The sequence below is a fragment of the Ovis canadensis genome, chromosome X, assembly GCF_042477335.2.
Source record: "Ovis canadensis isolate MfBH-ARS-UI-01 breed Bighorn chromosome X, ARS-UI_OviCan_v2, whole genome shotgun sequence".
In the NCBI taxonomy this organism is placed as follows: domain Eukaryota; kingdom Metazoa; phylum Chordata; class Mammalia; order Artiodactyla; family Bovidae; genus Ovis; species Ovis canadensis.
Window position 1 is genome coordinate 122,658,011 of NC_091727.1, and position 144,179 is coordinate 122,802,189.

Here is a 144,179-nt window from a genome sequence, read left to right on the forward strand (position 1 = left end):
AAGGAGATCAGCCCTGGGATTTCTTTGGAAGGAGTGATGCTAAAGCTGAAGCTCCAGTACTTTGGCCACCTCATGTGAAGAGTTGACTCATTGGAAAATACTCTGATGCTGGGAGGGATTGGGGGCAGGAGGAGAAGGGGACGACAAGATGAGATGGCTGGATGGCATCACGGACTCGATGGATGTGAGTCTGAGTGAACTCCGGGAGATGGTGATGGACAGGGAGGCCTGGCGTGCTACGATTCATGGGGTTGCAAAGAGTTGGACATGACTGAGTGACTAATCTGAACTGAACTGAACTGAATAGGTTATGAAAATGAAAATTAAAGGAGTAATGGAGGACTTAATTTTTTTAATTTAAAAAAAGAGAATAATAGAAATATGTCTAGGACTTTCTCTGGAGCTGTTGTGGACAGTGTGGGGTCAGTTCATTTTCAGATAGTTCCTTGATCTGTCTTACACTTCTCAAGATCTATATAGTTCCTTGATCTGGCTTATACTTCTCAAGATCTATATAGTTCCTTGATCTGGCTTATACTTCTCAAGATCTATAGGCCCCTTCCTGTGTATTCAGTGCCAACTATAGGGTTTTTGTTTTTTTTTGTTGTTTTGTTTTTTTGTCTTTTATTTTTTTTTTATTTTTTTTTCTTTAATTCTTACATGCGTTCCCAAACATGAACCCCCCTCCCACCTCCCTCCCCATAACATCTCTCTGGGTCATCCCCATGCACCAGCCCCAAGCATGCTGCATCCTGCGTCAGACATAGACTGGCGATTCAATTCTTACATGATAGTATACATGTTAGAATGTCATTCTCCCAAATCATCCCACCCTCTCCCTCTCCCTCTGAGTCCAAAAGTCCGTTATACAACTATAGGATTTTAATCTATTGCACCTGTCATTTTCAAAGTGGTTCCCTCTGTTTATTTTAGCTTCTTCTGTTTACTGGTCTCTTCAGTGTCTAATTTCTGCCCTGACACAAGGGGACGGTGGTGGTCATTTTTTTTAGGCTCACTTGTTCAGTCGTGCTGTGGCAAGGGAAGAACACTACCAACAAATATCAATGGCATGTGTGCAGAGTGCTCGCAGTGTCTTGGCCATACTGGATTTGCCCCCACTCACGATGTGTGTGCTTTCCCAGTCTATACTGCTCAGGTTCTAGGTTGCTCTGCTGGGAACTGTCTGAGGTGGGCCCTGCGTTGCATGCACTTCCCAGGTCTAAGCCGCTCAGGTTCATGTTCTCGGGTATTCCACAAAGGCGCAGACTTGGTTGGGCCTGCGTTTTGTGCCCTTCCTAGGTCCGAGCAGCTCAGGTGACCAGGTGCTTGGTAAGCACAGTCACCCCCAGTTGGAGGCTGCGTCTTATCGCCTCCCCCATCCCAGTGGCTCAGTTTTCTGGGTATACAATGGGCGTGCCTTCTCAGGTGTGCCAAGTGTCTCTTCTGGGGAGCTGATCTCTGACTGAGACCCTCCCGGCAGATGTCAACCATCCAGAATCCCAAGAAGTCTTGGTTAGCAATGAAGCCTGCTTGCAGTTTGGTAGATGATGCCTCTCTATGGCCGCAATTGCCCCCTTTTGGCTCTGGCTTCCTTCGCCTGCCTGTCTCCAGTGGGAGATGGGCCGGTCCACAGCCAGCTAGCTCTGCTCAGTCCTTTTCTCTGTGAGCGGCCCTGTCTTAGGTAAAAGCTTTTCAAGGGATAGCTATCCCACAGTCCGGGTTGCTATCTCAAGTTAGTTTCCTCAGATTGCCCTTGGGGCATTCAGGCCTGGTTCTTACCCTAAGCAATGCAGCCCACGCCTCCCTGTCCAGTCCCTGCTTGCTAGTGGCAGATGCGAGCATCTGCGCTGCTTGTTTGCTGGGAGTTGCCATCAGGCACGTAATCTGTGGGGTTTAATTATTTATTTATTTTTCCTCCCAGTTATGTTGCCCTCTGAGATTCCAAGGCTCACCACAGACCCGCTGGTGAGAGTGTTTCCTGGTGTTTGGAAACTTCTCTCTTTTTAAGACTCCCTTCCCGGGACAGATCTCCATCCCTACCTCTTTTGTCTCTTTTTATCTTTTATATTTTGTCCTACCTCCTATCTGAGACAATAGGCTGCCTTTCTGGGTGCCTGATGTCCTCTGCCAGCATTCAGAAGTTGTTTTGTGGAATTTGCTCAGCGTTCAAATGTTCTTTCAATGAATTTGTGGGGGAGAAAGTGATCTCCCCATCTTATTCTTCCACCATCTTAGGACCACCCCCGCCTCCTTTCACTTTTGATAGCCTGAGACAAAGTCTTGATTTCTCTGTCCAAGTTCCAAATTTACTTACAAATCAGAATGTACATATGTTAAATAAAACTCAACTAACCAATATTCTCAAATTACTGAATGTCTTATCTACACTTCAACAGAAGAGTTTTCATTTTTAAGAGGCCAGAAATAAAAAAGAATCCAGGATAGTGAACCCCTGGTGTCAGTATACATTCACCTCAATTTCATTAATCTACTGCCTCTACACATAATGTTTCATATAAGAATGAATCTTCAATCAAGATGGTAGACTTTATACCTTCTTTAAATATAAAATCAGGTAATTTGGCACATTCTTTGAGTCATGGGGAAAAGGAAGACTCTGCTGGATTTGAATCAGTTTTGATGAGATGGATGAAACTGGAGCCAATTATACAGAGTGAAGTAAGCCAGAAAGAAAAACACCAATACAGTATACTAACACATATATATGGAATTTAGGAAGATGGCAATGACGACCCTGTATGCAAGACAGGAAAAAAGACACAGATGTGTATAACGGACTTTTGGACTCAGAGGGAGAGGGAGAGGGTGGGATGATTTGGGAGAATGGGAATTCTAACATGTATACTATCATGTAAGAATTGAATCGCCAGTCCATGTCTGACGTAGGGTGCAGCATGCTTGGGGCTGGTGCATGGGGATGACCCAGAGAGATGTTGTGGGGAGGGAGGTGGGAGGGGGGGTCATGTTTGGGAACACATGTAAGAATTAAAGATTTTAAAATTAAAAAATAAAAATTAAAAAAAAATAAAATGGATTGGGGAGCAGTCTCTCCATGGGAAATATCTGTATCTTTAGCTTAATTTTGCTATGTACATAAAACTGCTCTAAAAAAATCAAATATATTTAATAAACAAATAAATGTCACCCTCTGTTAATCTTCAGCTACCTTGAAGTTCAAATAACTAGAATGCACTGACCCTAAATATGCACCAGTTAAATATGGCTTTTCCTTTTTCTATGTATTTCAAGCCAAAATGATAGATTACCAGCTCTCTATACTTTAGGTATAAGTCCTACATCAACTGAGGCTGATCGAGAATTCTAGTGAATGCTCATGAAGCTGCACAGCATTTGGCAGTGACAAATACATTCAGCTGACAGTAATAGAGACTTATCAACACTTGGGATATTGAGTTTCATTCATCCGACACTCATAAGAGGAACAGTTTCTAAAAGAGTTTTTCATGCATTTACATTCCTCTGCCAGGAAAGAAAAAAGGTATTCTGAGTATGTTTGTTCTAATTTAGGAGTTAGTTTCAGACATCTCAGTTCTGATATTCCCTTCCTGCCCCCAATAGCTACATATGCTTTCTGTTTCTTTGCATGGCTTTTGCAGTAGCCTGAGTAGACCTTTCTTATTAACGTCCACTTCACTTCACTTTCCAGGATGTCTGGCTCTAGGTGAGTGATCACACCATCGTGATTATCTGAGTTATGAAGATCATTTTGTATAGTTCTTCTGTGTATTCTTGCCACCTCTTCTTAATATCTTCTGCCTCTGTTAGGTCCATACCATTTCTGTCCTTTATTGTGGACATCTTTGCATAAAATATTCACTTGGTATCTCTAATTTTTTTAAGAGATCTCTAGTCTTTCCCATTGTGTTATTTTCCTCTATTTCTTTGCATTGATCACTGAGGAAGGCTTTCTTATTTCTCCTTGCTATTCTTTGGAACTCTGCATTCAAATGGGTATATCTTTTCTTTTCTCCCTTGTCTTTCACTTCTCTTTTTTCACAGCTATTTTTAAGGCCTCCTCAGACAACAATTTTTCTTTTCTTTTTCTTGGGGATAGTCTTGATCCCTGCTTCCTATACAATGTCACGAACCTCTGTCCATAGTTCTTCAGGCACTCAGTTTATCAGATCTAATCCCTTGAATCTATTTCTCACTTCCACTGTATAATTGTAAGGGATATGATTTAGGTCATACCTGAATGGTCTAATGGTTTTCCCTACTTTCTTCAATTTCAGTCTGAATTTGGAAATAAGGAGTTCATGATCTGAGCCACCTTCAGCTCCCAGTCTCGTTTTTGCTGACTGTATATAGCTTCTCCATCTTTGGCTGCAAAGAATATAATCAATCTGATTTCAGTGTTGACCATCTGGTGATGTCCATGTGTAGAGTCTACTCTTGTGTTGTTGGAAGAGGGTGTTTGCTATGACCAGTGCGTTCTCTTGGCAAAACTCTGTTAGCTTTCGCTCTGCTTCATCTTGTACTCCAATGCCAAATGTGCCTGTTACTCCAGCTTTTTCTTGACTTCCTAATTTTGCATTTCAGTCCCCTATAATGAAAAGGACATCTTTAGGGGGTGTTGGTTCTAGAAGGTCTTGTAGGTCTTCATAGAACCGTTCAACTTCAGCTTCTTCAGCATTACTGGTCGGGGCATAGACTTGGATTTCTGTGATATTCAATAGTTTGCCTTGGAAATGAACAGAGTTCATTTTGTCATTTTTGAGAGATTGGATCCAAGTACAGCATTTTGGACTCTTTTGTTGACTATGATGGCTACTCCATTTCTTCTAAGGGATTCTTGCCCACAGTAGTAGATATAATGATCATCTGAGTTAAATTCACCCATTCCATTCCATTTTAGTTGGCTGATTCCTAAAATATCGATGTTCACTCTTGCCATCTCCTGTATGACCACTTCCAATTTGCTTTCATTCATGGAACTAACATTCCAGGTTCCTGTGCAATATTTTTCTTACAGCATTAGACGTTACTTCCACCACCAGTCTCATCCACAACTGGGTATTGTTTTTGCTTTGGCTCAATCTCTTCATTTTTTCTGGAGTTATTTCTCCACTGACCTCCAGTAACCTATTGGGCAGCTACCAAAATTTTACTTAGGTTAAGTAGGGTAGCCTATATTCCTAGAGTAGAGAAAGTCTAAGGTATAAAATGTTCTATATGTTCCTTCCATGAAATATTATAATGAACAAAATATTTGTCATAAAATTTGTTTTAAGGACAATAGCCAGGAAGCTGATTTTTATTAAAATGTTGTTCCAATCCTAGGGCCAGGGTATCTATGAGTTAAAATAGTTTCAAAGCAATATATTAAGCTAAAAGAATATGATAGATTAAAAGAATGAAACAGATATTTATGAAGAGAGTTGTAAATAATTTTAAAGCCTTTTTTAATCAGAAAACTTATGAATATGTAGTGAAATGAAAAGCATCTTATCTTTTTCATGTGGTCTAATGGAATATAGCCCAACAGAGGTTACTGGCAGTTTGTTTGCATGCATTATTCTGGACAAAACCAGATTTTTAGCAATTGAATTCTATGTTGCTTCCCATTATTCCATGAACAAATTTCAAAATCCTATACTTACATTGCAGTTCCAGGGTTGTTGATGAGAGAATATTCCTGGCATCATTTGGAATTGGCATTGCCAATGTTTTAAATCCCTGGCATCTTTCCTAAGCTTATTAAAGTGCTGTTTTTGCCTTCCAAGTGTCACTTTTTCACCAGAACACACTCATAATTTTACCCTAAGTCTATGACAGCTCCTATGTTTTAAAACAGCCAGAGTTTTGCTTTGTACATATAACAAGGGAATAAATAGCCCCTTGATGAATAACTTTCATTTCTACAGGATGAAGCTATTAAGCAGAAAGCTTCATTAGACCTGCTACCGTTGTTTTAGAGATGAGAAACATAAAGATTTTTCAAGGAGATATACTGAACCCCCATAGTAATACTCATTAACTGTAGGCACAGGGCTATAGAGTTTAAAATCTATTTCAATAAATTAGAAAAAAAAGTCTGTTCTAAGTGAATTATTTTAATGAAGCTTACCTATGTTACAAGCAGATGAGAAAAATTCAAAGTGAACTGATAAAATAATTCTCAACCAAATAAATGAAATATGAAGTCAAGCCTGCTCAAACACCTGTCTGGAGACAAAGGATTACAGATATAGTAAAGATATTCACTCTGGTGGAAAGAGACGGAGTGGTAGAGAGAAAGGGGGGGGGGGCACAAGATAACTAGGTGTGTGATTGTGGACTGCATTTGGTATACAGGGTAAGTGAAAGTGAAAGTCACTCAGTTGTATCCGACTCTTTGCAACCTCAAAGACTATACAGTCCATGGGATTCTCCAGGACAGAATACTGGAGTGGGTAGCCTATCGCTTCTCCAGGGGATCTTCCCAACGCAGGTCTCCCACACTGCAGGTGGACTCTTTACCAACTGAATGACCAGGGAAGCCCAAAAATACTGGAGGAGGTAACCTATCCCTTCTCCAGGGGATCTTTCTGACCCAGGAATTGAACTGGGGTGTCCTGCATTGCAGGTGGATTCTTTACCAACTGAGCTATGAGGGAAGCCCTCTATAGGGTAATGATACATGGAATATTGAAATTCTTTATAATGGAGCTTTTCTGTATACCTATGATATTAGCAATAAACAGTGAGGCTGAATTTCTCTTTTTCATTAGCAAACAAGGTAACATCAGATGCTCTCAGAATTGCCCTTTATACACTTTTTCAAAGAACCCCTGAAGATTTCCTGATTGCAAGAAAGTATCCTTTTATGGGGGAAAACACATCCCTTTACCACTTATTATAACTGTGAAATAAAGTTTCCTGTACCTTTTGTTACTCTCTTCCATTATGATTTTTTGCTATCCTCATACTGTCAAGTAAGAGTATTTGAAATATTATTGTCTGATGAAGCCCAAAATGTTTCTTCTGTCCAATCTATCTATGCTTTAAATAAGGGATGAAAGAAATAAACAGAAAAGAAACTAGAGATATGGCATCTATGCTAATTTGGGGGTCTTTGCACAAGAGATTTATTAACCCCCATAAAATCATAACATCATGTTACTGTCTCCATCTCTGAACAAGGCCATTGTACATACAGTAAACCGTTCTGCTCTTCTTTAGGCTACAAATATGGAGGTTCTGATATTGCATGCGGAAAGCTATATATCAGGTATAGGGGAAAATATATTACTTGTTCATATATTAGTAAAAGGAAACAAATCAAGAATCTTAACAGTCTAGCTAGGATGTCAAATCTGGAAGGAAACTTGGAACTCACCCAATTCAATTACCATGTTTTTACGGATTGAAAAAGTTAAGCTTAGGAAGGGATTGCACAAGATCACTTTGATAATTAGTGGTAGAACCAGGATTGGATCCTAAATCTACTGATTACTCATCTGGTAAGATATACCACATAGCCAGACAATTTCCCTCCCAATGTTGGTGATGATCACCCAAGTAAGATCTGTAACATGAGCTTCTGTTTATGGAATAGTCTTTCTCTTGAAGATTAAATAATGTATATTTCAGGATCAAAGAGGATCATATCTTTACCCTAATGGTTTTCTCTGATGGCTACATTTTCAGATTCAAGAATTATGAGCTAAACAAATCTTGATATTTAGTATGAAAGTGTTTCCCATTATTCACCTATTGATTCAAGTTTTCTTAATCATATAATTCATTGTATTCCAAAGCACTTTGACCATGAACTCCCAGGAACAATATTAAATCTAAAAATAGGAAAAAATTAAATGCATTATTTGTCAAACTCCTATCTTAGAGAAATATTGCTTTTTGAGTACTTGTCCATAAAATAGTTTTCAATTCATTTTATTAAGGACCAAAATTCAGTCTCTTATTTTGTTGGTGGCTCAGACAGTAAAGCGTCTGTCTACAATACGGGAGACCCAGGTTCGATCCCTGGGTTGGGAAGATCCCCTGGAGAAGGAAATGGCAATCCACTCCAAGACAATTGCCTGGAAAATCCCATGGACAGAGGAGCCTGGTAGGCTACAGTCCATGGGGTCACAAAGAGTCGGACACGACTGAGCGACTTCACTTCACTTCACTTCACTTCACTTCAATGCATATATACTCATATTATTTGTTATTGCACCTACTTCCTCTCTCCTCAGCAGATTATACACTTCTTGAAGTATAGGAATCCCTTCTTCAAACATTTCTTGTATTCTTCCCTGCACCCAACACAGTACATGTCACATAGCCAGAGCTCCATATATCATTCTAGAATGAACAGATTTATTACTTCTCTCAAGACAATGGCTTTATAGTTTCTTGGAAAGACACAGGCTTCTGAGACAGACACTATTGGATAAAGAGATACAAATTCACCAGCTGTGTCATCTTACATAAATTTCTTTACAAAACTAATACTCAGTTTCTCAGCTATAATACTGGCAAAAATATTAATAATTCTAAATTACCTCAAAAGCTTGTTGTAAGATGAGATAACATTCATGAACTATCTAGCACATCCCCTTCTTTATCAATGAATATAAGCAAAAAAAAATCCACTTCTCTTTCTTTGTTTTAACTTTTTTTAAATAAAAATCAAATAATTTCAGAAATGACCTGGAAAGGTTTTAACAGGATAAAAAAAAAAAAGACAGGAAAAATATCATGGAATAGAATGATGCAGAACAAGTTAATTCCAGATTATAAAAATATTCTCATGAAACTAATGGGAGGGCTAAGTGAGGATAATGTAAATTAAAAAATTACTGCAGTACCTAGTTAGAAGTTGATGCTTGATACATAATATTTATTACTGGAGTATTTTATTCAACCAAAGTGCCTCATTAACCTGAACTTAACTTTTAATACTTTCTACAGTTCTAAAATTATAATTAAGAGGTAATATTATCTAACTACATTTATGATCTATCCAAGGCAGTATCTGCAGACCTTTGAACATAAAGTATTCATGGAGAGCTTTCAGATTTATTTTCAGCTTATATTAGTGTGTCCTCTGGATTACTGTTCAATAGAGACAAAGGCCACCACTAAATATACACCTAAGGGAGAAGGAGGGACACAGAGACAGCATCACAACAAAAAGAAAAGGAAAAAAATAACACACACTGGGGCTAGGAAATCTAAGTCTCTGTTTTTCCAAACATTTACAAAAGCAATGAAAACAGTGTAATCAGCTCCGATGTCCACATGACCCAGTTTCAAAGATCAGCAAAATTTTGCCAATTCTGTTCTCTATCAGCTCCTAACTCTGTGTGTGTAGGTGATGTGATATTTTAAAGATAACAGGAATCATGTCATTTCATCCACAAATTCTTAAGGATGCATGATATAGACGTTTTACTAATATTAACACCATACCACTATCATACCCCTCTATATAATGGTAATTCCATGTTATCATCAATGCGTGCTGTGCTAAGTCACTTCAGGTGTGTCTGACTTTTAGCAAATCTATGGACTATAGCCCTCCAGGCTCCTCTGTTCAAAGGATTATCCAGACAAGAATACTGGATTGGGCTGCTATGCCCTTCTCCAGGGCATCTTCCTGATCCAGGGATTGAACCCAGGTCTTTTATGTCTCCTGCATTGGCAGGTTGGTTCTTTACCACCGGTGACACCTCAGAAGCCCCATTATCATCAATACTCAGGCCATATTTAAATTGATCTAATTTTCTCAACACATTTTTACAGCTGGTTTTATTCCAATCTGGATTCCAACAACATCAATATATTTAGTTGCTATTTCTCCTCAGTTCAGTTCAGTTCAGTTCAGTCGCTCAGTCGTGTCCAACTCTTTGCGACCCCAGGAATCACAGCACGCCAGGCCTCCCTGTCCATCACCATCTCCCGGAGTTCATTCAGACTCACATCCATCGAGTCTGTGATGCCATCCAGCCATCTCATCCTCGGTCATCCCCTTCTCCTCCTGCCCCCAATCTCTCCCACCATCAGAGTCTTTTCCAATGAGTCAACTCTTCTCATGAGGTGGCCAAAGTACTGGAGCTTCAGCTTTAGCATCACTCCTTCCAAAGAAATCCCAGGGCTGATCTCCTTCAGAATGGACTGGTTGGATCTCCTTGCAGTCCAAGGGACTCTCAAGAGTCTTCTCCAACACCACAGTTCCAAAGCATCAATTCTTTGGCGCTCAGCCTTCTTCACAGTCCAACTCTCACATCCATGCATGACCACAGGAAAAACCATAGCCTTGACTAGAGGTCTCTTTTATTCTAAAAGAGTCATTTCCTTTTCTTTGGAAATATGAATTGTAATGTGAGTAAATTTGTGACCCTAATTCAAAGATGTTGCCTGGAACTGAAAAGGCAGAAAGCTAGTTAGGATGACTCATTGTAGATGTTCACATATGATGACCATTATATGCTATTCAGTGAACACTAACCCAAGTAACATAGTAGGCACTGAGAAAGAGAGGGCATCAGAGGGCAGACAGACTGAAACCACAATCACAGACAACAGGTCAATCTGATCACATGGACCACAGCCTTGTCTAACTCAATGAAACTAAGCCATACCTTATGGGGCCACCAAGATGGATGGGTCTATGGTAGAGAGGTCTGACAGAATGTGGTCCACTGGGGAAGGGAATGGCAAACCACTTCAGTATTCTTGCCTTGAGAACCTCATGAACACTATGAAAAGGGAAAAAGATAGGACAATGAAAGATGAACTGCCCAGGTCGGTAGGTGACCAATATGCTATTGGAGATCAGTGGAGAAATAACTCCAGAAAGAATGAAGGGATGGAGCCAAAGCAAAAACAACACCCAGTTGTGGATGAGACTGGAGATAGACGCAAGGTTCAATGCTGTAAAGAGTAATATTGCATTGGAACCTGGAATATTAGGTCCATGAATCAAGGCAAATTGGAAGTGGTCAAACAGGAGATGACAAGTGTAAATATCGACATTCTAGGAATCAACGAACTAAGATGGACTGGAATGGGTGAATTTAACTCAGATGATCATTATATCTACTACTGTGGGCAAGAATCCCTTAGAAGAAATGGAGTAGCCATCATAGTCAACAAAAGAGTCCAAAATGCTGTACTTGGATCCAATCTCTCAAAAATGACAAAATGAACTCTGTTCATTTCCAAGGCAAACTATTGAATATCACAGAAATCCAAGTCTATGCCCCGACCAGTAATGCTGAAGAAGCTGAAGTTGAACGGTTCTATGAAGACCTACAAGACCTTCTAGAACCAACACCCCCTAAAGATGTCCTTTTCATTATAGGGGACTGAAATGCAAAATTAGGAAGTCAAGAAAAAGCTGGAGTAACAGGCACATTTGGCATTGGAGTACAAGATGAAGCAGAGCGAAAGCTAACAGAGTTTTGCCAAGAGAACGCACTGGTCATAGCAAACACCCTCTTCCAACACAAGAGAAGAATCTACACATGGACATTACCAGATGGTCAACACCGAAGTCAGAGTGATTATATTATTTGCAGCCAAAGATAGAGAAGCTCTATATAGTTAGCAAAAACAAGACCAGGAGCTGACTGTGGCTCAGATCATGAACTCCTTATTGCCAAACTCAGACTTAAATTGAAGAAAATGGAGAAAACCTCTAGACCATTCAGATATGACCTAAATTAAATTCTTTATGACTATACAGTGGTAGTGAGACATAGATTTAAGGGACTAGATCTGATAGACAGAGTGCCTGATGAACTATAGATGGAGGTTCATAACACTGTACAGCAGACAGGAATCAAGACCATTCCCAGGAAAAAGAAATGCAAAAAAGCAAAATGGCTGTCTGAGGAGGCCTTATAAATAGCTGCAAAAAAAGGGAAGCAAAAAGCAAAGGAGAAAAGGGAAGATATACTCATTTGAATGCAGAGTTCCAAAGAATAGCAAGGGGAGATAAGCAAGCCTTCCTCAGCGATCAAGGCAAAAAAATAGAGGAAAACAATAGAATGGGAAAGACTAGAGATCTCTTCAAGAAAATTAGAGATACCAAGGGAACATTTCATGCAAAGTGGGCTCGATACAGGACAGAAATGGTAGGCACCTAACAGAAGCAGAAGATATTAAGAAGTGGCAAGAATACACAGAAAAACTGTACAAAAAAGATCTTCACGACCCAGATAATCATGATGGTGTGATCACTCACCTAGAGCCAGACATCCTGGAATGTGAAGTCAAGTGGGCCTTAGAAAGCATCACTATGAACAAGCTAGTGAAGGTGATGGAATTCTAGTTGATCTACTTCAAATCCTGGAAGATGATGCTGTGAAAGTGCTGCACTCAAAATGCCAGCAAATTCGGAAAACTCAGTAGTGGCCATAGGACTGAAAAAGGTCAGGTTTCATTCCAATTCCAAAGAAAGGCAATGCCAAAGAATGCTCAAACTACTGCACAATTGCACTCATCACACACGCTAGTAAAGTGATGTTTAAAATTCTTCAAGCCAGGCTTCAGCAATATGTGAAACGTGAACTTCCAGATGTTCTAGCTGGTTTTAGAAAAGGCAGAGGAACCAGAGATCAAATTGCCAACATCCACTGGATCATCGAAAAAGCAAGAGAGTTCCAGGAAAAAAAAAAGAAAAAAAAAACATCTTTTTCTGCTGTATTTACTATGTCAAAGTCTTTGACTGTGTGGATCACAATAAACTGTGGAAAATTCTTCAAGAAATGGGAATACCAGAGCACCTGACCTGCCTCTTGAGAAACCTGTATGCCAGCCAGGAAGCAACAGTTAGAACTGGACATGTTCCAATGCAGGATACAGGATGCTTTGAGCTGGTGCACCGGGATGACCCAGAGAGATGATATGGGGAGGGAGGTGGGAAGGGGGTTCAGGATTGGGAACTCATGTATACCCGTGGTGGATTCATGTTGATGTATGGCAAAACTAATACAATATTGTAAAGTAAAAGAAAAAAAATAATAATAAAATATGAAAAATAAAAGAAAACAAAAACAAAAAGAACTGGACATGGAACAACAGACTGGTTCCAAATAGGAAAAGTATGTTAAGGCTGTATATTATCACCCTGCTTATTTAACTTCTATGGGGTTGCACAAAGTCAGACACGACTGAAGTGACTTAGCACTTAGCAGCATGCAGAGTACATCATGAGAAACGCTGGGCTGGAGGAAGCACAAGTTGGAATCAAGATTGCCAGAGAAATATCAATAACCTCAGATATGCAGATGACACCACCCTTATGGCAGAAAACAAAGAAGAACTAAAGAGCCTCTTTATGAAAGTGAAAGAGGAGAGTGAAAAAGTTGGCTTAAAGCTCAATATTCAGAAAACGAAAATCATGACATCTGGTCCCATCACTTCCTGGGAAATCGATGGGGAAACAGTGGAAATAGTGTCAGACTTTATTTTTTGGGGCTACAAAATCACTGCAAATGGTGACTGCAGCCATGAAATTAAAAGACGCTTACTCTTTGGAAGGAAAGTTATGACTAACCCAGATAGCATATTGAAAAGCAGAGACATTACTTTGCCAACAAAGGTCCATCTAGTCAAGGCTATGATTTTTCCAGTGGTCATGTATGGATGTGAGAGTTGGACTGTGAAGAAAGCTGAGTGTTCAGTTCAGTTCAGTCACTCAGTCGTGTCCGATTCATTGCGATCCCATGAAACGCAGCACGCCCAGGCCTCCCTGTCCATCACCAACTCCCAGAGTTCACCAAAACCCATGTCCATTGAGTCAGTGATGCCATCCAACCACCTCATCCTCTGTTGTCCCCTTCTTCTCTTGCCCTCAAACTTTCCTAGCATCTGGGTCTTTTCAAATGAGTCAGCACTTCGCATCAGGTGGCCAAAGTATTGGAGTTTCAGCTTCAACATCAATCCTTCTAATGAACACCCAGGACTGATCTCCTTTAAAATGGACTGGTTGGATCTCCTTGCAGTCAAAGGGACTCTCAAAAGTCTTTTCCAACACCACAGTTCAAAAAGCATCAATTCTTTGGTGCTCAGCTTTCTTTATAGTTTTCTGAATGTTGAGCTTTAAACCAACTTTTTCACTCTCCTCTTTCACTTTCATCAAGAGGCTTTTTAGTTCCTCTTCACTTTCTGCCATAAGGGTGGTGTCATCTGCATAACATTAACAAACACTAAAACAATTAATTGACTGTACCTACTGAATGTAAATATGTTCCTCTTTAAAATGAAGAACAGAAGAACCGACTAATAGCCATCTTATTTTTGTTCCTAAATCTTACTCCTGTGTATCATGGTTGGTTCACTGTTCCACTTCAGCTTTTGGAGTCAAACAGGATATATCACTGAAATGGGTAACATACTGCTGCTGCTGCTAAGTCGCTTCAGTCATGTCCGACTCTGTGCGACCCCATAGACGGCAGCCCACCAGGCTCCCCCATCCCTGGGATTCTCCAGGCAAGAACAGTGGAGTGGGTTGCCATTTCCTTCTCCAATGCATGAAAGTGAAAAGTGAAAGTGAAGTCGCTCAGTCGTGTCCGACTCTTAGCGACCCCATGGGCTGCAGCCTACCAGGCTCCTCCAACCATGGGGTTTTCCAGGCAAGAGTACTGGAGTGGGGTGCCATCGCCTTCTCTGGGGTAATATACCAGTGACTTAAAAAAAATTCCGTTTATTTCTTTCTTCCAGAACTACCCTCTGGAGAGACTTTGCTCCAAGCTGTTACTCTGCAACATGATCCAGAGCTCATTCTTCCATAAAATTTTTAGCTTCCAGGCAAATTTAGCTGATAAATTCTAAAATGTTTAGTGCTCTTCACTGTTTAACACATTTTCCTTAACCATTCTCTATTGCCCTCTAGCTTATAAAGGCTTAGCAATGTCTTGAATGATATTATTAATATGAATCTTGCAGTTTGCTATAAAATGAGCCAAAAGTTATTGTATTCACAGCTCCTCATGGGAGTAGATTGTCAGAGGTAAGCAAAGTTCATCCCTAGAAGAACAGTTGTTTCTGGATCACTAGCATATCACTTTGTATAGAAATTGATTCACACTTTAAACCTCTACACTAGAGTTTTATATATCCCCTTAGCTGACATCAATTATCTGGTATATTTTATTCTTCATCAAATATTTTATCTAGGTTTGCTTTCATACTGGCATTCAAAGTTCTCAAAAATCTTACCCAGAGGTAGAATTCTGTGAAACAAACAGGATGTAATCTCTGGGTCCTTCACCTACATGGATCCATTTCCAGCCTTGGGAAAGCCTTAACAGTGTACTCATATAGCAATGCATTTCTGAAAATTTTGAAGAATTATCATAAAGTATATTCAGTTAAAACCACTGCTGCATTCTCCTCTGATTTTGCTTCATGTCAGATGGCATTGGAGGGATCATAGTTATAGGCTTTTTTACAACTGACTAAACATACGTTGACAAGCAAACTGAAGCTGACAAAAATAACATAAAATTCATAATTTGCCATTATAATGAGGACATTGACAAATGTGCTAACGAGTGCCATCAATTCAAAAAGTGGTAGGATCATTCATTACCCAGGAAAACTTAATGTGTTAAGAAATTTTCAATTTACATATAAAAAGTTCAATAGTAGTTTTATCAAATTTGACAACAATTCTAAAAAGATTATATGACATTATTTATGAGTTGCAAAGCTGAAAAAATCTGTTTTAAGCTAGCAATGATAAAAATAAATATCACACTATAGGTAAAAAGCAATCATTTCTATGTTTTTTCCACAGATATTCATATTATAAAGCCATTGTCTTATGAAGAGGTGATCAACAAATATCAGGCAAAATTTGTATGAAGAAAACTAGTGCAGAGGTGTTCAAGCCATGATTTAATACAAAAGTTATTTTTCTAGAGTTTAAAAATGTCAGCTTTCTAAAATTTGAAGTTTATTGAGATTTCTTTTTAAAATATTTTTTCATATCAAATATTGCATTCAAAATTTCATTGCATTTCTCTTAAAGAAGGCCCCCAATTATATTAACTGTAGAACCCATCAAACTTAAATGAACCCCTGATCTGACACTGACTACCCAGTTAAAATTATCTCCCCCTATTTCCTAACATGAACCGTCCGTATCAGTCACACCAATTGCCACACATGAGATAAGCCAAGTTCCTTATCTTCCCTCAAACATACCATGAGTTTGAGCAAACTCCAAGACATGGTGAAGGACAGGGAAGACAGACATACTGCAGTCGATGGAGTCGCAAAGAGTTGGACATGACTGAGCGACTGAACAACAACAACAGTATATGCACACACACATAATTCAAAAGGAAACAGTTTAAACAAAAGTCAGGATTAATAGCCATAAATAACAGCTATGATTTCTAGTTTCTGTCAAATGCTCTGACCCCAAGTCCACTTTCTGTTTATTAAACAGAAAAATTACTAAATGTTAGAAAGATGTTAGGCTCATTAGTGCCAAACAGACTTGTTCCTGAACATAATCCATTCATTCATATAATTTATATTTGCTTTCTTTCTCCTGTGTGTTTGGATACACAAGATACCTGGTTTCATTGGAATCCTTCTGGAAGAAAATGAGGGGAAAACAATCAATGCAAATAAATATAAAAGTTATCTTGAGCTAGAAAAAATTCATTGAAGAAAATAAAATGGAATAATATAAGTGAAATTGGGATGACATTTGTTTATGAACAATCAGAAAAAAAATTAAAAGATAGCTTTATCACTGACCTATTTTTAATTAATTTATTCATTTTAATTGGAGGCTAATTATATTATTGTAGTGGTTTTTGCCATACATTGACATGAATCAGCCATGGGTGTACATGTGTTCCCATCCTGAATCCCATCCCATCCCTAGGGTCACCCCAGTGCACCAGCCCTGAGCACCCTGTCTCATGCATCGAACCTGGACTGGTGATCTATTTCACATATGGTAATATACATGTTTCAATGCTATTCTCTCATATCACCCCACCCCCACATTCTCCCACAGAATCAAAAACTCTGTTGTTTATCTCTGTGTCTCTTTTGCTGTCTCACATATAGGGTCATTGTTACCATCTTTCTAAATTCTATATATATGTGTTAATTACTCTATTGCTGTTTTTCTTTCTGACTTACTTCACTCTGTATAATAGGCTCCAGTTTCATCCACCTCATTTGAACTGATTCAAATGTATTATTTTTAATGACTGAGTAATATTTGATTGTGTATATGTACCACCAATTTCTTATTCATTTATCTGCCAATGGACATCTTGGTTGCTTCCATGTCCTAGCTATTGTAAACAGTGCTGTGATGAACGTTGGGGTACACATGTCTCTTTCAGTTCTGGTTTCATCAGTGTGTATGCCCAGCAGTGGGATTGCTGTGTGGTATGGCAGTTCTACTTCTAGTTTTTTAAGGAATCTCCACACTGTTCTCCATAGTGGCTGTACTAGTTTGCATTCCCACCAACAGTGTAAGAGGGTTCCCTTTTCTCCACACCCTCTCCCGCATTTATTGTTTGTAGACTTTTGGATCGCAGCCATTCCGACCGGCATGAGATGGTACCTAACTGTGGTTTTGATTTGTATTTCTCTGATAATGAGTGATGCTGAGCATCTTTTCATGTGTTTGTTAGCCATCTGTATGTCTTCTTTGGAGAAATGTCTGTTTAGTTCTTTGGCCCATTGTTATTGGGTCGTTATTTTTCTGGTATTGAGCTGCAGGAGCTGCTTGTATATTTTTGAGATTAGTTGTCTGTCAGTTGCTTCATTTGCTATTATTTTCTCCCATTCTGAAGGCTGTCTTCACCTTATAGTTTCCTTCTTTGTGCAAAAGCTTTTAAGTTTAATTAGGTCCCATTTGCTATTTTTTTTTTTTTAGTTTCCATTATTCTGGGAGTCACTGACTTATATTCATAAAATTTTTACTGTGTATGATCTGAAATACTCCATATATACCACCAAGGCACATGCCTTTCATGTTGCCAAACACTAGACCATATTTACATTTTGAAGTAGATCAGTTCAGTTCAGTCTTTCAGTCATGCCTGACTCTGTGAACCCATGGACTGCAGCACACCAGGTTTCCCTGTTTATCACCAACTCCTGGAGCTTGCTCAAGCTCATGTCCATAGAGTTGGTGATGCCATCCGACCATCTCATCCTCTGTCATCCCCTTCTCCTCCCGCTTTCAATCTTTCCCAGCATCGTGGTCTTTTCCAATGAGTCAGTTCTTCACCTCAGGTGGCCAAAGTATTGGAGTTTCAGCTTCAGTGTGTCCTTCCAATGAATATTCAGCACTGATTTCCTTTAGGAGTGACTGGTTTGAAGTAGATAGATCTGGACAAAAGTCTCAGCTCTATCCTTTACCAGGTGTGAAATCTTGGCCAAATTCTCTCTATATACCTCAGATTCCATATCAGAAAAATGAAGACAATCAAAATAACAATCATATGATTGTTTTAAAGAATAAATAAGAGAAAGAAATGAATATGCTTTGCAGAATTCCTGGTACATCATAACCAGCCTTTTGCAAAAGTCCTATGACAATTTTACCATTTGACAATTATCAGGTCCTTTGGATAAATAAAAGGAGCCTTTGGTAGTTAGAAATTGGCAGAGGCTGTACATTTCCTTCCTGTAAAACCTCACTACCAGGTGGTATGCTTCATGGAAAACAGGTCTTCAAGCGTACAAATATCTATAAGCACCAAACCCTCATAATTGTGTGTAGCTCAGGGTAATTCTCACTCTGAATGAGACACACAGACCGACACTTTGCAGCAAAGATTTACTCTGTGAAGATATTATAATATTCTTGCAGCAGGAAGAGCCAGTGTGGTAGTCTCATCACGTGGTAGAGTCCTCTGTGAAGGACACGGATACCAAATCAGCGGGGTTCTAGATATTGAGTTCTGTACAGAGTATTATTGGTTGCTGGCATTGTCAGATTCTTATGCTTGGTTCTAATAAGGGGAGCGATGCATGGTTCTAATAAGGGGAGCGAGATTGTATTATCTTTCCAATCAGCCTTCTCTCTTGAACACCACTAATGAAACATGCTTCTAACATCTCATTCTAAATACAAACTCTCTGGTATAGATTTTATAAAAATATCAGAAATGTTAAATATTTTATTTTGTTAATTCCAACTGAAGTTACCTCAAGTGATAATTAAGTGCAATGACTTTGTCATAATTTGTACGGACATATTCAAAATTGGGAATGGAGTACTTCTAGGCTGTATATTGTCACCCTGCTTATTTAAATTATATGCAGAGTAAATCATGTGAAATGCTGGGCTAGATGACTCACAAGCTGGAATCAAGTTTGCTGGGAGAACTGTCAACAACCTCAGATATGCAGATGATACCACTCTATTGGCAAAAAGCGAAGAACTAAAAAACCTCTTGATGAGGTTAAAAGAGAGTGAAAAACCTGGCTTAAAACTTAACATTCAAAAAACCAAGATCGTGGCATGTAGTCCCATCACTTCATGGCAAATTGATGGGGGAAAAGTGGAAACAGTGACAAATTTTAGTTTCTTCGGTTCCAAAATCACTGCAAACAGTGACTGCAGCCAAGAGATTAAAAGATGCTTGCTCCTTGGAAGGAAAGTTAAGACAAACCTAGACAGCATATTAAAAAGCAGAGACATCACTTATAGTAAGGTCTGTATAGTCATGTACGGATGTGGGAGTTGGACCATAAAGAAGGTTGAGTGCCCATGGATTGATGCTTTTGAATTGTGATACTAGAGAAGGCTCTCAAGAGGTCCTTGGACAGCAAGGAGATCAAACCAGGCAATCCTAAAGGAAAAGAACCCCGAATATTCATTGGAAGGACTGGTGCTGAAGCTCTAATACTTTGGCCACCTGATGCAAAGAGCTGACTCTCTGAAAAGACCTTGATGCTGGGAAAGATTGAGGGCATAAAGAGAAGGGGGTGACAGAGGATGAGATGGTTGGATGGCATCACAGACTCAGTGAACATGAATTTGACCAAATTCTGGGAGATAGGGAAGAACAGGGAAGTCTGGTGTGCTGCAGTTCATGGGGTTGCAAAGAGTTGAACACAGCTTAGCAACTGAGCAACAAAGAAAGAGTTTCTCATGTTCTTTCATGCTCTTACTAAGATTCTGAGACAGAATGAGGGTAGGAAAATAAATTTTGTCTTTTGTCTTTGGTCTACACATACACAAACACACACACAAAATAACTCGATTTCTCTTTTAGATTAATTTTTTTGATTTTTTTGATCTGTGGGACTTCAAATAAATGATTTATGTCAATCCTAAAGGAAATCAACCTTGTATATTCACTGGAAGGACTGATGCTGAAGCTCCAGTACTTTGGCCACCTGATGCAAAGAGCCAGCTCATTGGATAAGACCCTAATGGTGGGAAAGATCAAGGACAAGAAGAGAAAATGACAACAGAGAATGAGATGCTTGGATAGTATCATCAACTCAACGGACACGATTTTGAGCAAACTCTGGGAGATAGTGAAGGACAGAGAAGCCTGGCGTGCTTCAGTTCATGGGGTCACAAAGAGTCAGACATGACTTAGAGAGTAAACAACAATGAAGCTGTCATAATTTTTACACATTTATATCACTGCATATGCTTAAGTATTTTTAAAGTAAAATACTCCATAATATAACAGCTCAATAATATTAACTGTTATTTTAAGTATATTAAAAATATAGGTTAGAATCTTTGTTGTGATAATTAGAACTAATATAAAGAAAAATTCCAGTTATCCTATTATTGTGTAATTGTCTATTGTTCACATCCCTAATGACTGTGAAAGTTAAGGAAGTACTGATTAATTATTTCTGGTTACCAGTTAACCAGAACATTAGCCTTCATGAACCTGCAGACCTGTTGGATAAAAAGTAAGTGTTTAATATATCCCCACTTTTGTATACATGCAAACAGTTAAAAAATACTTATTATTGATATTATAATGACTGCTAGTATTTTAAATGGAAAAAATGAAAATTAATAGTTCTACTTCACAATTTCCCTTCTAGTTTTACTTGTTTCTAGTAGAAACAACAAGATATAAAAAGGAAATATAAAAATCACTCAGTCCAGCTTTGCCACTGGTTACCTGTGTGACTAGACACAACTGTCAGCTTCTGTGCTTCAATGTCCTAATCTATAAAGTAAGGAAGATACCCACTCCCTCTAACTGGCAGAGATGTTTTGAAAAGAAAATGAAGTTATACATGAAAATAGTTATTGACAGATTTTAAATCATTATACTAATATAGGCTATTGTTATGAATATTTTTATTTTGGTTTTGTTAGTAATAAGAGAGCATAATAACACAAGAGCCAATGGTTAACAGCATTACTGACAGTAATCCAATTAGACATCAGTGGATGGAAGAAGCTAGCCTACAAAAATATATCAGCATGTATAAAAGTCATTCATTTTTCATAAATACCAAAATGAAAAAAAAATATTTTTCCTTGAATTGAGAAGCTGATGCTTTTTTTTATAGACCTGCAATAAACTATTCACTAGTTTTTCATCTCTTTTTATATTTATATTCAAAACACTAGCTGATTCATTTTCTTGATATTTTTGAGTTCTATTTGAGTACCCTCTAAGGACCAATCATGTAAGATGTGTAGCTGCCTATAAGCTATGCTATTGAAAGCTCAGAAGTTTCTTTTTAAGAATATTTTGACTGGATTAGCTATTTCCTTACACTAGAAGATAAATATATTAGTAACCATACTGTAGGGATTTATTTATCTATTTGATGTCATTATGCAGGAAGCAAGTGTCCTGAGAAATTGATGACAATGGATTGAATGAAAAAATGTGGTGAGAGCTCTAAAGTGATATCTTAGTCTAGTGAAATGTAAGGGAAGTAGTAGAAGGAAAAAGGGTCAGCAGGGGTCTGTTTGTGAATACAAACTGACAGGATGAAGAGATGGAATGAACAGAGGACCAAATTGACATACTTTGCAATTTTGCTTGAGATAACCTTTGAGAACAGAATTCAGTAATCAGTTGACTCAAAAATTCAATTTGCCTCCATTTCCAAGTGGTGATCTGCCTTGAGAATCCCCAAGCATCCAGAGACAGGGAGGTCATTTCAGGATGAAAAAGCTCTCAATAAAAACTTTGCTTCCTCTACAATTTGGCCTCTAGCCAGCCTTGTAAAGATGTATTGTACAAAATATAATATTTAATTAAAACTCATCATGTAATGCTCTGTGTGAAGTTAGTATATCAAGTAAATACCCACCTACTAATGACTATGATAAAATTCTAAGATATACAGGGTAAAAAAGCACAGAGATTAAGAACCCAGGAACTCACATATCTCATAATCCTCTCTTAGTATGGCTCATTTCTATGCACTTATATCTTCACATTACAGGATCAGGAGTCAACCCTGACCAAGGCAAACTGTACATAAAGAGACATGTCTATCACTGAATGATATTTTGAATTATTCCTGCTACTGTGAGTTGAATATCCAATATCCCTAAACATCTCTTTTAAAACATATGTATCCAATTTGTGCTACTGAACAAACCAAGTCTTGGTTTCTGATTATTTTTTGGAACTGAAGTTTTGTTTGTATTCTAAATACTAGATTCTGGAGCATGTTTGATGCCTTGAGGCCTTAATATACTTTCTACATATTGCCAATTGCCTTTATCTATATTTACTCCATTTGCAAGGTTTTTGCTCAAAATTGAATATACCACGTACAGACAGATCTTGTTACAATAAATCTAAAATTATCAATCACTTTCTGAAGACTCTTGTTTCTGTGACTTTCACTCAGATCTGATTCTCTAGGACTTCACTGCCAGCCAAGCTCAAGCACAATTTAACCACATTTGATTGAATATTTTAATTTAAACTGATAATTGTCACTTTCAGAAATTAGTCTTCTGGGTTTGTCAGCAAATTGTTCCCAGTTTACTTGTTTACCTACCTTTTCAAAACTAGCTTTGAAATTGAGCCTACCTGGGTTATTGCACTCACCTTAACTGTCATTTTTCTATTCTTAATCACAGTACATACACACATTTTCTATGATGCCCTATTGCTCTTACAATCCAAAAGTATACATCATTTTTATTTTCTTCACATTTTCTAAACAGAAGATTAATTTATAACCACATGTTATTTTCAAGAACTATTTACAATGAATATACTGATATCATAAAAGGAAGTGACAAGAAAGGAAAGAAAGAGAGGGAGGGAGAGAATTATTTCTCTTCACTTTATAGGGAAGGAGGGAGGGAGAGATTGAGAAAACGGAGGGAAGAAGGAAGGAATGGAGGGAGAAAGGAAGGAATGAAAGAAAGTTGAAGTAACCACAGAGAAAACCTCAGTATTTTTTGCTTGTTGGCTTGGATCTCCAAGTATAATTCAAGTGGAACATAAAAATCTACACTATATGATGTTAATGTCAAAATATCTCTCTTGATGCAAACACTCTTTGGTATTTTTCAACTGGAACTAAAATGCACACTGCTCTCTGTTCAAGGAACATACTTATTATTCTATGTAAGACATCACTAATGCAGAAATAAAAATTTTAACATTAAAAATTTATATTTGTGATTTACATTAATTTCCATAGGGTAGTACATGGCATTATTTGTTCTTACGATTTAAGAACTCATTTTAAAAACACTGCCTTAGATGGCAGAGGAGAAAATGCTAGCACAAGAAAGAACATAAAACATAAAGGTGTAAATTATATTTAAAAATGTCTAGAAAAAGAGCTTAGAAAACAGATTTCATATTACTATTTAAGATCTGAAGTATAATTGTAAGATAATGAGTTATTTCCTTATATGCTACATCAACTGAGTCTGCCAGCAGCTCCCAAAATTGAAATCCACCCAGATTTGCAGCAATGTCAATAATGTGTGTGATCTTACAAGGTGACTGTGTGAAGCGAATAACATATTTGTTTTGGTTGTGATTTTCAATTACATTGGTTTACTAAAAATTACCCCATAAACCATTAAATGGTGTAAACAAAGACAGAGAAAGTATCCATGGACAAGAATACCAGCTTCTACTTTTATGTGAAACTGTAAAAATGTTAATTTCAAAGCCGGGTAAAAATTGGGAAAGTATCATAAGAAAAATATATTGAGAATAAATAATATTCTATTTTACACTTTAAGATTTTTTTCTTCTTAGAACTATTTAGTGTAAGCTAAACTAAGGATGGTATGTGAGAGTAAAATTCAAAGATTCTAAGGTCGTAGCCAAGAAAACTTCACTTTGTTTATGGACAAAAGGCTAATTATGACCATAAAGTAACCAAAATAGAGAGTAGGCTACATTCCAAGTGGGGGGGGGGGACAAAACTGGTATAAATTCAGGTTCATCAGATCTCTCCTTCCCAAAAGGGGACTTCAAATGTGTTAAAAAAAAAGATTAAAGTATATTTGTAATTATGACAATATCTCAATCATATATCACAACTCTGAGGAGTGTCATCCAGATATAAAACATTTGGAATGAAATTAAAAGAATATATTAAGAATCAACTACAGAAAGGCCAGTATAATTTGTTGGGATATAAGCAGAGGAAAACATGAAAAAAACTCCATTTCTCAAACTGAATGGACAACTGAGAGTATCATGTTGGCTAGGAAAGAAATTGAGAAAATATGATTGTAATGGTGAAATGCAATTAAAGTAGCAAATTGCCTATTTTTTTATCAGTAAAAACTAAGCTACTGTAATGGAAGATAGGAACAAGTACATAACAAATAATGTATCAAGGGACAAAGAAGAAAACTCATTAAGAAAAAAACGGATACTCATAAAATGGGGATTCAAAAATCTAGATAACTGATATGCTTAATGAAATGAAAGAAAACAGATACAGCAACAACAAAAATATTCACAAGTATAGTGTATGTTAGTCGCTCAGTCATGCCCGACTCTTTGCGACCCATGGACTGCAGTCCACCAGGTTCCTCTGTCCATGAGATTTTCCAGGCAAGGATACTGGAGTGGGTTCCCATTTTCTTCTCCAGGGGATCTTCCCAACTCAGGGATAGAACCCAGGTCTCCTGCACTGCAGGCAAATTCTTTACTGACTGAGCTACAAGCGAAGCCCATTCACAAGTTTAGAAGAAGGAAATCTAGAAATAACAAAAGTCCTGAGTCTACAAAGCAAAAGGCTTCACTGTCACAAGAAAAGTTTATAATGGCAAATAATAATAATAAAGCACACACACACAAAAAGATATCCTTTATTATATAACCTGAGGTGAAGGAATATTATATATACCCAGCCATAAGAAAAAGGTTACTTGCTGAAACATTAAGACATTTTTGGTGACAAGTAAAAGAATACATGCTTTAAAAATAGTTGTTTCATCGCAGCACTGTTTATAATAATGGAATCAACCTAGATGTCCATCAGCAGATGAATGGATAAGAAAGCTGTGGTACATATACACAATGGAGTATTACTCAACCATTAAAAAGAATACATTTGGATCAGTTCTAAAGAGGTGGATGAAACTGGAGCCTATTATACAGAGTGAAGTAAGCCAGAAAGAAAAACACCAATGCAGTGTACTGTATAACGCATGTATGTGGAATTCAGAAAGATGGTAATGATAACCCTAGACACAAATGTAGAGAACAGTCTTTTGGACTCTGTGGGAGAGGGAGGAGGTGGGATGATTTGGGAGACTGGCATTGAAACATGCGTAATATCATATATGAAACGAATCGCCAGTCTAGGTTCAATGTGTGATACTGGATGCTTGGAGCTGGTGCACTGAGATGACCCAGAGGGATGGTATGGGGAGGGAGGAGGGAGGGGGGGCTCAGGATGGGGAACACGTGTATACCTGTGGCAGATTCATGTTTATGTATGGCAAAACCAATACAATATTGTAAAGTAATTAGCCTCCAATTAAAATAAATAAATGTATATTTAAAATAAATAAATAAATAAATAAAAATAGTTGTTTCAATCCAACTAATAGGTGTTGATTTTTCATTTGCTTGTGGCTTATTTCCCTCACATTACAAGAAATTTGAAATAGGCTCCTCCACAGTTGGTACAGTGGTTCAATGATATCCACAAGGATCTAAGCCCTTTGTGTCCTTTCACATGATCATACTTGCAAGAAAGACTTTTGCCCTCAGTTTTTTCTCTCATGGTCACTTGGCTATCGTATCATCCCACATCATGCCATCATATAACACATCCAAAAGCAGGAACAGAGGGTAAACACTTTTCCTCATTTGTCTTACTTACCTACTTGTTTATATATTTGACTATAGAGATTTTATTTTAGAAGTACAAAGGATGTAGGTGCAATAACGTGGGACACTTTACAGTTTGCTTCAATTAAGTTTAAAAATAAGTCCATACTGTGGCTCAGTAAGAACTATATAAACGGTTTGAATGGCTGAGGTACTCATTTTCTCCATGAAAAGAAAAGGCAAAGAAACAAAGAGTCTAACACACATGCAGGTTTTTCCATACCATCTTCAATGCTAACCTGCTTCAGAGGGAGAGTAAAAGCAGGCAAGAAAGAGCAGCCATAGATTATTGGACAGCTACCAGCATCACGCTTTTCAGCAACAATTCAGCAGAGTTTGTAGCAGTTTTTAGTAAAACCATTACAACAAATTCTCCAAAGGACCTTTAGCCATCTCAAGCTAACACCCAATTAATTTTAACATTGGTATAAAATTCAATTTAAACAATCAGAAAAAGGAAAAATGATACCACTTATGCTTCTATAGTGTGATTAACCTATTAGATACTTGCATCACCCAGAAGTCTAATCACTTTTGGATGTAATTTCCATTTCTAATGGCAACCTTGTCACAACTGGCAGATGATACAGTAATGCTGAAAGAAACTTCTTTGTAATCTTGTCAAATTAAAAGACCCTTGCCCCTTGGAAGAAAAGTTATGACTAACCTAGACAGCTTATTAAACAAGACATTGCTTTGCCCATAAAGGTCCATCTAGTCAAAGTTATGGTTTTTCAAGTAGTCCACTCAAGTATGTATGTGAGAGTTGGACTATAAAGAAAGCTGAGTGCCAAAGCATTGATGCTTTTGAACTGTGGTGTTGGAGAAGACCCTTGAGAGACCTTTGGACAGCACAGAGATCCAACCAGTAAATCCTAAAGGAAATTGGTACTGATTCTTCTTTGGCAGGACTGATGCTGAAGCTAAAACTCCAATACTTTGGCCACATGATGCAAAGAACTGACTCATTTGAAAAGACCCTGATGCTGGGAAGGATTGAAGGTGGGAGGAGAAGGGGATGGCAGAGGGTGAGATGGTTGGATGGCATCACCGACTCAATGGACATGAGTTTGAGTAAACCCTGGGAGTTGGTGATGGATAGGGAGGCCTGGTGTGCTACAGTCCATGGGGTTGCAAAATCGGACATGACTGAAAGACTGAACTGAATCATATGTTTTAAAGATCCTAAAAGTTGGAATCAGTAAAGCCCACAGAAATTCATTCTTGCCTTTAAGAACATTTGATTTTTTTTTTTGAAAGGGCAGAACCTAAACTCTGAAACCAAATGTAGAAGTCAGAATTGTGGTTCTCAGTGAGAGTGAGTAATTTCCTAGGTGATACAATACAAAGGAATAGGGTGTCAAGGGATGTTTTTTTCTTGTTGGCTCTTAGGCCTCACTCATTTTCATTTCCTACATCGTGCAAAACTTTATTCTGCTCTTTACCATCACTTTGCATGTCTGAATTCAGTAGTGTCAGGTTATTATATAACATGCATGGTGTGTGAAGTCCTTATATCTTTCATACTCAGCATTTTCAGTTCTGCAATTGTACCAGCAAGAGTTGATTTTCCTAACCTGCAGGCATAGCCAGGGGAATTAAAACTTTCATAGTAGAAAAAAATGAAGTGGAATCATAGATAAAGAGAACAAACTAGTGGTTACCAGCTGGGGGAGGGGCAATGGGGGGGTACTGGGAGGTACAAAATATTATGTGTAAGATAGGCTCAAGGGTATATTGTAAAACATGGTGAATATAGCCAATATAATAACTGTAAATGGAACATAAGTGTAAAAAATTGTATAAAATTTTATCTTCCCAATCCAGGGGTCAAACCCAGGTCTCCCGCATTGCAGGCAGATTCTTTACCAGCTGAGCCACAAGGGAAGCCCAAGAATACTGGCGTGGGTAGCCTATCCTTGCTCAAGAGGATCTTCCCAACCCAGGAATTGAACCAGGGTCTCCTGCATTGCATGCAGATTCTTTATGAATTGAACTATCAGGGAAGCCTTTTAAAAATAAAAATAAAAGAATTTCATAGTTCAGTTGCACAGTTGTGTCCAACTCCTTGCAAACCCATGGACTGCAGCATGCCAGGCCTCACTGCCCATCACCAGCTCTCAGAGTTTACTCAAACTCATGTCCATTGAGTCGGTGATGCCATCCAACCATCTCATTCTGTCATCCTCTTCTCCTCCCACCTTCAATCTTTCCCAGCATCAGGGTCTTTTCAAATGAGTCAGTTCTTTGCATCAGGTGGCCAAAGTATTGGAGTTTCAGCTTCAGCATCAGTCCTGCCAAAGAAGAATCAGGACCGATTTCCTTTAGGATTTACTGGTTGGATCTCTGTGCTGTCTAAAGGTCTCTCAAGAGTCTTCTCCAACACCACAGTTCAAAAGCATCAATGCTTTGGCACTCAGCTTTCTTTATAGTCCAACTCTCACATCCATACATGACTACTGGAAAATCCATAGCTTTGACTAGACAGACCTTTGTTGACAAAGCAATGTCTCTACTTTTCAATATGCTGTCTAGGTTGGTCATAACTTTTCTTCCAAAGAGCAAGCATCTTTGAAGTTCATGGCTGCACTCACCATCTGCAGTGATTTTGGAGCCCCTCAAAATAAAGTCTGTCACAGTTTCTACTGTTTCCCCATCTATTTGCCATGAAGTGATGGGATCAAATGCCATGATTTTAGCTTTCTGAATATTGAGTTTTAAGCCAAATTTTTCACTCTCCTCTTTCACTTTCATCAAGAGGCTCTTTAGGTCTTCTTCACTTTCTGCTATAAAGGTGGTGTCATCTGCGGTATCTGAGGTAATTGACATTTCTCCCAGCAATCTTGATTCCAGCTTGTGCTTCATTCAGCCCAGTATTTCTAATGATGTATTCTGCATATAAGTTAAATAAGCAGGGTGACAATATAGAGTCTTGATGTACTCCTTTCCCAATGTGGAACCAGTCTGTTGTTCGATGTCCAGTTCTAACTGTTGCTTCCTGACCTGCATACAGATTTCTCAAGAGTCAGGTCAGGTGGTCTGGTATTCCCATCTCTTTAAGAATTTTCCACAGCTTGTTGCGGACCACACAAAGACTTTGGCATAGTCATTAAAGCAAAAATAGATGTTTTTCTGGAACTCTCTTGCTTTTTTGATGATCCAACAGATTTAGCAATTTGATTTCTCGTTCCTCTGCCTTTTCTAAATCCAGCTTAAACATCTGGATGTTCACAGTTCATGTACTGTTGAAGCCTGGCTTGGAGAACTTTGAGATTTACTTTACTAATATGTGAGATGAATGCAACCTTGTGGTAGTTTGAGCATTCTTTTGCACTGCCTTTCTTTTGGATTGGAATGAAAACAGACATTTTCCAGTCCTGTGGCCACTGGTGAGTTTTCTAAATTTTCTGGCATATTGAGTGCAGCACTTTCACAGTATCATTTAGGATTTGAAATAGCTCAACTGGAATTCCATCACCAAAATTGATAACAAGATGTAAGTAAACAGGATGTATTGGTAGAAATTCTGTCATTTCAGTATCATTAGCAGCTTTAAAGTTTTCAGGCTATTCTTTGAAACTTTCTTCCTGTGACAAATTCAGCCAAATACCTGTGTTAGCCCCCTTTCATTCTATCATAGAAAACCTTGGACTTACCAATGTTAGATATGTTTTATATGTGTCTGCTAAAAATGCTATCTGATCACTATTTATTCTTCCAATCCAAGAACACAGTATATCTTTCTATCTGTTTGTATCTCCTTCAATTTATTCTACCAGTATTTTATAGTTTTGGGAGTACACGTCTTTTCCTCCCTTAGGTAGGTTTATTCCTAGGCATTTTATACTTTTTGACATGATAGTAAATGATATTGTTCCTTAATTTCTCTTTCTTAAATTTCATAATTAGTGTATAGAAATGCAACAGACTTCTATACAGTATAATTCCCTTTGCAAACAGTGACAGTTTTACTTCTTTTTCAATATTGCCAAAAAATGATTATACAACTTAAGGCAATCTTAAGATTCAATGCAATCCATATCAATTTACCAATGTATTTTTTACAGAACAAGAACAAAAAATATATATTTTGTAGTGAAAAAAGGACCCCAAATGGCCAAAGCAATTTTGAGAAAGTAAAACAAAGCTGGAGGAATCAGGCTCCTTGACTTCAGACTATACTACAAAGCTACAGTGATCAAAACAGTATGGTACTGGCACAAAAACAGACACATAGATGAGTGGAACAGGATAGAAAGCTCAGAAATAAACCTATGTATTTATGGTCAGTTATTCCATTAATGAAGGAGGTAAGAATACACAACAAGGAAAAGGCAGTCTCTTCAATAAGCGAAGCTGGAAAAAACAGCCACTTGTAAAAGAATGAAATTAGAACATTCTCTAACACCATATACAAAAACAAACTGAAAATGGATTAAAGAACTAACAATAAGACCAGATACTATAAAACTCCCAGAGGAAAACATAAGCAGAACACTCTTTGACATAAATCACAGCAATGTCTACTTGGATCCATCTCTTAGAGTGATGGAAATAACAACAACAATAATAAAAACACTGGGATAAACAATAATGAAAAATATGAATAGTATATATATAAATAATCTCTGCTGTACAGTAGAAATTAACATTGTAAAACAACTATTTCAATAAAATAAATTAAAATAAATAAGTAAATGGGATCTAATTAAATTTAAATGCTTTTGCACAGCAAAGGGAACCATAAACAAAATGAGAAGACAACTTAGAGAATGGGAGAAGGTATTTGCAAACGATGCATCCAACAAGGGATTATTTCCACAATATATAGACAACTCATACAGCCCAATATCACAAAAACAAACAAATGTTAGTTACTCAGTTGTGTCCAACTTTTTGCGATCCCATGTAATGTAGCTAGCCAGGTTCCTTTGTCCATGGAATTCTCCAGGCAAGATTACTGGAGTATGTAGCCATCCCATTCCCCAGGGGATCTTCCTGACCAGATATCAGACCTCGGTCTCCCACATTGCAGTCAGATTATTTACCATCTGAGCCACCAGAGAAGCACAAAACCAAATAATCCAATCAAAAGATGTGCAGAAGAGTTAAAGAGACATTCCTCTAAAGAATGGACTTCCCTGGTGGCTCACATGGTAAAGCTTCTGTCTACAATGCGGGAGACCCAGGTTCAATCCCTGGGTTGGGAAGATCCCCTGGAGAAGGAAATGGCAATCCACTCCAGTACTATTGCCTGGAAAATCCCATGGACAGAGGAGCCTGGTAGGCTACAGTCCATGGGGTTGCAAAGAGTCGGACACGACTGAGCGACTTCACTCACTCACTCACTCACTCACTCCTCTAAAGAATACATGCAGATTTCCAACAGTCAGTTCAGTTGTTCAGTCATGTCTGACTCTTTGCGACCCTATGGACTGCATCACACCAGGCCTCCCTGTCCATCACCAACTTCTGGAGCTTGCTCAAATTCATGTCCATCGAGTCAGTGATGCCATCCAACCATGTCATCCTCTGTTGTCCCCTGTTCCTCTTGCATTCAGTCTTTCCCAGCAGCAGGGTCTTTTCCAATGAGTTAGTTCTTTGTATCAGGTGGCCAAAGTAATGGAGTTTCAGCTTTAGCATCATTCCTTCCAATGAATATTCAGGATTGATTTCCTTTAAGATTTACTGGTTGGATCTTGTCCAAGGGACTCTCAAGAGTCTTCTCAAACACCACAGTTCAAAAGCATCAGTTCTTTGGCACTCAACTTTCTTTATAGTGCAACTCTCACATCCATACATGACTGCTGGAAAAATCATAGCTTTGACTTGACAGAACTTTGTTGGCAAAGTAATGTCTCTGCTTTTTAATATGCTGTCTAGGTTTCTCATAGCTTTTCTTTCAAGGAGCAAGCATCTTTTAATTTCATGACTGCAGTGACAATCTGCAGTGATTTTGGAACCCAAGAAAATAAAGTCTGTCACTGTTTCCACTGTTTCCCCATCTATTTGCCATGAAGTGATGGGATCAAATACCATGATCTTAGTCATTTAAATTTTTAGTTTTAAGCCAGCTTTTTCACTCTTTTCTTTCACTTTCATCAACATGCTCTTTAGTTCCTCTTTGCTCCATAAGGGTGGTGTGACCTGCATATCTGATGTTATTGATATTTCCCAGGCAGTCTTGATTCCAACTTGTGCTTCTTCCAGCCCCACATTGTGCATGATGTACTCTGCATAAGTTAAATAAGTAGGGTGAAAATATACAGCCCTGATATACTCCTTTCCCAATTTGGAACCAGTCTGTTGTTCCATGTCTGGTTATAACTGTCCCTTCTTGACCTTCATACAGATTTGTCAAGAGGCAGGTCAGATGGTCTCATATTCCCACCTCTTGAAGTATTTTCTATAAATCGTTGTGATACACACACTCTAAGGCTTTAGTGTAATCAATCAAGCAGGAATAGGTATTTTTCTGGAATTCTCTTGCCTTCTCTATGATCCAGTGGATGTTGGCAATTTAATCTCTGATTCCTCTGCCTTTTAAAATCCATCTTGGGGGATAGTCCTAAGATGGTAGAGGAATAGGATGGGGAGACCACTTTCTCCCCTACAAATTCATCAAAAGAACATTTAAATGCTGAGTAAATTCCACAAAACAACTTCTGAATGCTGGCAGAGGACATCAGGCAACCAGAAAAGCAGCTCATTGTTTTCAAAAGGAGGTAGGAAAAAATATAAAAGACAAAAAAAGAGACAAAAGAGGTAGGGACAGAGCTCTGTCCTGGGAAGGAAGTCTTAAAAAGAGAGAAGTTTCCAAACACCAGGAAACACTCTCACTGCCAAGTCTGTGGTGAGCCTTGGAAGCACAGAGGGCAACATAACAGGGAGGGAAAATAAATAAATAATTACAACCCACAGATTACGAGCCCAACGGTAACTCCCAGTGGAGAAGCAGCACAGATGCCTGCACCCGCCACTAGCAAGCAGGGGCTGGGCAGGGAGGTGTGGGCTGCATTGCTTAGAGTAAGGATCTGGCCTGAATGCCCCTAAGCACAATCGGAGCAAACTAACTTGGGCTAGCAAGCCAGACTGTGGGATAACTACCACGCAAAAAGCCAGCCCTAACCTAAGACACCCCCAGGCCCATGCACAGAACAAAGGACTGAACAGAGATAGCTGCCTGCAGACCATCCCCCTCCAGTGACAGACAGCCAGAGCCAGAAGGGGACAATCGCATCCCCAGAGAGACATTATCTACAAAACTGTAAGCAGGCTTCTTTGCTAAGACTTCTTGGGGTTCTGGACAGTCTACATCCGCCTGAAAGGTGCACCAGTTGTACACCCAGAAAACCAAGCAGCAGGGACCAGGGAGGCAATAAGTCGCAGCAACTGCACTCACCAAACACCTCATCACCTGAGCTGCTTGGACCTGGGAAGGGCACAAAATGTATGCCCAACCGAGTCTGCACCTCTGAGGACCACCCAAAGGCCTGAACCTGAGCGGCTTGGACCTGGGAGGTGCATGCAGCCCACGGCTGGCCTCGGATGGTTCCTGGTGGAGCAACCTAGAGCCTGAGCAGTGTGGGTAGGGAGGGCACATGTGCCATGAGCAGGGGCAGGCCCAGTGTGGCTGAGGCACTGCGAGCACATGCCAGTATTATTTGTTTGCAGCATCCCTCCCTCCCCACAGCGTGACTGAACAAGTGAGCCCAAAAAACGTGTTCACCGCCACCCCCTTTGTGTCAGGGCAGAAATCAGACACTGAGGAGATCAGCAAACAGAAGAAGCTAAAACAGAGGGAACCGCCTTGGAAGTGACAGGTGCAATAGATTAAAACCCTGTCGTTAATACTGACTACATAGAAAGGGGCTTATAGATCTTGAGAAATATAAGCCGGACCAAGGAACTATTCGAAAATGAACTGACCCCACAATACCCACAACAACACCAGAGAAAGTCCTAGATATATTTTTACTATTTTTAAGATCATTTAAAAAAAATTTTTTTTAAATTTTAAATCCTCTATTACTCCTTTAATTTTCACTTTTATAACCTACTATTTCTTTGCAAAAAAAAAAAGACCCTACTTTTAAAAGCAAACTATATATATATATATATATATATATATATATATAATTATAATTTTGTGACTTTGTTTTTTTCTCCCTTTTTTTTTCTTTATTTCTTAAATATTGTATTTTTGAAATTCCAAACTCTACTCTAGATTTTTAATCTTTGCTTTTTGGTATTTGTTATCAATTTGTACCTTTAAGAATGCAATCTTAGTACCCATTTTTACTTGGGAGTGACATTACTGGCTTGACTGCTCCCTCCCCCTTTGGACTCTCCTTTTTCTCCACCAGGTCGCCTGTGTCTCCTCCCTACCCCCTCTCTTCTCTACCCAACTCTGTGAATTTCTGTGTGTTCCAGACTGTGGAGAACACTTAGGGAACTGATTACTGGCTGGATCTGTCTCTCTCCTTTTCAGTCCCCCCTTTTATCCTCCTGGCCACCTCTGTCTCCTTCCTCCCTCTTCTCTTCCCTGTATAACTCCATGAACATCTCTGAGTGGTCCAGATTGTGGAGTGCACATAGGAAGTGAATAATGGCTAGCTTGCTTTCTCCTCTATTGATTCCACCTCATCTCATTCGGGTCACCTCTAACTCCCTCCTCCCTCTTCTCTTCTCCATGTAACTCTGTGAATCTCTCTGGGTGTCCCTGACTGTGGAGAAACTTTTCATCTCTAACCTAGATGTTTCATCAATGGTGCTGTATAGAAGAAGTCCTGAGACTACTGTAAAAATAAGACTGAAAACCAGAAGCAGGAGGCTTAAGTCAAAACCCTGAGAACACCAGAAAACTCCTGACTCCAGGGAACATTAATTGACAGGAACTCATCAAAGGCCTCCATAGCTACACTGAAACCAAGTACCACCCAAGGGTCAACAAGTTCAAGAGCAAGACATACCACACAAATTCTCCAGCAACACAGGAACACAGCTCTGAGCTTCAATATACAGGCTGCCCAAAGTTACTCCAAAACCATTGACATCTCATAACTCATTACTAGACAGTTCATTTCACTCCAGTGAGACGAAATCTAGCTCGACCCACCAGAATACTGACACAAGCTTCCCTAACCAAGAAACATTGACAAGCCACCTGTACAACCCCACCCACAGTGAGGAAACTTCACAATAAAGAGAACTCCAAAAACTGCCAGAATACAAAAAGGACACCCCAAAATCATCAATATAAACAAGATGAAGAGACAGAGAAATATCCAGCAATAAAAGAACAGGATAAATGCCCACCACACCAAACAAAAGAGGAAGAGATAGGGAATCTACCTGATAAAGAATTCTGAATAATGATAGTGAAAATGATCCAAAATCTTGAAATCAAAATGGAATCACAGATAAAGAGCGTGGAGACAAGGATTGAGAATATGCAAGAAAGGTTTAATAAGGAACTAGAAGAAATAAAAAAGAGTCAATATATAATGAATAATGCAATAAATGAGATAAAAAACACTCCGGGGACAACAAATAGTAGAATAGCAGAGGCAGAAGATAGGATTAGTGAATTAGAAGGTAGAATGGTAGAAATAAATTAATCAGAGAGGAAAAAAGAAAAACAAATAAAAAGAGATGAGGACCATCTCAGAGACCTCCAGGACAGTGTGAAACACCATGACATTCGAATCATAGGAGTCCCAGAAAAAGAAGACAAAAAGAAAGACCATGAAAAAATACTTGAGGAGATAAGAGTTGAAAATTCCCTAAAATGGGGAAGGAAATAATCACCCAATCCAAGAAACCCAGAGAGTCCCAAACAGGATAAACCCAAGGTGAAACACCCCAAGACTCATATTAATCAATTTAACAAAGACCAAACACAAAGAACAAATATTAAAAGCAGCAAGGGAAAAACAACAAATAACACACAAGGGGATTCCCATAAGGATAACAGCTGATCTTTCTATAGAAATTCTTCAAGCCAGGAGGGAATGGCAAGACATACTTAAAGTGATGGAGAAAATAACCTACAGCCCTGATTACTGTACCCAGCAAAGTTCTCATTCCAATATGAAGGAGAAATCAAAAGCTTTACAGACAAGCAAAATCTGAGAGAATTCAGCACCACCAAACCAGCTCACCAACAAATGCTAAAGGATCTTCTCTAGACAGGAAACACAAAAAGGGTGTATAAACCCGAACCAAAAATAATAAAGTAATGGCAATGGGATCATACTTATCAGTAATTACCTTAAAAGTAAATGGGTTGAATGTCCCAACCAAAAGACAAAGACAGGCAGAATGGATACAAAAACAAGACCCCTATATATGTTGTCTACAAGAGACCCACCTCAAAACAGGGGACACATACAGACTGAAAGTCAAGGGCTGGAAAAAGATTTTCCATGAAAATAGAGACGAAAGAAAGCAGGAGTAGCAATACTCATATCAGATAATATAGACTTTAAAACAAAGGCTATGAAAAGAGACAAAGAAGGACACTACATAATGATCAAAGGATCAATCCAAGAAGAAGATATAAAAATTATAAATATATATGCACCCAACATAGGAGCACCACAATATGTAAGACAAATGCTAACAAGTATGAAAGGAGAAATTAACAATAGCACAATAATAGTGGGATACTTTAATACCTGACTCACACCTATGGATAGATCACTAAACAGAAAATTAACAAGGAAACACAAACTTTAAATGAAACAATAGACCAGTTAGACCTAATTGATATCTATGGGACATTTCACCCCAAAACAATGAATTTTACCTTTTTCTCAAGTGCACACAGAAACTTCTTCAGGATAGATCACATCCTGGGCCATAAAACTAGCCTTGGAAAATTAAAAAAAAAAAAAAAACAACCATGAAATTATTCCAAGCATGTTTTCTGACCACAATGCAGTAAGATTAGATCTCAATTACAGGGGAAAAAAAAAAAAAAACTATAAAAAATTCCAACATATGGAGGCTGAACAACACACTGCTGAATAACCAACAAATCAGAGAAGAAATCAAAAAAGAAATAAAAATATGCATAGAAATGAATCAAAATGAAACACAACAACCCAATACCTGTGGGCACTATAAAAGCAGTGCTAAAGGGAAAGTTCATAGCAATACAGGCATACCTCAAGAAACAAGAAAAAAGTCAAATAAACAACCTAACTCTACACCAAAAGCAACTAGAAAAAGAAGAAATGAAGAATCCCAGGGTTAGTAGAAGGAAAGGAATCTTAAAAATAAGGGCAGAAATAAATGCAAAAGAAACAAAAGACCATAGCAAAAATTAACAAAGCCAAAAGCTGGTTCTTTGAGAAGACAAATTAAAGTGACAAACCATTAGCCAGACTCACCAAGAAACAAAGGGAGAAAAATCAAATCAATAAAATTAGAAATGAAAATAGAGAGATCATAACAGACAACACAGAAATACAAAGGATCATAAGAGACTACACTCAGCAATTACATGCCAATAAAATGGACAACTTGGAAGAAATGGAAAAATTCTTAGAAAAGTACAACTTTCCAAAACTGAACCAGGAAGAAATAGAAAATCTTAACAGACCCACCACAAGCACGGAAATTGAAACTGTAATCAGAAATCTCCCAGCAAACAAAAGCCCAAGTCCAGACGGCTTCACAGCTGAATTCTACCAAAAATTTAGAGAAGAGCTAACACCTATACTACTCAAATTCTTCCAGAAAACTGCAGAGGAAAGTAAACTGCCAAACTCATTCTATGAGGCCACCATCACCCTAATACTGAAACCAGAGAAAGATGCCAAAAAAAAAAAAAAAAAGAAAATTACAGGCCAATATCATTGATGAACATAGACACAAAAATCCTTAACCAAATTCTAGCAATCAGAATCCAACAACACATTAAAAAGATCATACACCATGATCAAAGGGCTTTATCCCAGGGATGCAAGGATTCTTCAATATCCACAAATCAATCAATGTAATACACTACATTAACAAATTGAAAAATAAAACCATATGATTATCTCAATAGATGCAGAGAAAGTCTTTGACAAAATTCAACATCCATTTATGATAGAAACTCTCCAGAAGGCAGGAATAGAAGGAACATACCTCAACATAATAAAAGCTATATATGACAAACCCACAGCAAACAATACCTTCAATGGTGAAAAATTGAAAGCATTTCCCCTAAAGTCAGGAACAAGACAAGGGTGCCCGCTTTCACCATTACTATTCAACATATTTCTGGAAGTTTTGGCCACAGCAATCAGAGAAGAAAAAGAAATAAAAGGAAGCCAAATTGGAAAAGAAGAAGAAGTAAAAGACTCACTGTTTGCAGATGACATGATCCTCTACATATAAAACCCTAAAAACTCCACCAGAAAATTACTGGAGCTAATCAATGAATACAGTAAAGTTGCAGGATATAAAATCAACACACAGAAATCCCTTGCATTCCTATACACTAACAATGAGAAAACAGAAAGAGAAATTAAGGAAGCAATTCCATTCACCATAGCAACGAAAATAATAAAATACTTAGGAATATACCTACCTAAAGAAACTAAAGACCTATATATAAAAAACTATAAAACACTGGTGAAAGAAATTAAAGAGGACACTAATAGATGGAGAAATATACCATGTTCATGGATCGGAAGAATCAATATAGTGAAAATGAGTATACTACCCAAAGCACCTTATAGATTCAATTCAATCCCTATCAAGCTGCCAATGGTATTTTTCACAGAGCTAGGACAAATAATTTCACAATTTGTATGGTAAAACAGAACACCTCGAATAGTCAAAGAAATCTTGAGAAAGAAGAATGGAACTGGAGGACTCAACCTGCCTGACTTCAGGCTCTACGACAAAGCCACAGTCATCAAGAGAGTATGGGACTGGCACAAAGACAGAAATATAGATCAATGGAACAAAATAGAAAGCCCAGAGATAAATCCATGCACCTATGGACACCTTATCTTTGACAAAGGAGGCAAGAATATACAATGAATTAAAGACAATCTCTTTAACAAGTGCTGCTGGTCAACCACTTGTAAAAGAATGAAAGTAGAACACTTTCTAACACCATACACAAAAATAAACTCAAAATGGATTAAAGATCTAAACATAAGACCATAAACTATAAAAGTCCTAGAAGAGAACATAGGCAAAACACTCTCTGACATAAGTCACAGCATGATCCTCTATGACCCACCTCCCAGAATACTGGAAATAAAAGCAAAAATAAACAAATGGGACCTAATTAAACTTAAAAGCTTCTGCAAAACAAAGGAAACTATAAGCAAGGTGAAAAGACAGCCTTCAGAATGGAAGAAAATAATAGCAAATGAAGCAACTGACAACTAGTCTCAAAAATATACAAGCAACTCCTGCAGCTCAATTCCAGAAAAATAAACTACCCCATCAAAAAATGGGCTAAAGCACTAAATAGACATTTCTCCAAAGAAGACATACAGATGGCTAACGAACACATGAAAAGATGCTCAACATCACTCATTATCAGAGAAATGCAAATCAAAATCACAATGAGGTACCATTTCACGCCAGTCAGAATGGCTGCGATCCAAAAGTCTACAAGCAATAAATGCTGGAGAGGATGTGGAGAAAAGGGAACCCTCTTACACTGTTGGTGGGAATGCAAACTCGTATAGCCACTATGGAAAACAGTGTGGAGACGTCTTAAAAACTGGAAATAGAACTGCCTTATGACCCAGCAATCCCACTTCTGGGCATACACACTGAGGAAACCAGAATTGAAAGAGACATGTGTACCCCAATGTTCACTGCAACACTCCTTCTAATAGCCAGGACATGGAAGCAACCTAGATGTCCATCAGCAGATGAATGGATAAGAAAGCAGTGGTACATATACACAATGGAGTATTACTCAGCCATAAAAAAGAATACATTTGAATCAGTTCTAATGAGGTGGATGAAACTGGAGCCGATTATACAGAGTGAAGTAAGCCAGAAAGAAAAACACCAATAGAGGTTACTAATGCATATATATGGAATTTAGACAGATGGTAATGATAACCCTGTATGCAAGACAGCAAAAGAGACTCAGATGTATAGAACAGTCTTTGGGACTCTGTGGGAGAGGGAGAGGGTGAGATGATTTGGGTGAATGGCATTGAAACATGTATAATGTCATATATGAAATGAATAGCCAGTCCAGGTTCAATGCATGATACTGGATGCTTGGTGCTGGTGCACTGAGACAACCCAGAGGGATGGTATGGGGAGCGAGGAGGGAGGGGGTTTCAGGATGGGGAACACGTGTATACCTGTGCCGGATTCATGTTGGTGTATGGCAAAACCAATACAATACTGTAATGTAATTAACCTCCAATTAAAATAAATAAATCTATATAAAAAAATAAAATCCATCTTGAACATCTGGACATTCATGGTTCACATACTGCTACAGCCTGCCTTGGAGAATTTTGAGCATTGTTTTGCTAGCATGTGACATGAGTGCAATTGTGCATTAGTTTGAGCATTCTTTGGCACTGCCTTTCTTTAGGATTGGAATGAAAACAGACATTTTCCAGTCCTGTGGCCACTGCAGTGTTTTCCAGATTTGCTGGCATATTGAGTGCAGTACTTTCATAGCATCATCTTTTAGGATTTGAAATAGCTTAACTGGAATTGCTTCACTTCCATTAGCTTTGTTCATAGGAATGCTTCCTAAGGCCCACTCGACTTTGCATTCTAGGATGTCTGGCTATAGGTGAGTGATCACACCATCGTGTTTATCTGGGTCATTAAGTTGTTTTTTTTTTTGTTGTTGTTGTTTTTTTTTTTTTTTTTTTTTGTATAGTTCTTCTGCATATTCTTGCCACATCTTCTTAGTATCTTCTGCTTCTGTCAGGTCCATATCATTTCTATCTTTATTTGGCCCATCTTTGCATGAAATGCAAACCTAAAAATTGCTGGCTGGGATATGAAAAAAATCTGAACATCACTAAGTATTAGACAAATACAAATCAAAGCTACAATGAGTTATTACCTCATTCCAGTCATAATAGCCATCATCAACAGTGTAAAAATGTCTTAATAAATGCTGGATATTATGTCGAATAAAAGGAACCCTCCTATACTGTTGGTGGGAATGTAAATCGGCACAGCCACTATGGAGGACTGTATGCAGGTTCCTTAAAAAGCTAAAATTAGAGCTACCATATGATCCAACTATTCCACTCTTAGACATATACCCAAAGAAAACTATCATTCAAAATGATACATGCACCCCAATGTTATCTGCAGCACTATTACAATATCCAGGACATGGAAGCAACCTAAAATATTCATCAAGAAATGAATGGATAAAGGACACACACACACACACATACACACATTATTACTTATCCATAAAAAAGAATGAAATAATGCCATTTGTAGCAACATGGATGGTCCTAGAGATTATCATACTAAATGAATCCAGACAAAGACAAATATAATATGCTATCATTTATATGTGGAATCTAAAAACAAAAAAAAAAGATACAAAATGAGCTTATTTACAAAACAAAAATATACCCACAACAGAAGACAAACTTTTTGTCACCAAAGAAGAAAGGGAAGGATAAATTAGGAGTTTGCGATCAGCATATAAACACTACTATTTATACATACATATATATGTATGTATATATGTATACATATATGTATACATATATACATACATATATATATATATGTGTATATATATATATATATATATATATATATGACAGATTACCAAGACCTATTGTATAGCACAGGGAACTATGACACCAATTTTACAATAAGCTATAAGGGAAAATTGGAGAAGGCAATGGCATCCCACTCCAGTACTCTTGCCTGGAAAATCCCATGGATGGAGGAGCCTGGTAGGCTGCAGTCCATGGGGTCGCTGAGAGTTGGACAGGACTCAGGGACTTCACTTTCACTTTTCACTTTCATACATTGGAGAAGGAAATGGCAACCCACTCCAGTGTTCTTGCCTGGAGAAGCCCAGGGATGGTGGAGCCTCGTGGGCTTCCATTTATGGGGTTGCACAGAGTTGGACACGACTGAAGCGACTTAGAAGCAGCAGCAGCATAAGGGAAAATAATTTAAAAAAGAAAAAAAGTGTATATATATACACATATACATACATACACATACTATATATAAATACTTTAATTAAAAAAAGAAAAGCTATATGATCCTGCATTTCCACTTCTGGGTATCAGTTCAGTTCAGTCGCTCAGTCGTGTCCGACTCTTTGCCACCACATGAATCACAGCACACCAGGCCTCCCTGTTCATCACCATATCCCGGAGTTCATTCAGACCCACGTCCATCGAGTCTGTGATGCCATCCAGCGATCTCATCCTCAGTCGTCCCCTTTTCCTCCTGTCCCCAATCCCTCCCAGCATCAGAGTTTTTTCCAATGAGTCAGCTCTTTGCATGAGGTGGCCAAAGTACTGGAGTTTCAGTTATAGCATCATTCCTTCCAAAGAAATCCCCGGATTGATCTCCTTCAGAATGGACTGGTTGGATCTCCTTGCAGTCCAAGGGACTCTCAAGAGTCTTCTCCAACACCATAGTTCAAAAGAATCAATTCTTTGGCGCTCAGCCTTCTTCACAGTTCAACTCTCACATCCATACATGACCACTGGAAAAATCATAGCCTTGACTAGATGGACCTTAGTGGCAAAGTAATGTCTCTGCTTTTGAATATGCTATCTGGGTTGGTCATAACTTTTCTTCCAAGGAGTAAGCGTCTTTTAATTTCATGGCTGCAGTCACCATCTGCAGTGATTCTGGAGCCCCAAAAAATCAAGTCCAACACTGTTTCCCCATCTATTTCCCATGAAGTGATGGGACCAGATGCCATGATCTTCGTTTTCTGAATGTTGAGCTTTAAGCCAACGTTTTCGCTCTCCTCTTTCACTTTCATCAAGAGGCTTTTTAGCTCCTCTTCACTTTCTGCCATAAGGGTGGTGTCATCTGCATATCTAGGTTATTGATATTTCTCCCAGCAATCTTGATTCCAGCTTGTGTTTCTTCCAGTCCAGTGTTTCTTATGATGTGCTCTGCATATAAGTAAAATAAGCACGGTGACAATATACAGCCTTGACGTACTCCTTTTCCTATTTGGAACCAGTCTGTTGTTCCATGTCCAGTTCTAACTGTTGCTTCCTGACCTGCATACAGATTTCTCAAGAGGCAGGTCAGGTGGTCTTGTATTCCCATCTCTTTCAGAATTTTCCACAGTTGATTGTGAGCCACACAGTCAAAGGCTTTGGCATAGTTAATAAAGCAGAAATAGATGTTTTTTCTGGAACTCTCTTGCTTTTTCCATGATCCAGCGGATGTTGGCAATTTGATCTCTGGTTCCTATGCCTTTTCTAAAACCAGCTTGAACATCAGGGAGTTCACGGTTCACGTATTGCTGAAGCCTGGCTTGGAGAATTTTGAGCATTTCTTTACTAGCATGTGAGATGAGTACAATTGTGCGGTAGTTTGAGCATTCTTTAGCATTGCCTTTCTTTGGGATTGGAATGAAAACAGACCCTTTCCAGTCCTGTGGCCACTGCTGAGTTTTCCAAATTTGCTGGCATATTGAGTGTAGCACTTTCACAGCACACATCTTTCAGGATTTGAAGCAGCTCAATTAGAATTCCATCACCTCCACTAGCTTTGTTCATAGTGATACTTTCTAAGGCCCACTTGACTTCACATTCCAAGACACTTGGCTCTAGATTAGTGATCACATCATCATGACTATCTGGGCTGTGAAGATCTTTTTTGTACAGTTCTTCCGTGTATTCTTGCCACCTCTTCTTAATATCGTCTGCTTCTGTTAGGTCCATATCATTTCTGTTTTTTATCGAGCCCATCTTTGTATGACATGTTCCCTTGGTATCTCTAATTTTCTTGAAGAGATCTCTAGTCTTTCCCAATCTGTTGTTTTCGTCTATTTCTTTGCATTTGTATATACCCCCAGAAATGAAAACAGGCACTCAAACATATTGTACATCTATGTTCACAGCAGCATTATTTTCAACAGTCAAAAGGTGAAAACAACCCAAGTGTCCATCCATGAATGAATGGACAAATCAAGGTGGTATATTCATAAAATCTAATATTATTTAGCATTAAAAAGAACCAAAATTCTGACACATGCTACAACATTAATATAGACATACTAAGTAAAACCAGACACAATAGGACAAATATATGATTCTAGAAATAGACATACCTAGAATAGTCTAAATTATGAAAAGTAAAAGTCACTTAGTCATGTCCAACTCTTTGCAACTCCATCGACTATATAGTCCATGAAATTCTCCATGCCAGAATACTGTAGTGGGTAGCTATTCCCTTCTCCAGGGTATCTCCCCAATCCAGGGATTGAACCCAGGTCTCTGACATTGCAAGCAGATTCTTTACCAGCTGAGCCAGTCTAATTTATAGAGAAAGAAAATAAGAACAGAGGATACCAGGTACTGAGAGGGGAAAAAATGATGAGTTATTGCTTATTAGGTACAAAGTTTTAGTTTTAGATGATAAAAATATTCTAGATATGGGTAGTAGTGAGGGTTGCACAACAATCTGAATGTACCTACTGCACTGAACTATGCTTAAACTTAGTTACATATGTTTTGTGTGCTCAGTCGCATCCAAGTCTTGGTGGCCCAATGAACTGTAGCCCATCAGGCTCTTCTGCTCCTCCAGGTTCCTCTTTCCATGGAATTTTCTAGGCAAAAATATTGGAGTGGGTTGCCATTTCCTACTCTAGTCGGTCTTCCCAACAGGGATTGAACCTGTGTTTCTTGTATCTCCTACATTGGCAGGCGGATCCTCTACCACCAGCACGACCTGGGATATATGGTTTACCACAGTGTAAAATGTCAGTCTTTATCCAAACCAAGATTGTAAACATGAATTGTGATTGGAATTATAATCAGTAATCAGAAGAAACTTTGCCATGGACAAACTCTAGTCAGGCTTCTCTGAGCCTTCTCATTAATTTGGCCTCAACCTTAGCATACAAAAACTGCATAAGTGATGTCTGTTCACACCTTCTACCCTTTAAAACAGTTGGAAAAACACTAGAATAGTTGCTACCAGCTCAAAGCTGCATCTCTAGGATGATGACTCTGTCCCCCTTAAGTTCCCGCCTGGGAAAGCTTAAGGCTACCAGAAGAATTTACTATTCTGGCAACCAACACCTGATGATAGGACTTCTATCTCTGAATCTCAATGAGATGATAGAAGTTTAACTCTGATAGGTGCCAGGTAACAGACAAAGATGACAATTACATTAACCAACCCACCTTTCCACTTTTTGTAAATTTCCACTACTTTGACACTACTCAAGCCTCCACTATACTTTCTCTCCATTCCTTCATTATCCATTTAAAATGCCCAGTTGCTTTTGCACAAATTGAATTCAGTTCATGCTGAAGTTTTTTTTTCCCCTATTGTAATAGTATTACGAATATAATCCTTCTCTCTTTAATTAGTGTCTGACTTTATCATTGACTGTGATAAAGAGCATGGAGGGTAGCCAGACAACTTTGTTTCAAATACCAGTAGGGGCAGAACCTAGGTTAAATCATATACCTCCTTTGTATCTTATTTTAGTCATGGGAAAATAGGGATAATAATAGCAGGCTTATAGACAGGACTACATGAACTAATCCACGTAATTAACTTAAAACAGTTCTTGGCACATACTGAAGGCTACATGATGGTTTTACTTTCACAATCACTGTTCCTCGAAACTTGTTTCACAGGAACTGGTAGGCAACTGACAAAGGGGTAAATATTTGCAACATTTATGTAAAACAATGGATTGTATTAAAAAGTTCTTATGAATATAAAAATTAAATGTTCTGATCGAAATATTTGCAAAACTCAGGTAAAGACAGCTCATAACAAAACCAAAGATTGCCGATAAATACATAAAAATATATTTGACCAAGCGAAAGACAAAAACAAAAAATCTAATTAAAACAGACAAAAACCCAGCAAAGTGATATCATTTGTCTCCTATTAGGCTGACAAAGAAGAAACAGTAAAACCAAAAATTAAACAATCCATAATTGGTGAGTGTGTATGAAAATGAATACTCATGCTTGGTCTATTAACAAATTATGTTTTATTTAGTGAGTAAAGTTCACTGACTAGAAAAAATGTCCACAACACAATGATGAATGAAAAAAGATTGTGAAACAGCATCTAAAATGTTGTAGATACATCTGGTTGGCAGTATTTCACTGATACAAAAAAATGATTTAGTTTCTTCTATTATTTGAAATTTTATAAGTATTTTTTAACTGAAAAAAAATTGAAAACAAGAAAAATTCCTTAATCTTAAGTAGTAGATGAAAAGCAAAAAGGCGTTTTTAGGACTGAAGCAGTGCCTGCAAGAAACTCACTTCCCCAGGATTATGTAGGAGGAACTTTGGCAAATAACATTGTACTGGAGTTCAGTTAGTAATTTACTAATGTCCTTATAAATGCACCAAGAGAATTAACTGGTCACAGCAAATACCCTCTTCCAACAACATAAGAGATGACCCTACACATGGACATCACCAGATGGTCAATACCAAAATCAGACTAATTATATTCTTTGCAGCTGAATATGGAGAAGCTCTATACAGTCAGCAAAAACAAGATGGGGAGCTGACTGTGGATCAGATCATGAACTCCTTATTGCCAAATTCAGACTGAAATTGAAGAAAGTAGGGAAAATCACTAGACTATTCAGGTAGGACCTAAATCAAATCTCTTACAATTATACAGTGGAAGTGACGAACAGATTCAAGGGATTAGAACTGATAGACAGAGTGCCTGAAGAACTATGGATGGGGGTTCATGACATTGTACAGGAGGCAGTTATCAAGACCATACCTGAGAAAAAGAAATGCAAAAAGGCAAAATGGTTGCTTGAGGAGGACTTACAAATAGCTGAAAAAAAAAAAAAAAAAACAGGCGAAAGGCAAAGGAAAAAAAGGAAAGATATACCATTATGAGTACAGAATTGCAAAGAATAGCAGGGCTAGAGATAAGAAAGCCTTCCTATGTGATCAGTGAAAAGAAATAGAGGAAAACAACAGAATGGAAAAGACTAGAGATCTCTTCAAGAAAATTAGAGTACCTAAGGAACATTTTGTGCAAAGATGGGCACAATAAAGGACAGAAATTGTATGGACCTAACAGAAGTATAAGATATTAAGAAGAGGTGGCAGGAATACACAGAAGAACTGTATAAAAAAGATCTTAAAGACCCAGATAGCCATGATGGTGTGACCACTCACCTAGAGCCAGACATCCTGGAATGTGAAGGCAAGGGGACCTTAGGAAGCATCACTACAAACAAAGCTAGTGGAGATAATGGAATTCCAGCTAAGCTATTTCAAATCCTAAAAGATGATGCTGTAAATTGTTGCACAAACTCAGCAGTGGCCACAGGAAGGGAAAGGGTCAGTTTTCATTCCAGTTTCAAAGAAATCAATGCCAAAGAAAGTTCAAACTACCGCACAATTGCACTTATATCACATGCTAGTAAAATAATGCTCAAAATTCTCCAAGCCAGGCTTCAACAGTACGTGAACCAAGAAATTCCAGATGTTCAAGCTGGATTTAGAAAAGGCAGAGGAACCACAGATCTAATTGCCAACATCTGTTGGATCATAGAGAAGGGAAGGGAATTCCAGAAAAACATCTACTTCTCTTCAGTGACGATGTCAAAGCCTTTGACTGTGTAGATCACAACAAATTGTGGAAAATTCTTAAAGAAATGGGAATACCAGACCACCTGACCAGCCTCCTGAGAAATCTGTATGAAGGTCAAGAAGCAACAGGTAGAACTGAACATGGAACAATGGACTGGTTCCAAATTCGGAAAGAAGTACAACAAGGCTGTGTACTGTCACCCTGTTTATTTAATTTATATGTCGTTTACGTCATGTGAAATGCTAGACTGGAAGAAGTACAAGCTGGAATCAAGATTGCTGGTAGAGTGACCAGTAACCTCAAATATGCAGATAACACCACCCTTGTGGAAGAAAGCAAAGAAGAACAGAAGAGTCTCTTGATGAAAGTGAAAGAGGAGAGTAAAATAGCTGGCGTAAAACTCAACATTCAAAAAAACTAAGATCATGGCACCCAGTCCCGTCGCTTTGTGGCAAATAGATTGGGAAACAGTGGAAACTGTGACAGACTTTATTTTCTTGGGCAATAAAACCACTGCAGATGGTGACTGTAGCCATGACATTACAAGACACTTGCTCCTTGCAAGAAAAGATACGACAAACCTAGACAGAATATTAAAAACCAGAGACATTACTGTGTCAACAAATGTCCATCTAGTCAAAGCTATGGTTTCTCCAGTAGTCATGTACGGATGTGAGAGTTGGACCATAAGGAAAGCTAAACCCTGAAGAATTGATGCTATTGAACTGTGGTGCTGGAGAAGACTCTTGCGAGTCCTTTGGACAGTAAGGAGATCCAACCAGTTCATCCTAAAGGAAATCAGTCCTGAATCTTCTTTGGAAGTACTGATGCTGAAGCTCCAATACTTTGGCAACCTGACGTGAAGAACTGATTCATTAGAAAAGACCCTGATACTGGGGAAGATTGAAGGTGGTAGGACAAGTGGATGACAAAGGATGAGATGTTTGGATGGCATCACTGATTTTATGGACATGAGTTTGAGTAAGCTCCAGTGCCAGGAGCCAGCATGAGGAATCTCGCCGTGGGGCAAAGGTCATGAGGAAGGAGGCTTGACATTACGCAAAGGTGTAATCAAGCCTCAGGGGTTCCCCTGGAGATTCTCGAGCATCTGCCCCCAAAACCAGAGTCTGCCTGCTTTACTGTGTTATGCTTTCCACCTACCCTTCTGACATTAACAGGGGGCTGTCCCCCCCCCACCTTTTCTGGAAAAAGTTAATTTAGAGCTTTTAGATAATAAGTCTCCTGGGCATAACAAGAGTGTTTCAATCCAAAACCCCTCTGATGGCTTTCTAGCCTGCCTGCCGGACTCTTGCAGCTGTGCATGTGATTGTTTGCAGCCTCCCGACTGCGAGAGGCACAGGAAGCTTAAAACATCCTAGGAATGTAGGGGCTTCCAAGGAGTCAAAATCATTTAGAATAGGACTGATTAAGGGTTTCATTAGTTGAGCCAATACTTGCTGCCAAATTTCCATATCTTTTATTTGTAGATATAGTTGGTATGTAGAAAAAACAGGTAGTAGCCCTGGTATTAGCAACACTAGATCTTTCAGTTAAGTTCTTTCTTTGTTATAACCCACTGCATCTTTGTTCTACAGGAATGTAACTTTATTTAGTATTTTGAGGGTGATGCAGATTAAGAAAAAAACACTTCAAGGGAAAATGAGTTTTCTGATTGATAGATATTTATCTAGGAAAAGAGCCATAAAAATGTAAACAGGCCCCCTGGGCAGAAGATGATGTAAAACCACCTAAGACCTTTTGCATACAGGAAGGTATGCAAAAGGAAAGTCTGGTCTCAATAAGGGTCAGGACTGCTGCCCCTGCATAACCCTGCATATTCCATTATTTCTTTATGTACAACTTGGGGTATATAAGCTGCTTTTGAAAATAAAGTTGTGGGTCTGGCACTGATGCTTGGCTCCCCCATGCCGTTCTTTTCTCCCTTTTCAGGCTGAATTCCCATCTGGAGTGTGGAGGCTCACCGTGTCTACTTATTTGCCCTGGCTTCTAAGACCCACGCGAGAGGGAGCCCAAGGCGGGGCACCCTCCACTATTCAAGTGGGCGCCGGTGGCCTACATTGATGGGGCAAACCCCTTGTCTCAGAGTTTTATTGGTTCTCTGCATAAACCAAGTTATTCAGCCTCTTTTCTCCACTAATTTTCCTACTACACTATTCTTTCCTAATCTCTCTTTATATCTCTGAGTAAATAAGTCTTTCCTCGCTGACTCTGTCCCTGCTTCAAATTCCCTGGATCCACTGGGGCTGGACTCTGGCACTCCAGGAGCTGGTGATTGATAAGGTGATAGATAAGGTGATGGATAAAGTGAAGTAAGCTGATGATGGATGGACTGCTGGCGTGCTTCAGTCCATGGTGTTCTAAAGACTTGCACATGACTGAATCACTGAACTGACTGAAGGGAATGACTCCTTAGAAAAATTTGGAGAAACATGATACTGTTCAAAAAGATTGGGACCTACAGTACAAACTACTATGTATAAAATAGATAACTCATGAGAACCTACTGTATAGCACAATGATGACCTAAATGAAAAGGGAATCCAAAAAAGAGGCAGTATACAATTGAGTGTCTGTTAGTGCATGGTTTGTGCACTCACTCCCCTAGCAGAGGTGCTGCTGTCACTCTTTCAAACTAGGAATTCTATTCTGAAGGGCCAAGGTCAAGGCTTCTGCAGTGCAGCACCCTATTAGCAAGTGAGACTGAACTAAGAAACGGGGAGTGGAGGGGTGCGGGGAGAGAGATCAAGCCCTGAGACTTTGGAGTTTGAGCACTGACTCCAAGACGCTAGACAACCAGAGAACTAACCCTAGAAAGTATCAAATAACAAGAACTCACAAAAAGGAATCCAGTTGAATACAAGACCTGGCATCACCCAACTGTTAGTAGCACCCTGTATAAGATGCCTCATCTAAACAACAAACAAACAAACAAAAAATACAAACCAAATCATCAGCAGACCGGATTACCACCTCACTCAGATGTGCCTATCAGAAAACAAACAAACAAAAACTCAGCACGGATCTCAACCCTATACAGAGCTTACACAAACCACTGGACCAACCTTGGGAGGGCAGAAACCGAAAGGAAGAAGGAATTCAACCTTGAGGCCTGGGAAAAGGAGACCTCAAACACAATAAGTTAAAAAAAATTAACAGGCAGAGAAATACTACACAAATGAAGGAAAAAAAAACAACAACTAGAAACACAGAAGTCCAAATAAATGAAGAGGAAATAGGCAAACTACTTGAAAAAGAAATCAGAATAATGATAGTAAAGATGATCAAAAACCTTGAAAACAAAATGGAGAAAATGCAGCAATCAATTAACAGAGATCTAAAAGAAGTAAAGAATAAACATACAGAGACAAATAACACAATTACTGAAATTAAAAATACTCTAGAAAGGATCAACAGCAGAATATCTGAAGCAGACTAAGGAATCAGTGAGCTAGAAGACAAGATGGTGGAAATAACTTCTGAAGAGCAGAATAAAGTAAAAATTTGAAAAGAACTGAGGATAGTCTCAGGGACCTCTGGGACAATATTAAATGCAGAAACATTCAAATTATAGGGGCCGCAGAAGAAGAAGAGAAAAAGAATTGGGGATGAGAAAACTTTTGAAGAGATTATAGTTGAAAATTTCCCCAACATGGGAAAGGAAATAGTCAATCAAGTCCAAGAGGCACAAAGAGTCCCATACAGGATAAACCCAAGGGGAAACAAACCAAGACACATACTGATCAAATGAACAAAGAATAAACACAAAGAAAGAATATTAAAAGCAGCAAGGGAGAAGCAACAAGTAACATACAAGGGAAACCCCATATGCTTCACAGCTGATCTTTCAGCAGAAACTCTGCAGACCAGAAGGGAATGGCAGGATATATTTAAAGTACTGAAAGGGAAAAATCTACAGCCAAGATTACTGTACATGGCAAGGATCTCACTCAAAATTGGTGGAGAAATAAAAAGCTTTTCATACAAGCAAAAGTTAAGGGAATTAAGTACCACCAAACCAGCTTTGCAACAAATGTTAAAGGGACTTATACAGTCAAGAAATACAAGAGAAGAAAAAAGATCTACAAAATCAATCCCAAACAATTATGAAAATGGCAATAGGAACATATATATCAATACTTACTTTAAATATAAATGGATTAAATGCTCCAACCAAAAGACACAGACTAGCTGAATGTATACAAAAACAAGACCCATAATTATGCTGTCTACAAAAAACTCACTTCAGATCTAAAGACACATTTAGACTGAAAGTGAGAGGATGGAAAAATACATTCCATGCAAATGGAAAGCAATAGAAAGCTGAGGTAGCAATCCTCATATCAGACAAAATAGACCTAAAAGAAGATTACAAGAGATAAAGGACATTACATAATGATTAAGGGATGAATCCAAGAGGAAGACATAACAATTGTAAATATCTATGCACCCAACATAGGAGCACCTCAATACCTAAGACAAACACTAACAGACATAAAAGAAGAAATTGACAGTAACACAATAATAGTAGAAAGGCTTCAATACCCCCACTCACACCAATGGACAGATCATCCAAGCAGAAAATTAATAAGGAAACACAAGTCTTAAATGATACATTAGATGAGATGGATCTCATTGATATCTTCAGGACATTCCATCCAAATGCAGAAGAATAAACCTTCATCTCAAGTGCACATGGAACATTCTCCAGGATAGATCACATCTTGGGTCACAAATCAAACCTCAGTAAATTTAAGAAAATTGAAATCATATTAAGCATCCTCTGCTACCACAACACTATTAGACTAGGTATCAATTACAAGGAAACAACTATAAGAAACACAAACACATGGAGATTAAACAACACATTTCTAAATAACCAGCAAGTTACTGAAGAAATCAAAAGAGAAAAAAAATTTGTAGAAACAAATGACAATGAAAACATGACAACTCAAAACCTATTGGATGCAGCCAAAGCAGTTCTAAGAGGGAAGTTTATAGCAATACAATCCTACCTCAAGAAACAAGAACAGCATCAAATAGACAACCTAACTTTACACCTAAAATAACTGGAAAAAGAAGAACAAAAAGATCACAAAATTAGTAGAAGGAAAGAAATCATAAAGATCTGAGCAGAAATAAATGAATAAGAAATGAAAGAAACAATAGTAAAGATTAATAAAATTAAAAGCTGGTTCTTTGAAAAGATAAAGAAAATTGATGTCTTTAGCCAGACTTATCAAGAAAAAAAGTGAGAAGAATCAAATCAACAAAATTAGATGAAAAAGGAGAGGTTACAATAGGCAATGCAGAAATACAAAGGATTATAAGAGACTATTAGGAACAACTATATGGCAATAAAATTGATAACCTAGAAGAAATGGACAGATTCTTAGAAAAGTTCAGAAGAAATGGACAGATTCTTAGAAAAGTTCAGAAGAAATGGACAGATTCTTAGAAAAGTTCAATCTTCTAAAACTGAACCAGGAAGAAATAGCAATTATGAAGAACCCAATTACAAGCACTGAAATTGAAGCTGTGGTCAAAAATCTCCCCCAAAACAAAAGACCAGGACCAGAGGGCTTCGCAGCAGAATTCTATCAAACATTTAGAGAAGAGCTAAGGCCTATCCTTCTAAAACTCTTTCAAAAAATTACAGAGGAAGGAACACTTCCAAACTCATTATATGAGGCCACCATCTACCTGATACCAAAACCGGACAAAGAAAACACACAAAAAGAAAATGACATGTCAATATCACTGATGAACATAGATGCAAAAATCCTCAAAATTTTAGCAAACAAAATTCAGCAACATATCAAAAAGTTCATACATGATGATCAAGTTGAGTTTATTCCAGAAATGCAAGGATTCTTCAATATATGCAAATGAATCAATGTGATACATCATATTAACAAATTTAAAGATAAATCCATATGATGATCTCAATCGATGCAGAAAAAGCCTTTGACAAAATCCAGCACTCATTTATGATTAAAACTCTTGAAAAAATGGGCATAAAAGGATCCTACCTCAATATAGTAAATGTAATATATGATAAGTCTACAGCGAACATATTCTCATTGGTGAAAAACTGAAAGCATTCCCCTATGATCAGAAAGAGAAACATGTCCAATTTCACCACTACTATTCAACATAGTTCTGGAAGTCCTAGCTACAGCAATCAGAGAAGAAAAATAAAATGAATCTAGATCAGAAAAGAAGTAAAGCTCTCACTGTTTGCAGATGACATGATACTGTATATAGAAAACCCTAAAGATAGTATTTGAAAATTACTAGAGCTAATCAGTGAATTTAGCAAAGTCATAGGATACAAAATCAACACACAGAAATCACTTGCATTTCTATATACTAACAATGAGAAATCAGAAAGAGAATTTAAGGAATCAATTACATTCACCACTACAACAAATTAATGAAATATCTAGGAATAAACTCACCTAAGGAGACAAAAGAACTGTACACAGAAAATTATAAGACATTAATGAAAGAAATCAAAGATGACATAAACAGATAGAGAAATATCCATGTTTCTGGGTAGGAAGAATCAATATTGTGAAAATGACTATCCTACCAAATGCAATCTTCAGATTCAATGTGATCCCTATCAAAGTACCAACGACATTTTTCACAGAAATAGAACAAAAAATTTCACAATTCATATGGAAACACAAAAGACCTTGAATAGCCAAAGTAATCTTGACAAAGAAGAATAGAGGTGGAGGAATCAACCTTCCTGACTTCAGATTATACTACAAAGCTACAGTCATCAAGACAGTATGGCACTGGTACAAAAACAAAAATATAGACCAATAGAACAAGATAGAAAGCCCAGAAATAAACCCATGAACCTATGTGTACCTTATTTTTGACAAATGAGACAAGAATATACAATGGGGAAAAGATAGGCTCTTCAATAAATGGTGCTGGGACAACTGGACAATTACATGTAAGAGAATGAAATGAGAACATTTCCTAACACCATAAACAAAGATATAATCAAAATGGATTAAACATCTAAATGTAAGACCAGAAACTATACAACTTTTAGAGGAAAACATAGGCAGAACACAATACATAAATCAAAGCAAGATCCTCTATGATCCACCTCCTAGAGTAATGGAAGTGAAAATAAAAGTAAACAAGTGAGACCAATTAAACTTAAAATTTTTTGCACAGCAAAGGAAACTTTAAGCAAGGTGAAAAGACAACACTCAGAATGGGAAAAGATAATAGCAAATGTAAAAACTGACAAAGGATTAATTTCCAAAATATACAAACAGCTCATACAACTCAATGCCAGGGGGGAAAAAAAAAAACACACACACAATCAAAAAGTGGGGAAAAGACCTAAACAGACATTTCTCCAAAGAAGACATACAGATGGCTAAAAAAGACATGAAAGATGCTCAATATCACTCATTATCGGGAAATGAAAATCAAAACTACAATGAGATATCACCTCACACCAGTCAGAATGGCCCTCATCAAAATGTCTACAAGCAATAAATGCTGGAGAGGATGTGGAAAAAAAGGAATGCTCTTGCACTGTTGGTGGGAATGTAAAGTGATACAGCCACTATGGAAGCCAGTATGGAGATTACTTAAAAAACTAGGAATAAAACAACCATTTGACCCACCAGTCCCACTCCTAGGCATATACCCTGAAGAAAGCAAAATTGAAAAAGATACATGTATCCCATTGTTGATTGCAGCACTATTTGCAATAGCTAGAACATGGAAGCAACCTAGATGTTCATCAACAGATGAATGGATAAAGAAGTTGTGGTACATATACACACTGGAATATTACTCAGCCATAAAAAGTAACAGATTTGAGTCAGTTTTGATGATGTGAATGAACCTAGAACTTATTACACATAGGGAAGTGAGTCAGAAAAAGAAAGATAAATATTGTATTCTAAAACATAGATATGGAATCTAGAAAAATTGTAGTGAGGGATTTATTTATAGGGCAGCAATGGAGAAGACATTAAGAAGAGGTTGCAAGAATACACAGAAGAATGGTAAAAAAAAAAAATCTTCAAGACCAAGATAATCAAGATGGTGTGATCACTCACCCAGAGCCAGACATCCTGGAATGTGAAGTCAAGTGGGCCTTAGGAAGCATCACTATGAACAAAGCTAGTGGAGGTGATGGAATTCCAGTTGAGCTGTTTCAAATCTTGAAAGATGATGCTGTCAAAGTGCTGCACTCAATATGCCAGCAAATTTGGAAAACTCAGCAGTGGCCACAGGACTGGAAAAGGTCAGTGTTCATTTCAATCCCAAAGAAAGGCAACACCAAAGAATGCTCAAACTACCACACAATGCACTCATCTCACACACTAGTAAAGTAATGCTCAAAATTCTCCAAGCCAGGCTTCAGCAATACGTGAACTGTGAACTTCCAGATGTTCAAGCTGGCTTTCGAAAAGGCATAGGAACCAGAGATCAAATTGCCAACATCCGCTGGATCATGGAAAAAGCAAGAGAGTTCCAGAAATACATCTATTTCTGCTTTCTTGACTATGCCAAAGCCTTTGACTGTGTGGATCACAATAAACTGTGGACAATTCTGAAAAAGATGGGAATACCAGACCACCTGACCTGCCTCTTGAGAAACCTATATGCAGGTCAGGAAGCAACAGTTAGAACTGGACATGGAACAACAGACTGGTTCCAAATAGGAAAAGGAGTATATCAAGGCTGTATGTTGTCACCCTGCTTATTTAACTTCTATGCAGAGTACATCAGGAGAAACGCTGGGCTGGATGAAGCACAAGCTGGAATCAAGATTGCCCGGAGAAATATCAATAACCTCAGATATGGAGATGACACCACCCTTTTGGCAGAAAGTGAAGAGGAACTAAAAAGCCTCTTGATGAAAGTGAAAGAGGGGAGTGAAATAGTTGGCTTAAAACTCATTCAGAAAACGAAGATCATGGCATCTGGTCCCATCACTTCATGGGAAATAGATAGGGAAACAGTGGAAACAGTGTCAGACTTTATTTTGGGGGGCTCCAAATCACTGCAGATGGTGACTGCAGCCATGAAATTAAAAGTTATGACCAACCTAGATAGCATATTGAAAAGCAGAGACATTACTTTGCCTACAAAGGTCCATCTAGTCAAGGCTATGGCTTTTCCTGTTGTCATGTATGGATGTGAGAGTTGGACTGTGAAGAAAGCTGAATGCCGAATAATTGATGCTTTTGAACTGTGGTGTTGGAGAAGACTCTTGAGAGTCCCTTGGACTGCGAACTCCGTGAGTTGGTGATGGACAGGGAGGCCTGGCGTGCTGCAATGCATGGGGTCACAAAGAGTCGGACATGACTGAGTGACTGAACTGAACTGAACTGAGCTGAATGGAGAAAGAGACATAGAGAATAGACTTATGGACATGGGGAGAGAGGAGGAGAGGGTGAGATATATGGAAAGTGTAACATGGGAAGTTACATTACCATATCTAAAATGATAGCAAACTGGAATTTGCTATATGGCTCAGGAAACTGAAACAGATGCTCTGTATCAATCTAGTAGGGTGGGGTGGGGCAGGAGATGGGAGAGAGGTTCGAAAGGGAGAGGATATATGTATACCTGTGGCTGATTCATGTTGAGGTTTGAAGAAAACAGCAAAATTGTGTAAAACAATTGTCCTTCAATAAATATATAAATTGAAAAGGGAAAAAAAAAGATGTAGTGTATGTGTACATAGGCTTCATTCACTTTACTGTACAGCAGAAAATAACACAATATTGTAAAACAACTATAAAAAAAAATTAACGGGGGGTAAAAAAAAAGAAACAACACCTTGGTTATTGATTAGGGCTAGGATACAGCCTAAAAAGACCTTTCCTTCTTGAGCAACACCACTATTGGTGTGTGATGACACTATTGGTTAGAGACTAACTAAAGGCAAATATAGACTTTGAATGATTTTAGAAGATGTATGAGAAGTGAATGAAGATCATAATGCATTTATTTAATCGTTACCAAAATCCAGTGAGGTAAGGAGAATGATTTTTCTGAATTACCAGCTGTGGAAATTAAAGTATAGAAAGGAGTTACTCTCCCAAGTTCATACAATTACTTCCAAAAACATTAGTCTGAGGTGTTTAGACTGTATATATACCAGTGCTTCTCAATTTTAACTTGTAGCATGTGAAAGAACGGGAATATTGGCAGAAGTCATAAACAGTTAGTCCAGAGGCAGATCCACCTTCTAAATTGTTTTGTTTTGCTAGCACTATATTTTATGTTTGCTAGCTTATTTTCTTTTGTTTTAAAAATATGGTAGATTTTAAATTTACTAAAGTACACATAATATTTAGATCACCAGTTGTCATTTTTTATTTTGCCTTTTTATGGAAAGAATCAGAAGTTCTGGAAATATTCATGACTGCACCATAGCCATCTGTTAGGTCTAAGTTGAAGCAGTCCTCTGTAGAGGAGGCATGCACCCTCCACTCAACCTGTCTCACCCCTTATATCATTTGCTTGGCCATATTGTTAATTATGCCATCTGCTATAGAACATACAAAGACTTTTAAAAACTACCCTTAATTGTCTGTAAAGGTGAAAAGATGGCTACTAACTCTTTTGTAACCCAGATAGTATTGGTGCCAGGTGAAGATAGAAACAGTTCCAACTAACCCTGGCATATACCTTTTCACTTTCTATATCCTGACAAAATCTTTCTAGTAGCAGAATTAAGAAATTACTATTTTGCTGATAATTTGTTAGGGAAGTGGAGGTTAGAGTTACATCACACCTCAAAAGCAAAATTATAATAAAGTATCAATGAGGTGTCTCTATTTACAGGCGCACTAAGCGTGGGTGGCTGTGACCAGCACACTAAGCATGGCTGAGAGGAGCTACCACATGTCCAAGGTCAGGGGCAGAAGCTGGTAGGATCCCATGCCCGGAGGGCAGCAGCCAAGAGGAGTTACCCCACGTCCGAGGTCAGGGTCAGCAGCCGAGAGTGCCAGGCTGCAATGGTGCAGGAATGGCAGAGAGGAGCTACCCGGTGTCTGAGGCCAGGGGCGGCTGGGAGGAGCAACCCCATGTCCAAGGAACGGTGGCTGCAAAGGCACAGGAAGGCCTGGAGGAGCTATACCACGTTGAAGGTTAGGAAGGGCGGCGGTGAGGAGACACCCTTCGTCCAAGTTAAGGAGCAGCGGCTGTGCTTTGCTGGAGCAGCCGTGAAGAGATACCCCACACCCAAGGTAAGAGAAACCCAAGTAAGATGGTAGGTGTTGCAAGAGGGCACCAGAGGGCAGACACACTGAAACCATACTCACAGAAAACTAGTCAATCTAATCACACTAGGACCACAGCCTTGTTTAACTCAATGAAACTAAGCCATGCCCGTGGGGCAACCCAAGATGGGCGGGTCATGGTGGAGAGATCTGGCAGAATGTGGTCCACTGGAGAAGGGAATGGCAAACCACTTCAATATTCTTGCCTTGAAAACCCCATGAACATTATGAAGAGGCAAAATGATAGGATACTGAAAGAGGAACTCCCCAGGTCAGTACGTGCCCAACACGATACTGGAGATCAGTGGAGAAATAACTCCAGAAAGAATGAAGGGATGGAGCCAAAGCAAAAACAATACCCAGTTGTGGATGTGACTGGTGATAGAAGCAAGGTCCGATGCCGTAAAGAGCAATATTGCATAGGAACCTGGAATGTCAGGTCCATGAATCAATGCAAATTGGAAGTGGTCAAACAAGAGATGGCAAGAGTGAACATTGACATTCTAGGAATTAGCAAACTAAAATGGACTGGAATGGGTGAATTTAACTCAGATGACCATTATATATACTACTGTGGGCACGAATCCTTTGGAAGAAATGGAGTAGCTATCATGGTCAACAAAAGAGTCCAAAATGCAGTACTTGGATGCAATCTCAAAAACGACAGAATGATCTCTATTCGTTTCCAAGGCAAACCATTCAATATCACAGTAATCCATGTCTATGCCCCAACCAGTAACACTGAAGAAGCTGAAGTTGAACGGTACTATGAAAACCTATAAGACCTTTTAGAACTAACACTCAAAAAAGATGTCCTTTTCATTATAGGGGACTGGAATGCAAAAGTAGGAAGTCAAGAAACACCTGGAGTAACAGGCAAATTTGGCCTTGAAATGTGGAATGAAGCAGGGCAAAGACTAATAGAGTTTTGCCAAGAAAATGCACTGGTCATGGAAAATACCCTCTTCCAACAACACAAGAGAAGACTCGACACATGGACATCACCAGATCGTCAACACTGAAATCAGACTGATTATATTCTTTGCAGCCAAAGATGGAGAAGCTCTATACAGTCAACAGAAACAAGACCAGGAGCTGACTGTGGCTCAAATCATGATCTCCTGAATACCAAATTCAGACTCAAATTGACAAAAGTAGGGAAAACCGCTAGACAATTCAGGTATGGCCTAAATCAAATCCCTTATGATTATACAGTGAAAGTGAGAAATAGATTTAAGGGACTAGATCTGATAGATAGAGTGCCTGATGAACTATGGAATGAGGTTCGTGACATTGTACAGGAGACAGTGATCAAGACCATCCCATGGAAAAGAAATGCAGAAAAGCAAAATGGCTGTCTGGGGAGGCCTTACAAAGAGCTGTGAAAAGAAGAGAGGTGAAAAGCAAAGGAGAAAAGGAAAGATATAAGCATCTGAATGCAGAGTTCCAAAGAATAGCAGGAAGAAACAAGAAAGCCTTCTTCAGCGATCAGTGCAAAGAAATAGGAGAAAACAACAGAATGGGAAAGACTAGAGATCTCTTCAAGAATATTAGAGATACCAAGGGAACATTTTATGCAAAGATGGGCTCGATAAAGGACAGAAATGGTCTGGACCTAACAGAAGCAGAAGATATTAAGAAGAGGTGGCAAGAATGCACAGAAGAATGGTACAAAAAAGATCTTCAAGACCAAGATAATCACGATGGTGTGATCACTCACCTAGAGCCAGACATCCTGGAATATGAAGTCAAGTGGGCCTTAGGAAGCATCACTACGAACAAAGCTAGTGGAGGTGATGGAATTCTGGTTGAGCTATTTCGTATCCTGAAAGATGATGTTGTGAAAGTGCTGCACTCAATATGCCAGCAAATTTAGAAAACTCTGCAGTGGCAACAGGACTGGAAAAGGTCAGTTTTTATTCCAATTTCAAAGGAAGGCAATGCCAAAGAATACTCAAACTACCACACAATTGCACTCATCTCACATGCTGGTAAAGTAATGGTCAAAATTCTCCAAGCAAGGCTTCAGCAATACGTGATCCATGAACTTCCTGATGTTCAAGCTGGTTTTAGAAAAGGCATAGGAACCAGAGATCAAATTGCCAACATCTGCTAGATCATGGACAAATCAAGAGAGTTCCAGAAAAAACATCTGTTTCTGCTTTCTTGACTATGCCAAAGCCTTTGACTGCGTGGATCACAATAAACTGTGGAAAATTCTGAAAGCGATGGGAATACCAGACCACCTGACCTACCTCTTGACAAATCTGTATGCAGGTCAGGAAGCAACAGTTAGAACTGGACATGGAACAATAGACTGGTTTCAAATAGGAAAAGGAGTATATCAAGGCTGTATATTGTCACCCTGCTTATTTAACTTCTATGCAGAGTATGGTGTTTTCCAGTTGGCTCAGAGTAAAAGCATCTCCCTGCAATGCAGGAGACTCGTGTTCGATTCCTGGGTTGGGAAGATCCCCTGGAGAAGGAAATGGCAACCCACTTCAGTATTCTTTCCTGGAGAATCCCATGGATGTAGGAGCCTGGTTGGCTACAGTCCACGGGCTCGCAAAGAGTCGGTCATGACTGAACGGCTTCCCTTTCACTTTATGCAGAGTACATCATGAGAAACACTGGGCTTGAAGAATCACAAGCTGGATTCAAGATTGCTGGGAGAAATATCAATAATCTCAGATATACAGATGACATCACCCTTATGGCAGAAAGTGAAGAGGAACTAAAAAGCCTCTTGATGAAAATGAAAGAGGAGAGTGAAAAAGTTGGCTTAAAGCTCAACTTTCAGAAAATGAAGATCATGGCATCCGGTCCCATCACTTCATGGGAAATAGATGGGGAAACAGTGGAAACAGTGTCAGACTTTATTTTGGGGGGCTCCAAATCACTGCAGATGGTGACTGCAGCCAGAAATTAAAAGACGCTTACTCCTTGGAAGGAAAGTTATGACCAACCTAGATAGCATATTCAAAAGCAGAGACATTACTTTGCCGACTAAGGTTTGTCTAGTCAAGGCTATGGTTTTTCCTGTGGTCATGTATGGATGTGAGAGGTGGACTGTGAAGAAAGCTGAGCGCCAAAGAATTGATGCTTTTGAAGTGTGGTGTTCGAGAAGACTCCTGAGAGTCCCTTGGACCTCAACTAGATCCAACTAATCCATTCTGAAAGAGATCAGCCCTGGGATTTCTTTGGAAGGATTGATGTTAAAGCTGAAACTCCAGTACTTTGGCTACCTCATGCGAAGAGTTGACTCATTGGAAAAGACTCTGAAGCTGGGAGGGACTGGGGGCAGGAGGAGAAGGGGACGACAGAGGAGGAGATGGCTGGATGGCATCACTGACTCGATGGCCTGAGTCTGAGTGAACTCCGGTAGTTGGTGATGGACATGTGGGCCAAGCGTGCTGTGATTCATGGGGTCGCAAATAGTCGGACACGACTGAGTGACTGAACTGAACTGAACTGAAGTTTTCCTTCAACACCAGCATTCTCATCCCTCAGACCTGTAGTTCAGCTTGTCTATCCACCTAGCTTTGGCCTCCCAAATCAAGTACACCTACATCTAACACTTATGCATTTTTTCTTAATTAAAATATAATTAACATACATGGCTTTGATTATGTTGAGGTATGTTCCCTCTAAGCCCACTTTCTGAAGATTTTTTTTTTCATCATAAATGGATACGGAATTATATCGAGTCTTTTCTGCATCTATTGAAATGATATGGTTTTTATCACTCAGTTTGTTAACGTCATGCACCAAACTGGCTGATTTATGGATATTGAAAAACTTGCACCGTTGGATAAACCTCACTTAATCATGAAGTATGATCCTTTTAATATATTGTTAGATTTAGTTTTCTGGTACTTTGTTGCGGATTTTTGCATCTAAGTTCATCAGTGATTATGGAATGTAATTTTTTTTTTTTTTTAACAGTTCTTTGCCTGGTTTTGATACCAGGGTAATGCTGGCCTCATAGAAGGAGTTTGGAAGTGTTCCTTCCTCTGCAATGTTTTTGAATAGTTTGAGACAATTAGCTGTTAACTCTTCTCTAAATGTTTGGTAATATTCACCTGGGAAGCCACATGGTCCTGGATATTTGTTAGTTGGAAGTTTAATTACCAATTTGACTTTATTATTGGAAATTAGACTGTTCATATTCTCAATTTCCTCCTAGATCCATCTCAGGAAACTATACCTTCCTAAAAATTTGTTTATTTCTTCTAGGTTAACCATTTTATTGATGTATAGTTGGTTAGCAATACCACTCATGGGTGGTATCCAAAAATAAAAACACCAGTTAGAAAATATCATGTACCCCAATGTTTGGTGCTGCTGCTGCTACTGCTGCTAAATCGCTTTAATCTTGTCTGACTCTGTGTGACCCCAGAGATGGCTGCCCAGCAGGCTCCCTTGTCCCTGGGATTCTCCAGGGAAGAACACTGGAGTGGGTTGCCATTTCCTTCTCCAATGCATGAAAGTGAAAAATTAGAGCAGCATTATTTACAAATAGAAAGATATGGAAGCAAACTAAGTGACCATGAACAGATAAATGGACAAAGAAGAAGTTAGAAACACACACACACACACACACACACACACACACACACACAAAATAGAACACTATTCAGCCTCAAGAAATGAAAATTTTGTCATTTTCAGCAACATGGATGAACTTGGAGGGTGTTATGCAAAGTGAAATAAGTCAGTCATAGTAAAACAAATACTGTATGATACTTCTTATATGTGGAAACTAAAAAATACAAAACACTAGTGCATATAACAAAAAAGTAGGCTTACAGGTACAGAGAACATGCTACCAGTTAACAGTGAAGAGGTGGGGGAGGAGTATTATAGGGGTGGAGAAGCAGGAGATACAAACTATTTGGTGTAAGATAGGTCAAGGATGTATTGTGTGACATGGAGAATATCGTTCAATATAGCATAACTATGTTATTAGTTATTGTATGTTATTAATATGTAGTATGTTATTAATATGTAGTATGCTCCTGCTGCTAAGTCGCTTCAGTCGTGTCTGACTCTGTGCGACCCCATAGACGGCAGCCCATCAGGCTCCTCTATCCCTGGGATTCTCCAGGCAAGAATATTGGAGTGGGTTGCCATTTCCTTCTCCAATGCATGAAAGTGAAAAGTGAAAGTGAAGTCGCTCAGTCGTGTCCGACTGTTTGCATTCCCATGGACTGCAGCTTACCAGGCTCCTCTGTCCATGGGATTTTCCAGGCAAGAGTACTGGAGTGGGTTGCCATTGCCTTCTCCATATGTAGTATAATAACTCTAAATACAAATATAAACATTGTATAAAAAAATCAAAAAAGAAAAACAAAACAGAAATATAGTTGGTCTAGAGTAATATATTAGTTTTGGTTGTAGTACATAGTGATTTGATATTTGCATACATTATGAAAGATTACCATGATAAATCTAGTAACCATCTATCCCCTTACAAAGTCATTGCAATATTATTAACCATATTTCTATATTACCTCCATGTGTATAATTTATTTTGTAATTAAAGGTTTATACCTCTTAATCCCCTTCACCGTTTTTCCTCAACCCAGTTCCCTTCTCTTCAGCAGCCACTCATTTGTTTTCTGTATCTATAAGTCTGTTTTCATTTTATTTTGTTTGGTTTTAGATTCCACATGTATGTGAGATTATATGGTATTTGTATTTCTCTGACTCATTTCACTTAGTATGGGTGGAGGAGCCTGATAGACTGATAGTCCATGGGGTGGCTAAGAGTCGGACTCGACTGAGCGACTTCACTTTCACTCTTCACTTTCATGCATTGGAGAAGGAAATGGCAACCCACTCCAGTGTTCTTGCCTGGAGAATCCCAGGGATGGAGGAGCCTGGTGGGCTGCCATCTATGGGGTCACACAGAGTCGGACATGACTGAAGCAACTCAGCAGCAGCATAACACCTTCCAGATCAATCCATATTGTCTCAAATGGCAAGATTTTTAATGAATGAGTAACATTTTATATATTACACATATATATACATACATGCTGCATCTCCTTCATCTATTCATTTATCGATGAACACTTAGGTTGCTTCATTATCTTTGCAACTGTAAATGATGCAATGAATATTGCTGTGCATGATATCTTTTCAACTCAATGTTTTTGTTTTCTTTGGGTAAATACCCAGAAGTAGAATTGATGAATCAAATGAAAAAAGTTCTATTTTTAACTTTTTGAGGAACCTCAATGCTGTTTTCCATTGTGGCTGCACAAATTTACAGTCCCACTAACAGTGCAGGAGGGTTCCATTTTCTCCACATTCTCACTAACACTTGTTTTTTCTTGTCTTTTTAATGGTAGCCATTCTTACAGTTGTGAGGTGGTATCTTATTGTGGTTTTAATCTGAATTTCCCTGATGATTAGTGATGTCGAGTATCAATTCATGTGCCCGTTGGCCATCTGTATATCTTCTTTGAAAAAAAAAATGTTTATTTAGGGCACATGTCAATTTTTTAGTTCAGTTGTTTGTTTAGTTTATGTTGTTTGAATTTTTGCATATTTTGGATATTAACCCCTTATCAGATTTACAGTTTGAAATATCTTCTACCTTCACTAGGCTGCTTTTTCATTTTATTGAGTTTTCTCCATTTTACAAAATTTTTCAATTTGTGATAAACTTAATTGTTTACTTCTGCTTTTGTTGCTTGTGTTTTGGGTGTCATATCCATAAAATCATTGCCAAGACCAATGTCAAGGAGCTTTTTCCTTATATTCTCTTCTAGGCATTTTATGGTTTCAAGTACAGAGTGATCATAAATAATAAATTATTTATCCCAATTTATATATATTTTTCCTTTTATGTTTGTATTTAAATTCTTGCAACCTCATGGCTATTCTACCCCCATTGAAGCAGCGGTAGACTGGGAAAAATAAGCCACATTTTAGCTGACTCTGCCACTTGCTAACTAAATTACTTAGGGTAAGTTCCATACATACTAGTTTTTCAGATTTTCATGTATAAACTGAAAATACAATAAAAACACTTCCTATCCAAGAGAATTATTATTAACATCAAATACAGTTTATAACCTTGGGCTTCCCTGGTGGCTAAGACTGTAAAGAACCTGCCTGTAATGTGGGAGACCGAGGTTCAGTCCCTGGGTTGGGAATATCCTCTGGAGAAGGGAATGGCTACCCATTCCAGTATTCTTGCCTGGAGAATTCCATGAACAGAGGAGCTTAGCCAGTTAGAGTCCATGGAGTCATAAAGAGTTGGACGCAACTAACACAACACAATTTATAACCTGAAAACTTACAGACAACAAAAACTGACATTCTTTTAAAGTGGCTTTTTGAATGTTTTGGAAGTTAAATTTTCATACAGTGAATACTTTTTCTTGAACACATAGAGTATGCCAAGCACTTTGCTGGATATTTTGCAAAAACTTTCTACTTTAATCATCTTTGCAACTCTCTGAAATAGTGGCAATGTGTATTTTCCAGTGAAAGAAACTAAAACTCAGACTAGTTAAACAGCTTGCCAAAGGCCATCTGTCTGAGTCAAAAGCCCATGTTCTTTTGATGACACCACACTGTCACCCATCCATTAATTTGGAACTCTCTAGATGTTTCTAGAGGAGACTACAAAATTATTTGACCTTGCAATAACGTTTTTGGATTCTTATGTATACAGTCTCATGATTAAAAACTTGAAGTAGCCTGATAATATTTTATATCAAATGTCTAATACCATTTAAGTACAGTATTTAGTAGAAGAATGGAATTTATATAGCAATCAATTCTACTTATAAATAGCCTTTTTCTATTCAGTTTTACACCCATCAGTTAGTCCTACTTTCTTGCAAACTAGGACACAACCACAGGAAATTAAGCTCAGGTGGGGAGGGAACAAACTATCACTTACATTGGATTGTTTTTGTGCTGAAAGAATACATTTTGAGTAAAAACCTGCTGGAGATAGTGGGTATTCTGAAGGTAGAAACTGAGCATTTGGAACCTCCTAATGGAGAAGGCAATGGCATCCCACTCCAGTACTCTTGCCTGGAAAATCCCATGGATGGAGGAGCCTGGTAGGCTGCAGTCCATGGGGACGCTAAGAGTCGAACACGACTGAGAGACTTCACTTTCACTCCTCACTTTCATGCATTGGAGAAGGAAATGGCAACACACTCCAGTGTTCTTGCCTGGAGAATCCCAGGGATGGGGGAGCCTGGTGGGCTGCTGTCTGTGAGGTCGCACAGAGTCAGACATGACTGAAGCGATTAAAAAAAAAAAAATGACCACCAACACACTAATTCTATCTTGATTTTTTTGTTTGGTTTTCATTTTCAAATGATCTTAAGCTAACATGGCCACACAGTCTCAAGTGTGCCCACCTCTTCTCTCTTCTTTGAAGAGGTTCTTTGCAGTGCTCTTTGAGGAGTGGCATTAGAACAGAACAGAATGCTTTAGCAAAAAGATCTGAAAAGAGCTCCTCTTGGATTTTTTCCAATGTTAGAGAGAGAGATTTGCAAGAAGAAAATTAATGTTCATTTCTACTCACTCAGTGAGAACAGAGTTCCAATTTGATTGGCAATTATGTGATATCAGAATAAAGTTGTTTGTATGCTAATAAGTTATGTTTTCTCTTTCACTCTTCTAATAATACTTTTAGGGCTCTCAATTATATTTTTGCTGACAGTAATAACAAAGAATCAAATAGTAACTTGATTTGCCCATTTCCTAACCATAGTCATCTAGATTCTAAGGCATTCATCATTTGGATATAAACTAAATCTCTTTAATGTTAAGAAGATTGGAGAGGATAATATCTTTCATCAGCCTGCTGATGCTGCAAATTTGTTTGTGAAAAGTGGCCCCTTATTCAAGTTGAATCTGGGAAAACTCCCAAACATTGGCTAATTCAGTAGTTAGGGGGCTGGATAATCCTGAGGGGCCTGTGAATTTGGCAAGCATAAGGATGTAGAAGCAGGCCCAGATGGGTGTTTTTTTTTTTTTTTTTTTTTTGCCTGTGAATTGTCAGCTATCTCTGCTCTACCTCCCTCAGGCTTGAGATTAGTATACAGTCAAAGAAAGAAATAAGCACAATCAGCAGCAGTGACTTCAACATGTTGAAAATAAGAAATCTAGTGTTTCATATGGGGATCATAACAGAATATGGAGATGTTAGAGAAAAAAGTATCTAATATGCTGATAAAAAGAGAAAAGCTAAATTGTGACTTCTAAAATAAAGAAATTAAAAGGGTTATTGATGTTTTTATTTTCTTTAAAGATAGTGGTAGTGAAAAAAGAAGTATTGTCATAGGGATAGTGGTCTCCTATAGCTATGTAAATGACAAGGGGAAATCAGGATATCTGTATTTCCTGAAAAAAAATATTGGATTGATCCTTTGTGGAAGCTCAGTGACAAAGATCACTAGTATGCCAAATGATAGTTGTACACCAAGCCATTCTGTCTGATGTATAGAGGTGTGGTTGAGTAACAACTGTACTGTGGTCTATTAATAACTACCTTTTCCTAACACAGTTCAGTTCTGTTCAGTTGCTCAGTCGTGTCCGACTCTTTGTGACCCCATGAATCGCAGCACGCCAGGCCTAACACAAAGGCACAATGAATTATTACCTGCTGTGGCAATCAATTTACTCCTGGGAAAGAAAAATAACAGATTCAGTCATTTTCTTATTACTCTCCTTTTAGGGCTTCTTATACATGCTAATATAAGGTATGACTGGAAAACAGCAAGATAAGTGTTTAAATAAGCATACAAACATTGTTAGATTTTGGTGAATTTTGTCCTCTTCAAAGAAATAAACGTGGCTGTATATGTGATAACTATTGTTTCCAAGTTGTCCAGAACACAGAATCCAGATGTCCTCTAATTTTATTATTTTCAGTAAAGGTAATTCATGAAAGGTAGAATGCAATATTGGAGAAGGCAATGGCATCCCACTCGAGTACTCTTGCCTGGAAACTCCCATGGATGGAGAAGCCTGGTAGGCTGCAGTCCATGGGGTCGCTAAGAGTCAGACTCGACTGAGCGTCTTCACTTTCACTTTTCACTTTCATGCATTAGAGAAGGAAATGGCAACCCACTCCAGTGTTCTTGCCTGGAGAATCCCAGGGACGGCGGAGCCCAATGGGCTGCCATCTGTGGGGTCGCACAGAGTCGGACACGACTGAAGCGACTTAGCAGCAGGAGCAGCAGCAGCAGCAGCAGAATGCAATATTAATCTGAATAATTTTGCATGACTCTTCACCATTTATAAATCAGGAAAAGTTCGTGATCAACCATACTGTGCTTCGGGGTTCAGTAAATAAGGTTACAGAAGCTATGCAGTTATTCTAGCAATGTGTAGAATTCTTTCTGGCAGTTGTCACCAGAACCAGCTTATGAGTCACACAAGGAAATCACTGTTATTACTTTATCTCACTGTGAGATATGTTCCTACAGCTGAGCATAAAAGCATCTCAGCATCCCATTTTCTTTGCACAGGTTTCCTAAGCAGACCTCTGAGTAGAGTGCTTCCATACTAAACTGACATACTAAAATGTTGAAAAGAACATGACTCCCATTCTTAGAGGTTCCATTAATAAAATGCTGAGAATGTTGAATCCTGAGGACAGTACTATGATGAAGGATGGTATATTTCATTAAATGCAATGGAAGCTTTTAACCTAGGGTTTTAAAATGCCTTCATCATTTCCATGTCTGACTTCTTTACAGATACATCCATTAATCTACAGGTTAATTAATGAGTGATTTATTTTTTCCTAGTGCTGTGGTAGGTGCAGCCAACTAGTTTGCAGAAATACATTGTCAGTTATAATTTTAATAGTGATAAATAGATGAACTAAGAAGTTAAATGATTAGCCTAAATTATCAGAATGGTAGTCCCAGAAGAGAAAGCCACTTTCTTAATCTCAGCTCAGTTTTTCTCTCTTTTTCATTCTGCATGCACACATGCACACACACACACACACACACACACACACGCACAACCTACTCTGTAGCTTTATTTTCTAAAGTATTTAAAAGCATGACTGTTGACGGTTTTTGTTCTGACCATGGCTATGGTTTTTCCAGTGGTCATGTATGGATGTGAGAGTTGGACTGTGAAGAAAGCTGAGCACCAAAGAATTGATGCTTTTGAACTGTGGTGTTGGAGAAGACTCTTGAGAGTCCCTTGGACTGCAAGGAGATCCAACCAGTCCATTCTGAAGGAGATCAGCCCTGGGATTTCTTTGGAAGGAATGATGCTAAATCTGAAACTCCAGTACTTTGGCCACCTCATGTGAAGAGCTGACTCATTGGGAAAGACTCTCATGCTGGGAGGGATTGGGTGCAGGAGGAGAAGGGGACAACAGAGGATGAGATGGCTGGATGGCATCATGGACTTGATGGCAGTGAGTTTGAGTGAACTCCGTGAGTTGGTGATGGACAGGGAGGCCTGGCGTGCTGCGATTCATGGGGTCACAAAGAGTCAGACATGACTGAGTGACTGAACTGAACTGATACTTAAGGATGTTCAGAATGGGGTGAGGGCATGTGAGATGTGAGGAAGGAGGGTGACATCAAAGCATAATTTAACCTAGGTCTGTTAAAGGAAGTTCTAAAAGACTGCAAATCCATGAATAATCCTATAGGGTTCATCCACTTTAAAGCATAAGAATAGGTCTCCCATATCTTTGTTGGGACAGGAAGATAGAGAGTTATCCACAGAGAGAAGCCACTGACTCACTCATGAGAGAAAATGGAAAAGGCCAGACTCTTAAGAAATAAAGTTTGTCATTTGCCTTACTGTGGCTAAGAGGCACTCTGATATACCTTATACTTTGAATTCCTGGCTGAATGAGGTATGGGTTATGGATCACTGAGGGAAGGTAGCAAGAAGGGTTGTAGTAAGAGCTTCAATCCCATAGTGTCAGCCTAGTGAAAAAGTCCAAATAAGCTTGAGGACACAGGTTGTAGAATTACAAAAATTTTCCGGATAAAATGCCACAAGAAATTTTTCCAAATGACAGCTGTCCTTATCATTGTGATCTTTGGGTCCCAAAGAAAATATTTATTTGAGGTAAATGATTATAATAAACTATTATCAGATGAATTTATTGCTTCCATGTGAAGGCACCATGTTGCTTATTTTAAATGCATTCTATCAATTTATGCCCATAGTAGCTTTTGGACATAGGTGCTATTATTATCCCTGTTCTATAGATAAGGAAACACCAGCTCAGAAACTTTAAATAACGTGTCCTTGATCACACTAAAAAATATTGAGGGAACTAAAGCTTCCAAATAGGTTGGTCTGACTCTATTTGATCCACATAATGACCCTGCAAAAAAATGAATGGAAAAATGGAGTCTCCTGCTGGATTCTTCATTCATTCTTTCATTAAACAGTTATTTGACTTATATTCTGGACCAGTCACTATGTATGCACTGAGAATACAGTCATAAACAAAACAGACCTGGTCACTGTTTTTATGGAGTGCACCATTATTGGGGAAATATAATTAACAAAATCTCCTTCCAACCCAGAATACCTCCTCACAAAGGTAGCAAAAACAATTGTATTATTGAACAAGCAATAAATCAGAATACAACACACATCATGGGCAATCTGCTAAAGAGATTGCAATGACAGAAAAAAAAAACTTACTCATTTATATAGCTGAATGCATCAGTTCAGTTCAGTTCAGTTCAGTCACTCAGTCATGTCCAACTCTTTGCGACCCCATGAATTGCAGCACGCCAGGCCTCCCTGTCCACCACCAACTCTCGGAGTTTACTCAAATTCACTGCCCATTGAGTCGGTGATGCCATCCAGGCATCTCATCCTCTGTTGTCCCCTTTTCCTCCTGCCCCCAATCCCTCCCAGAATCAGAGTCTTTTCCAATGAGTCAACTCTTCGCATGAGGTGGCCAAAGTACTGGAGTTTCAGCTTTAGCATCATTCATTCCAAAGAACATCCAGGACTGATCTCCTTTAGGATGGACTGGTTGGATCTTCTTGCAGTCCAAGGGACTCTCAAGAGTCTTCTCCAACACCACAGTTCAAAAGCATCAATTCTTTGGTGCTCAGCTTTCTTCACAGTCCAACTCTCACATCCATACATGACTACTAGAAAAACCATAGACTTGACTAGACGGACCTTTGTTGAGTAATGTCTCTGTTTTTGAATATGCTATCTAAGTTGGTCATAACTTTCCTTCCAAGGAGTAAGTATCTTTTAATTTCATGGCTGCAGTCACCATCTGTAGTGATTTTGGAGCCCCAAAAATAAAGTCTGACACTGTTTCCACTGTTTCCTTCAAAGGGCAAAACCTACCTTCAATCATAAAGATAGCAGAAAATTAGCAATTTTATCTGAGAAGATGAATTTAATGTATTGGCATTAAATGGCATTAAATGTATTGGCATTAAATTGGCATACAATACATTAAATTCATCTTCTCAGATAAAATTGCTAATTTTCTGCTATCTTTATGATTGAAGGTAGGTTTTGCCCTTTGAAGTCGCTTGCTAGCTGAATTTAAGTCTATATCCTCCTAGGAAACTGAGAGATAGCATGTTATATTCTTTGATGATTACATTTCAAAGAGATGATTCTCAGGTTCTTATGGAAATATTTCTGAGTTGTGAGACTAGCAAGAGGCTTATTTAGTCATTAAAAAAATTTAGATACAATTGAAAAAGGTAAGGAAAGAAATTTAAAAAAAAATAGGAGGGGATTTTTTTCTTATTTTTGAATAGGGAGAATTTAAGTCATTTATTTTAATTTGTATTTGATAGTATATAATTAAGTGGGGAAAATAGATAATAAAATTTACATAAATATATAGTTATACATCTTGATAATCTATGCAACCATCATGCTATAAGAGAAACATAAATAAAGGAAGGCTCTTAATCTAGCTTAGAAATTGCTCCCTAAAAAATCTATTTCAAAAATGCATCCTTAGCAATAAGCAGGGATTATTTTCTTAATGAATAGGAAGAAGAGCTTTCCAGGAAAAAGCAACAACATGTATGAAACCTCTAAGATGGGAGAGAGCTCAAGGTCCTCAAGTAACTAAAAGAAGGCCATTGTTAGAGCTAAATGAACAAGACACCTGAGAATTTCATACATGGTGAGAGTTATACTGAGGTGTCTCTCAACCAAAAGAAATATGGAAACAAGAGAAACATGAATGCCTTCTGAGATTGAAATTTTAAACATATAAACAGTGAGAGTAGAAAATTGTTCAGGCAACTTAAAGAAAGAAAATGGCTCCCAGACTTGTGAGCCTTGACAGGGACTTGACTGCAATTAGTAGCACATCCAAAGAATAATTAACATCAGTACCAAACTGTACACTTAAAATTTTGTTAAGAGGGTAAATGTTCTTGACATAATAAGAGAAGTTAATAAAAAGAAACACAGAAAGCAACACCAAGGCAGGGCAAATCAAACTGTATAGAGCAAGAGAGAAAAGGATGACAGCAGATTTCTCATTGGAAACAATGCAAGGGACAGTAGGGCAACTTCTTTAAAGTACTAAAAGAAAAAACAATCAGCCTGCAATTCTATGGCTCAAAGACTTTAGAGCTCTTCTTTTAATAGAAAAGGCAAAAGCAAAGACTTTTTGAGAAACTAGATGATTAGATAAATCATCATCAACAGAATAGAAATATAAAGAATATTAAAGAAAGTCCTTAGGGTAGAAGGAAACAGCTATCAGATGGAAAATACATCTACAGAAAACAAAGCACTGGCAATAGCAACTAGATAGGGTAAATAGATAAGATCACTTCGTTGTTATTTAAATCTCTTTAAAATATAATTGACTTTAAGAGGAAAAAAAAAAAAAGAATTTGAGTTGACCAGTAAAATATAAACAAAAACATCACTAAGACAAAGATAATCCCAAACAAGCAGTATTTAGAATGCCCTAGACCAAAGAAAAACTACTTTGTCCCTATGGCAAACACATCCTTATTATAGGAGTACAATTAAATAGAGGGCTTCCCTGGTGGCTAAGTGGTAAAGAATATGCCTGCAATGCAGGAGACGTGAGTTCGATCCCTGGGTCATGAAGATCCCCTGGAGGAAGGCATGAAAACTGACTCCAGTATTATTGCCTGGAGAATCCCATGGACAGAGGAAGCTGGCAGGCTACAGTGCATGAGGTTGCAAAGAATTGAACACGACTGAAGTGACTGAGCACTCATGCAAGCACAGTTAAATAGAAGTCTAATAAATTATCCTTATCCTAAGTTCACATTCACCAATTAAAATTTGGATAATATTTATGTATTTCTGGACTTACCTGATGGAGCAGTGGATAAGAATCTGCCTGACAGTGTAGCGAACAAGAGTTCAACTCCTGGTCCAGGAAGATTCCACATGCCCTGGAGCAACTAGGCTTATACACCACAACTACCGAGAATGTGCTCTAGAGCCCACGTGCCACAACTACTGAGGTCTGCATGCTCTAGTGCCTTCAAGCCACAACTTCTAAGCCTGTGTGCTGCAACTACTGAAGCCCGCATGCCTAGAGCCTGTGCTCCACACAGAGAAGCCATCACAATAAGAAGCTTGTGCACCACAGGGAAGAGTAGCCCCCCTCACCACAACTAGAGAAAGCCTGTACACAACAACAAAGACTCAGCACAGCAAAAAATAAATAAATGAATAAATAATTTTTGAAAATATTTAGGTATTTATATTTATAATATTTAGGGATGGAGCCAAAGCAAACACAATACCCAGTTGTGGATGTGACTGGTGATAGAAGCAAGGTCCGATGCCGTAAAGAGCAATATTGCATAGGAACCTGGAATGTCAGGTCCATGAATCAACGCAAATTGGAAGTGGTCAAACAAGATATGTCAAGGGTGAACGTCGACATTCTAGGAATCAGCAAACTAAAATGGACTGGAATGGGTGAATTTAACTCAGATGACCATTATATCTACTACTGCGGGCAGGAATCCCTCAGAAGAAATGGAGTAGCCATCATGGTCAACAAAAGAGTCTGAAATGCAGTACTTGGATGCAATCTCAAAAACGACAGAATGATCTCTGTTCGTTTCCAAGGCAAACCATTCAATATCACAGTTATCCAAGTCTATGCCCCAACCAGTAATGCTGAAGAAACTGAAGTTGAATGGTTTTATGAAGACCTACAAGACCTTTTAGAATTAACACCCAAAAAAGATGTCCTTTTCATTATAGGGGACTGGAATGCAAAAGTAGGAAGTCAAGAAACACTTGGAGTAACAGGCAAATTTGGTCTTGGAGTGCAGAATGAGGCAGGGCAAAGACTAATAGAGTTTTTCCAAGAAAATGCACTGGTCATAGCAAACACCCTCTTCCAACAACACAAGAGAAGGCTCTACACTTGGACATCACCAGATGGTCAACACCGAAAACAGATTGATTATATTCTTTGCAGCCAAAGATGGAGAAGTGCTATAACATTCAACAAAAACGAGACCAGGAGCTGACTGTGGCTCAGACTGAGCGACTGAACTGAACCGAACCGAACTGAAGTATAGTATGCCTATGAAGAGAGAATGAAATGGTGAGAGTAGCAGAATCCTATCCCACTTGGCAGTTCCTTTTCTTAATGTCAAATTGATATGAAATATTAAGTTGAGCTTAACTGATATGTGTTTGTTCTGTTAAAAATTATGATTTTCTTGTCAGCAAAGGCTAAAAGTCCTCTGTAACTGCTTTTCTGAGTAGCTTTATGGCCTTCTTCTTCATTACTATTGAGTTTCCTGTGGAAACTTTTATAGACTAATTATTCGTCATGGAGTTGTTCACCTATTTTTCTTTTAAGAATAAGCTTGATTCATCTTTCTCTATTTTCTTTGCCATTTATTTTGTCATCTAGATCTTTCTCTCCTTGGTTGCCTATAAAGCATAATGTATGGTCATATTTAAACATTCCTCAAAATATATATGGTATAAAAGAATTGTTACTATGCACTAAAAATGTTTACAAGGTAAAATGAATTCTTAATTAGTCTTGTTTTCAATCTACTTGCTATCACCTGACCTCACTCTTTACTGAAATACAGAGGGAAAATGTATGCTTTTTCCTAGTGCCCTTATGGACTCTATCTTATGATTTCAGAAAGTAAGATCTTCCCTGACTCATTTTTAAACATAATTTTTGCCTCCATCATATTACTACAGCTAAGTGTTGCCACATGATATGTAGCAGAGTATAGCAGGGAAATAAATATATACTGTGACAAGGCTTTCTAAGTTCAAATTTAGATGCTAATCTTGGATATTGGGCAAGTTACTTAGCATTTTGTTCCCGCTTCCTAATCTATAAAACAGAACTAGTAATACTATCTACATCATGGAAGATAAAACTCAAAAAATACTTGAAGTATCTGGCATCTCTAAAGTACTTAAACGATAGCTAATACCATGTGTGTCTATTTCTGTTCTTCTCTGCTGACTCTTCTCATATCACACAAACAGAATCTATGTGTGAGATACATCCCAAAGGTAATCAGATTTTGATAACACATTCTTCCAAATGGTTAGGAGGGACAATACTCCTATCATTTGTAATTCCCCAGTGATTAACATTCATAATGGTAATTCATACAGGCTGTGACATAAATAATAATAATAATAATTGGGTTAGCAGTAATGATTCTTTGAACTTTCAGTGCAGTTCAGTCACTTAGTCATGTCCAGTTCTTTGCAACCCCATGAATCGCAGCACGTCAGGCCTCCCTGTCCATCAGCAACTCCCGGAGTTCACTCAGACTCATGTCCATCGAGTCAGTGATGCCATCCAGCCATCTCATCCTCCGTCATCCCCTTTTCCTCCTGCCCCCAATCCTTCCCAGCATCAGAGTCTTTTCCAATGAGTCAACTCTTTGCATGAGGTGGCCAAAGTACTGGAGTTTCACCTTTAGCATCATTCCTTCGAAAGAAATCTCAGGGCTGATCTCCTTCAGAATGGACTGGTTGGATCTCCTTGCAGTCCAAGGGACTCTCAAGAGTCTTCTCCAACACCACAGTTCAAAAGCATCAATTCTTCAGTGCTCAGCTTTCTTCACAGTCCAACTCTCACATCAATACATGACCCCTGGAAAAACCACAGCCTTGACTAGATGGACCTTTGTTGGCAAAGTAGTGTCTCTGATTTTCAATATGCTATCTATGTTGGTCATAACTTTCCTTCCAAGGAGCAAGGGCCTTTTAATTTCATGGCTGCAGTCACCATCTGCAGTGATTTTGGAGCCCCAAAATATAAAGTCTGACACTGTTTCCACTGTTTCCCCATCTATTTCCCATGAAGTGATGGGACCAAATGCCATGATTTTTGTTTTCTGAATGTTGAGATTTAAGCCAACTTTTTCACTCTCCTCTTTCACTTTCATCAAGAGGCTTTTTAGTTCCTCTTCACTTTCTGCCATAAGGGTGGTGTCATCTGCATATCTAGATTATTGATATTTCTCCTGCCAATCTTGATTCCAGTTTGTGCTTCTTCCAGCCCAGCATTTCTCATGATGTACTCTGCATAGAAGTTAAATAAGCAGGGTGACAACATACAGCCTTGATATACTCCTTTTCCTATTTGGAACCAGTCTGTTGATCCATGTTCAGTTCTAACTGTTGCTTCCTGACCTGCATATAGGTTTCTCAAGAGGCAGGTCAGGTGGTCTGGTATTCCCATCTCTTTCAGAGTTTTCCACATTTTATTGTGATCTACACAGTCAAAGGCTTTGGCATAGTCAATAAAGCAGAAACAGATGTTTTTCTGGAACTCTCTTGCTTTTTCCATGATCCAGCGGATGTTGGCAATTTGATCTCTGGTTCCTCTGCCTTTTCAAAAACCAGCTTGAACATCTGGAAGTTCACGTTCATGTATTGCTGAAGCCTGGCTTGGAGAATTTTGAGTATTACTTTATTAGCATGTGAGATGAGTGCAATTGTGCGGTAGTTTGAACATTCTTTGGCATTGCCTTTCTTTGGGATTGGAATGAACACTGACCTTTTCCAGTCCTGTGGCCACTGCTGAGTTTTCCAAATTTGCTGGCACATTGAGTGCAGGAAAACCTTTTCTTTTACTCTCTTAGGTTCAGGGCTGGGACTTACAAATTTGAATTCAAAAGGATAGATTAATAGGAAAAAATGCATATATATTTATTTATATGCAAAGGGGATTCCCAGTTTTAAAAATAAAAAAGGATGGGGAGTGGAATCCATAGAAAACATTGCACTTGGGAGCTTATATACCATTTTAAGAAAGGGAAATACATGTGGAGAGTTGACTGGACAAAAAAAAGGGAGTTTGGGCTTCTAGGGTTGGTGATATGTGGGAAGGTAAATATATGGTGGAGACTAAGGGTAGATATAGGTTATTAGTACACTTTCTTTGTGCATATTCATCCCAGTGCCATCTCCACCTGTGGTGTTAAGAACTGTTATCCTCTTCCTGGGATAAGGGAGGAGGATATTTTCTCAAAGGAAATGTAAGCCCTTACATTTCATCATCATAAATTGTTTGCAGTTCAAAAGAATCCTTATGCTGAAGTGGCATACTTTGGAGTGTCACATTCTAATCCGTGTTACAGTCAACAGATATTTTCTGAATGCCAACTACATGTCAGGTGTTGTTCCAGGCACTGGAGTTCATGGAGCTGACATTTTTTTGTTGGAGAGACAGACTACACAGAAACAAAAAATAAATATGATACTTGGAAAATAACACAGTAAGGAGATAGAGTGATAATATGGAAATACTACTTTAATACATGTACTTCCCAATGAATTACCTTTGACTCTACCTTTGTATAATGGGTGATACTTATGGTAAGGGTGAATGGGGTATAGGTATGAAGCACTGATGGTCTCTGGGAACTTAGGATCATATACTAGGGACCTAGAATATTGCATGATGTTGCTAATCAGTTGTGTTCTTGTTCCCATTTGATATCACTTACACTTTTCCTTCCCTGATAGCTCAGTTGTTAAAGAATCCACCTGCAATGCAGGAGACTCTGGTTTGATTCCTGGGTTGGGAAGATCTCCTGGAGAAGGGAAAGACTACCCACTCCGGTATTATGGCCTGGAGAATTTCCTGGACTGTATGGGGTTACAAAGAGTCAGACATGACTAAGCGACTTACACTTTAGTTCATGCTTTGTCTAAAGTTTTCAAAAGGCTTACAATTTAGAGGTCAGGTAAAACATTAGAGGATTATCTCAATAGTAGTGTCACTCAAGCTTACAGTATGATGTGTTCTTGTATCAGTAAGTGGGAAAAAAGACTTTCAATGCATTTTAGTTTCTAAAGTGTTCCCCTTCATTTTTGGCAGAATTACAAAGCAGAAATGATTAACACAAGCTCAAGGAATAATCAATTATTTTCTGGCTCAGATTATAAACTATTCTTACATCATCTTATTCTCATAGAAGGAGCTATTCCTTATATGCTCAGGGGAATGATATATTTTGAAGTTATTGTTAATATTTCAGCATCTCAGAAACCAAGCATCATAAACACCATCATTTTCAACAGCAAACTATTAATTTAAGGTAACAACACAATTTTAATCTGATAGGTTAATTGACCCTAAAAGTCACATACAATGTACCAGTCATGTCTGACTCTCTGCAACTCCATGAACTGTAGCCTGCCAGACTCCTCTTTCCACTGAATTTCCCAGGCAAGAATACTGAAGCGGATTGCCATTTCCTCTTCTAGGGGATCTTCCAAACCTACAGATCATGCCTGCATCTCCTGTGCCTCCGGCATGACAAGTAGATTCTTTTACTGCTTAGCCACCATGGAAGCCCCAAAGTCATATAACTTAGTGACAAAGAAATTGAAGATCACTGGTGGTCCAGTGGCTAAGAATCTGCCTGCCAATGCAGGGGACATAGGTTTAATCCTTGATCCAGGAAAGTTTCACATGCTGTGGGACAACTAAGTCCATGCACATCACAACTACTGAGCCAGCACTCTAAAGCCTGAAAGCAGCAACTACTGCAGGCCCTGTGCCTGGATCCCATGCTCTGCAACAAGAGAAGCCACCATGATGAGAAGCCCGCACACTGCAAGGAAGAGTAGGCCCTGCTTGCCACAACTAGCAAGAGAAAGCCCACACAAAACAACAAAGGCCCAGCACAGTCTAAAGTAAATAAAAAAGATCAAGCTGAACTTTAAAACAGAACTGGAAGTACACTTAAGGGGAAAGAAAGGGAAACGAAAGAAAGTTTTGTGTTTGCATTTTTTTTTAAGTCCCATCTCTTAATAGATTCCTCTCAATATGTGGAAATAAACAATCAGTTTTGGACAACAGAATTAGATATGACTGAAAAATCCTGCTAGTCCAGGCATCACTTCACAGGTGGGGAAAAAAAAGATGCTGACAGAAGATGCTTCAAATCCTCAAATCTGCAGTCACATCTGATCCCAACTAAAGATCCAGCCACGGTCTTTGTTTTACCAAGATAAGTGTGTCACTTTGAACGTTTCCATAAAACACTATAGAATCCAAATGTCCAGTTTCCTTAAGAAAGGAGAAAAAAGCATCACTGAGACTGGTAGATGAAATTAATTGGATCTATATTTTATTTCAGATCTCTATGTCACTGCAGATAAAGGAGTCTTTAATCTCCAGTGTAGAACTTTGTATTGCAAGCATAATTGAAATCTACCCACCAAAACTAGTTCTTTGAAAAATGTAGCCTTCATAACCTTTTTAGCATTCAGGAGAATAATTTCTTACCACCTGCATTATCAGCTCTATCCATTTTATGAAAGAATGTCAAAAATGTAGTCCTATAAGATGGTTATGATGTTAATCTCTCTGGTGATTGGAAAGGGAACACAAATGCTTTTGATTGCAGGCAGAAATGTTTCTTAAAAGTCATTACAGATCTTGTTTTTCATACCCTTAAACAAATTAATAACACTTGGGGGAAAAAAACTCTAAGGTGTTAATATTATTTGTGTAACACCAAGGGAGTTTCAAATAATGAACAAGCTCTGAAAAAAGTTTTTTACTAATTGGAGGAAAATGCATAACTGTCAGATAACTTTGTCCTTTAAAAACATAATAATTCTCAGTCAAAATTTAAATAACTAGGTATATATATGTATGTGTGTATGTTTGTGTATATGTTCACCAAATGGATTTCCATAGTTGAGCATGTTTCTGAATTTACCCTCATATGAACAGACAAGAGAAGAAAGTGTCTGAGGTGCCCAAGGACATCATAACAGATATGGAAACTGTATTGGTACAAAGCACATACATGAGTAAGTGCTATGCTTGCATGAACTGAATATTATTCACATAGAGAGACACTTTCTGTTACAAATTTTATTTTTTTGTTGTTTCTAAAAAAGAAAATGTAAGATGATGAGAGAGATACATATGCCACAAATATTTCGGAACTTAGTTGTGTACAGTTACACACACGCATAGCTTGGTGAAATTGTGAAGGCTGTAGCATAAGAGCAGGTACTGTTTTCTGACCTCTCTTCAACTCAAAACCTGTGTTCTGCAGTAGGTTCATTCAGGCCAGAAGAAAACCTCCCTCCAAAGCCATCTACAAGTTGCTTAGTGGGATTAGCTTAATATGCAAAAGAGAAAGGATTAGTTTAGTGTGCAGAATTGGGGAAGTAGAAGGGAATGAAGAGGAGTGTGGGGAGGGAACGTCTGCTTGGAGGGAACTGGACCCCACTGCTCTCTAAGTCAGACCAGGCTCAGCAATACTTCCTCTGGGTATACCAGATCTTCCTTAATGCTGAAACTGGGCATATTTAATAAGGTTCATTATCATATTCAGCATGCATTTCTACACACATTAAGTACCTAGATTTGCTCTTTTTTTTGCATCAGTATTACACTCTTATGCTTAAAGTCTTTAAAAATGAACTACTTCCACGCATTTTCTATGTCACTTGATTGGTTGGTTAAAGGTTTCTCTTTCATCCAAGTTTCCCTTTGGTTGATTTTCAATACTTAATTCTACTTGCCTCGAACTTCTCTTCCCAGACTTCTAGTACCTCTTAAAAGGCTGATGCACTTAAGACACCCTCTTATCATCCTGGACTTTTAAGAAGAGGAATAAATCTTACGTGCTGATTTGACTAATACCATCTTGTATGTCACCTCCAGAAGTTTTCTTACAATCTGCCATGCTAATTTTGATGGCTGAAATTGCTATTTTAGAGTGCCTTGTGACTCCCCTAGAGAACTGTCCATGCAGAAAATATAAGAAAAATATGTTCTTCTGGGATTATATTTGTACTAAATAATGTTGTTTTGTTTATGATTTTAATAACCAGATGTAATAGCTTACTTCATATCATTTTTATTAATACTTGTGTGTTAGTCGCTCAGTCGTGCCCAACTCTTTGCGACCCCATGGACTGCAATCCACCAGGTTCCTCTGTCCATGAGATTTTCCAGGCAAGGATACTGGAGTGGGTTGCCATTTCCTTCTCCAGGGTATCTTCCCAACCCAGGGATCGAACTTGGGTCTCCTGCAATGCAGGCAAATTCTTTACCGACTGAGCTACAAAGGAAGCCCTATTAATACCTAGAACCATTTAAATTATCTTATTGAAACTTATTGCTTCTATTAGGGAAGTGCTATACAGTCAGCAAAACAATACCAGAAACTGACTGTGGCTCAGATCATGAGCTCCTTCTTACCAAATTTAGACTTAAATTGAAGAAATTAGGGAAAACCACTAGACCATTCAGGTATGACCTAAATCAAATCCCTTACAATTATACAGTGGAAGTTAGAAATAGATTTAAGGGACTAGATCTGATAGACAGAATGTCTGGTGAACTATGGATAGAGGTTAATGACATCATACTGGAGACAGGGATCAAGACATCCCCAAGGAAAAAAAAACTGCAAAAAGAAAAATGGCTGTCTGAGGAGGCCTTACAAATAGCTGTAAAAAGAAGAGAAGTGAAAAGCAAAGGAGAAAAGGAAAGATATACCCATTTGAATGCAGAGTTCCAAAGAATAGAAAGGAGAGATAAGAAAACTTTCCTCAGTGATCAGTGGAAAGAAAGAGACGAAAAAAATAGATTGAGAAAAACTAAAGATATTTGCAAGTAAATTAGAGATAAAAAGGGAAAATTTCATACAAAGAGGGGCTCATAAACAACAGAAATGGTATGGACCTAATAGAAGCAGAAGATATTAAGAAGAGGTGGTAAGAATACACGGAAGAACTGTACAAAAATGATCTTCACAACCCAGATAATCATGATGGTATGATCACCCACCTAGAGCCAGACATCTTAGAATGTGAAGTCAAGTGGACCTTAGGAAGCATCAGTATAAACACAGCTAGTGGAGGTTATGGAATTCCAGTTGAGCTATTTCAAATCCTCAAAGATGATGCTGTGAAAGTGCTGCACTCAATATGCCAGCAAATATGGAAAACTCAGCAGTAGCCACAGGATTGGAAAAGGTCAGTTTTCATTCCATTCCCAAAGAAAGGCAATGTCAAAGAATGTTTAAACTACCAAGCAATTGCACTCATCTCACACACTAGTAAAGTAATGCTCAAAATTGTCCAAGCCAGGCTTCAACAATACCTGAACTGTGTACTTCCATATGTTCAAGTTGGCTTTAGAAAAGGCAGAGGAACCAAAGATCAAATTGCCAACATCTGCTGGATCATAGAAAATGCAAGAAAGCTCTAGAAAAATATCTATTTCTGCTTTCTTGACTATGCCAAAGCCTTTGACTGTATGGATCACAATAAACTGTGGAAAATTCTTAAAGAGATGGGAATAGCAGACCACCTGACATCTTGAGAAATCTGTATGCAGGTCAGGAAGCAACAGTTAAAACTGGACATGAAACAACAGACTAGTTTCAAATAGGAAAAGAAGTACATCAAGACTGTATCTTGTCACCTTGTTTAACTTATATGAAGAATACATCATGAGAAACATGGGGCTAGATTAATCACAAGCTGGAATCAAGATTGCTGGGAGAAATATCAATAACCTCAGATATGCAGATGACACCACCTTTATGGCAGAAAGTGAAGAAGAACTAAAGAGCCTCTTGATGAAAGTGGAAGAGGAGAGTGAAAAAGTTGGCTTAAAGATCAATATTCAGAACACTTAGATCATGGCATCTGGTCCCAACACTTCATGGAAAATAGATGGGGAAACAGTGGAAACAGTGACAGGCTTTATTTTGGGGGACTCCAAAATCACTTCAGATGGTGACTGCAGCCATGAAATTAAAAGATGCTTACTCCTTGGAAGGAAAGTTATGACCAACCTAGACAGCATATTGAAAAACAGAGACATTACTTTGCCAACAAAGGTCCATCTAGTCAAGGCTATGGTTTTTTCAGTGGTCATGTATGGATGTGAGAGTTGGACTGTGAAGAAAGCTGAGCACCAAAGAATTGATGCTTTTGAACTGTGGTGTTGGAGAAGATTCTTGAGAGTCCCTTGGACTGCAAGGCGATCCGACCAATCCATTCTAAAGGAGATCAGTCCTTGGTGTTCATTGGAAGGACTGACGTTAAAGCTGAAATTCCAATAATTTGGCCACCTGATGTGAAGAGCTGACTCATTTGAAAAGACCCTGATCTTGAGAAAGACTGAAGGTAGAAGGAGAAGGGGACAACAGAGGATGAGATGGTTAGATGGCATCACTAACTCAATGGACATGAGTTTCGGTAAACTCTGGGAATTTGTGATGGACAGGGAGGCTTGGTGTGCTGCAGTCCTGGGGTTGCAAAGAGTTGGAAACGACTGAATGACTGAACTGAACTGAACTGAACTGAACTGATTGAATTATGTTTACCAGTTGTAGAAAAGGAATCTGGAAAATCAATTACTCATTCTGAATAGCCTAAGAAATGTTGTTAAGGGAAGCAATTGTGAGAAACTGAATCAGAGTATTTTCAATAGATGATCACCATCAGCTTTCCTATTTTCTCTAACCAGAAAATGGATACTTTAACTAAGTCACTATAAAATGGCCTTACTTCTTCAGCAGTCTTTGAAACTGCCACTCCTGTGCCTCTATTCCAGCTATCTTTCCTGAATAAAACAAACCTTCTTACCTATATTTATAGACACAAAACGTAGGAAGCATTCTGACATGTTAAATTGACTTCAAATTGCTTAAGTTTATTTTTTAGTATGGAGGCTGAGGTAGGGAGCTGCAGGGCTAGGAAGGTTATTCTACATGGAGTACAACCTTTTAAAACAAATTTTGTATAAGAAATAAAATAAAGAAGAGAAATGAAGACAGATTGAAGAATATTAGAGGATGACTACACAAAGAGGAGGTAGGAATGGAAAGTGATCATATTTTCAAGCAATACTGTTTTATCACAAGTATTCTGTAGAATAGTCATCTTTAATTTACTGTGTATATTTGTGTTCAAGTTTGATATTCAGAAACAAAAAGCTCTGATCTCTAGCATTTTGAATTCCAACAACATAAAAACCAACACAAGATAATGTAGCATGATGAAAGCAGTTTTGCCTAGGTAATGTAATTCAGTCATAATGTTGGCAAGAAAAGAGGCAGTCTGAGATGAAAGATAGATAAAAAGTTGAGTTTGGGAACAGAGTTTACTTGAGGTGGTGGCAGCGTTTCCAAAGAGAGAGATCCTGGAAATAGTAGAAAGCCAGCAATTGGAGTACTGATGGGAATATGTGCCTAGTGAGTAAATTGAGGATCATCAGCAGAGACTGGACAGTAAAAACACAGGAAATTCACGTAGATAAAAACAGGTCCTGGGGGAATTCTAATTAGGTGCCTGGAGGAGAAAGTGGAGCCATCAGCGAAGACATTTTGAACACACTCTGCCTAGTACTGTGCTAAATGCTAGGGACACAAAGATAATGGTTTCTGCCCTTAAGTTCACAGTATAATCCAAGGAAACAGATATTCTATTTGCAGTAAAGATTATGCTGTTTAGTTGCTAAGTCATGCCTGACTCTGCAACCCCATGGACTGTAGCCCACCAGGCTCCTCTGTCCAAGGGATTCCCCAGGTAAGAATATTGGAGAGGGTTGTCATGCCTTCCTCCAGGGGATCTTCCCAACACTGGGATTGAACTCACATCTCCTGCATTAGCAGGCAGATTCTTCACCACTAAGCCACCTGGGAAGCCCAAAGATTATAACATACGTCTATGCCTAGGACAGAGAGGACATATAGAAAGAACCAATGAACTATGGGGAAAGGAAAATAAAAGCACACACTCACAGAACACTTCGATAAATGTTTAGCAATGTTTAAACACTCAGCATAATTATTTTAAAATCTGCACAGGTACACTATGTATGACATAGATTCTAATATCATGCTCTTTTTACAGATCAGGAGACTGAGGCACAGAGACCTTAAGTGACTTAGGATCTCGCATCATTGAAATAATGGAGATGGCAGGCAGTTTGGCTCTGGAAGCTTCAAGAATAGTCACCACACTTTAAAGGGGAAAAGTAGAGCATGAAATGTTTGATTTTGTATTGAGGAATATGTTGGAAATTTGTAAGGTATTCAAGGTTAGAGAAAGGTATTCTAGACAAAGAGAAAAGGCTAAACATAGGACCATGCCATGGTAAGACACACTCTCTAAGTCAGTATAACTTAGCCATTCAACACAACATCCTGACTTGGAACCTAGCCTTGATGGTAAGAAAATGTTGCTTTCAGCTGCTGTGTGATTTAGAGTTTATTACATTATCAAAATTATTTTCAATTCAACTGGTGCTTCTATCAGTCTCACTTTTAACTAAATGCTATGTAAAACTATCTTTTCAATCATTGATACTGTAGAAAACTATACCAAGATAAAGTAAAAATAGAGAAGCAAAGTCCTTCATCTCATCATCATCATCATCACCATCAATTTATTTTATTTATTTTTTAGGGGTTTATTTTTTATTTTTTAATATAAATTTATTTACTTTAATTGGAGGCTAATTACTTTACAATATGGTATTGGTTTTGCCATACATCAACATGAATCTGCCACGGGTGTACACATGTTCCCCATCCTGAACTCCCCTCCCACCTCCCTCCCCAGACCATCCCTCTGGGTCATCCCAGTGCACCAGCCCCAAGCATCCTGTATCATGCATTGAACCTGGACTGGTGATTCATTTCACATGATATTATACATGTTTCAATGCCATTCTCCCAAATCATCCCACCCTCACCCTCTCCCACAGAGTCCAAAAGACTGTTCTATACATCTGTGTCTCTTTTGCTGTCTCGCATACAGGGTTATGGTTATCATCTTTCTAGATTCCATATATACGTGTTAGTATACTGTATTGGTGTTTTTCTTTCTGGCTTACTTCACTCTGTATAATAGGCTCCAGTTTCATCCACCTCATTAGAACTGATTCAAATGTATTATTTTTAATGGCTGAGTAATACTCCATTGTGCATATGTACCACAGCTTTCTTATCCATTTGTCTGCTGATGGACATCTAGGTTGCTTCCATGTCCTGGCTATGAGAAACAGTGTTGCTTGAACACTGGGGTACACGTGTCTCTTTCAGTTCTGGTTTCCTTGGTGTGTATGCCCAGCAGTGGGATTGCTGGGTCATGAGGCAGTTCTATTTCCAGTTTTTTAAGGAATCTCCACACTGTTCTCCATAGTGGCTGTACTAGTTTGCATTCCCACTAACAGTGTAAGAGGGTTCCCTTTTCTCCACACCCTCTCCAGCATTTATTGCTTGTAGACTTTTGGATAACAGCCATTCTGACTGGTGTGAAATGGTAGCTCATTGTGGTTTTGATTTGCATTTCTCTGATAATGAGTGATGTTGAACATCTTTTCATGTGTTTGTTAGCCATCTGTATGTCTTCTTTGGAGAAATATCTGTTTAGTTCTTTCGCCCATTTTTTGATTAGGTTGTTTATTTTTCTGGTATTGAGCTGCAAGAGTTGCTTGTATGTTTTTGAGATTAATTCTCTGTCAGTTGCTTAATTTGCTATTATTTTCTTCCATTCTGAAGGTTGTCTTTTCACCTTGCTTATAGTTTCCTTTGTTGCATCACCATCAATTTAAATGACCCAGAGTAGCTCAGTTTACTTTGACTTACAAAGCCCAAAGCACCTTGCAGCCTCTGCCAAAACAGACAAGAAATTTATTCTTTTAATTCAATAGGTAGCTGGTGTTTCTGAATTCACTCATAACCTTTGTATACCAATTATCACTCCTAACTTTCCGGTTTGAACCATCATTTTCTATCCCCCCCAGTCAGTCCTGTTATCTCTCCCCCTATCTTCTTCATAGTTCCCAGTTTCCTTTTATCAAGTAGTTCCTCCTAATTTCTCAGCTCCTTCTCAACAATAGCCAACAGCACCAGCATCTTAAGGCAGATAATAGAGAACTGGGAGGTTGCTTTCTGTGCTGCTGTGTGACAGAGCAATTATTACATTTCACTTAGCTGACCAGTCCAGAGAATAGATTGGAGATCGGTTGTCATACCAAAGTTTAGGTTCTGAAGTATTTTCTCTTCTTGTATGAGTTTTTTACCTGAATTTCTCTGTGATCCTTACCCCCCACACCCCCACCCATACAAGGCTGTGGAATGAAACAGTCCTACTGCATCTTTAAGATTTTTCTTCCTTTTCTGCTTCAGCAGTCCTGTTTCAACAAATTGAATTAGAGATGAATTGGTTGTGTTTGTCTATGGAAAAACACTCCTTTATATTAATGATAACTATCAAGACAGGAGAAGAGAAAGGACTTTGTGAATATTTATTATACTTCAAAATGACTCATATGTTAATAAAGCTAATGCCTTAGGGCCAGCTGAGAACCTTATGCATAGATTAGCAGAGGATTAAGAGCAGCAATTAATTTAGTAACAAGGGTAAGTGAAATGGGAGTTTTTCTTGGGGGAACTCTTTTTAGAAAATGCATTCAATTTGTTTGCAGTTTCAAGTTTCTTTTTGTTTTATTATTAATATACATTGACTTAAAAAAATTCAAAATAGAACACTTCTGCCTCTACATTCAATTTACTTTACCCTTATGCTACATATGAACAGAGGAATTTTGTGGGCTGCAGTCTATGGGGCCACAAAGAGTTGGACACAACTAAGCATGCACACACAAACAGTCTATGTATGACTCAGTTAAAGAAAGGCAATGTTCCTACTCTCAAGAACATTACAGTCTCGTGGGAGGGACATTACATCATATTGTAATTACCTGTTTATTTGTTAGAGTGCAACAGGATACAGGATGTAACTGTAATGCTAGGAAGACCACATAATGTGTCTTCTGTAAGCCAAGTTTCTTCTAGGCATCCTAGAGCAAGTGACTTCTAAGAGAAAACTTGAAGAATGACTTTGAGTTAGCAAGTAAAGAGAAGAGTCCGTTCACTGTTCACCTGAAACTACCATAACATTTGTTAATCATCTATATGCTAATCAAAATAAAAAATTTAAAGCTTGGGGAAAAAAAAGAGAGAGAGAGAAGTACAGGACAATGTTTAAAAGTGCATAATTAGGAGAAAGGCAGAGAGGACCATAGTTAATAGATCCTTCCATGAAAGTAACAAAAATACTGGAAATGGCCAAAATAAACTTTCTGAAAACTCTAGAAACTAGCCAAATGATTGCAACAATTCAATGAATCTTTATTAAAGAAAAGCTGCTAAACTCTGGCAGGAACATCACAGTTTGTGGTATTATAAGTTAACCAACATCTACTTCTTTCTTTCTAGTTCTACAATAGCCTTGAAAACTAGTCACCTTGCAAACATGCTAGCTATGAGAACCACAAGGCATGCAATCACCAGAGGAGGTGGACTGCATTTGGAGCTTCTCAAGTCTCTTCTCTAAACTATTTTCACTATTTGATCTGGCTGGCAGTTCCTTGGAAAAACCTCATTCACAGGTGACATTATTACACTTGACATCCCAGTTTCAGCTCACTCCATAGGAAAAATTTTATGCCTAAAAAAATTCAAGCTGGCTAAAGTACAAATACAAATTGAGCAAAGAAGATGCTGGCCAGAAACTTAAAAAGAATATCTGAGAATGAAATGTCCATAGGAGGCTTTAAGCTCTGGCACCTTATTGGGGATTTAGAAGCGTATGTGCAATTACAGGGCTATGGCTATGCCTATGAAAGAATTAAAAAGGCCTCACTCTCTTATCTTGGCCTGACCTTGAGGCCTTGTACAACTAGGAAGCAAAGATTGCACCAAAAATGTGTAAGCATTGAAACCATGCTCTAATAAACAAACACAAGCCCCTCAAGAAAAATGCAAAATAATTATTGTTTCTTTAAGGCATTTAAGGATTTCTGTTCAACCATTAGCAGATCATGAAGCTAATCAAGCATAATTCAGTGGCTGGAAAATACAGACATTACCAAATTAGTCCATAAAAATCACAAACAAACAGCAACAAGAAAAACACCAAGAGCAAACAGCAACAACAATAAACCCTAGGGAGAAGTAAATTTGATTTCCAGAGTTGCCTGGTAGTTTTCAACAACAAAAAATATTGCAAGATATAGAAAGAAATAAGAGAGTATGGTCCATGAACACATGGGAACTCAATAGAAATTGTTCCTGTGACAGTCAAGATATTTGACTTACTAAAAATGACTTCTAATCAGCTATTATAAATATTCTGAGCTAAAAGAAACCACATTTACAAAGACTAAAAGAAAGTGTGACCACAATGCCCCACCAAATAACAATTAAAATGCAGAGAGTAAAAAAAAGAATCAAATTGAAATTTTAGAACTGAAATTGAAGTAATTGAAATGAAAAAAGTCTACCAGAGGAACTCAACAGCAAATATGAGCAGCCAAAAGAAAGAATCAGCACACCAGAAGACAGTTTAATTGAGATTATCTATTCTAAGCAACATAATGAAAAAAGACTAAGAAAAAATGAATAGAGTCTCAGGGACCTGTAGGATAGCTTCATGCATATTTTTACATAAGAAGAAGAGAAGGGGCAGAAAGAATATTTGAAGAAATCATGGCTGAAATGTTCCCAAATTTGATGGAAAACATTAATCTACACATCCAAACAACTCAATAAAGTAGGATGAGTTCTTTGAGTTTCACATGTACATATATCATAGTTTAACTGTTGAAATCCAAACAAAAAAACAGAATTATGAAAAGAGTGAGAGAATAGTCACCCATAATGTACAAAGAATCTTCACTTCAGTAAGAGCTGACTTCTCATCAGAATTCATGGGTCCAGAATGAAATGAACACAAAGTGCTGAAAGAAAGACTGTCCAAAAGAAAGCTTACACCCAGCAACATGGAAACAACCTAAATGTCCATCAGCAGATGAATGGATAAGAAAGCTGTGGTACATATACACAATGGAGTATTACTCAGCCGTTAAAAAGAATTCATTTGAATCAGTTCTGATGAGATGGATGAAACTGGAGCCGATTATACAGAGTGAAGTAAGCCAGAAAGAAAAACACCAATACAGTATACTAACACATATATATGGAATTTAGGAAGATGGCAATGACGACCCTGTATGCAAGACAGGGGAAGAGACACAGATGTGTATAACGGACTTTTGGACTCAGAGGGAGAGGGAGAGGGTGGGATGATTTGGGAGAATGACATTCTAACATGTATACTATCATGTGAATAGAATCGCCAGTCTATGTCTGACGCAGGATGCAGCATGCTTGGGGCTGGTGCATGGGGATGACCCAGAAAGATGTTATGGCGAGGGAGGTGGGAGGGGGGTTCATGTTTGGGAATGCATGTAAGAATTAAAGATTTTAAAATTTTAAAAATAAAAAACTAAAAAAAAAAAAAAAAAAAAAACCTAAGGAGAAATGAAAACATAAGCATAAAAACCAAGCATACTAGCAAAACTTCCCCAGAAGAAATACGAAAGGGAATACTACAGGTTGAGATGAAAAAGACTATACAGTCACTTGAAATCACATGAAATAATAATGAGTACTAGCAAAGGTAAATATAAATATAGCATAAGTAAATATAAAATGCAGCAAAACATATTCTTGTTTGTAGCTTTTTTCTTCTATCAGACTTTATGAAACAATTGTGCAGTATATCTTTCCATCTGTTTTTGTCATCTACAATTTCTTGACTTGTAACGTAGGTTTATTCCCAGTTATTTATTATTTTTGATGTGATGTTAAATGGGACTGTTTCCCTAATTTCTCTTTCTGATACTTCATTGTTAGTGTATAGAAATGCTACAGATCTCAATATATTAATTTTGTGTTCTGCAATTTTACTGAATTAACTGATGAGTTTTCTGGTGGTGTCTTTAGGATTTTCAATGTATAGTATCACATAATCTGCAAACCATGACAATTTTACTTCTTCCTTTCCAACTTAGGTTCCTTTTATTTCCTTTTCTTCTTTTTTCTTTTTCTTCTCTGATTGCTGAAGCTGGGGCTTCTAAAATTATGTTTAAAAAAGTGGGGAGCATGAGGGTACTTGTTTTGTTTCTGATCTTAGAGGAAATTCTTTCAGCTTTTCACTGTTGAGTGTAATATTAACTGTGAGTTTGTCATATATGGTCTTTATTATGTCGAGGTATGATCCCTCTATGTCCCCTTCCTGGAGAGTTTTTATCATAAATGGAGTTGAATATTGTCAAAAGCTTTTTCTGCATATACATCTACTGAGATCATCATATGGGTTTTATTCTTCAATTTGTTAATGTGATGTATCACACTGATTTGTGGATAACAATAAATCTATGAAAAAGGAGGCTAGAATATACAATGCAGAAAAGACTCACTTCAATAAGTAGTGCCAGGGAAAATGGACAGCTACATGCAAAGAATGAAATAAGTACATTCTTTAACACCATATACAAAAATAATTGACTATGCTAAAGCCTTTGATTGTGTGGATCACAATAACTGTGGAAAATTCTTCAAGAGACGGGAATACTAGACCACATGACCTGTCTCTTGAGAAATCTGTATGCAGGTCAGGAAGCAACAGTTAGAACTGGACATGGAACAACAGACTGGTTCCAAATAGGAAAAGGAGTACGTCAAGGCTGTATATTGTCACCTTGCTTATTTAACTTATATGCAGAGTGCATCATGAGAAATACTGGACTGGAAGAAACACAAGCTGGAATCAAGGTTGCCGGGAGAAATATCAATAACCTCAGATATGCATATGACACCACTCTTATGGCAGAAAAGGAAGAGGAACTAAAAAGCCTCTTGATGAAAGTGAAAGAGGAGAGTGAAAAAGTTGGCTTAAAGCTCAGCTTTCAGAAAATGAAGATCATGACATCCAGTCCCATCACTTCATGGGAAACAGATGGAGAAACAGTGGAAACAGTGTCAGACTTTACTTTTTGGGGGCTCCAAAATCACTGCAGATGGTGATTGCAGCCATGAAATTAAAAGACGCTTACTCCTTGGAAGAAAAGTTATGACCAACCTAGATAGCATATTCAAAAGCAGAGATATTACTATGCAGACTGAGGTCCGTCTAGTTAAGGCTATGGTTTTTCCTGTGGTCATGTATGGATGTGAGAGTTGGACTGTGAAGAAGGCTGAGCACCAAAGAATTGCTGCTTTTGAACTGTGGTGTTGAAGAAGACTCTTGAGAGTCCCTTGGACTGCAAGGCGAGCCAACCAGTCCATTCTGAAGATCAGCCCTGGGATTTCTTTGGAAGGAATGATGCTAAAGCTGAAACTCCAGTACTTTGGCCACCTGATGCAAAGAGTTGACTCATTGGAAAAGACTCTGATGCTGGGAGGGATTGGGGGCAGGAGGAGAAGGGGACGACAGAGGATGAGATGGCTGGATGGCATCACTGACTCAATGAATGTGAATCTGAGTGAACTCCGGGAGTTGGTGATGGGCAGGGAGGCCTGGCATGCTGCGATTCATGGGGTCACAAAGAGTTGGACATGACTGAGCGACTGAACTGAACTGACAAAAATAAACTCAAAATTAACTAAAAACTTATATGTAAGACCGACCAGAAACTATAAAACACCTACAGGAAAACATAAGCAGAACACTTTTTGACATAAATTGCAGGAATATTTTTTTTATTTGTCTCAATGAAATAAAAACAAAACTAAACAAATGCGACCTGATTAAACTTAAAAGCTTTTGAACAAAAAAGGAAACCACTGTTAAATGAAAAGACAAACTATTGAATGATAGAAAGTATTTCCAAATGGTATGGCTGAGAAATTGGTGATATTCGGCATATATAAACAAATTATACTACTCAAAATTAAAAAACAATCAGATTAAAAAATAGGCAGAAGACCTAATTAAACATTTTTCCAAAGAGGAAATGCAGATGACAAACAGGCACATGAAAAGATGTTCAACATTGCTATTCATTAGGAAATGCACATCAAAATCACACTGAGGTCTGGCATCACACCTATCAGAATGACTAGCCTGAAAAAGAAAACAAATATACTTATATCCCCTAATTCTTGAGCCTCCAATTAAAAAAAACAAATTTTAAAAAAGAACACAAATAACAAAAAGTTGGTGAGGATGTGAAGAAGAGGGGACACTTGTACACTGTTGGTGGGAGTGCAAATTGGTGAAACCACTCTGGAAAATGGTATGGGGGTTTCTTAAAAAACTTAAAATAGAACTACCATATGACCCAGAAATTATACTCCTGGGTATATATCCAAAATAAATAAATAAATAAAAACACGAATATGAAAAGATACATGCACTGCAATGTTCAGAGCATTGAGTATTTACAATACCGAATATATGGAAACAACCCAACCAAGTGCCCATTAATGGATGAATATATTGAAAATATGTAACATATATATATATATATATATATATATATATACACACATACATACATACATACATATGCAATGGAATACTACTTAGCATGCATATATGTATATATAAATGCAATGGAATACTAGCTTCTTTTACTTAAAGGAACAATTAACAGAAATACAAAAGAAAGCCATGTACTGTATGATATCACTTATATATGGAATCAGAAAAAATGAAACAAACTAGTGAATATAGCAAAAAGGAACAAACTCACAAATGCAGACAACAAACTACAGGTTATCAGTGCAGGCGAGAGGAACATCAGGGGGATATTGTATGCAAGATAGGCTCATGGATGTATTGAACAATGTCAAGAATATAGCCAATATTTTTTAATAACTGCAAAATGGGAAGTAACCATTAAGGAATATGTAAAACATTTTTAAAACTTTAAATGAAATAATAATAATAAAAAAAAAAAACCTCACTGGGGAAAAAGTGAAGAAATATATACCATGAAAACACTAATCAAAATAGGCAAAAATTAAATCAGGAACTGCTATTTCCTTTTAGCATTACACACAAAAGTTCATATGAAAACCTTGTTTGTTTAGTTTTTATTTTTGGTATTGATTTCTACTTTAATAAAAACATGTTCAGAAAAGATGATATAATACAAATTCATTAAAATTTGTTAAAGACTGATGCTGAAGTTCTAATACTTTGGTCACCTGATGTGAAGAGCACTCATTGGAAAAGACTGGAAAACTCTGGGAAAGATTGAAGGCAGGAGAAGGGGAAAACAGAGGATGAGATGGTTGGATGGCATCACAACTCAATGGACATGAGTCTGATCAAACTCCAGGAGATAGTGAAGGACAGAGAAGCCTGGCATGCTGCAGTCCATGGGGTTGCAAAGAGTTGGTCAGACACAACTCAGCAACTGAACAGATTTACAGACGAATATGTGGTGAACAACTTTTAAATTTCTCTGTATACTTGAAAAAATGCATATGACTTTAAGTAGCAAGAATGGGGTACAGGAAAGGCTTTGCTCATAAATTATCTTCCTTTATCAGAGGGAAAAAAATGTGAATTTGAGATACTTATGGAATACTCATAAATAACCTGAAGGAAAAGTCTTTGACTGTGCGGATCACAACACACTGTGGAAAATTCTTAAAAAGATGGGAATACCAGACCACCTGACCTATCTCCTGAGAAATCTGTATGCAGGTCAAGAAGCAACGGTTAGAACCAGACATGGAACAACAAACTGGTTCCAAATTGGGAAAGGAGTACGTCAGGACTGTATATTGTCACCCTGCTTATTTAACTTCTATGCAGAGTACATCATGAGAAATTCTGGGCTGGATGAAGCACAAGCTGGAATCAAGATTATGAGGAGAGATATCAATAACCTCAGATATGCAGATGACACCACCCTTATGGCAGAAAGGGAAGAAGAACTAAAGAACCTCTTGAAAGTGAAAGAGGAGAGTGAAAAATTTGGCTTAAAGCTCAACATTCAGAAAACTAAGATCATGGCATCTGGCCCCATCAATTCATGGCAAACAGATGGGGAAACAAAGGAAACAGTGACAGACTTCATTTTGGGGGTCTCCAAAATTACTGCAGATTGTGACTGAAGCCATGAAATTAAAAGACACTTGCTCCTTGCAAGAAAAGCTATGACCAAAATATACAAGCAGCTTATACAACTCAATGCCAGAAAAACAAACCCAATCGAAAAGTGGGAAAAAGACCTAAACAGAACTTTCTCCAAAGAAGACATACAGATGACTAACAAAGACATGAAAAGATGCTCAACATCGCTCATCATTGGAGAAATGAAAATCAAAACTACAATGAGATATCACCTCACACCAGTCAGAATGGCCCTCATCAAAATGTCTACAAGCAATAAATGCTGGAGAGGATGTGGAGAAAAAGGAATGCTCTTGCACTGTTGGTGGGAATGTAAAGTGATACAGCCACTATGGAAGACAGTATGGAGATTACTTAAAAAACTAGGAATAAAACCACCATTTGACCCACCAGTCCCACTCCTAGGCATATAACCTGAGGAAAGCAAAATTGAAAAAGACACATGGATCCCACTGTTGATTGCAGCACTATTTGCAATAGCTAGAACATGGAAGCAACCTAGATGTCCATCAACAGATGAATGGATAAAGAAGTTGTAGCACATATACACACTGGAATATTACTCAGCCATAAAAAGTAACACATTTGAGTCAGTTCTGATGAGGTGGATGAACCTAGAGCCTATTATACAGAGTGAAGTAAGTCAGAAAGTGAAAGATAAATATCGTATACTAATGCATATATCTGGAATCTAGAAAAATGGTACTAAAGAGTTTATTTACAGGGCAGCAATGGAGACACAGACATAGAAAATAGACTTATGGACATGGGGAGAGGGGAGGAGAGGGTGAGTTGTATGGAAAGAGTAACATGGAAACTTGCATTACCTTATGTAAAATAGATACCCAACAGGAATTTGCTGTATGTCTCAGGAAACTTAAACAGGGGCTCTCTATCAACCTAGAGGGCTGGGATAGGAAGGGAGATGGGAGGTAGGTTTGAAAGGGATGGGATATATGTATACCTATGGGTGATTCATGTTGAGGTTTGAGAGAAAATAACAGAATTCTGTAAAGCAATTATCCTTCAATTAAAAAATAAATTAAAAAAAATCCTCCTGCCAATACAGGTGACATAGGTTCAATCGCTGGTCTGGGAGAATCCTACATGCCAAAGAGCAACTATTGGGGATGGTGCCAAAACTATTGAGCCTGTGCTCTAGAGTCTATGTTCTACAATAAGAGAAGCCACTGCAGTGAGAAGCTGGTGCACTGCTGTCAGGGAATGTTTAACAGGAGGATTCTAACGTGCTGTTTCTCATAAATTCTCTGTTCCTTGTCAGTTCCTATTCCAAGAATGAGTAGAGCTGCAAACAGCTCTCAGGACTGAGATCATAAGAAAGATTATCTACTCGGATTCCTTTCAGTAACTCCCTTCAATGACTCTTTTCAGCATCAGCGACCTTTTGTGTATTAGATTGTCCATATTATGGCTATTGATAAAATTTCATCCTGTGTAATAGCTGAGTAATCATCTTATTAAAGATATATAAGCCTGAATTTCTGCTAATAAAATACCTTTGCTCCATCAGAGCTTGGTTCCCCGTGTCTGTCTGTCTGTCTGTCTCTCTCTCTCTTTCTCTCTTTCACTTTCTTATCATTGACTCTGGACCACCAGGTTCCAGTCCATTAAAGGACCCCAACACACTGCAATGAAGAGTAGCCTCTATTCATCATAGCTAGAGAAAGACCACAGGCAGCAACAAAGACCCAGTACAGCCAAATAAAATAAATTAATTAATTAATTAAAAAAGATTTTAGGGGATGAAATCTAAAGCCAAATAATTAAAATTATAACAGATATGGTAAATGAAATAATTTGAACAAGATTACAAATTCTAAGCATTATTTGATTAGTATAAGAAAAGCACAATGGAGAAAAGTGACACAAAAAGAAACACAAATGGAAATAAATGAACCTAACTGTATTTCAAATAAATAATATCATCCCATTGAAGTGATGCTAACTCAAGGTGCCTTTGAAAAGAGTATTTTGATCAAGAATTTGTTAGTCACTCAGTCCTGTTCGACTCTTTGCAATCCCATGGACTGTAGCCCACCAGGCTCTTCTGTCCATGGAATTCTCTAGGCAAGAATACTGGAGTGGGTAGCCATTCCTTTCTCCAGATCTTCCTGACCTAGAGATCAAACCATGTGTCTCCCACATTGCAGACAGATTCTTTACCGTCTGAGCCACCAGGGAAGCCCATGTTGATCACATGCCCTCAGAATAGATAATTAAAAGCATAAACAAATAATAATGCATAGCCTAGTTGCTTGATTTGTTTTTCCAGTAGATTGAGTTAGCAGTTTTGAAACTATGTATAGGTAACTCTACTGATAAAGAACCCACCTGCCAATACAGAAAATGCAAGACTGGTGGGTTTGCTTCCTGGGTCAGAAAGATCCTCTGGAGAAGGAAATGTCAACCTGCTCCAGTATTCCTGTTGGGAAATTCCATGGACAAAGAGCTTGGTGGGCTACAATCCATGGGGTTGCAAAGAGTCAGACATAGCTGAGTACACAAATATGCATATTATATTAACATAACTTACCAAATATGTAAATATATTGTGGACAATTAGAGACAGGATTTTCACTGTTGGAGAAGAGAGTTTAAAATATGGACAGAGGAAAGTAAGAATAAACCCTCTTTTATTTAGTAGATTTTAAAGTATCAGTGTTAATACATATAGATATATAATTCAGAATATACATACACACACACACACACACACACACACATGCTGGGAGGGATTAGGGGAAGGAGAAAAAGGGGATGACAGAGGATGAGACAGCTGGATGGCATCACCAAATCGATGGACGTGAGTTTGAGTGAACTCCGGAAGATGGTGACGGACAGGGAGGCCTGGCGTGCTGCAATTCATGGGGTCACAAAGAGTTGGAGATGACTGAGCGACTGAACTGAACCTAAAATAGGACCTATATAAATTGTTGTTGTTATTGTTTAATCACTACATTGTATCCGACTCTTTTGCAACACCATGGACTGGAGCCCACCAGGCTCCTCTGTCCTTGGGATTTCCCAAGTAAAAATACTGAGGTGACTTGTTATTTCCTTCACCAGGGTTTCTTCCAGACCCAGGGATCAAACAAGTCTCCTACGATGGCAGGCCAATTCTTTACCATTGAGCCACCAAAGAAACCCATATGTATAAAACACATACATTTATATATGTAATACATATAAAGTGCATATTTTAATGTGATATATTATTTGTATTATATAATTTTATTTTAATGTTATACATTATTATACTTTAGTATGTTATTAATATATATTTAAAAATAGTATATATATGGGACCCAGAAGCAATGATACACTGTTAGCAATCAATAGTACATTTAGCACTCAGATCTTGGTTTCTACATAAAATTTTCTACTAATAAGAACCAGATTCCTTGGGAAGGTTTGGAACAGGCAATGTATAGAAAAAGCTTTAAAGAACTTCTGTCAGAAAATGAGGAAATGCTCAAATAATGTTTCAGTTCAGTTCAGTTCAGTTCAGTCACTCAGTCGTGTCCGACTCTTTGCAACCCCATGAATCGCAGCACGCCAGGCCTCCCTGTCCATCACCATCTCCTGGAATTCACTCAGACTCACGTTCATCAAGTCCGTGATGCCATCCATCCATCTGTTCCTCTTTTGGTATCCTATCATTTTGCCTTTTCATACTGTTCATGGGGTTCTCAAGGCAAGAATACTGAAGTGGCTGCCATTCCCTTCTCCAGTGGACCACATTCTGTCAGACCTCTCCACCATGACCCACCCATCTTGGGTTGCCCCACAGGCATGGCTTGGTTTCCTTGAGTTAGACAAGGCTGTGGTCCTAGTGTGATTAGATTGACATGTTAAAAGGAGACAGAAGTCAGTTTGATGGGGCTAACAGTGGCCAAATCAGGAATAATTCAAGAATCACAATAAATGATGCAGGAATAGATAAGAAATCATGGAGTGGGGAGCCTATCCCTTCTTCAATGGATCTTCTCAACCTAGGAATCGAACCGGGGTCTCCTGCATTGCAGGCAGATTCTTTCCCAGCTGAGCTATCAGGGAATCCCAAGAAATCATGACTTCATCTTAATATATGTAAATAAAAATAAATAATTAGGGGAGAGAAAACTCATCCTTACAACAGAATCCCAACTAGTGAAAAAGAATGAACTAACTAGAAAATCACCATTTGGCAACTACCATGACAATAATTGCTTTAGACAAGGATCATCATTGGGCACCAAAGCTAGTGAAAGATGAGAAAGAAATAAGATATTTAATTAGTCTCAAAGATGCTTATTAATTTTTACAAAGGGAAAACTAGTGGAGAAACCAGACAACCCTTTGAGCAAATGATCAAGTTTAACATTACCAGTAATGGGATGAATTGCCATCATGGACCTCATGATATATGATGAGAAGAACCACTATTAATTCTGTGATAAACCTGTCAAAAATGTGTAAATTAAATCTAAAGGAACTTTCAAGTAAACCTAGACTGAGGGATATTTGACAAATATGTACTGTCCAAAAATGTCCAGAAAAAAAAATTTTTTTGAAAGTTTCAGATTAAAGGAGACTAAAATGATGTGATACTGAAACACATCTGTGAAAAGGTCCTGAATCAAATATTTCTTTTTCCTTTCATATGAAGGACACTAGTTTGAAAAATGGTGAAATGGAATATCAGGGCTAAAAATTACATAATATTACATTACTCATTTTGATGTTTACTCTGCTTATGTAATGTAGGACCTATGTTTTAAGGAAATACCTATTGAGATATTTAGAAACTGAGGCAACTATATCTCCAACCTTTTCTCAAATAGTGTTGAAAAAATCATAGATACATATATTAGAGAGGAGAGACAAAGAAAGAGAAACATCAAGTGTGCTAGGGTAAAATTGTAAGATTCGGGACTCCTTTGTGAAGAGTATATAAAAAATTATTTATGATTTTTATAGTGTTTCTATAATTCTGACATTATTTCCAAATAAAAAGTTCCAGAAAAAAAGATAATTTTAACTACCAGTTTTTAAGGTACAACTTTATGGATGTGAGAGTTGGACTGTGAAGAAAGCTGAGCGCCGAAGAATTGATGCTTTTGAACTGTAGTGTTGGAGAAGACTCTTGAGGGTCCCATGAACTGCAATTTGCAAGTATATCCAAGCAGACCATTCTAAAGGAGATCAGTCCTGGGTGTTCTTTGGAATGGATGATGCTGAAGCTGAAACTCCAGTACTTTGGCCACCTCATGCAAAGAGTTGACTCATTGGAAAAGACTCTGATGCTGGGAGGTATTGGGGGCAGGAGGAGAAGGGGACGATAGAGGATGAGATGGCTGGATGGCATCACTGACTCGATGGATGTGAGTCTGAGTGAACTTCGGGAGTTGGTGATGGACCGGGAGGCCTGGCGTGCTGCAATTCATGGGGTGGCAGAGTCAGACACGACTGAGTGACGGAACTGAACTGATGTGTGAATCAGTTAAAACATAAGAAGACATACGGATGGCTAACAAACACATGAAAAGATGCTCAACATCACTCATTATTAGAGAAATGCAAATCAAAACCACAATGAGGTACCACTTCACACCAGTCAGAATGGCTGCGATCCAAAAATCTGCAAGCAATAAATGCTGGAGAGGGTGTGGAGAAAAGGGAACCCTCCTACACTGTTGGTGGGAATGCAAACTAGTACAGCCACTATGGAGAACGGTGTGGAGATTCCTTAAAAAATTGCAAATAGAACTACCTTATGACCCAGCAATCCCACTTCTGGGCATACACACCGAGGAAACCAGAATTGAAAGAGACACCTGTACCCCAATGTTCATCGCAGCACTGTTTATAATAGCCAGGACATGGAAACAACCTAGATGTCCATCAGCAGATGAATGGATAAGAAAGCTGTGGTACATATACACAATGGAGTATTACTCAGCCGTTAAAAAGAATTCATTTGAATCAGTTCTGATGAGATGGATGAAACTGGAGCCGATTATACAGAGTGAAGTAAGCCAGAAAGAAAAACACCAATACAGTATACTAACACATATATATGGAATTTAGGAAGATGGCAATGACGACCCTGTATGCAAGACAGGGAAAGAGACACAGATGTGTATAACGGACTTTTGGACTCAGAGGGAGAGGGAGAGGGTGGGATGATTTGGGAGAATGACATTCTAACATGTATACTATCATGTGAATTGAATCGCCAGTCTATGTCTGACGCAGGATGCAGCATGCTTGGGGCTGGTGCATGGGGATGACCCAGAAAGTTGTTATGGGAAGGGAGGTGGGAGGGGGGCTCATGTTTGGGAATGCATGTAAGAATTAAAGATTTTAAAATTAAAAAAAATAAATAAATAAATAAATAAAATTAATAGCTTTTTTAAATTTCTGAAGTGCAAATGTCTTCATGTAGACCATTTGTGGATATATTATCTAGCAGATATCACCAACAGAGATTTATGTATATTTTTAGTGTTCTACTTTCAAAAACTGAATCTTAAAAAAATTAAGAGGCTGAGTACTGTGAAATGTTAGTTGCTCAGCTGTGTCCAACTCTTTGTGACCCCATGGTCTGTAGCCCACCAGGGTCCTCTGTCCATGGAATTTTTCAGGCAAGAATACTTGCCTACTATTCCTACTACTAAGCCATTCCCTACTCCAGGGGATTCATACACAAGTGTTGAATTGCAGGCAAATTCTTTACCGCTAGGAATGCTATAATGCTGTAAGTATTCATTGAAAGCATATAAATTTCAACAGGTCTTAAACAAAATCTCAGGTATCCTATTTTTCTTTTTCTGTGTAACTTTAAACATGAGAATGAATGAATCAGCAAACATCTCTTTTGATATCACTAGGAATTATATCATCCAAGAAATGTACAGCTAGTTTTTTGCTTTAATAAAACGTTTAAGTATACTGAAAATACATTTACCAAATTTAAACCATTATGCAATAGAAAAACTGAATTTATACCATCACACAAGTAGAAACTAAATTAAACTAATATAGAATTGCCTTTTCGGAGAAGGCAATGGCACCCCACTCCAGTACTGTTTCCTCGAAAATCCCATGGACGGAGGAGCCTGGTGGGCTGCAGTCCATGGGATCGCTAGGAGTCGGACACAATCGAGAGACTTCACTTTCACTTTTCACTTTCATGCATTGGAGAAGGAAATGGCAACCCACTCCAGTGTTCTTGCCTGAAGAATCCCAGGGAAGGGGGAGCCTGGTGGGCTGCCGTCTATGGGGTCACACAGAGTTGGACACGACTGAAGCAACTTAGCAGCAGCAGCAGCAGAACTCCCTTTTAGATATTCTTGGTATTAATAGATATGTAGATTCAGGAATGGAAGTCAATTGTTTACTTTAAAAGTATCACCTGAAAATGTAATTATTTCAGTACTAATTTAACCCGATGAAGCTGTAGGAGGCTCTGTCCTATTTTACTGCATCTGGTATCTGAGCAAACAATGAGAAAAGCAAGCAGAACTTATAATGCCACTTTCTTAGGAGGGATTCATCATACCCAACAGGGAACTTCAGCCCTGCTGCCCCTGCCAACCTATCCCCTGTCCCCTCCCAACAGCCTCCTCCCATCCCAACCCCCCACATACAAAACAAAAGCTTTAAGTCTCCCTGGGGCTGCAAAATTGTCCTTTAATAATGTCAGCAGCTATTGACTTTCCAGTCTATGCTAGAATGTGGATTGTAGTAAACATGTACCACTCTCTTTACCATTGGTGGGGCCATGTGGCATGTAGGATCTTAATAGTTATACAAATGACCAGGGATGGAACCAATGCTCCCTGCAGTGGTAGTGCAGTCTTTACCACTGGACTGCCAAGGAATTCCAACCATCGACTATTAAGATAATTGCCTACTAGAATCACTGGTCATAACCATGAGCTATGATATTAGTTTGCTAGGGCTGCTATAATAGAGTACCACAAACTGGGTGGCTTAAGCAGCAGAAATCTATTGACTCAGAGTCTTGGGGACTAAAAGTCTTAGCAGCAGCAGCAGCAGTAGAGTTGGTTCACTCCAAAGACTGTGAGAAATAATCTGTTCTATACATCTCTCCTAGCTTCTAGTGGTTTGCTGGCAACCTGGGGCATTTCTTGACTTGTAGAAGTATCTTTACATGTTTTTCTCCCTATGTATCTTTCTAAGAGTTCAAATTTACACTTTTTATAAGGACACCAGTCATTGGATCAGGGTAAGAAGTTACATCTAAAACAACAATATTTCCAAAAACTCACATTCTGATGTACTGAGGGTTAGGATTTTGACATGAATTTTAGGGGGACAAAATCCAACCCATACTTGTATGAATTACTTCTTACTAAAAATAGTGTCAGTTACAACAGGATTGATGAAAATCTTCTTTATTTCATTGCTTATTATTAATGACCAGAAATCTGGAAGGACTATAATAAATGCTGATTTTCTCAGTTCAGGTTATGTTATGCCTTTTGCATTGAATGTTTTGATAAGATGATCTCTATAAAATAACTTTAAAAGTTGAACACACCATATAATTGGCCTAATTTTAAATAAATTACCAGGTGGCTCACACATGGAAAATGCTCAAAAATGGTAACAATTGATATGAAATATAGCAGCTTTAAACCATTTTCTGATTACTTATTCATAGTAGTATCTCAGTGTACAATTTCTACATATTACACATTAAAAAAGTACGTGATTTGGACAGGAAAATGAATGTTGCAAAGCAATTTGATATAACTCCCTCTGCTTATCCATCAGTTAAAAGTGACTGTCATCTGCAAACTGGACTATTGATAATATTTAAAATGAGCTAGGGGGTGTTCTGGTGGGTGTAATAGGTAGGAGATTTGAGCATATGATAAGCATACTTATAACAAATTAAAATAGAAGAATCTTGATATTCCCCTTTAAATTCACTGTAACATGATGTGAAATATTAATTAAAAGAGCAAGTATTTTTTAATGCAAATATATTCCAAATGTTGAATTGATACTTGGTATACAGTGGTGATTAAAACAGACAGGCTTAATTTCCCATTGGTCCATATGTCTTTCATCAATCATATTTCACTGTAATGGACCATAGAAAATGCAAACTGTTAATGGAGTAAAATCATTAATTTGTATAGTAAGTCTGTGTACATGCTTTTTAAATAATGTATAAACTATTATGTAATAACTGAGAAAATTTACCCCAGCTTATGAGAGCATGATGCAATAGCTTTTTTTTTAATAGCATCTTCAAAGGTAACATTTAGCTTACAAATACTGAAAATTGAATTTAATTATTTGAAATCATAATTTGACTGAAATACAATACTATAAATAATATTTGATTATTAAGAAATAATTTTTACTTAAAGATCAAACGGAAATTACTATGTTTCAAAAGCATGCATACCAAGAAAATATGCCTTCTAAAAATATTAAAATGAACAAAACAAAATATCAATATGGAATTTAGTTACAATGGCATATACATTGCCAGCTTCATGCTTTGCCTGGTTCACGACCTTTGACAGATTTTCACTTAATAAAGCTTGAAATACAGGCTTCCTTTATAGTCTAAGGAAGAGAAAGTAGTCTTCAGCTTTACAAACAATTTTCCATGTGTATGTGTTCCAACTAAACTACCATGTTTATGATCCACAATGGCACCCAGAATGTCAGAATTCACTTGATATCAACATGGTAACAAAACTATATTCAAATATTTTTGTACCATCAATTTGAAAAGCTGATTTGAAAAACCAAAGTTAAAAATTATTCACTATTATTTTCACTTTCTGAAATTATTATCACATGTGAGCAAAAAATATGTACAAGAATGTTATCTGTTAACTTTTTATAACAACTTAAGATTGGAAACAAGTTAAATGCCTATCAGTAGAGGAGTGGTGAAATAAATTATGGTACCTCTACCCAATGAAGAAATTTGCAATAATTCCAAAAGAAGAAGCCTACTCTATATGTACATGTAGGGAAATAACTTCAAAATACATATTAAATGAAGAAAAGTAGCAAGACAGTATGTGTGATATTTTTTTATAATCAAAATTATGCTTGGAGAGTCACAAATATTTCAAGGAATATTTGTAAGAGACTGATAACATTAGTTACTTTAGAGGGTAAGAGAAACAGGTAGGAATAACTATGATTTTTAAGTTCAAGCAGGATTCCAGCTAGGTAAATTGCCTGATTATAGGAACTAGGCACATGCTTATACATAGTTAATTGACATCCATCTCTCAACCACGTGATAGTCAACAGATACAGCATGAATGCTAATCAGTCAGCAGAGATACCAGCAGTAAAAACAAAACAAACAAACAAAAAAAATCAGCAGTACAGGTATTTGCCAAATACTAATTCAGGTTCTCAACTGATTTACTATGTCAGTTCGATTGGTAATATCCTTTGCTAATGAAATTGCTGAAATACTGAACTGATTAACCAAAGTCCTCTCTTGACATTTAAGGCATTATTCACAAGTCCACCTGTCATTCCAAACTCTGCCACAGGTTAACAGATTACAAAGTATAACATCCAAACAGTTCACTGGAAAAAACATCAACAAAAGATTCCTATCAGAGAAGAAATTGTATTTTCTATCTTTATTTGACAGCAAGAGAGAGAGAATTCTAGAAAACCAGTTATTTGCTTCGAAGCCAAACAAACAAACAAAAATGCATTGACCACTAGATGGCCCCCATATATTTCACCCACTACTATGACAACATGAAAGAAACAAAACAAGGGAAAGAGAAATATTTAATAAAATAATGTATGATTCACCATCTTTTGCCTAAATACTCACAAGTAGAAATTATGACTCCTCACTTACCACTTGTTTAGCATATTTTCATAATGTAGAGCTAGCGAAACACTCCTACATTTTATCTGTAATTTCTTAAATGATGCCTATTATATTTAAATAATTAAAAGTCTTCATGCTTAATTTCTGGACTACAGCAAAATTATTCATCTAATATTGTCCATGATGGCTAGCAAGAGCATTTATTCTTTCTGAGTTCTGAGTACCTGCTATGATTCCCATATACTCTAATTGTTTGTCTTCATGAGTTTAACTTTTGAACATAAACAAGGCATTTACTTTCAGATACAGACAGCTTTCTCTCATTTATGATCATTCACTTCAGTTCAGTCCAGTCGCTCAGTCATGTCCGACTCTTTGTGACCCCATGAATGGCAGCAGGCCAGGCCTCCCCATCCATCACCAACTCCCAGAGTTCACTCAAACTCATCATCCATCGAGTTGGTGATGCCATCCAGCCATCTCATTTTCTGTCATCCCCTTCTCCTTCTGCCTCCAATCACTCCCAGATTCAGAGTCTTTTCCAAAGAGTCAACTCTTCGCATGAGGTGGCCAAAGTACTGGACTTTCAGCTTCAGCATCATTCCGTGCAAGGAACACCCAGGACTGGTCTCTTTTAGAATGACTGGTGGGATCTCTTTGCAGTCCATGGGACTCTCAAGAGTCTTCAACACCACAGTTCAAATGCATCAATTATTCGTCATTCAGCTTTCTTCACAGTCCAACTCTCACATCCATACATGACTATTGGGAAAACCATAGCCTTGATTAGAAGGACCTTTGTTGGCAAAGTAATGTCTCTGCTTTTGAATATGCTATCTAGGTTGGTCATAACTTTCTTTCCAAGGCGTAGGCGTCTTTTAATTTCATGGCTGCAGTCACCATCTGCAGTGATTTTGGAGCCCCCAAAAAGTAAAGTCTGACACTGTTTCCACTGTTTCTCCATCTATTTCCCATGAAGTGATGGGACCATATGCCATGATTTTTGTTTTCTGAATGTTGAGCTTTAAGCCAGCTTTTTCACTCTTCTCTTTCACTTTCATCAAGAGGCTTTTTAGTTCCTCTTCACTTTCTGCCATAAGGGTGGTGTCATCTGCATATCTGAGGTTATTGATATTTCTCCCGGCAATCTTGATTCCAGCTTCTGCTTCTTCCAGCCCAGCGTTTCTCATGATGTACTCAGCATAGAAGTTCAATAAGCAGGGTGACAATATACAGCCTTGACGTACTCCTTTTCCTCTTTGGAACCAGTCTGTTGTTCCATGTCCAGTTCTAACTGTTGCTTCCTGACCTGTGTACAGGTTTCTCAAGAGGGAGGTCAGGTTGTCAGGTATTCCCATGTCTTGAAGAATTTTCCACAGTTTACTGTGATCCACACAGTCAAAGGCTTTGGCATAGTCAATAAAGCAGAAACAGATGTTTTTTCTGGAACTCTCTTGCTTTTTCCATGATCCAGCGGATGTTGGCAATTTGATCTCTGGTTCCTCTGCCTTTTCTAAAACCAGCTTGAACTTCTGGAAGTTCACGGTTCATGTATTGCTGAAGCCTGGCTTGGAGAATTTTAAGCATTACTTTACTAGCATGTGAGATGAGTGCAATTCTGTGGTAGTTTGAACATTCTTTGGCATTGCCTTTCTTTGGGATTGGAATGAAAACTGATCTTTTCCAGTCCTGTGGCCACTGCTGAGTGTTGCAAATTTGCTGGCATATTGAGTGCAGCACTTTCACAGCATCATCTTTCAGGATCTGAAATAGCTCAACTGGAATTCCATCACCTCCACTAGCTTTGTTCATAGTGATGCTTTCTAAGGCCCACTTGACTTCACATTCCAGGATATCTGGCTCTAGGTGAGTGATCACACCATTGTTTTATCTTGGTCATGAAGATCTTTTTTGTACCATTCTTCTGTGCATTCTTGCCACCTCTTCTTAATATCTTCTGCTTCTGTTAGGTCCATATCATTTCTGTCCTTTATCAAGCCTATCTTGCATGAAATATTCCCTTCGTATCTCTACTTTTCTTGAAGAGATCTCTAGTCTTTCCCATTCTGTTTTTTTCCTCTATTTCTTTGCATTGATTGATTGCTGAGGAAGGCTTTCTTATCTCTCCTTGCTATTCTTTGGAACTCTGCATTCAGATGCTTGTGTCTTTCCTTTTCTCCTTCGCTTTTCACTTCTCTTCTTTTCACAGCTATTTATAAGGCCTCCCCAGACAGCCATTTTGCTTTTTTGCATTTCTTTTCCATGGGGATGGTCTTGATCCCTGTCTCCTGTACAATGTCATGAACCTCCAGCCATAGTTCATCAGGCACTCTATCTATCAGATCTAGGCCCTTAAATCTATTTCTCACTTCCACTGTATAATCATTAGGGATATGATTTAGGTCATACCTGAATGTTCTAGTGGTTTCCCTACTTTCTTCAATTTAAGATCCTGTGGCTTCAGAATCGGAGCCACAATCAGCTCCCAGTCTTGTTTTTGCTGACTGTATAGAGCTTCTCTATCTTTGGGTGCAAAGAATATAATCAATCTGATTTTGGTGTTGACCATCTGGTGATGTCCATGTGTAGAGTCTTGTCTTGTGTTGTTGGAAGAGGGTGTTTGCCATGACCAGTGTGTTCTCTTGGCAAAACTCTATTAGCCTCTGTCCTGCTTCATTCCATATTCCAAGGCCAAATTTGCCTGTTACCCCAGGTGTTTCTTGACTTCCTACTTTTGCATTCCAGTCCCCTATAATGAAAAGGACATCTTTTTGGAGTCTTAGTTCTAAAAGGCCTTGTAGGTATTCATAAAACTCTTCAACTTCAGCTTCTTCAGCATTACTGGTTCAGGCGTAGACTTGGATTACTGTGATATTGAGTGGTTTGCCTTGGAAACAAAGAGAGATCATTCTGTTTTTTCTGAGATTGCATCCAAGTACTGCATTTCAGACTCTTTTGTTGACTATGATGCCTACACCATATCTTCTAAGGGATTCCTGCCTGTAGTAGTAGATATAATGGTCACCTGATTTAAATTCACCCATTCCAGTCCATTTTAGTTCACTGATTCCTAGAATGTTGAAGTTCATTTGCCATAGTGTATATATTAAAAGCTAACACTTTTTTCTTGTAAAAATGACAGTTAACCTAAAATGTCTGCTGATTTGTATTACATTTAGCTCCATAACCCATTTAACAACCAGCTGCTTCTGAATAGGTGCTTTCATTATTGTGTATATATAATGGAACTATCTGAGAGTCCTAAAAATAGTCAAGAATAAGTGATTGCCTCAATGATTAATCAACTGTAGTTCAGCTGGTTACAGAATACCGATGTGTATCACATTTCATTAGTGATCATTACCTTAATTTTCTCATTTTCTGCTTTCCAGAAGGAAAGGGCTCATCAGTACCACGTCCTGTAAAATTTTAAATAGAAAACAAATTTAAGTTCCCCTTGAAAATTATATTTTCCCTATATGCTACCCAGTTTAAGAACTCAACTCTGTTTATGGACATCCTAAAATCATGCCCCCGAAAATCATCTGTTCAGAAAATCTTCAACCTGACTTCACATTTTTATGGACAATTTCCTGTTAGATTCTGTTTCTTAAGAGTTCTGGGCCCTTTTGTAGAGACATGAGATGCTGCAGGCTACTATTACCACCTCTTTTCTACTTGTTAGTCAGGCTCACTTCCTTTGTTCAGCTCTTGTACTTTTTTTTTTTTTTATCAGACCTTGGAATCAGCTTAATTCTGAAGTTTCAGAGTGTGAGAATTAAAAACTATTGTATCGCATAACATTTGGCCTTTGGAAAAGAATAGGCTGGAAAAGTGACTGGAACAGTTCTTTGTCAACTATAAAAGATTTTCTCCCTACTAGACTACTAAAATGGCAAGGAGATTTCAAAACTGCATTGCAGCAACCAAATCAGCATGTTTTCAATGCACTTATATCTTATTCTTCAGGAACAAGTTACCACATGAAGACTAAAATAATTCCAATTTTGTCCCCTTGTTTGTTTTAAATGTTTTAAGAAGTTATTAAATATCATAAAACATGACTATGAAAAAATACTGTCTATATCTAGGTAAAGATGCTTTGTTCAAATTCTCCAGCTAATTGAAAAAAAAAAATGATAAAGCTCCTTAAGTCCAGTGGGGCACTGAGACACATTGCCCTCCTGTCAGTTCCCAGGGTGATTTCCAGGTCTTTTGCAAATAGTATTCTATTTTTCTATTATTTTAATTCTTTTGTGCTTTTTTTTTCCCAGAGTCCTTCACTGAAAGGTTAAGAATAATATCAGCAAATAGGTGTTTCATCAGGGAAAAACTTTGTATAGTGAGTCATTTGAAGGACTCCTTCTTTTTTCTTTGAATGACTTATCAGAAACCATTTAGCAAACACGTTCCCTCAGGCAATTTCAATCTATTCAAAATTCCCAGAGAATTTTAAAGGTGTTAGTTTCTAAATGGTCTGTTTTACTGTATAAGTCTTCTCAGATGACCTTGGAAGAAAGGGATATTAAAGAGAAGAAAGGCTATAAGTTCATGACCCCTTCCTCAATTTACAAAGACACCAGCTGAGAAATGAACTTTCATCTACATAGGCTGTATTTACCTGAGAATTTGAATTACAAAATCAGAAACTCACAGGGTAAGGAAGAACAGTAAAATCATTCAGTGATGATTATTTTTAATAATATCCCTATCAAATACTTCCTTGGCTTCTCTACATAATCTTCTTCAATTACTGGAAACTAACGGTGTGAATGCAGGAGGGCCAAGAAGAGTTACTCCACTTTCAAGGTCAGGAGGGGTGGCCAGTGAGGAGATACCCCTCATTCAAGTTAAGGAGTAGAGGCTGCACTTTGCTGGAGCAGCCGTGAAGAGATACCCCATGTCCAAGGTAAGAGAAACCCAAGTAAGATGGTAGGTGTTGTAGGATGGCATCATAGGACAGACACACTGAAACCATAATCACAAAAAACCAGTCAATCTAATCAAAGCGACCACAGCCTTGTCTAATTCAATGAAACTAAGCCATGCATTGTGGGGCCCCCCAAGACGGGTGGGTCATGGTGGAGAGGTCTGACAGAATGTGGTCCACTGGAGAAGGGAATGGCAAAAAACTTCAGTATTCTTGACTTGAGAATCTCATGAACAGTATGAAAAGGCAAAATGGTAGGATACAGAAAGAGGAACTCCCCAGGTCGGTAGGTGCCCAATATGCTATAGGAGATCAGTGGAGAAATAACTTCAGAAAGAATGAAGGGATGGAGCCAAAGCAAAAACAACACCCACTGGTAGATGTAACTGATTGACAGAAGAAAGGTCCAATGCTATAAAAGAAATATTGCATAGGAACCTGGAATATTAGGTCCATGAATCAAGGCAAATTGAAAATGGTCAAACAGGAGATGGCAATAGTGAATGTCGACATTCTAGGAATCAGCAAACTAAAATGGACTGGAATGGGTGAATTCAACTCAGATGACCATTACATCTACTACTGTGGGAAGGAATCCCTTAGAAGAAATGGAGTAGTTTTCATGGTCAACAAAAGAGTCCTAAATGCAGTACTTGGATGCAATCTCAAAAGTGACAGAATGATCTCGGTTCATTTCCAAGGCAAACCATTCAATATCACAGTAATCGGTCATGGCAAACACCCTCTTCCAACAACACAAGACAAGACTCTACACATGGACATCACCAGATGGTCAACACCAAAATCAGATTGATTATATTCTTTGCACCCAAAGATAGAGAAGCTCTATACAGTCAGCAAAAACAAGACTGGGAGCTGATTGTGGCTCCGATTCTGAAGCCACAGGATCTTAAATTGAAGAAAGTAGGGAAACCACTAGAACATTCAGGTATGACCTAAATCATATCCCTAATGATTATACAGTGGAAGTGAGAAATAGATTTAAGGGCCTAGATCTGATAGATAGAGTGCCTGATGAACTATGGCTGGAGGTTCGTGACATTGTACAGGAGACAGGGATCAAGACCATCCCCATGGAAAAGAAATGCAAAAAAGCAAAATGGCTGTCTGGGGAGGCCTTATAAATAGCTGTGAAAAGAAGAGAAGTGAAAAGCGAAGGAGAAAAGGAAAGACACAAGCATCTGAATGCAGAGTTCCAAAGAATAGCAAGGAGAGATAAGAAAGCCTTCCTCAGTGACAAATGCAAAGAAATAGAGGAAAAAAACAGAATGGGAAAGACTAGAGATCTCTTCAAGAAAAGTAGAGATATGAAGGGAATATTTCATGCAAAGATGGGCTTGATAAAGGACAGAAATGATATGGACCTAACAGAAGCAGAAGATATTAAGAAGAGGTGGCAAGAATGCACAGAAGAATGGTACAAAAAGATCTTCAAGACCAAGATAATCACGATGGTGTGATCACTCACCTAGAGCTAGACATACTGGAATTTGAAGTCAAGTGTGCCTTAGAAAGCATCACTATGAACAAAGCTAGTGGAGGTGATGGAATTCCAGTTGAGCTATTTCAGATCCTGAAAGATGATGCTGTGAAAGTGCTGCACTCAATATGCCAGCAAATTTGCAACACTCAGCAGTGGCCACAGGACTGGAAAAGATCAGTTTTCATTCCAATCCCAAAGAAAGGCAATGCCAAAGAATGTTCAAACTACCACAGAATTGCACTCATCTCACATGCTAGTAAAGTAATGCTTAAAATTCTCCAAGCCAGGCTTCAGCAATACATGAACCGTGAACTTCCAGAAGTTCAAGCTGGTTTTAGAAAAGGCAGAGGAACCAGAGATCAAATTGCCAACATCCGCTGGATCATGGAAAAAGCAAGAGAGTTCCAGAAAAAACATCTGTTTCTGCTTTATTGACTATGCCAAAGCCTTTGACTGTGTGGATCACAGTAAACTGTGGAAAATTCTTCAAGACATGGGAATACCTGACAACCTGACCTCCCTCTTGAGAAACCTGTACACAGGTCAGGAAGCAACAGTTAGAACTGGACATGGAACAACAGACTGGTTCCAAAGAGGAAAAGGAGTACGTCAAGGCTGTATATTGTCACCCTGCTTATTGAACTTCTATGCTGAGTACATCATGAGAAACGCTGGACTGGAAGAAGCAGAAGCTGGAATTAAGATTGCCAGGAGAAATATCAATAACCTCAGATATGCAGATGACACCACCCTTATGGCAGAAAGTGAAGAAGAACTAAAAACCCTCTTGATGAAAGTGAAAGAGAAGAGTGAAAAAGTTGGCTTAAAGCTCAACATTCAGAAAACAAAAATCATGGCATATGGTCCCATCACTTCATGGGAAATAGATGGGGAAATAGTGGAAACAGTGTCAGACTGTATTTCTGGGGGGCTCCAAAATCACTGCAGATGGTGACTGCAGCCATGAAATTAAAAGACGCCTACGCCTTGGAAGGAAAGTTATGACCAACGTAGATAGCATATTCAAAAGCAGAGACATTACTTTCCCAACAAAGGTCCTTCTTGTCAAGGCTATGGATTTTCCAGTAGTCATGTATGGATGTGAGAGTTGGACTGTGAAGAAAGCTGAGCGCCGAAGAATTGATGCATTTGAACCGTGGTGTTGGAGAAGACTCTTGAGAGTCCGTTGGACTGCAAGGAGATCCAACCAGTCCAGTCTAAAGGAGACCAGTTCTGCATGTTCTTTGCAAGGAATGATGCTGAAACTGAAAGTCCAGTACTTTGGCCATCTCATGTGAAGAGTTGACTCATTGGAAAAGACTCTTAATCTGGGAGTGATTGGGTGCAGGAGGAGAAGAGGACGACAGAGGATGAGATGGCTGGATGGCATCACTGACTCGATGGACGTGAGTCTGAGTGAACTCCGGAAGTTGGTGATGGACAGGGAGGCCTGGTGTGCTGAAATCCATGGGGTCATAAAGAGTTGAACATGACTGAGTGAATGAACTGAAACTAACCACCTTGCAGGCAGAGTCTTCAAAAGTTATCAGAACTTCAAAGATTAGACAAGAATTCCTTTATCCATACTGTATTCTCCATCAATTTTAATCCTTTTTACAGAAATTACATTATTTTTATTTTTCTTAGCTTTTTTCTATGCTTATCATCATATTTAAGGAATCATAAAACATACAATTTTTTTCTTTGCTATTTTTATTAAACATTTTTGCTTATATTTTTTCTATGTCATACAGTCATGTTTTATTCATTTTAGTTGCATAGTAATCCACTGCATGAAAGTTTATATACCCATTTCCCTTTTAGGTTTTTCCCTTTTTTCACTACTATAAACAATGTTAGAAACATTCTTTCCCATGCCTCCTTCTGTGTATATTCAAGTGTTTCTCTTAGTAGATATGGAGATTTGATAATCAGTAAGGATTGGGAAGGGTAACTGAGGTTTACTTGAGCACTTTCATTCAATAAATCCACTCAAGAAATACTTATTGAGCACCTTCCAAGTTCAAGACACTGTTTTAGATAACTAGGGTTATAACAAGAAATAAGACAGACTAGTACTCTCAACATAATTGACACTTAACCCTGGGAGGAGAATACAGCAAGCCACTTCAGTATTCTTGCCTGGAGAATGCCATGGACAGAGGAGCCTGGTTGCAAAGAGTCAGCAGCATATCTCATTTAATTGACAGAATTACCTTATATGTTTGCCCATTTTACAGTGATGATATCAAAGCTCAAAAAGCAACTTGCAAAGGAAAGTTATACCTTGAACTCAACATCTATCTGAATGAAGAATATAGGTTCTTTACCTTCTGCTCACATTCTGCAAAGCTCTTACTATTTAATATTTAAGAGTTCTTTTGTCTGTCGAGATGCAGTTTCAACTCCTTGAATATATCTGCTATTTTCCTAGAATACTTTTTTGAAAGTGAACTCTAAGTAAACTTTCACATACATATAAGAAATGAATCACCAGTCTAGGTTTGATGCAGGATACAGGATGCTTGGGGCTGGTGCACTGGGATGACCCAGAGAGATGGTGTGGGGAGGGAGGTGGGAGGGGGGTTCAGGATTGGGAACACATGTACACCCATGGCAGATTCATGTTGATGTATGGCAAAACCAATACAGCATTGTAAAGTAAAATAAAGCAAAATAAAAAAATAAAAAAGAAAAAAAAAAACTTTCACATACAATCCTTGAAGATAAATAATACCACCTATCTTACTTTACTATCATATTTACTATCCACCATATATATGTACCAAGTCATTTAATTCTGAACAACAACAACAAAAAAACCTCTTTATATTTTATTTTACAAACACTTATGTCACAGTTGATATCTATCAGGCATTTTTTTGAGTGCTTTACAGATAATAATTCAGTAGATCCACATAACAGTTCTAGAAGATTGGTGCTATTATTATCCACATTTTACAGAGAGGAAAATGAGGTGTTAAATAAAGGTTAAGTAATTTGTTCAAGGCTAGAAATCTGTGTAGTGGCAGAGTTAAGAGGTAAACTTAAATGTGTTTCTCTACAACTTACTGTCTTACTATACTATGTTACCTTTCTCTAAAATATCTCTAAAATATTTCAAAATGAGTGTCATGCAGTCCCCTGCTTTTGCCCTCTCCCAGTATTTCTTATGACAGGGATGATGTGGTGAATCCAAGTTCATGTTAGCGATGCCCAATGAGGCCAAACAAACAGAAACGTTGGAGTTTGCAGCAGAGAAAGATTTGTTGCAGAGTCCTGCAAGGAGACCAGGTGGCTGATGCCCTAAAAGGCCTGTAGCTTCCAGAAGGGTTTCAGCAAAGCATTTTTAAAAGCTTGGTTGGGGGAGAGGGGGGGGTTGCAGGGTCTGTGATCAGAACTGTGATCACAATTCTCTGTTTGACTGATGGTGAGGTAGCAGGGTGATATCACAGGGGTTAACATTATCAGTCCTTAGGCTCCAGGAGGCCTGGGAATATGTGTTCAAGGTCCTAAAGTAGTTAACATCTTCCATTTGTTGAGGAGGGGAAGGATTTTTACATTTTCTTTTTACAACTCAGGAAATATGCATCAAATACTATTAGCTAGATACTTCAGAGAGAAGTTAAAGCAAAGGACAAGTGGGCAGGGCTGTTCCTGGAAGGCCCTATAGGGTCCTGCTCAGTTACAGTGTCTTCACCCTGGTCTCACCAACTGATACTAGATATCAGCTTCATCTTTCTATTTATTTTCCTCTCAGTGGAATAAAATTTATTCATTTCCTTGTAGAATGTGGTTCCCAGAACAGATGCAATATTCTAAATGATTATGGAACCATATAGAATTCTAGAAACTATCTCACTATTATTATTGCCTATGATCTCAGTGTTTTCCCAGTTTTATTGAGAAATAATTGGTATGTATTACTTTATACTTTTAAGAGTTACAGCATAATGGTTCGATTTAGATACATGGTGAAATATTTGTCACAATACTCTTAGTTAACATCCATCATTTCATATAGATACAGTAAAAAGAAAAAAATTTTCCTTGTGATAAGTACCCTTAGGATCTATTCTCTTGATAAGTTTCCTATATATCATACAGCAGTGCTGTATATTGTAATAGGAAGTTTGCTGTCATTAAATTTTTTTGGTCACGTCTACCTTTTGGTTTATACTGAATTTACCATTGCCATCCCCACCTTATTCTTGTTATATATCACCATGATAGATTCAATGTGTTGTTCTTTTTGGTAAGACATTTGAAAATCCTGACTCTGCTATTCAACATAGAGGCCTTTACTCCCAGTTATATATTATCTGAATATTCTATGAGTGTGTTCTCCCTTTATCCAAATAAGCTGCTAATAAAAATACTTAAATATAAGTATCAAGAACAGAGCCTTGTGGCATACAACTAGAGACTTCACTCCAAATTGGCACTGATTATTAAAAAAAAAAAGGCAGCTTTGGATATAGTTGTTGAGAGAATAATGAACCACTTAAATGTCTTTGCATTCAGCTCATTTTTGTCCTATAGGAAGATAATTTTCAAGCATGTCAAATGCCTTACTTTCTTCAGCTATACTATGTCTTCTGAAATTTCCTAATCTAAAAAAATCAATAACTTCATTAAAGAAATGATTGAGTTACCATGATTTGTTTTTATAGAGGAGTTCCTCAGAAGTTACTTGGTTTATCTTCTTTATTTTTTTTTTTCTAGTTCCCAGTCTTAAATTTATTTTTTTTTTAATTTTTTAATTTTAAAATCTTTAATTCTTACATGCGTTCCCAAACATGACCCCCCCTCCCACCTCCCTCCCCACAACATCTCTCTGGGTCATCCCCATGTACCAGCCCCAAGCATGCTGCACCCTACGTCAGACATGGACTGGCGATTCAATTCTTACATGATAGTATACATGTTAGAATTCCCATTCTCCCAAATCATCCCACCCTCTCCCTCTCCCTCTGAGACCAAAAGTCCGTTATACCCATCTGTGTTTTTTTTCCTGACTTGCATACAGGGTCGTCATTGCCATCTTCCTAAATTCCATATATATGTGTTAGTATACTGTATTGGTGTTTTTCTTTCTGGCTTACTTCACTCTGTATAATTGGCTCCAGTTTCATCCATCTCATCAGAACTGATTCAAATGAATTCTTTTTAACGGCTGAGTAATACTCCATTGTGTATATGTACCACAGCTTTCTTATCCATTCATCTGCTGATGGACATCTAGGTTGTTTCCATGTCCTGGCTATTATAAACAGTGCTGCGATGAACATTGGGGTACATGTGTCTCTTTCAATTCTGGTTTCCTCGGTGTGTATGCCCAGAAGTGGGATTGCTGGGTCTCGCCAAACTCGCCAAACTCCTGAGCTACTCGGACCTGGGAAGGGTTTATCTTCTTTAAAACCTATTTATTTTATATTGCTTAGTAACCATTCATTATGCTATAAAGCAGTGAATGAAATATAAAAATTCTTAACATCACAGATGTCACATTCTATTATAAACAACTATTACCTTACAAAGGATAAAGAAGACCTATAGAATTATTTGTATTGGAGAGCTAAGTACAATTCTACTTCTGCTTCATTGATTATGCTAAAGTCTTTGTGTGGACTGCAACAAACTGGAAAATTCCTAAAGAGATGGGAATACCAGACAACCTTACCTGTCTCTTGAGAAAACTGTATGTAGATCAAGAAGGAACAGTTAGAACTGGACATGGAACAATGGATTGGTTCCAAATTGGGAAAGGAGTATGTCAAGGCTGTATATTGTCATCCTGCTTATTCAACTTATATGCAGAGTACATCATGTGAAATGCTGGGCTGGATGAACCACAAACTGGAATCGAGATTGCCAGGAGAAATATCAACAACCTCAGATATGCAGAAGACACCATTGTAATGGAAGAAAGTGAAGAGAAACTAAAGAGCCTCTTGATGGGGGTGAAAGAGGAGAGTGAAAAAGGTAGCTTAAAACTCAACATACAAAAAAAAAAAAAAGATCATGGCACTGCTTCTGCCTCTTCATGACAAATACATCAGGAAAAAAAATGGAAATAGTTACAGATTTTATTTTCTTGGGCTCCAAAATCACTGCAGATGGTGACTGCATCAAAGAAGTTAAAGACACTTGCTCCTTGGAAGAAAAGCTATGACAAAACCTAGACAGCATATTAAGAAGCAGAGACATCATTTTGCAGACCATGGTCCTTCTAGTCAAAGCTATGGTTTTTCCAGGAGTCATGCATGGATGGATGAGTTGGACCATAAAGAAGGTTGAACACTGAAGAATTGATGCTTCCAAACTGTCATGCTATAGAAGACTCTTGAGAGTCCCTTGGGCTGCAAGGAGATCAAACCAGTCAGTCCTAAAGGAAATTTACCCTGAATATTCATTGGAAGGACTGATGTTGAAAGTGAAGCTCCAATACTCTGGCCACCTGATGCGAAGAGCTGACTCACTGGAAAAGACCCTGATTCTGGGAAAGATTGAGGGCAGGAGTCTAGAAGAGGGTGACAAAGGATGAGATGGTTGGATGGCATCACCAACTCAATAAACATGAGTATGAGCAAATTCCAAGAGATAGTGAAGGAAAGTGAAGGTTTGAGTGCTGCAGTCCACAGGGTTGCAAAGAGTCAGACACAGCTTAGCAACTGAACAACAACTACTAGAATTCACTGTTGGTTCTCCGATATCATGATCGTGCATGAACTTCCAAAGCTAACTACAGAGGGCTATTCTGGAGCCAGGTGATTACTGCTGACTAAAAATGAAATAGGCCTTGGGGTCACCACATCCAACATCCTACACAGTATTGGAAATCCCTTTTACAGCACCTCCAAACCTATATGCTCAACAACTTTATAATTACTAATCATAAAACTTGATAGTGTTGTAGGGATATGGGACAGGATTCGAGCATGCTTGGTTTTGCCAGACCTAGCTGGGTGGTTGGGCTTTCCTGGTGGCAAGCTAGGTGGGTGGTGAGCTATCAGACTTTTTGAGTGATGGGCTAAGGTATTTATGACACATAATCTTTACAATGAATTCATTTTCTTGCCCTCTTCAGCTTCTAGAGGCCACATATATCACATAGATCATGGTCTCTTCCTTTCTTTTCAACACCAGCAATAATGGGTCAAGTCTTTCTCTTATCACATCACTCTAGCCACTTCTGCCCCCCAGACACACTATTAATGACCCTGTGATCACACTGAACACACTTGCACAATGCATAATAATCTCCCTCTTTCAAGGTCCTTAATTAAATCACATCTTCTTTGCCATGTAAACTAACAAATTCACGGGTTTGAGAGATTAGGACATGGACATTTGTGGGGAGTCGTTATACTACCTACCAGGCTGTCCTCATTTGAGCTGTATTTTCTTTCTTTTTTGAGTTATTTAAAATCTTCACTATTTCTATGACATAAATAATTGCTTCCCCCTTTTTTTCTTTTATTCCTGTGTTGTGGACTCAGCATCATTCACTCTCCCTATTTCACCCTTATACTTGCTTCACTGAAGCTTTCCAAATTTTTTCTTGAGACAGAAGTTCTTTATCACAAATGGATAGGTAACTGACACTATGAACAGTGTTATTTCAGCTTTTGATATTTTTGCTTCTGAATTATTCCCAACTGTCATTAGTCTTGCCCTGCTTGGCAAGTATGAGCATGAGAAATATGAGAACTCTGGTGACATTGTGTCTAGTGACTTCACATATCTTAGATAATCTGACTCTATCAGTATTCACGGTACTTTGGAGACATTAATGATTTTTCCAAAAGTGGTGATTGTGTGTGTGTGTGTGTGTGTGTGTGTGTTTGTGTGTAAGAGAGAGAGACAAAGACAGACAGATTGATATGCAGACATACTTAGGAAATTTGCATCCCTCTTTACTACAAGGTATACATCAGTGTTTGTCTGTGGGAACAATCACATATTTTCCTCCCCTTTAAGTGCCTCTTTGCCACCCTACTCACTCCTTTCATACTGTCTTTCTGCTAGGTCCTGAGTTGTTATGACTGCCCATCTTTTCCTTAAACTTGCTCAGAACTATCCAGAGGCTTCTATGATGGATTGTTATTGTGGCAATGTCTGCTTTAATTTCTTGTATACCATTCCAATATTAGCTATATAGTGGCTTTGTTATGAACATGGCATTTGTTCTTTGAGGTATTCTGTTCTGTCCAGTCTTTTTATTGCTTTCTTTTATATATACAATGTTTTGACTCAGCAGAATGTGATCTTGACTGGCACTGGGGAAGGCAGCCAAGTTCCTTCCCTGCCCCTTGATGGTCTCTGTATCATTTTTTAATATTATAGTGCTCAAAAGTAAATTTGTTTAGTTCCTATAGTTCTCTGCCACACATGGTACCTTTTGAGAAAATGATTTCTACTATCAAGATTATGTGATTAAAAAGAAAAAAGAATTAAAGCTCAACTTCAATTTTTTATTTGCATATAGTTCTAATCTGTTCTATAAGTGGAGTTTCTTTCTTTGCATGCAAGTTCCTGTGTAGACAAGGGAATTAATATTACCATTTCTTATATACTAAGATAGGTGTTTTACATCTATTATTAGTAGATTATTAATATACTAATTTGCTACAGACACATTTGCATCGCCTCCATGAAGGATAACTGACAACTATAAGTATAAAAAATTGTAAGAATGATTTACAAAAATCACTTGAAAGCTGAAGAAGTGCTCTTCCAAAAACATCCTCTTATATACATATCTTAGTCTGGACTACTTTAACAAAATAGCATAGCTGGGTAGTTTAAATAACAGGTATTTATTCCTCACAGTTCTAGAGGCTGGGAACTCTAAAATCAATGTGCCAGAATATTCAGTTCTAGGTGAGGGCCCTCTTCCCAAGTTCCAGATGGCTGCTGTCTCACTGTGTGCTCACATGACCTCTTTTCTGTGATCATTTGGCAAGAGAGAGAGAAAGAGATTGAGAAACAGATAGAAAAAGAAAGAGAGAAAACTCATTTTCGCTTCCTCTTCTTATAAGGACACCAACACCATCATTAGGGTGGGTGGGATCCTCATGACTTCATCAAACCCTAATTATCTCTCACAGGCACCATCTCCAAAGGCACCATCTATCACGTCAGGAGTTAGGACTTTAACATAGGAATGGGGGGGGAGAGATACAAACATTTAGCCCATAACAATATGGAAATAACTTAATAATATTTGCATTCTTGGTATATATTACAAATACCTTCTAAGTGTTTCAAATACAATATTCCATTTGACTAAATTTTTAGCTTTGGGCTAATACTCAACTGGGCTTCCCTTATAGCTCCATCCCCTCCTGCAATGCAGGAGACTCAGGTTTGATTCCTGGGTCAGGAAGATCCTCTGGAGGAGGAAATGGCAACCCACTCCAGTATTCTTTCCTGGAGAATCCCATGGACAGAGGAACCTAGCAGGGCTCCACAGTCCATGGGGCCGCAGGAATCAGACACAACTTAGCAACTAAACCACCACCACCAATACTCAAATAATTAAGAATAATGGATTTTAATTCCACAAAGCATTGAAATTGTCTAGGGGTGCTCATTGTACCAAGGACAGATATTTCATGTCCAGATGTCACCGAGCAGGACCCTATGGTGCCTCCCCTGGACAGTTGTCTCCCCCATGTCCTCCGCTTTAGCTCCTCTCTGAAATACATAGATGACAGTATCTGAAGCACATTACTTGAGTTGTTTTACAGGTGCTAAAACCCTCAGCAAATAGAAGAAATTACTTGATAACCATGAGCACTTAGCCCCCAGACCTACTGGCAACAAAAGATTGATGATGTTAACCCCTATGACACTGCCCTGTTACCTCACCATCAACCAATCAGAAAATTGTGCACAAGCTCTAGGATGCCACTCCCTCACACTGCCTTTAAAAATGCTTGGCTGAAACCCATCAGGGCACCAGCATGTTTTTTTGTTTTTGTTTTTGTTTTTTTTTGCATTTTTTTTTAATTTTAAAATATTTAATTCTTACATGCGTTCCCAAACATGAACCCCCCTCCCACCTCCCTCCCCATAACATCTCTCTGGGTCATCCCCATGCACCAGCCCCAAGCATGCTGTATCCTGCGTCAGACATAGACTGGCTTAATATAAATTTATTTATATTAATTGGAGGTTAATTACTTTAAAATACTGTGTTGGTTTTGCCATACATTAACATGAATCTGCCACAGGTATACACGTGTTCCCCATCCTGAACCCCTCTCCCTCCTCCCTCCCGGTGGACTCTCTGTTTGATGACATGCAATAAACATTTCACTTTCCTTCATCACAACCCACTGTCAGTAGATTAACTTTATTGAAAGCAGGAGAGCAGAACCAAGTTTGGTTTGATAACACAGAATCCATTCCCTTCATACATTCTTAAAAGAAACTAATATTTACTGAGAGCCAAATATACATTAAGTACATGGCTAGGCATTTTCCATGTATAATTTTATTAGTTTGGGTATCCAGATAAGCAACGTAGGGAAGAAAAATTTCTCCTTTATTCTCTTAGGGTTTCCATTGAGTCTAAAAATTAAGCTGATATAAGATCAACTAACAAGGAATTTTAAATTTAAATGGGACTTTTCACAAGAAAATAAAGTTCTGAAGAAGTGACCACAGCAGAAAGTGTGTGTATGTATATATATGTGTGTATGTACATATATGTGTGTATATATATATATATATATATATATATATATATATATACGTTTAAAACAAAAAGGTGGTAAATTTGTGAAGAAATGATAAGTCAAAGAAGTTTGGGCTAAGGGCAGTAAATTGTGGAGACGTGACTATGAGACATATAAGGGAAAAATTAGTGGAAGATGACTATGAGATATATATGAGGAAAATTAGTGGAAGATAACGTTTATTTGGTGTTTGTACAGATCCATTTCAGAGTTGATTCCTAGTATCTGGTGGTAAGGATAGTCTCCTCTTGGTATAGGAAGGGCAACTTTCTCATAGGAACTTTTGTGGCCTGTTTTTAGGTTTTTAAAAAAGGAAGTCAGCATATTTTGGCATATCATGAACTCTTTCACTAGAATGTGGTTGGGAAAGGAGGATCATTAAAGGCAGAAAAAAAAACCCAGAAAGTTCAAAGATAAGGTATGAATGAGACTGACTTTTTCAATAAAGATGACTGATTTGGGGAAGAGGTGATAATGTTATTGCTGCATTTCTCTCTCCCCACGTTTTCTAAGTACTTTATTATCTCTCAGTAGTACTCAGTACCTTCAGCCCCTCACTGCTTCCCTAACTTCTGGGTCAGATGATAACAACATAAAAGATAAATGCCTCTTTAATATGACATAAAATGCAAATCTCACTTTCAAGCAGTCATCTCTAATCCCAATAATATTCTCAGGATACACAAGAGATTTCCTGATCACTGAGAAAGCAAATGTTTTTCTGACTGGGATCCAAAGCTGCCTCTTTGTTTACCCTCAAAACTAGATTTTTCTTAGAAAATGTTAGTCACGCAGTTGTGTCCAGTGTCCAGCTCTTTGTGACCCCATGGATTGTAGCCTGCCAGGCTCCTCTGTCCATGGGATTCTCCAGGCAAGAATACTGGAGTGGGTCGCCATTCTCTTTTCCAGGGAATCTTCCTGACCCAGGGATCAAACCCAGGTCTCCCACATTGCAGGCAGGTTCTTTACCACCTGAGCTACCAGGGAAGCTCCCTTTTCATGGAAGAACAACAGTAAAACCAAAACCAAACACTCAAAAACTTGTTTTGGTTGACTCTGGATCTCAGTACAAAGTCCATATAGGAAAGTAAGTTTATGAAAACATATATTTCAGTTAATTCATAGTGCCATTTAAATACACAGGAAATTGAACAGGACCATGTAAGGCTCCTGGGCATGAAGCCTTTCTGGCCCCCGTTTCTTACAGGAGACAGACTCCATTCTGGCCTCCATGACCTTCCATGGGTTCTCAGGGGCATATCTGAATGATTCCTAACTTGGGAAAGAAGGGATACAGTGGTGAGGGAGGGGCAACCAAGAAACAATAATGCAGCTTTGGGACAGGGTCCTGGTTCAACTCAGGGGATACACATAATCATGTCTTTAAGCTCTTTAACATGTCAGAATTCTTCATACCAACGAAAGACCACCTGAGGCTACATGAAAGGAAACCTGAGAAGCTCATTGGGAAGATTAACGGAGACCATATTAGAGGAGGGCAGTTCAGTTCAGTTCATTTCAGTTCAGTCCCTCAGTCGTGTCAGACTCTTTGCGACCCCATGAATCGCAGCATGCCAGGCCTCCCTATCCACCACCAACCCTCAGATTCACTCAGACTCACGTCCATCGAGTCCGTGATGCCATCCAGCCATCTCATCCTCGGTCGTCCCTTTCTCCTCCTGCCCCCAATCCCTCCCAGCATCAGAGTCTTTCCCAATGAATCAACTCTTTGCATGAGGTGGCCAAAGTATTGGAGTTTCAGCTTTAGCATCATTCCTTCCAAAGAAATCCCAGGGTTGATCTCCTTCAGAATGAACTGGTTGGATCTCCTTGCTGTCCAAGGGACTCTCAAGAGTCTTCTCCAACACCACAGTTCAAAAGCATCAATTCTTCGGCTCTCAGTCTTCTTCACAGTCCAACTCTCACATCCATACATGACTACTGGAAAAACCAGAGCCTTGACTAGATGGACCTTAGTCGGCAAAGTAATGTCTCTGCTTTTGAATATGCTATCTAGGTTGGTCATAACTTTTCTTCCAAGGAGTAAGCCACTTTTAATTTCATGGCTGCAATCACCATCTGCAGTGATTTTGGAGCCCCCAAAATAAAGTCTGACACTGTTTCCACTGTCTCCCCATCTATTTCCCATAAAGTGATGGGACCAGATGCCATGATCTTCATTTTCTGAATGCTGAGCTTTAAGCCGACTTTTTCACTCTCCACTTTCACTTTCATCAAGAGGCTCTTTTGTTCTTCTTCACTTTCTGCCATAAGGGTGGTGTCATATGCATATCTGAGGTTACTGATATTTCTCCTGGCAATCTTGATTCCAGCTTGTGTTTCTTCCAGTCCAGCATTTCTTATGATGTACTCTGCACAGAATTTAAATAAGCAAGGTGACAATATACAGCCTTGATGCACTCCTTTTCATATTTGGAACCAGTCTGTTGTTCTATGTCCAGTTCTAATTGTTGTTTCCTGACCTGCATACAGATTTCTCAAGAGGCAGGTCAGGTGGTCTGGTATTCCCATCTCTTGAAGAATTTTCCACAGTTGATTGTGATCCACACAGTCAAAGGCTTTGGCATAGTCAATAAAGCAGAAACAGATGTTTTTCTGGAACTCTCTTGCTTTTTCCATGATCCAACGAATGTTGACAATTTGATCTCTGGTTCCTATGCCTTTTCTCAAACCAGCTTGAATATCTGGAAGCTCATGGTTCATATATTGCTGAAGCCTGGCTTGGAGAATTTTGAGCATTACTTTACTAGCATGTGAGATGAGCGCAATTGTGCGGTAGTCTGAGCATTCTTTGGCATTGCCTTTCTTAGGGGTTGGAATGAAGACTGACCTTTTCCAGTCCTGTGGCCACTGCTGAGTTTTGCATATTTGCTGGCATATTGAGTGCAGCACTTTGACAGCATCATCTTTCAGGATTTGAAATAGCTCCATTGGAATTCCATCACCTCCACTAGCTTTGTTCATAGTGATGCTTTCTAAGGCCCAGTTGACTTCACATTCCAGGAAGGCAGGTCCTGAAAACACCCTAATCTTATCAGCAACCCCACCCTTGAATCATTGCTATAAAACTATTCATCGAATCCTCCTGGATTGGAACACACAATTTTGAGAGGCACAAATCTGCTGTGTTCCCATTTCCCGCACCAAACAATAAAGCTATTCTTTTCTACTTCTTCCAAAACTGTGTCTCCAAGAAGCAATTCAGCACTGCTGCACAGGGCTTGAGCTTTCATCATAACACACGCACACTTCTTTTACTTCAGTGTACTCTATTTCCTTTACCTTCCTCATATCACAGAAGCAACTCAATCTCCCTTAATATAACCTACCATATACTTTTGTCACTAATTTCCTCAAAAGCTCCAAGTTAGTAATGTCCCAATGCTGACATCTTAAAAGCTTAAAGACATTCTTATGGTGTATCCCCTGAGATGGAACCAGGATCCTGTACCAAAGCTGCACTATTTTTTTCCTGGATGCACCTCCCTCATCACTGTGTCCCCTTTTTTCCCAAATTAGCAAAGTTTCAGATCTGCCCCTGGGAACCCATGGAAGGTCATGGAGGCTGGAGTGGAGTCTGCCATTTATATTCTCTTAATTCTCCAAGCCAAGCTTCAGCAATACGTGAACCATGAACTTCCAGATATTCAACGTTTTAGAAAAGGCAAAGGAATCAGAGATCTAATTACCAACATCTGCTGGATGATGGAAAAAGCAAAAGAGTTCCAGAAAAACATCTATTTCTGCTTTATTGACTATGACATCTATTTCTGCTTTATTGACAAAGCCTTTGACTGTTTGGATCACAATAAACAGTGGAAAATTCTTCAAGAGATGGGAATACCAGACCACCTGACCTGCCTCTTGAGAAACCTATATACAGGTCAGGAAGCAACAGTTAGAACTGGACATGGAAAAACAGACTGGTTCCAAATAGGAAAAGGAGCACATCAAGGCTGTAGTCACCCTGCTTATTTAACTTCTATGCAGAGTTCATCATGAGAAACGCTGGGCTGGATGAAGCACAAGCTGGAATCAAGATTGCAGGGAGAAATATCAATAACCTCAGATATGCAGATGGACACCACCCTTACGGCAGAAAGTGAAGAGTAACTAAAAAGCCTCTTGATGAAAGTGAAAGAGGAGAGTGAAAAGTTGGCTTAAAGCTCAACATTCAAAAAACGAAGTTCATGGCATCTGGTCCCATCACTTCATGGGAAATAGATGGGGAAACAGTGGAAACAGTGTCAGACTTTATTTTGGGGGGCTCCAAAATCACTGCAGATGGTGATTGCAGCCATGAAATTAAAAGACTCTTACTCTTTGGAAGGAAAGTTATAACCAACCTAGATAGCATATTCAAAAGCAGAGGCATTACTTTGCCAGCAAAAGTCCATCTAGTCAAGGCTCTGGTTTTTCCAGTAGTCATGTATGGATGTGAGAGTTGGACTGTGAAGAAGACTGAGAGCCGAAGAATTGATGCTTTTGAACTGTGGTGTTGGAGAAGACTCTTGAGAGTCCCTTGGACAGCAAGGAGATCCAACCAGTTCATTCTGAAGCAGATCAGCCCTGGGATTTCTTTGGAAGGAATGATGCGAAAGCTGAAACTCCAGTACTTTGGCCACCTCATGCAAAGAGTTGATTCATTGGAAAATACTCTGATTCTGGGAGGGATTGGGGGCAGGAGGAGAAGGGGATGACACAGGATGAGATGGCTGGATGGCATCAGTGACTCAATGGACTTGGGTCTGAGTGAACTCCAGGAGTTGGTGAAGGACAGGGAGGCCTGGCGTGCTGTGATTCATGGGGTCGCAAAGAGGCGGACACGACTGAGCAACTGAACTGAACTGAACTGAACAGTAAAACTGGGGAAGTTTTAAGCTTAGGGTACACTCATATTCACGAAGGGACTTGGGTAGTCGACAGATTCCAAACTATAACTGATTGAAGTAACCATAGTCAGAAGAGTTCAACATCATGCTTTAGATTACAACTGATCTGATTGAGCACATCAGGCTAATCTTTACTGATGAAATAGAGACAGGGAGTCTTTACAACAGATATGTTATCTTTGCTATTATTATTTCACTTGCTTGAAAGCAGTGGGTTTTTCCTGCATTTTTTTGTCCCCTTAAGATCATTAATTAGTAAGATCTGTTCAAGGAGAAGCACTGTGGCCAGGCTTAGATCACAAAATAGCTTGGGCCAAAAATGGCTTCACTTATGTCAGAAAAGTCATGTCTGGTTCTCTTTCTCCAGGAATCCCCTATTCTAACTGGTTACAGTATTATTTCAGCATAACCCAGCTTATCTTAATTGATACATAAATTAGATACATAGCAAAGAGAATGAAATCCTGCCATTTACAATGACAGGGATGAAATTATAAGAGAAATAAGCCAGACACAGAATGACAAATACTGCATGATCTCATTTATATGTGGTATGGCCCAATTCATAGAATCTAAGAGGAAAATGCTGGTTGCCAGCTATTTGGGGTTGGTGGATGAAATAAGGAGATATTGATCAAAAGGTGCAAAGTTTCAGTTGTACAGGATAAGTCCTGGAGTTCTAATATACATCATGGTGACCATAGTAAATAATACTCTACTGCATAGTTGAAATATTCTAAGAAGATATGGCCAAAGTGCTCCCACCACACAAATGAAAAGAAAGAAAATGATAACTATGCAGGTTTATAGATAAGCTAATTATCTTGATTGCAGTGATCATTTTGCAACATATACATATATCAAAGCATCAAGCTGTACACCTTAAATATATACAAATTTTATTTGTCAATTATACTTCAAGAAAACGGAAACAAACAAAAACTGTATACTTAAAAAAAAACTGTATACTTAGAAGTAGGATATTGCAAAAGCATAAACTAGGTGGCATTAATGCAATGGTTTGAAGGGATACAACTGGGAAACTGATATTAGAGACTATAAAAATTGCTGTCTAGATTATGGGAGTAGAACACTTATCCTGTAATAACTGGCAAGACAATCATGTACCTAACTCATTTGTATCTCTAGAAAAGGATGTTGGAAAACTAGAAGAAGTTATAAGAAAGAGTTGAGCTCAAGAAAATTTGGTAATTTTTAAAGCTGATATGAAGAAGGATTAGAGAGTTCAGATCCTTTTACAATCAAATAAATGAAATATAAGTAGTTCTCAATTTAAAATTCAGTTTCAAAAAAGATACGATTGAGGAATCCTTTGAATAATAACCATTCAGTAGATTCCTTCTCTAATATAAACTGCCTCAAGGCAAATAGATTATTTATTTGAATACCTAGTAAATGTCTTCAGTTGTATGAAATGATGTAGAATAGGGGTGAGATTTTTTTTTTTTTCCACTATAGCAGTAGGCTCAGGGTTCCAGTCATTAGGTGAAGACAGAGAATAAAAGAGAAACAAAGCAAGGAAATTTATCAGTACTGTGAATTACATTTTGAAAATAACTGTCTTTTCTTAGAACATGTTGTTGACTGCAATCAAATGGTTGAGATTCACAAATATTAAGTGAAAATTTTAATTTAAAAATTTTTATTGAAATATAGTTGACTGATAATGTATTAATTTCACTACAACATGATGATTCAATAATTTTATAGATTATACTCCATTTAAGGTTATAAAATATTGGCTAAATTCCCTCAATAATATATGCTTTTGGCTAAATTATTTAATTTTACATAGTAGCTTGTATTTCTTAATCCCCTACCATTTTTACCACCCCCTCCCTTCCTTCTCCCCACTTGTAGCCACAACTTTATTCTCTGTATCTGTGACTTTGTTTCTGTTTTGTTATATTAACTAGTTATAGTTTTTATATTTCATGTATATGTGATTAGCATACAATATTTGCCTTTCTCTTTTTTTCTAAGTACAATAACCTCCAGGTTCATCCATGTTGTTACATATTTCCCTCACTCCCACCTCCCACCCCTTCTCACCCCTCTAGGTCGTCATAGAGCACTGGATTTGGGTTTTCTGTTTCATACAGCAAATTCCACTATCTATTAACATACGGTAATGCATAGGTTTCAATGCTTCTCTCTCATATCATCTCACCGTCTTTTTCCCCTATTGTGTCTAAAAGTCTGTTCTTTATATCTGTGTCTCCTTTGCTTCCCTGCAAATAGGATCATTAGTACCATTTTTCTAGATTCCATATATATGCATTAGTATATGATATTTGTTTTTCTCTGACTTATTTCACTCTGTATAATAGGCTCTAGGTTCACCTACCTCATTAGAAATGACTCAAATACATTCCTTTTTATAGCTGAGTGATATTCCATTGCACATATATACCACACCTTCTTTATCCATTCATCTGTGGATGGACACTGAGGTTGCTTCCATGTCCTAGTTATTGCAAATAGTGCTGTGATGAACACTGGGGTACATATGCCCTTTTCAATTATGGTTTCCTAGGAGTATACTCCCAGTTAGTGGAATTGTTGGGTCATATGTTAGTTTTATTCCTACTTTTTTAAGGAATCTCCACACTGTTCTCCATAGTGGTTGTATCAGTTTGCATTCCCATCAACAGCATATTTGTTTTGTTGTACTGTGGTGCTACAATGTATTTTTTAAAATATTTAAAATAGTCTTAGAATTGGACTTCAAATTTTGCTACATTTTTCTTAGTATTTTTGATTTACTTTTTGTTTGACATTTTAACTTTTGTGTTTTGAAATAGGCATCATTTAAAAATCACTTACTGTTGTTTTCAGTTCTTAATGCTTTAGTACTTTAGTATTTCTAAAGTTCTCTGAATTCTTGTAAATTTTTATTAGTTGGTCTATTCTAGATATTGGGATTTTATTCAGGTTGATTTTATTGTATATACTGATATTTCCTGATCAAACTTCTGATAATATTATTTTGAGTCATGTAATAATACTTCACACTGTTAAGCATTTTAAAACACAAGGTTTAGATCTTTTTATACCATATGTTGCCATTGACTTCCACTGAGTACAGATGCAGTTGAGAGTCAGAAAAAAACATCTGAATATCTATCAAAACAACTACCATCATCTAACCAGAAACAACCTAACTGTAATAAAAGTATCAGTTCTATCATTCTTCAAAAAATAGTAAAATATTTATTGTATTATTTTCAAATACATTGGATGGTTTAAATGTGATAAAATTTAATTTCCAGAAGAAAAAAACCAACCAAGAAGACACCACACCATTTCAACTAACAAGCTTTACCTACCATGTTTACATATTTAGTTCTAAATATTGAGGGGATTTAGTTCTAAATATTGAGAGGATTTTGGCAAAACTTTCATTTGAAATCTAAAATTTTTCAACCAAAATGAAATGCTTGTGAACTAATTAGATGCATTTATAGTCTTGGGCTATCTGTCTGTCTAGTTATCTATCATCAAAATAATATCACATAATTCCTGTTCTATTAATCAGTCCAACATCTATTTGGAAACTCAAGTGATAGACCCGGAGGTTCAGAAAAACAAAACAAAACAAAATCCTCACAATTAATCCTTATTTACTGCTTACAGTGGCAGATTGAAAATAAATGCCAATTTTTAAACATTCCTCTCATTGAAATTCAGGATGTAATTCCTCTTCCCTTGAAAACTGAGGTGGCTTTATGGATAGGACTTGGCAGAAGTAAAATTCTAGGACTTTTGAGATTAGGTCATAAGATATCTTGCAGCTTCCTCCTAGATCTTCTGGGGCCATTTACTCTTGAAGTCCTATGCTACATAAGAAATCTGCTTTTCTGTGACTGCTTTACTGAAGACAGCATGTGAAAAAAATCCCTGGAACTAGAGAAAAGGCAGTCCCAGAAGCATTTAGTCTTCTAAACACCATTGCCAAGGCATCAGGCAAGTGTATGAATGTCAGATCCTCTAGGCTGTTCTAGCCATCAGAATGCTACAGACTGACTCAAACTGACATCATGTGGAACAGCTGAATCACTCAGCCAAGTATTGCTATAATTCCTTACACAATAACCATGAGCTATAACAAAGGGTTATTCTTTTTAGCCATGAGGTTTTGAGGTAGTTTGCATCAGAAACTATGCAGAGCCTGATTAATAGTATTGATTATTCCATGCATTTGATTAAAAAAGAGATTATTCTTTGAAATTTGTCCAAATTTTAAACATAAGGACTTACACTGCTTTCTTTGCATTGTTTTCTTTTCCAAAATAGCAGGCTACTTATATTATACTGGATAATTCACTTTGGAATTAGACACTGAAATGATTCATTATGATATATATTTGATACAAAAATAGGCATCTTAGGCTATTTGATGATAGTATGTTTGGGAGTTAGAGACATGTGAAAATTAAAGGAGCTTATTCCTATAGAGAACTTAGCAAAATGCCTGTTATATAGTGAAGTTTCCATAAATGCTGGCTACTATTATAATGATTAAGAAGCTTTCTACACAGGCTTTTAACTACTATCATCATGTCAAATTAACCGATAATAATAGAATGCTAATAGGAGAAAAGTGGAGTTGGACAATGATAATTGAAAATTATATTCACATGACTTCTGATTTTGAAAAGCACATCTTTCATGTTATTAAAACAATGTTGAATAGGTAAGATGGAAAGTACAGTGATTCTTCTCTAGATCACTGTCTGGACACAATAGTTTCATAGCTAATCAAATATCAGAGGGCATTGATAAACCCTTTTTCTATGGCATGGTGTTAATTTTTTTGGTGTGATTTTCAAGAAGGTTAAAGTAGAAAATTCCTTTTATATTCCACCATTCAAAAATCAGATTTCCCAGTACACCAGCCCCAAGCATCCTGAATCCTGCATCGAACTTGGACTGGCGATTCATTGGATGACCCAGAGGGATGGTACGGGGAGGGAGGTGGGAGGGGCGTTCAGGATGGGGAACACGTGTACTCCCGTGGTGGATTCATGTTGATGTATGGCAAAACCAATACAATATTGTAAAGTTATTAGCCTCCAATTAAAATAAATAAATTTAAATTAAAAAAATCAGATTTCTCTATCAAATTTTTGCAAGAATAAATTTAGAGAAATTTCTTTCATACACACAAAGCTTCCATAATTTCTCTAGAAATTAAATTTTCATACTTAATGCACATTATTTCAAAGGTCACTGGCATAATGATTTATTCAAGTATCCTGAGCCTCAAGTAAAGTATGAGAATAACTACTGAATTAAAATACAAATCATAGAGATTATATTAGTATTTTGTTTTGTTTTGCAATAACTTATGATTTATAACTCTGTTTTTATTAACAAATTTCCACATTTACTTTTGTTGTTATTTTACTTAATTCTGAAAAGCTTCTTTCATAAATTTTTATAGTAATGCAAGCCTGTTAGTGACAAATTTTTTTTACATTTTCTTGTATCTAAAAATGTGTGTTTTGTCTTTATTAATGAAGGCTGGATATCAGACTTTTTTTTCCAGAACTTAAACGTGTTTTCCTACTACCTACTGATCTCCATTTTTTCTTTTGTAACATCATTAATTATTATATCATTCTCTTCAAATAATACACTGGTTTTTCATGATTTCAAATTTTCTTTTTAGTTTTGGTTTAAAGTAACTAAACTGTGATATGTCTAGTTGTGGTTTTTCTTGAGCTTTAAGGAATTACATAAATCTGTCAATTTATATATTTGGTACATTTGTGAATTTTGTTTGCCATTATTTATTCAAATGTTTTCCCTTTATTTTCTGGAACTCAAGTCACACAATGTTAGATATCTTCTCATTCTTTTTTTTAATGATGGGATTTCTGTTAATCTGTCTTCAAATTTCCTGACTTTTTTCCCCCTTGACATTCTCATTCTGCTGCTAAGCTTTTTCAGTCATTTGTTTTAGTGTGGAAGAGGATGTTTGCTATGACTAGTCTCACATGCTAGTAAAGTAATGCTCAAAATTCTCCAGGCCAGGCTTCAGCAGTACGTGAACCGTGAACTTCCTGATTTTGAAGCTAGTTTTAGAAAAGGCAGAGGAACCAGAGATCAAATTGCCAACATCCGCTGGATCATGGAAAAAGCAAGAGAGTGTCAGAAAAAAACATCTGTTTCTGCTTTATTGACTATGCCAAAGCCTTTGACTGTGTGGATCACAATAAACTGGAAAATTCTGAAAGAGATGGGAATACCAGACCACCTGACCTGCCTCTTGAGAAACCTATATGCAGGTCAGGAAGCAACAGTTAGAACTGGACATGGAACAACAGACTGGTTCCAAATAGGAAAAGGAGTACATCAAGGCTGTATATTGTCACCCTGCTTATTTAACTTCTATGCAGAGTACATCATGAGAAACGCTGGACTGGAAGAAGTAAAAGCTGGAATCAAGATTGTAGGGAGAAATATCAATAATCTCAGATATGCAGATGACACTACCTTTATGGTAGAAAGTGAAGAGGAACTAAAAAGCCTCTTGATGAAAGTGAAAGAGGAGAGTGAAAAGTTGGCTTAAAGCTCAACATTCAGAAAATGAAGATCATGGCATCCAGTCCTTCATGGGAAATAGATGGGGAAACAGTGGAAACAGTGTCAGGCTTTATTTTTTGGGGCTCCAAAATCACTGCAGATGGTGACTGCAGCCATAAAATTAAGAGACGCTTACTCCTTGGAAGGAAAGTTATAACCAACCTAGATAGTATATTCAAAAGCAGAGACATTACTTTGCCAACAAAGGTCCATCTAGTCAAGGCTCTGGTTTTTCCAGTAATCATGTATGGATGTGAGAGTTGGACTGTGAAGAAAGCTGAGCACTGAAGAATTGATGCTTTTTTTTCTTTTTAATTTTAATTTTTATTTTTTATTTTTATTTTTTTTATTTTTTAAATTTTAAAATCTTTAATTCTTACATGCGTTCCCAAACATGTTTGGGAATTGATGCTTTTGAAATGTGGTGTTGGAAAAGACTCTTGAGAGTCCCTTGCACTGCAAGGAGATCCAACCAGTTCATTCTAAAGGTGACCAGTCCTGGGTGTTCTTTGGAACGAATGATGCTGAAGCTGAAACTCCAGTACTTTGGCCACCTTATGCGAAGAGTTGACTCATTGGAAAAGACTCTGATTCTGGGAGGGATTGGGGGCAGGAGGAAAAAGGGACAACAGAGGATGACATGGCTGGATGGCATCACCGACTCGATGGACGTGAGTTTGAGTGTACTCCGGAAGTTGATGATGGACAGGGAGGCCTGGCATGCTGCAGTTCATGCGGTTGCAAAGACTCGGACACAACTGAGCGACTGAACTAAACTGAACTGAACTGAACATATTATATTTTTAATACTAGAATTTCCCCTCCCTTTTGATCATATATGAATTCTGTTTTCCTACTGAGATTTCTGTTCAGTCAAAACAAGCACATTTTCGTTGCATCTCTGGTCATAGTTACAAAACTGTGCTTTTAAAATCTTGAGTTTTAAAGTAATAAAATCGTTACAAAATCTTTTTTTTTAATTTTATTATATATATATATATATATATTTCACTTTACAATATTGTATTCATCTTGCCATACATCAATATGAATTCGCCACAGATGTGCACGTGTTTCTAATCCTGAACCCCCCTCCCACCTCCCTCCCCATACCATCTCTCTGGGTCATCCCAGTGCACCAGCCCCAAGCATCTTGTATCCTGCATTGAACCTAGACTGGCGATTCGTTTCTTATATGATATTATACATGTTTCAATGCCATTCTCTCAAATCATCCTACCCTCTCCCTCTCCCACAGAGTCCAAAAGACTGTTCTATACATCTGTGTCTCTTTTGCTGTCTCGCATACAGGGTTATCATTACCATCTTTCTAAATTTCCTATATATATGTTAGCATATTGGTGTTTTTCTTTTTGGCTTACTTCACTCTGTATAATCGGCTCCAGTTTCATCCACTTCATTAGAACTTACAAAATCTTGAAGTTGTTCTCCATTGATTTTTCTTTTAAAATCTGTCATTTCCTTGATTTTTCATATTTTGAGTAATTTTGATTATACATTGAAACTGTAAATCTTGTGTAGTCTCTGTATTTCATTTTTAAAACGTTTTTCTAAAGATTGTTGTTATTTTTCAAAAACAATTAGTTAATATGGTTGAACAAAAATGTGAACAGTGTCTCCCCTGTGGTGGATGACAGCTCAGATTGCTGAGGATGGAAGGAGAGGAGAGAGAAAGAGAGAGAATGAGAAAGCACATATTTTTCACATTCCCAGACAATTAAAATGCATGGCAAACTCTAATCACAATTTAGTTGTTACTTATCTTTGAGCATATCTTACCACATCTTGATTTAGAAAAACGTGTACTTTGGCCTTAAAAATGATTTTAAAAATGAGGTTTGATCTACATGGATCACTAGGTAATTGACAGATTATAATTTAGAAAACAATAGTAATTATTACTTAATGTATTCTTATGTTTAAGTGTATGTGCTATAAATGAACTACATGTGAAATACTATAATTTTTCTCTAAAATACAATTAGACAGTACTTTCTCCTCAATGAGTAAATTAATAATGGCTGTAAAGGACTAGTTTCGCTGTGTGTTTTTTTTTTTTTTAATAGTAAAAGTTTTTCTTACACATTTATTCCTAAATGCAAGGGATTATTTCCTGTGGTTAGCATGAGTAGAGGTACAAGAATAGGCTCTAATTGTATTTCTTAGATTGCTAGAAAATTTAGAAAAATTGCAGGAACAAGTAATAGCTTTTTCTGGTATACTTTTATATAATCTTTTATGAGTACTGCCCCCATCAAGCTAGCTAATGGTGTTCTGTAATAATCAGCAAACCCATTTTTGCCAATTACCTAGGTTAAAAATCGGTCATTCCTGACCATTCATTCTCACAGTCAGCACAGTCACTAAGTCCTATTTTTACTTACCTCATAATTACCTTTATATCTATTCTTCACTTTTGATCATATTGAAATCTGCCTAGTTCTGATGGTTAATTCCAATATATTTATCATACTTTCCTTTATTATCAGTACCCTCACATCCAGTCTATCTTGTACACTGCTACCACTAATAGTAGCACTAAATATTGCTAGTAATATAAATACTGCTAACAATCCCAAAATATTGTGTTTTTTTTAACATCAATTGCTTAGTTATTCATACTTGCTACTTCATCATTCTACAAAGAGTTTAAATTCCTTAACTTGGGGGAAAACACCCTTCCATTTTGAACCATCTGTTTTACCAGTTTACTTTACTCATTACTTCCCTCAAGCATGGCATAAGTTACATGTTGCTGTAGGACAGGAGTAGTAGAGTTCTCTTTTAAATTTGAATGCTTTCAGACTCTATCTTGGGATTTTCCATAGTTCAGTGTGGTAAATAAAGTATCACCTGTTATATTCCTAGCCTCCATCTACAGAGATTCTGATTCAGTAAGTCTATAGCTGGGGCTTGAGAATTTTCAGTTTTAGCAGATACCTTAGTGGATTCTGATAAAGATATCCCATAGGACACAAGGGGAAATATTGTTATTTTAATTTATTAATTGTACTTATCCTCTAATGACATATATTCTATTTTGTTATATGAAGCATTCAGGATTACTCTAGTCAAGTGAACATCTCTCTGTTACATTCATTCATTCAGGTCTTAGAGAAGGCTATCTTTTTTAAAAATAGCCATTTTGCTCTTCTTTGTTCAGTTACCCTCCATAGCACTTAACACTGTTTATTACTACAGTATATCTATTAGTCTATTTTCTTATTGTTTTCCCAACTTGAAAATCAGCTTCATGAAGGTAAAGGCGTTGTGTTCACTCCTACAATGTCATGCGAAGCTACAACAAGCATAGTAGGTACTCAGTAAATATGGCTAAACAAATAAATTTGACAGCATATAGACCTTTTATTGATAATTGTGTTTTCATGAATGTTCCTGATGATCCAACAATAATATAGTATGCTCTTTAGAGGAAGGCCTCTTTCATATGTCTTTATATTTTACTTCATAGCACCTGATCCAGGGGTTTATACAATAAACATATAGCATAGATTTGATATTTATTGTTCTGTTGACATGAGTCAGAAAATGAAAAACTCATGATAACTGATTTTAATTATGTTCTTTAAGTAACCATGTGGAAAGTGGAATAATACCCAACCACCAAGATATCAATATCCTAATCCCCAGAACCTGTTAATATATTACTATGCATGCCAAAAATGTTTTTACCGATGTGATTAAGGATAAGGACCTTGAGACAGAAGATTATTCTGTATTATCTAGGCAGGTCTAATCTCATGAATCCTTAATATTAGGGAATAATTTGAACTACAGAGAACCACAGAGATGGTAGTGTGAAAAGGGCTAAGCATGCTGCTGCTGGCTTTGGAGGTGGAGGAGCAGGCCCAGTAGTCAAGGAATGTGGGTGGCTTCTACAGGCTTGAAAAACCAAAGAAATGGATCATTTCCTAGAGTCTCCAAAAAGAAATGCAGCTCTGGTGATGTCCTGATTTTAGCTCAGTGAGATACACGTTAGACTAGCAGGTCAATTGTAATCATCACTGAAGTTTCTTCTTGAATGACCTAACACAGCTTTCCAGAGAACAACAAGTTCACTTCCATCTAAAATGTTTTAGAAAAAAACTACTTTTTGAATCTACATGTAATACTGACATTAGAAACACGTGTATACCTGTGGCGGATTCATGTTGATGTATGGCAAAACCAATACAATATTGTAAAGTAATTAACCTCCAATTAAAATAAATTAAGATTAAAAAAGAAATATACTCTAAGTCAAAAATATATACTTTATTTCTATAACATAATCACACATATTTCTTTCAAAGTAGTCTTTAAAAGGCTTCTTTAAAATGGCATGTAAAATCTGCAGTTGTGAGGGCATCTCTCTGCTTCATTGACAATCATTCAAAATTTAGTATTAACTTTTTGTCTCCCTCTGATTCTCCCTCCCTCCATGATTATGACTGGTAATTTCTATAAACAACTAAAACTAGTATTAACTGAGGCTACTTTATACTGATATATTGTACTCAAGTAGTTGTTCACAATAAAGTAATTGAGAAAGATCTTACAATATGAAAGATAATTTATAGGGATCTCTTTTATGAGAGAAAACTTTGGAGCTAAAAATTCAGTTTATATTCAGTAAGATATGTAATTTCATTCCCTTTTTACTGGGTTTTCCTCCCTGGGATTCCTTTTTATGTTAAAACAAGTATTTCAAAAAAAATCATATTTAATATCATATTTATTGGTATATAGATTTCCAGTCCCCTAATAATGAACTTTTAAACTGATTCCAGGTTCTAACAATGAAAAATGATGACACAATAAATATTACCTTGCATATACTGTTACATATTTACATGAATATTTTTATAGGAGCAATTCCTAGATATAGAATTGCTATGTGAAAGAGAACAAGCATTACAAATTTGAAAATTATTGCCAAATTGACATACAAGTATATCAAGAAATTTATGTTGTCAGGCATAATGGCATGAAAATTTCTTCTTACTTCTCTGATGGTAGGGAGTTCAAGTGACCTGTGTCTCAGGTATAGCACTTTGAAATCCATCACTGTGCTTGTTATGTTCAGAGGGCATTCTTTTTGCTGGTTGCTCTCGGCCAGTAAATAATTGAGCACAGCAGAGATACTAAGATAAGTCCATATCTGAGATATGGAGAACTACTCTCATTGGGGACTTTGGTCAAGGACTCTCCAATGACATTGCAGAAGTCTCTTACAACCACATTGCAGACTAAAATGCTTGAATTCAACTTTTATTCTTCCTTCTTTACCATTCTCTTTTATTCAGAAGGCCACACATATGTGTAGAATTGTCCACATACTAGGACTGTGCACTTGCTCAAAAAACATCTGAGAAGGCCCTAAGCTCTCACCTCCTATTAACTTTGAGACTGTAAGCAAACTGAAACTGAAAGCTAAGATGGAGTTGTAAACTGCCTGGCTAAGTGTTTGAGACATGCTCTAACAGACACACAGAGCTCATCTGAATTGATTAGATTTATTGGTTTGAGGGAGATAAAGAAATTTTCATATAATAATTAACTGTGCAACAGGCAGTATATTCTTTTCCAGATTGTTTCTATTATAGGCTATTACAAGCTATTGACTATAGTTTCCTATACTATAGAGTAGGTCCTTATTATTTATCTGTTTTATGCATAATAATGTATATATATATATATGTTATCCCAAACTCCTAATTTATCTCCGTCCAACCATATCCCCTTCGGTAACCATAAGCTTGCTTTCTATATCAGCGAGTCTGTTTTCACTTTGTAAATTAGTTTCCATTTTGTAAATTTTGTAAATTAGTTCTTGTATCATTCAAGATTTCACAAATAAGTGAAATCATATCATTTGTCTTTCTCTGACTTACTTCAATTAATATGATAATCTCTAGGTCCATCCATGTTGCTGCAAATGACAATATTTTATTATTTTTTTATGGCTGAGTAACACTCTCTATATATTACACATACACAAACATACACCACATCATCTGCTAATGGATATTTAAGTTGCTTCCATATTATGGCTATTATAAATAGTGGTAGTATGAACATTGAGGTGCACATATCTTTTTGAATTATGTTTTTTCTGGATATATGCCTGGGAGTAGGATTACAGTATCATATAGAGTTATTATATGACCATTTACCTTAAATATATCAGTAAAGAAAGAAGAGCAAACTAAATCCAAAGCAAGATGAAGAAATAAATAGTAATGACAAGAGTGCAAATATATAAAGAATAGAATAATGATAAACTTAACAAAAATATTTATTTTTCTTTGGAAAAAAAATCAAAATTTACAAACATCTAGCTGTACAGACCAAGTGAAACAGAGAGAAAACTCAAATTACTAAAATCAAGAATGAAAGAGGAGATATTACTACTGATTTTAGAAAAATAAAATGGATTAAAGGAAATATTAAGCATAATTGTAAGCAAAATAGATAATATAGACAAAATAGACAAATTCTGATACTTACAGACTATAAAAACTAACTCAAGAAGAAAAAGAAAATCTGAATGGTACTATAACATAAATAAATTGAATAAATAATAATAAATTTACAAAAAACCTATGACCAGAGGGCTTTCTTGGTTAATTATACCAATCAGTCCTTCACTAACTCTTTCACATAACAGAAGAAGGTGAACAATTTCAAATCATTCTATGAAGTCAGCATTATCCTGACACCAAAACAAGACAAAGACATCACAATAAGAAAAAACTACAAATAAATTATTACTTATGAATACAGAACCAAAATCTTTCACAAAATATTAGCAAATCAAATCGAACAGCAGATGCAAAGGATCATCTGGGAGTGAGGCCAGCAATTTGGTAGAGTAGCAGTGTGAAAACATCTATTCCTCCATAGAAACACTGAAAAACAGGCAAGAATTCTCAGAAGCATATGTCAGAATTCTGGAAAATGGTTAAAGGTTTATAGCAAAAAAATGAATGCTAATTCAAGAAAAAAGCCGCTTAAAAATGGTAGGAAAGCCTTAAGGCATTTTTATTACTTGCCCCAATCCCATCTTTCCCTGGTGTAGCAGTTTCACATCCTTTTATCTAGTCCTGGAAGGAGCAGAGTTGACCTTATTTACAAAGTATATTGTTTATCTGTTCTAATTTGCCAGCACTGAAGAATTGATGCTTTTGAACTGTGGTGTTGGAGAAGACTCTTGAGAGTCCCTTGGACTGCAAGGAGATCCAACCAGTCCATTCTGAAGGAGATCAACCCTGGGATTTCTTTGGAAGGAATGATGCTAAAGCTGAAACTCCAGTACTTTGGCCACCTGATGCAAAGGGTTGACTCATTGGAAAAGATTCTGATGCTGGGAGAGATTGGGGGCAGGAGGAGAAGGGGACGACAGAAGATGAGATGGCTGGATGGCATCACCGACTCAATGGACATGAGTTTGGGTAAACTCTGGGAGTTGGTGATGGACAGGGAGGCCTGGTGTGCTGCGATTCATGGGGTCTCAAAGAGTCGGGCACGACTGAGTGACTGAACTGAACTGAACTGAAAGAGTGACATAAGGTACCATCTCTTTGTGCCTAACTGAAAACTCACTCAGGGCAGAAGAACTGACAGGTACTGCCTTAAAACATGATGAAGCTAAAGAGAAGTATACAACATACAGTGCTTACTAGGTGGTGCTAGTGGTAAAGAACTGGCCTGGCAATGCAAGAGACATAAGAGAAG